General features: G+C 40.9%; 1 protein-coding gene across 5 annotated transcripts; it reads left to right on the top strand.

Annotated features, from left to right (window-relative positions):
- The first annotated feature begins 34,761 nt into the window (after positions 1 to 34,761).
- Ncoa1 (nuclear receptor coactivator 1) lies at positions 34,762 to 136,540 on the top strand. 5 transcript variants are annotated; one of them, XM_032909091.1, is made up of 21 exons: positions 34,762 to 35,619; positions 40,559 to 40,664; positions 45,934 to 46,100; positions 49,285 to 49,382; positions 58,871 to 59,048; positions 65,707 to 65,886; positions 68,430 to 68,525; positions 72,817 to 72,957; positions 81,727 to 81,874; positions 83,105 to 84,434; positions 87,377 to 87,557; positions 100,834 to 100,951; positions 102,970 to 103,138; positions 103,346 to 103,660; positions 106,650 to 106,751; positions 115,042 to 115,444; positions 121,701 to 121,872; positions 125,823 to 126,006; positions 130,372 to 130,461; positions 134,099 to 134,153; positions 134,242 to 136,540. In XM_032909091.1, exons 2-20 carry the CDS (start codon positions 40,576 to 40,578, stop codon positions 134,141 to 134,143), a joined length of 4,206 nt encoding a protein of 1,401 aa, XP_032764982.1. In that variant the 5' UTR covers positions 34,762 to 35,619; positions 40,559 to 40,575; the 3' UTR covers positions 134,144 to 134,153; positions 134,242 to 136,540. The 5 variants fall into 5 exon arrangements, with proteins under 5 accessions (XP_032764982.1, XP_032764979.1, XP_032764980.1 ...); XM_032909089.1 differs by having other exon boundaries at positions 34,763 to 35,619; positions 134,239 to 136,540; XM_032909088.1 differs by lacking the exon at positions 134,099 to 134,153.
- Positions 136,541 to 144,179: the final 7,639 nt, after the last annotated feature.

The following is a 144,179-nucleotide window of genomic DNA, read 5'->3' as shown; positions in this document are numbered from 1 at the left end:
CACTTGGACTTAAGCTTTATACAGGGTGATAAGCATGGATCGATCTGTGTTCTTCTACATGCTGACCTCCAGTTGAACCAGCACCATTTGCTGAAAAGGCTATCTTTTTCCATTGGATGGTTTTGGCTCCTTTGTCAAAAATCAAGAACCAATCAATCACACCATAGGTGTGTGGGTTCATTTCTGGGTTTTCAATTCTATTCCACTGGTCTATCTGCCTGTCTCTGTACCAATACCACACAGTTTTTTATCACTATTGCTCTGTAATACTGCTTGACTTCAGTGATAGTGATTCCCCTGGAAGTCCTTTTATTGTTGAGCATAGTTTTAGCTATCCTGGGTTTTTTGTTATTCCAGATGAATTTGCAAATTGTTCTGTCTAACTCTCTGAAGAATTGGATTAGAATTTTGATGGGGATTACATTGAATCTATAGATCGCTTTTGGTAAAATGGCCATTTTTACAATATTAATCCTGCCAATCCATGAGCATTGGGAGATCTTTCCATCTTCTGAGATCTTCAATTTCTTCAGAGGCTTGAAGTTCTTATCATACAGATCTTTCACTTACTTGGTTAAAGTCACACTGAGGTATTTTATATTATTTGGAAATATTATGAAAGGTGTCGTTTGCCTAATTTCTTTCTCGGCTTGTTTCTCTTTTGTGTAGAGGAAGGCTACTGATTTATTTGAGTTAATTTTGTACCCAGCCACTTTGCTGAAGGTGTTTATCAGGTTTAGTAGTTCTCTGGTAGAACTTTTGGAATCACTTAAATATACTTTCATATCATCTGCAAATAGTGATATTTTGACTTCTTCCTTTTCAATCTGTATCCCTTTGATCTCTTTTTGTTGTCTGATTGTTCTGGCTAGGACTTTGAGAACTATATTGAATGAGTAGGAGAGAGAGGCAGCCTTGTCTAGTCCCTGATTTTAGTGGGATTGTTCAAGTTTCTCTCCATTTAGTTTAATGTTAGCTACTGGTTTGCTGTATATGGCTTTTTACTATGTTTAGGTATGGGCCTTGAATTCCTGTTTTTTCCAGGACTTTTATCATGAGGGGCTGTTGAATTTTGTCAAATGCTTTCTCAGCATCTAATGAAATGATCATGTGGTTTTTATCTTTCAGTTTGTTTATACAGTGGATTATGTTGATGGTTTTCCGTATATTAAACCATCCCTGCATACCTGGGATAAAGCCTACTTGATCATGATGGATGATTGTTTGATGTGCTCTTGGATTCGGTTTGCAAGAATTTTATTGAGTATCTTTGCCTTGCTATTCATAAGGGAAATTGGTTCGCAGTTCTCTTTCTTTGTTGGATCTTTGTGTGGTTTAGGTATAAGAGTAATTGTGGCTTCATAAAAGGAACTTGGTAGCGCTCTGTCTGTTTCAATTTTGTGGAATAGTTTGGGTAGTATTGGTATGAGGTCTTCTATAAAGGTCTGATAGAATTCTGCACTGAACCCATCTAGACTTGGGCTCTTTTTGGTTGGGAGACTGTTCATGACTGCTTCTATTTCTTTAGGAGTTATGGGGTTGTTTAAATGGTTTATCTGTTCCTGATTTAACTTCGGTACCTGGTATCTGTATAGGAAATTGTCCATTTCTTCTAGATCTTCAAGTTTTGTTGAATATGGGCTTTTGTAGTAGGATCTGATGATTTTTTTTAATTTCTTCTGATTCTGTTGTTATATCTCCCACTTCATTTCTGATTTTGTTAATTTGGACATACTCTCTGTGTCTTCTGGTTAGTCTGGCTAAGGGTTTATCTATCTTGTTGATTTTCTCAAAGAACTAGCTTTTGGTTCTGTTGATTCTTTGTATAGTCCTTTTTGTTTCTACTTGGTTGATTTCAGCCCTGAGTTTGATTATTTCCTGCCTTCTACTCCTCCTGGGTGTATTTGCTTCTTTTTGTTCTAGAGCTTTTAGGTGTGCTGTCAAGCTGCTGATATATGCTCTCTCCTGTTTCTTTCTGCAGGCACTCAGAGCTATGAGTTTTCCTCTTAGCACAGCTTTCAGTGTGTCCCGTAAGTTTGGGTATGTTGTACCTTCATTTTCATTAAATTCTAAGACGTCTTTAATTTCTTTCTTTATTTCTTCCTTGACCAGGTTATTGTTGAGTAGAGCATTGTTCAACTTCCATGTATATGTGGGTGTTCTTCCCTTATTGTTGAAGACCAGCTTTAGCCCATGGTGGTCTGATAGGACGCCTGGGATTATTTCTATCTTTCTGTATCTGTTAAGGCCTGTTTTGTGCCCGATTATATGGTCAATTTTGGAGAAAGTACCATGAGGTGGTGAGAAGAAGGTATATCCGTTTGTTTTAGGATAGAATGTTCTATAAATATCTGTTAAGTCCATTTGGTTCATGACTTCTGTTAGTCTGTCTATGTCTCTGTTTAATTTCTGTTTCCATGATCTGTCCATTGATGAGACTGGGGTGTTGAAATCTCCTATTATTGTTGTGTGAGGTGCAATGTGTGCTTTGAGCTTTAGTAAGGTTTCTTTTATGTATGTAGGTGCCCTTGTATTTGGAGCATAGATATTTAGGATTGAGAGTTCATCTTGGTGGATTTTTCCTTTGATGAATATGAGGTTGCCTTCCTTATCTTTTTTGATGACTTTTGGTTGAAAATCGATTTTATTCAATATTAGAATGGCTACTCCAGCTTGCTTCTTCAGATCATTTACTTGGAAAGTTGTTTTCCAGCCTTTGTCTCTGAGGTGTGTTTCCTGTAGGCAGCAAAATGCTGGGTCCTCATTACGTATCCAGCTTGTTAATCTGTGTCTTTTTATTGGGGAATTGAGTCCATTGATGTTGAGAGATATTAAGGAATAGTAATCGTTGCTTCCTGTTATGTTTGAATTTGGATGTGAGATTATGTTTGTGTGCTTGTCTTCTCTTTGTTTTGTTGCAAAACGATTAGTTTCTTGCTTTTTCTAGGGTGTAGCTTGCCTCCTTGTGTTGGGCTTTACCATTTATTATCCTTTGTAGGGCTGGATTTGTAGAAAGATATCGTGTAAATTTGGTTTTGTCATGTAATATCTTGGTTTCTCCATCTATGTTAATTGAGAGTTTTGCTGGGTACAGTAACCTGAGCTGGCATTTGTCTTCTCTTAGGGTCTGTATGACATCTGTCCAGGATCTTCTGGCTTTCATAGTCTCTGGTGAGAAGTCTGGTGTAATTCTGATAGGTCTGCCTTTATATGTTACTTGACCTTTTTCCCTAACTGCTTTTAATATTCTTTCTTTGTTTTGTGCATTTGGTGTTTTGACTATTATGTGATGGGAGGAGTTTCTTTTCTGGTCCAATCTATTTGGAGTTCAGTAGGCTTCTTGTATGTTTATGGGCATCTCTTTCTTTAGGTTAGGGAAGTTTTCTTCTATGATTTTGTTGAAGATATTTACTGGTCCTTTGAGCTGGGAGTCTTCACTCTCTTCTATTCCTATTATCCTCAGGTTTGATCTTCTCATGGAGTCCTGGATTTCCTGTATGTTTTGGGCCAGTAGCTCTTTCTGTTTTACATTATCTTTGACAGTTGTGTTGATGATTTCTATGGAATCATCTGCTCCTGAGATTCTCTCTTCTGTCTCTTATATTCTGTTGGTGATTCTTGTATCTACAGCTCCTTGTCTCTTCCTTTGGTTTTCTATATCCAGGGTTGTCTCCCTTTGTGCTTTCTTTATTGTTTCTTTTTCCACTTTCAATTCCTTTACCTGTTTGATTGTGTTTTCCTATAATTCTTTCAGGGATTTTTGTGTTTCCTCTCTAAGGGCTTCTACTTGTTTACTTGTGTTTTCCTGCATTTCTCTAAGGGAGTTCTTTATGTCCCAATCATCATGATCAAATGTGATTTTAAATCTAGATTTTTCTTTTCTGGTGTGTTTGGATATTCAGTGTTTGCTTTGATGGGAGAATTGGGCTCTGATGATGCCATGTAGTCTTGGTTTCTGTTGCTTGGGTTCCTGTGCTTGCCTCTTGCCATCAAGTTGTCTCTGGTGTTACCTTGTTCTGCTATTTCTGGCAGTGGCTTGACCGTCCTATAGGCCTGTGTGTCAGGAGTGCTGTAGACCTGTTTTCCTGTTTTCTTTCAGCCAGTTATGGGAACAGAATGTTCTGCTTTCAGGCGTGTAGTCGTTCCTGTCTACTGGCTTTCAGCTGTTCCTGTGGGCGTGTGTCCTGAGTCTACCAGGCAGGTCACTTGGAGCAGAAAAGTTGGTCTTACCTCTAGTCTCGGGCCTGAAGTTGCTCCTCAGGGCTGGATTTCAGCTCTCTGTGAGGGCAGCAATCAGAAAGTCCTGCCCCTACTTCTGGGTCCCTGTGTGCAGGACGCCCAGATGGCGTTAGGTGTTTTCCTCTAGAGTTAGAAATGTGGGCAGGAGTAGTCTCCTCTGGTTTCCCAGGCGTGTCTGCCCCTCTGAAGGTCTAGCTCTCCCTCCCACAGGATTTTGGTGCAGGGAGCTCTTTGACCAGGTCCCTTTAGATCTGGGCGCAGTGTGGACTGCAGGGCTCCTGCAGCTTGACTGCCCCTTTCTCCCTGTGCCCAGAGGTCCTATACAGTTTCCTCTTGGGCCAGGGGTGTGAGCAAAGGTGGGCAGAAGTGGCGGTCTCTCCTGCCTTACAGTCTCAGGAGTGCCCACATGTCTGGGCGATGATCTCTCTCCCACGGGCTTTGGGAGCAGGGAGCTGTGGGATTACAAATATCTTAAATAAAGAATGGCAGTTTACTTTATGCCTCCTTACTATTTTCTTCATTTTTCTTCATGTTCTATATTAGATTGCATCAGTTTCACAGGACTCGTCCAAGTAGACCCAACTGACTATCATTGTTTCCCTGATTTCAGGTTATCTTTATGGCTATATCAGAGAATGAATTAATCTCCTATTAATCCCTGTATACTAATGTAACAGATTTAGAAATAACTGGTCTAGTGTCATTTCAAATAGTACTGGGTCATGTAACAAGATAGATACCAGGAAAAGGAAGAGGACTTCCCCTGTTACCTTACTGACTGCTTTCAGTGGCTCTCAGTTTTCAGTCAGATCAGGGACCTCTTTGAGGATATTCTTAAAGCCATAATATTTTCACAAGTATTCATATGTGTCCCATCTGATTTGGACCCTCTACGCACACACACACACACACACACACACACACGACTGCACACAAGCAACCATAAATAAAAAGTAAAATAATATGCTTGCTACTTTTGTAGTTATGAAATGTGAGACCAGAATTAAATATTTTCCCCAATTGTAGAAATTCCCTCAAAGACATCAACATTTCTTGAGGTTCTCACCACTTAAAGTAAAACTGTTCCCTAAAGTTGCAGCTTTTTGTCCCTGTCAGCAAGTGACTGTGCCAGTTTCACCACACTGTCGTTCTGAATGTCCTGACACCACAGGCACTCAGAGATCAAATGACTGAATTATTTAATAACCCAAAAGATCCCTGATGTTGAAAAGAGGAAGGTATGATAGAAATCTTAGAAATCTTTTGCAAAATAATGAACAAGAATGACTTAAGTTAGGTGTGATGGTACATGCAAGCCTACTGCTCAGGAGAGCCAGGGACCTCTGTGAGGCAAGGCCAGAAACAGAGAGAGAGAGAGAGAGACAGAGAGAGACAGAGAGACAGAGAGAGAGAAGAGAGGAGAGAGAGAGACAGACAGACAGACAGACAGAGAGACATGGACAGAGACACAGACAGAGACAGAGAGACAGGGACAATAATCACATAAGCTACTTTTAAATAAATAATAGATTTTGGTCATGTTTTTTCTGTTTCCTCACTCCTTCCTAATCTTTTTCTACCCATCCTACTTTATGTTCTTTGGATTAAAAAAAGGGAAAGAAACAACAACAACAAGAAGAACAACAACAAAACCCCACAAAAATGAAAATCAAAACAAACAGGCAAAAGACCATTATGATTTAAAAAAAATCCAAAATAAAGCAAAATGAAACAAAAGGTTCACAAAGGTGAGGTTGAGTTTATTTTGTTAGTCAGATCCTCCTAGGCTGGGCCTGCAGTGAAGTATGAGTGCTGTCCCCAGTGACTGTCACCGGAGAAAGCTATTTCCCTCTGTTAATGGGCATCAGTTGTAGGGTCTGCTTCCCCTCTCAGTACAGGGACCCCATCTGCACAGGTCTTGGGGGCAGGCAACTCCCTTTTCTAGGTACCATCTCAGGCCACAAGTCACATGCACTGCATTTAGAAAGCAACGCTGTGCTTGTGGTTTGTTTTTCTGGTCAGCTTTTCTGTTAGGAGTCAGATTCAGCAGTCCCTCACAGAACTATTACTTGGGTTAATGAGATAGGACTGTAAGTGATTGCATCACCACTACACAATTGCTCCTGGCTGGGGCAAAGGTACTTAAACTGGGGCTGAGAGGTCAGGAACCCGATGGCTCCTCTGAGAAGCACAGTACTGAAGCCTGTCCCACACACAATCCTCTGTCTTGTTACTATTCTTTTCGTTTTCTGAAATTCCAAAAAGTCGCTTCTCAAATTTTTATTTCCTCCTACTTTTTAATTTTATGTTGTTTTGAAATAGTGACCGTGGTTACTAACGAGTAGAGGCTCCTCGGGAACTTTAGTAACCTCGGTCAGCCTCTCACCGGGAGCAGTGGCAGCTAGATAAAAGTGTAAGAGCACAGCTACCCTGTGACTGCACTCTTTCCTCAGTGAGCACCCATCAAGTCAGATGTTCTTTGTTGCAGCTAAAGTTTTCACTCAGGTCTTCTCCCGACTCTGGTAGAGACTGGAAAGGGGTTGCTAGAGCATGCCCTTCACTTAGGCCTGCTCTGTCTGCAGCCTTTTCTTCTCTGTCCCTATTCCTTGCCATCTTTTTCTGAGTAAGTGATAGACATAGTTGGCATTTGGAGTTCAGGATAGGAGGTAATAGCTTTGGATTCGTGGTAAACAAAGGAATGAAATAGAATTAAAAGTTTGATGAAGGGTACTAAGTGTTTGTTTGCCAAGATCAAGAGTCAAGGATTCAGCTCCTATCAGAAGGTCAGAATAAGTGATTTCTAGAAAGCTTGGCAGTTAGCATTGCCTTAGTGGATGGCACTGTTGACAAGGGAGAGGAAGCCTGAATGTCACTGAGCATGCAGTACAACCGGAAATCCTACATAAACTCTTGGCTATATCACATTCCCACTCATATACGGCTTTTATTTTTCACCATTCTCAGAAATTTAAGGAAAGAGTTCATTTTAAAGAGTTCTCTATTTTGAAACTATGTCTTCTTAGTACATAGCTAACTTTTACACATCTTGTTTTGCCTTAAATGATCTAGACCAATAGTTGGCAAACTAATTTATGGAGCAAGACTGGGTTTTGCAGCCTCTGTCTTATGAGTAAAGTTTTATTGAGCCATAGTGTCCATTAGTTTGTATACAGACTATGGCTGCTTTTATGTTCAGCTAGTAGAGCTGAGCTGTTGTACTCTGTAATCTATAAAACCTAAAGTATTAACTAATTGGTTCTTTACAGAAAAGATCCACATCTGCTCTAGAGAAGTGGTTCTCAACCTTCCTCATCCTGTGACCCATTAATATAGTTCCTTAGGTTGTGGTGACCCCCAACCATAAAATTATTTTTGTTGTTACTTTATAAATGTAATTTTACTACTGCTACAAATCTTAATATAAATATCTGTGTTTTCCGATGGTCTAGGCGATCCCTCTGAAAGAGTTGTTCTACCCTGAGGTTTCTGAACCTCAAGTTGAGAACTGGTGCTCTAGATAGACTATGTCAGGGGTAGTGATGTTTGGAGAAAGTGCAGGCTTAGCATGATAGCTACTTTTGAATTGTGTGACAAATGCCAGGGGAAAAAGAACTGTGATGGAAGAAGCATTTCTTTGCTTCACTGTTTCACAAGTTTTAATACATGGTTGCTTGGGCAGAAGAACCTCATGGCAAACAGAGCAAGCAAGGAGGGCTAAAGGCATGGTATTCACTCCAGAGACAGCTCCCCAGTGTCCCACTTCTTCCAACAAGCCCTACCTTCTACAGTTTCTATCACCTCCCAATAGTCTGATCCAATTGTGTATCCTTCAGCAAATTAAACCACTCATTATGTCAGAGCCTTCACAATTTAGTGGTCTCTGGAAAGGCCGTGGCAGACACACCCAGAACTGTGCTTTTCTCCTGGGCCTTTCTCCAATCAATTGTGTTGACAATCAAGATTAGGTATCACAAATGGATCTTCTAGGTCTTTATTCTGTTTAAATTCTGGTAGTAAAAAGAAATTCTTAGAGTGTAAATATTACATTTTTTTTAAAACACACTTTCCTCTTTTTACATGTGTTCATTGTCTCCAGTGAATTCTAAATCTGCTGTCTGCTAAGTGACCTTGGAGTTCACAGCCTCACTTTAGAGATGGCAAACACTGAGCCCCTTAGAAATTGTCATATACCTGGTGTCACAGAAGCAGAATTGCTAGTGGCAATTCCTGGGAGCAAAGTGCTGCTTTATTTGGTTGTTTTCTTGGTTTACATTTTTTTTTACTGTGATACATATAGGCATTTACAGATGAAGTGGTGCCCAGTCTGTCTTTAGTTCTAAGTACTATTTAGAAAAGCAAAGAATCAGCCAAAGAGAAGAAAAGCATTAAATCTAATTGTCATGCAGCTCTGCTACTGATACTTTTGCAAGTATTGGGAAGCACATCATTCTTTGGGAAACAGGAGTATGAACAAGAATATACACTTGAATTATAGGGGTCATTGCAAACTAAGATTTACAGATATTTTTTCCTTCTCCAAGCCTTTTACATAGTGTAATTCGTGTGAAGGAATTACAAAGAAACAAAGCACTGTATTCATAATTCCTAAGGAATTTGTAAGTGCAGCCTTAAGGAGTGCAGAGTTCACATTGTTACTAGAAGCTTCTATAACTATCTAAATGGTTTCCTTTTGTGAATAGTACAAATTGTAATTTGTATTTTATAACAAAAGTACCTGATTTCTGATTTATAACCTAATTTAAAGACACTAAGGAAATTAGGTGTATTTTCACTAAAAAAAGATAAAAGAAACGCATACCAGAAATTCTAGTCAATTTCCTCTTACAATTCTGGCAAGGGTTTTGCTATCACAATTGGGGCAGAGCCATTATTTTCCTCAAGATTCAGTATTAGAAAGGCCTCTCCCTTTATTGCATCAGAAAATAATTACAGAATTTCTCCTTGCTGCTTCCCTGGGGACCCATTTTAGACAAGAAAAATCCTGAGAGAAGCTTGCGTAAAAGATGTGCACCAAAACTAGACTACGCTAGCAGATACTGGCACCTTTCAGGCCTATTCTGCAAATAATTTAGAAAAACCTTAACCTCAGAATTTTTTTAAATTAGCCTCTAAAGAATTGTGTAGTTAATTCTCGTTTCCCACTGCAATAACTTGGATTTTTTTTTATTTTATTTTCTTCTACATTTAAAGTGTCTTAACTTTTTCATAAAAATACAATGAAAATTCTCATGCTAGCTTAACATACTTATCTTAATTATAAATTAGGCTGTAATAAGGCTAAGTTCCAATTTCAATGTGCATGATTGATATTTAATCTTTCAGAAATGTAAACCATTGTTATAATTTAATTACTCTTGTTAGTTTTGTATTTTTATTCAAGTTCTGTCTCCAAATGGATTGTCCAGATGAAAAGAATAGAATTGATCTAATGCTAATTTAAATGTGGAATTCTAAAAAAGTATTCTCACCATCGCTGGCTCATTAGAGTAGAAAGTGACATTGTAGAATCATAATGGTCTGGTTATCGCGCATCTGAACCTTTGGTTACGAGAAGAGTTTTATTTGCTAAGTTGCAAGTTGATTATCTCTATTCTGAAATTCTTCAGACCAGAAGTGTTAGACATTTAGGGTTTTTCCAAGACCCTGTAATAGTTACATACACACAGTAAGATATGAACGTATACACTATGAATTGAAACAGGATTTACTTATATTTCAAACATTATCTTACATTACAGTTTGAAGATAAATTGAATAATATCTTTAGAGCAACTGCATTTAGACTAAGACTCACTGTGGTGCCAGGTATGAAAGTTCTTATTTGTGGTATTATGTGGTATATGTGGTATTATGTCGAGATTTACAGCATTAAGTTTCAGATTTACATGCTAGAGATAGCCAACTTGTAACGCTTTTTAATTCTTGTAAATCCTTGTTCTCTTCCATCCTTATCAAATTCAAACTTTCCCGTAAGGTATGGTGGCATATGCCTGCAATCCCAACTTTGGAGGTAGCAGCAGGAGGACCATTGCCAAGTTTGAGTCCAGTCTAGGAAATTTAGGGTATCCTTGTATCAAAATAACAATTTTTAAAAGTTTTCTTACATACATAAGGCAGTAGGTTCAGTTCCTAGTACTATTTTGTTTTGAACATTATTAACACACTCCCAATTTGTTGAATTCTATTACATTTCCAGACCATAAGCCCATAAGGAGTTTCAGGTGCCACTTCAGACAATCACTAAACGCTCCTGGTAATTTTCACAAAAATATGTTCCTGTGGGAATTCTTTTGAGGTAAAATGTCTCCAGCCTTTATTGAGTTTTATAGCTAACCATCACCAAAGTTAAAAGCCTTTTTATAGGCCTCCGCAGCATCATATTCCTTCCAGAAGAATATACAAAGCGGATTTGTTTTCTTTTCTAAAACCATGTAATCATAGAGTTTAGAATGATCAACCTCTCTTTTCACATTTGAGGAGATAGCCACTCCTGTAAGTCAAAGATATTGAGACTTAATAATTGTTAAATTATTATTTATTAGGGACCCTATTGATAACAGCTGAACTCTTGTCGGTCTCTTGTTGATGAATGAATCCTGTGACAGTCTGTGATTATGTTAGTGTCTTTTTAGCCTTCCAGATTCTGTAGAGAGATTATTGAACTTTCAACAGTCTAAAAAGCTGTTAGTATTTGAATGCAAAGTTTTGATGGGCACAGTAGGATCTCTAACCTTGCCCTATTCATTTCATAAAATGACAGTATGATCTGATGTGTCTTAGAGAGTGGCATATGGAGGCCCCTGTGTGGTGCAGAGGACAGTGGTAGACTTTATGAGTTTTAAAGAATGTTTTGACAGTATCTGTGTTGAAGCAAGCTTTTAAGAACAAGGTTATGAGATTTCATTCAGATGTAAGGAACTCATGTGTGTGAGCATTTCACTTACTCTCTTAACAAATATTTATATGTGCACACAATTAGTATGTTGATTTTACTGGTGATAAAGACTTGTGGGCCTGGGGGGTATAGCTTGGAGGTAGAGCACTTACACCGTTTATTTGGCCTCCTGTGTTTGTTCCCAGCACAACACACACTGTTCACACACAAGAAATACTTGTAGAAAATGGTAAGCAAACACTGTGCAGCAATTTCTATAGCAAGTTTTGTAAAATAGTTCTCATTATAAACTTCATAAACCCACACTGTCAGGAATCTCGGAAATCTCTTTACTGAAGTACGAGGCCAAAGAGTCCTAAACATTTTGGTTTCGTTGCCATTGGTTACTTTTGGTTGAAGTTTAGGTCTTAGGTTTAACCCAGTAGTCTTTAATGTTTTAACTTAGAGATTGTATTTTATATTGTGAACTTGTATCCTGAATTTCTACATTTGCTGATATATGAAAGTATAGTTATAAGTACTAAAGTATAGTAAATTAACTCAAAGTAATGTAAGTGAACTTGAATTTTAATCATTTTTTCATACTTAGAATGATTTCAAAATAAGAATTTTATGTTGACTGTGATATTGCACAGGGATAAATGTTGCTGCTTTATAATATTCATTTTGCATAGCTATTCTAATGCTAGGAACATTAGCTGAGCAACCATGTGTACTTTCCAATCTCAGTTAATCTGCCAGCCTTTCTAGATGGAACAAGATTCTTCAATATCCTGTCTTACTTTATAATTCTTCAGCCAGTTCAGCTCATGCAAAGAAATAATCCACAAGAAATATTCGCAATATTTATAGAATATTTACATATTGTATTTTTATTTATATTTTACTTTATATATTCAGAATATGCAGTTGTTTCCAAGGGTCAGTACATGATAAACAGTGTTTTAGAACTATAAGAAATTGGATCCCATTGATGCGGGATCCTCAGTTGTATGTCTCTGTTCCACAAATAGGCTCCTATGCTTACAGCCTTAATATATATATCACATAATTTTAGTTGTCTATTATTTCAATGCTGCCCCAAGTCCTTAAGAATAGTAACATTGAAATCAATTTGAACTCTCAAATATTTTTAAATGAGCTAGCCAATTGAAGGACTTGAGGGTCTATCTTTGGGTCTTTGTTCTAAAAGACTTTAAACTCTGCAGTACTGTAGAAAATGAAAGTCAATTCTCTGTCTTTCTTTCCCTCTTTCCTTCCATCCCTCCCACTGCAGACCACTATGGGCAGTGTCACCCTGGGCAGTTGGTCCTGGGATGTATAAGTAGCTGAGGAGAGCAAGCCCGTGAGCAGCATTCTCCCATGGTCTCTGCTTCAGTTCCTGCCTCCAGATTCCTGCTGTAGTTCTTGCCTTACGTTGTATAACCTGTAAGCTTAGGTAGAGTCTTTCCTCTGCCATGTTAGTTTCGGTCAGTGTTTTGTTATGCCAACAGATGGCAAACTAACACATATACATTAGTCAGCTGTTGGCATTACTACTTGATTCTAGAACTCATAAATTGGTTTTAAGTCCTTCGTGTATATGCCATTATTCCTCATAAGTCCTTCGTGTATATGCCATTATTCCTGTACCTGTTGAGATACTGTATTATATGTCTGGGGAAAAAGGGGGAGAAGGAAAGTGAGTAGGTGGTTAGTGTCTGACTTCCATGTAGCATGGTTTAATAATGTTTGGGGAGCAGTAGAAACACTGGCATCCAGTCATGGCACTGGCAGATGTGCCACTGGAAGCTGACGCTGGTGCTTCTGCGGATCTGTTTGGTGCCAAGCACTGTGCTAAGCTTCAGCCATGAAACAGTGAGCATAGCTTAGCTTCCTGCTCTCAAGGAGCTATGGTCCCACTGCCTCCATCTTCAGCAGACACATAGACAATTACCTTGCTAAATGCTTTACTGCGGTAAGCACACTGAGGTTACTCACCCAGCTACAATAGATGAAGAATCATTTTCCAGAAGAAAAATGAGAATATTACATTAGAGAGTGAGTCTAGCATCAGGGCAATCTCAAAACTTGGAGAAATCTGTCATTATTAAAAGGTATTCCAGTCATCTACTACGAAAATATCAGGGGCACTGGAAAAGCACACTTTTATCAGGTTAATGTTGGAATATTAAGAGCTTGACTTTAGGTTTGGCCTTATTATTATTAAAACAGTTTTCTACTAGAAATGACTATTTACACAAACATTGGATTTTCTGTCCTGCAACATCCTCTGGAATCGTCCTGTACCTGTTGAGATACTGTATTATATGTCTGGGGAAAGAGGGGGAGAAGGAAAGTGAGTAATCTTCAGGATGGAGGTGACCGTTTGCTCACTGGGTGGTAACTATTGCTTCCTGTTCCCCTGCTCTTCACTCCTCTGCACAGGCGAGGAAGGCTGTCTAAGTGTCCCATGCTCAGCACAGGGCTTTACTTTGCTATAGTTTATTGCTGCTGTCATATACATTCATATGTTAAAGAGTTAAGATTCTTTCTATCTTTAATACTCTTTCCCAGCAAAATAACAGGTACAAAACCTTATAAAGATGGCTGTTTTTGTGTAAACAGAGAGGAGGAAAGAGAAGGAATAAAGAACTTCTAAGAAAGGGAGGAATGTGGACCTAGGGAAAGGAAGAGGATGTTAAAAACAAGTGATTGTAATAAGATCCCAGGGGACATAGAAATGATGAATGAACTGTCTTTAGGAGTACCCCAAAGCAAGCAGGAGCTGGGTCTGTTCTGGTGTCACCTGATGTAAGGGAGTGCTTTTATCTCAGAGTCAGCTCTGACATCCGTGTCACACCCACCGTAGGAAGACATGTTTCCTGTATAAATACTCCCTGATTGGCCTGGGGAAGGTAGAACAGTTGCTGTGATATTTGGAAAGATTAAGAAGCAGTTGTTAGGAGGCCACATTTCTTAAGATAGAGGAGGCAGATGAAATCAAGTGTGTAAGTAAAAGCAAAATCTGGGAAAGGTACTGAGGAAAGTCTGAAAAGAGGAAGTTGGAAGAATAGCCATAGATGTGTTTACCATGCTGACAAGTCTGTACATATGAGGACCAGCCACAGCCTTCAGAAAAACATGAGATTTATAGTGCTAGCCCACAAACCTACCATGACATACTTGATTGCTTGACACTTTATGGCATGGTTGGGGGGATGTGACGCACTGAACATGACGCACTAGTGACTCTGGGCTGCAATGACTTGAGGATGAGCGTGTGGCCCTAACTGGTTGTAAATGTTGGGTAGGTGTTTGACCCTAGACTTGTCTTTCCCCACTGTGCTGCAGTGCTTCTGGAGTTCAGGAAATGCACACTTCTTTGTACTCTTTCTTGGTCTTCCCATGTACTACGCTATAGCTCCAACGCTGGCAATCCCAAGAGCTTGAAACCTTCCTCCTTTTAAGTCAGCTATACGTATCTCCTTAGATGTCCTGGTGCTGCCTCATAATTAATGTGTACATAATTGAATTCATTAGCCTTCCTCAGACATCTGTTATCGACCATATGCCCAGGTTTGGCTAACTGACATTAATGAGCCTCCCGTGCCAGCATCATTGGTATTTCTAAGAGTATAAACAGAGTTTCGGCCAGAAGAGGCTTCTTCACAATGTTGTTGGGTTTTTTAGATTTATTTTATTTTATTCTATTTATTTTATGTAGATGAGTGTTTTGTCTGCAGGTATATGCCCTACTTTTGTGCTTGGTGCCTAGAGAGGTGAGGAGAGGGTGTTGAATCCCCTGGCACTAGCGTTATGGATGGTTGTGAGCCACCAAATGGGATTTGGGAAGTGAGCATGAGTCCTCTAAGAGTAACAAGTGTTCTGAGCTGCTGAACCAACGGAGCCAACGCTCTGGCCCCATGGTGTAGATAGACAAAAATGGAGCAAATCTAAGTTCTATGCATAATTTCATTAATATGTGCCTCATAGTTTTATGATTATTAAAACCAAAGTATGTTTCTCTCTGTATTTGTAGAATAGTGCATGTACAGATACTTGACTAATTCTAGGAAGTGGAGTTGTGGATGATTTTCTTTAATTCTCTTACCTGTGTTCCAGAGTTATGCAGTGAGCATAAATAACTTTGGTATTTTCATGTGCTGACAGACAGCTTCTTTTTGCCACTCCCAGTTCTTGTCCAGTGTCTTGCTTGCTCAACTATTGCAGTTCATTGTGTCTGGGTAGTTCTGTGATCACAATTCTCCATTGCTCGGAGGCCAGAGCCATGGTTAAAAAATCACACTAGTGCGGTTCTTCCTTTGCCTCGCCTTTCTAGTCCGGTTACTTCATATTCAATCACCAGAGCCATCAAGAGGAAGCATAAATGTTTGTCCTTGCTGTCCAGACTTTCAGCTCCCTGGACTTTAGTAGAGAATTCGTACATTCTAATCCTAGCAGACTGGTTTTTCTCTCCTATGTTACTGGGATTGGAGTTTTAACTCAAAGCCTTGCCCATGGCTAGCAAGTGTGGTAGAGCTGAGCTGCATCCCCACGCCTTAAGTCAGTTTTTACCACAGAGAGTTGGGCCAGATTTGGAGCAGGGAGGAGGACAGAGCACAGGAAAAGAGAAGGAAGAAGTTGCACTTGTGTCCTGCCTCCAGCCTACAGCAGAGCACCACACTGGGTGTTTACGGGGCGCGCGCTTGCTCACTCCTCCTCTATTCCACGAACAATTTCTTGGTTTTCTTTAGAATTTAGGTGGAACAAATATCCAAATAATGAAACTCTATCCATTTTCATGTCAGTTCTTTTATCAGCAGATCTCGTCTTGGTGTATTTATTGAAGCCTGTCATGCTAGTAGTTCCAGAATGTAATTATACTTGCAAATTTCTCATGCTTTCAGGGAGTCGTAGTGTATTCCAGATGGTCAAATAGCAAAACATGGATGTTTTGTACTTTCTTCTCACTTATGATTAAGAATTTGATGTTACTTACGACTTCCATTCCCTTTGTTGTTTTAGCGAACTTACACCTGAGAAGAATTTAAGTATGTGATTTAAGCTCTTCTGTAGTCAGTCAGTGTTTAACAAGAGTCTTTCATAATACATCTTCGCCCTGTTCATTGCTCAATTGTGTCAATTTTAGTACCATTCAGAAAAGCCAGTTGAGCCCTAAGGAGCAGTTCTTTAGGAATGGTATCCTAAATTTATTCTTGCCAAATATTTATTTTAATGTGTTTTAGACTTAAAATTACATGGTAAACCTTCTTGAAAAACACTTATGCAAAATTGAAAAAGAATAATTTTTCCAAACTATTGAGTTTTTTACCTTTTCCAAGTACAAATATGGCCTTAGATTCAAAATCAGTGAAAAGTGTGCTTTCAAATTTAACAGTAATAGTAGTGATGACTTTTCCTTGATCTCTTCACACTGTGTTTACTACCCCTCTGGTCTTCCACCTGCTCTCATGTAAAAGTTAGCTTACGGAAGATCTAACTCATGAACTCGGCACATAACACAGCTAATGAATCCGATCTAGAACTCATGACTTCCTAAACCATTATTTCCCTTTTTAGGGTTTTAAAAAGTATTTATTTTTACTATTTTTAATTGTGTATGTATGAACACACACAAATGAAGATGTTGGATACCCCAGAAGCTAGAGTTACAGGTGGTTGTCAGCTACCTGGTGTGGGGTGCTGGGAACCCCACGTGAGTCCTCTGGAAAAGTAATACATGCTCTTAACTGTGAGCCTTCTCTCAAGGCTTCGCCTTCCCTAATAAAATGATTTAAAGTACCCACTGTGTGTGTGTGCATGGGTGTGTTGTACGTGCATGTGTGTGTGCGTAACAAATTTTATATTATTCATTTAGCTTATACAACAAATGTCATGTTCAATGTTTTAACAAAAAATGTATTGAGGAATATTAAAAACAAAATGGAAATTTTTAGTTCTTGTTTTAGTTGTGTGTTTTTATTTTTTAAAGTTTTTAAACACTGCGATTTCGTGTGTATGAATGTTTGTCTGAATTTATATGCACCATGTGTGTGTAGAAGCCAGAAGAGGGTGTTTGGATTCTTTTGACCAGGAACTGTGAGGCTTTGAGCCACCATGTGAGTACTGAGACTTGAACCTGAGTTCTCTGCAAAGGTGGCAACTGCTCTTAGTTGCTAAACCATCACTCTAGCCTCTCTCATATACAGAGAGTTCTGTTCATTTCCTTGCATATATAAAATTTTGACTTTTACAAAAGGTAAGCTAAGCTGAGCGTCATTTTGAATGAATTATTTAACTGGGATCCCACTGAAGGAAATGCCTTTACACCTACAAGGTAACATTTGGAGAAGAGAGAATGAGATTTGATAATAAACGTTGAAATATCATTATGTATGACCTTTCTAAGACATTCTATTAAGATGTACATACATCTTAATGAAACTTAGTAGGAAAATATAGCTCTGGTTTGTAGGAGGACATGGTTTCATGATACTTGAGAAGAAATGCTAGTTTTGACACATAATATTATCTTTCTTCTGGTAGAAAAAAAATTCTACTAAAGTAGAATTTTTTTTTCCTTTGTAGAACTGCAGTTTCTTCCTACTCAACCTAAACAATGAGTTGGAAAGAATCATTACCATGAGTTTAGGGGAGTTTGTTCGTCCAGCTGGAATACTGCATTTAAAAACCCAATGTTGAAACATTTAGAAAATTGTTCTTTGCAGGAGAGGAAAATAGTTTTCTTAGCTCTCATCCATTTATCCAGCTGAACTCCTGTCGGTCTCTTTTTGATGAATGATAGCTTCCCTTTTTTGGGAAGTTCCTGCTAACCTAGTGGAAATGCACACACAGAGAAAATCTTCAACACTCTACACATCAATACAGAAGATTCTATTCAAGATATTTTCTAGGAAGAAAAATGATAACTCTGAGATTTTAAACAGACCCTTGGATTGGATACATGATTGGATAAAAGAGGAGTAGAAAGGTTGAGAAGAGTAGGGGTCAGTGAACCTTTTCTGTAAATGACCAGATGGTAAAGATATAGATATTGCTGACCATGCAGCAGCTCCTCAGCCCATCTGGTGGAGGACAGAATTAGCTGGAGCCAGTAGCAGATGAACACGACTGCATCATTGTACACGATGCAGCTTCCGGCATTCAAACTGAGCCTTGGTTTGTATGTGGTGTGGTGTGTGTGTGTGTGTGTGTGTGTGTGTGTGTGTGTGTGTGTGTGTGTGTGATGAAACACTGATCTCTAGCCATTTACAAAAGTGTAAGAGGCATTGATGAACCCTGCTTGGCCCAGAGACAATAGTCCAGTTGTTTGTGACCCCAGTAGAGATTAGGGCAATGGAAGGTGGACAGCACTGGTGCTTAAGTGCGCCATGTTGATTTCAGACATGCCACAGGAAATGTTGCTCGTGCTACATTGTAAGTCTTGGCAATCCTTAAACTGTGACTTTCTTATCGTCTCTATCGTTTGATTCTTTTGATTGATTTCCAATTTTAGTTGTTTTCTTCTTTGGTTCCTTTCATCTCTTTTGCTTTTGTTTTTAGATTTTTATGAGGAAAAGTTAAAAATCTGCTTTTGCTTAAAATAAGAATTAAGGCAATAATATCCTCTCCCCTTGTTAATTTTTAACATATGTAATAATTTCTATTTTTGTTATCATTTTTCATTATCATTTTAATTTTTTAAAATTCTGTTTTTTAGTATTTAAAATTCAAATTTTAAACATTTAAAGCTTTGGATTTTTTTTACTAAATGTTATGTTCTGCCTTTTATTTTATTTCAGTTATATTTACCATATTTCAATGACTTTAATTCCTTTGCATTTACTTTAACTTCTCAGTATGTAGTCCTTACTGGTGAAGTGTCTATATATACCTGAGACTAGTTGTCTGCAATTGTGTTTGTTCAAAACAAAACAAAACAAAAAAAATGCCAGTCAGGTGTAAGGGGTGAATATCAGCCAGACTGCCCAAGCTACTTCTGTTTTTGTTCCTGAGGCATTTGTCCTTCTGTCAATTACTGAGAGAAGGGCTTGAAATTCTCTAATTACTGGCCAGCAGGCTGTGCAAAGGCCTGCATACCTGCTTTCAGTCCCCTGCCTCATACAGGTGCAGGAGAGGACAGCTCCTGAAAGTTATTCTCTGACCTCCACATGTGCACTTTGGCAAGCAAGCATCTGCACACACACACACACACACACACACACACACACACACACACACACACACACACACACACACACACTGTGCGAGAGTGGCAGGGGCAGGGCACTTAAAAAAAAAAGGAAGATTCTGTTATCATGGTATATTTCTTTTTCTACATTTATTTAGTTTACTTTTTTATATTTTTAAGCTCGGCTATTTCAGCTCTGTTGAGGGGAAGACTTGAGTGGTAGGTGTGTGAATAATTCTTTGTGGAAAACTGCTAACGGTGTGCTTGAGCACTGACAAGGAGTGCGGCAGAGTAAGCACCACCTGTGGTTGAAGTACTTCAGAGCTGCATTGCTAACAGCATGGAAGGTAATGAGCAGGATGCTGCTCTGATGGACACCAGACACAAACGGTAGGAGGTAGGTGTCCTGGCGTCTGTCTGCCTATGACCACAACATTCAAGAGGACGAGGCAGGACGGATGACAGCTCTAAGTTCAAGGCCAGAGATACATGGAGACGGTAAGGGCATAGTAGTGACTTGGAGTGATAGAGATGAGAATTTTCTTGTAGTCTCATTAAACATTTATTTATTGATTCTAAATTTCTGAGACAAGGTTAGTTGTAGCTTAGGCTAGCCTGAGATTCATCTGGTAACTGAGGCTGGCCTTGATCTTCCAAGGAAGCTGCCTCTATCTCTCAAATGCTAGAATTACAAGCATATGCCACCATACTCAGTTGGACTGGGCTGAGAATGGAACCCAGAGCTTCCTGCATGTTAGGCAAACAGTCGATTAACTGAGCTGCATCGTCAGTCCCGCGGATATTGCCTGGATATCCAAATGTAGGCATTATATAAATAATAAGTTCATGACTGATGCAGGAGGATTAGAATCACTGAAATAATTTTGGAGTTAGATTTTTCTATAGGATCAGTAGACTACTTTCCCAGTGTATATGAGGACATGAGTCCAATATAAAAGAGTGAAAAACAGCTTTTATATGTGGTCTCAGCTGAGATAGCACTTTTACTTGTAAACTTCGTTTAGTCATCCAATCTAAAGTTAAAGGGGAATGGAGGCTTTGCCTCTTCTGTCACAGCTGCATCCCCAGCATTTGATACCGTGCCTCCCACACACTGAGTTCTTAGATATCTGATGACTGAAGTCCTGTTACCAAAAGAAAGGATGCATGCTTAGTAAATTAAATATGCAGTATGTAAAATACCTCACTAAAGTCAACTGTATATCCTCTTAAAGTCGCAGGACAGTCCTCAGTTTATTCTGCCTCTTCCCACCCCGGGGACTTTGCATGTTGCTGTGTAGAACAGACAGTTAAGTGTGACCATATGGTAACACACCTTGTTACATGACTGGACCTTCTCATTCCATAAAGATGGAGTTAATTACGTTTTCTATAGGATAATTTATGTATTTACATTTCAAACGTTATCTTCTTTCCCCCGTTCTCCATTCCCTCTCTTCCTCCCCCTGCTTCTATGAAGATGCCCCCACTCCCACCCACCCACTCTCACCTCAACATCCTGGCATTCATTCCCCTACAATGGGGAAATGAGCCTTCACAGAACCAAGGGCTTCTCCTCCTATTGATTCCAGACAAGACCATCCTCTGCTACATATGTGGCTGGAGCTATGGGTCCTTCCATGTGTACTCACTGGTTGGTAGTTTAGTCCCTGGGAGCTCTGGGGAGTCTGGTTGGTTGATATTGTTGTTGTTCTTATGGGGTTGCAAACCTCTTTAGCTCCTTCAATCCTTTCTCTAATTCCTCCAATGGGGACTGTGTTTTTTTTTTTTTTTTTTTTTTTTGACTATCAAACCTATAAAGGCTAAGTCTTGTGTATGGAAAAAAAAAACACGACTCTCTATAAGTGTAGGCTTCTCTATTTTTCTTTTCTTTTCTTTTTTTTTTTTTAAACTTGAGTATTTCTTATTTACATTTCGAGTGTTATTCCCTTTCCCGGGTTCTGGGCCAACATCCCCTAACCCCTCCCCTCCCCCTTCTTTATGGGTGTTCCCTCCCCATCCTCCCCCATTGCCACCCTCCCCCCAACAATCACGTTCACTGGGGGTTCAGTCTTAGCGGGGACTGTGTTCTTAATTCAATGGTTGGCTGCTAGCATTCACCTCTGTATTTGTCAGGCTCTGGCAGAGCCTCTCAGGAGACAGCTATATCAGGCTCCTGTCAGCATCATAATTTTGATACATGAAAAATGAAATAGAAATACCTAGATAGAAATAATTTTATGCCTTACTGAGTATTTGCTACCTTTAGGTACAAAGAGGAGCTTTCCGTGTAAAACTGGCTTTGTCTATTCACAATATGGAAAATAGATATACGCTGCTTAAAGAACAAAATCAACATGATAAGCACACATCTGATAAATAACTGCTAAATCTAACTATTTGATAAAGCAATTTAATCTTGGTTTTGTTCTAGCATTTAACAAAATTGCTTCTAGCCTGTATTGAGAATTAGGATACCTGAACAATGTTTTGTTTTTATTTTTGTTTGATATGGAGTCTCTTTATGTAGCCTTGTGTAGCCTGGAACTGACCGTGTATACCTGGGTGCCCTTGGGCTCATAGAAACCCTCTTTCCTCTGCCTCCTGAGTGCTGAGATTAAAGATGTGCATCTCCAGGGCTTTCCCTGTGATAGTATTCTAGCCTGATTTGGGTGGTCCACCTCCCTAACTTGGTAGAGCTGCTTGTTAGCAGAGAGCTAAATCCTCGAAGTTTAGGTGTTAGGGTTATTTTTCAGTTATTTGAAGATGGACTCAACCCTAGGTGTTTTCTCTTACCTTGTGGGAAAAAGAAAGGAGTGGAGAAGGGGGGGGGGGACAGAGATTACATTGTACAGTGAAGTCAGAAATAGGCTTTCTCTAGGTTGTGGAGACTCATCCAGCAGTTTTACTAACTTACTTGTTTTACTTTCTCTCTGTGTTTTGTGGATTTAAACTATCCATATGGGAGCTTATGGTTTAGTGGGGGAAGAGAGCAGTAAGTACAGTTACCAGCAAATATGTGCATTTAAAGTACAACTAAGAAAAGAAAGTCTGAGGGAGCACATTCCCAGCAGAGGCCTTGTCGGGATGGAGGCATTGCAGTGAGGGAGACAGACTGGGGAGGGCAGCTGACCAAAGCAGAGGAGGCTCTGAGGAAGTGGGCTGGCGGGGAGTTTGGGCCTTTACAGTGAGGCAAAACACCACAGAAAACAAGTCTGACGAGTGTCAGACTGCACGTGTGTGCATCTGAGGCTTTTCTGACAGACTGCATGGTTGGTCTGAGTGCATGTGTGTGGGTGTGGAAGGTGACTGGGCTGTAACTGTGTACATCTTGGGGTACAGCAATCACAGGATATAATGATCCTTTTGAGAAGGGAGAAAGAGGAAAGTGCATGTGAAAGAAGAATGAAGAATTAGACGAAAAGTTAGTTTTCAACAAAGGTTTAAACTTAATATTAGGTTTTTTTAAAAGCCAGAAGGGATTGGCGGTAAAAGTGCATGCCTCTAAGTCTGACAACATGAGTTCAATCCCTGGGATCCACATGGTAGGAGAGAATATATGTGAGGTGTGGCATGCATGCATAGACACACACACACACACACACACACACAAATAAACAAACAAACAAATAAATAAATAAATGTAAAACAATTAAGTAAGAGAAATGCAGGGTTGGGGATTGAGCTCAGTGGTAGAGCACTTGCCTAGCAAGCTCAAGGCCCTGGTTTGGTCCTCAGCTCTGGTTTAAAAAAAAAGGCAGAGGAATGTAGATGTAGAACTTAGTAGAGATAAAAATAATAGGAATAGTCTTTTGAGACTAACCTCTAGGCTGAATGTGCTTATATCTAGAATTAATAATGCTAGAATTTACTAGTCTGAGGCTTTCTGTATTTTTTTCCACATAAATGTTATGGTGGATGTACTACTCATTAATTTTTTAGCCTTAGTAGTTGATATACAGACTACTGAATGCACAATTTTGACTATAAATTTATAATCTGTCTTAAAGAATAGATGAGAAATGGAATTTAAGGTTTAGTACTCTGGATTGATTCTTTGTTTACATTTTAAAACCTAGCATATAAGCATCAGTATCTTCCTGAAGCATAGTGAAAGTGAAAAACAAGATACGGAGGTATGTACATCTTCTGAAACAGAAATATTATGGACAGTTAAATTGAAAGGTCGGGTAAAAACTGTGGGAGGGCATAGGGAGTTCGCTTAGTGGGTGAAAGCTGCATGTGGGGATCTGAGTTTGAATCCTAGCACTCGTGTTGGGAGAAGAAAAGAAAAGAAAGCCAGCCAGCCCTGGTTGCCAGTATGTGAGATCCCCAGTCTTGGGGGAACAGAGATAGGCTCATCCTAAGAACTCACTGACTAGACTAAGAGTACACATGGTGAGCTTCCGGTTCAGGAAAAGAGCTTTCTTCAGGCAAAAAGAGTAGAAAGCACCGACATCCTCTCTGGCCTTCCCGTGTGCACACACCCCTCCACTCAGCTCATTGGCATTCACTAGACATAGACAACATACAGCCCGCACACACACGGGTCTTTATGGGAAATATAATGGTTTATATCAGTTATTGGAAGGTAGCTGCCAAGTAGAAGGGCTAAAACTTAGTTGATTAAGGTCTAAATCATGTTTATCATGTGCCATACGCTGTCTTAAGTCACTTAAAAGTATTAAATGTTTCTTCTAACACTTCTTGGCTAAGTAAAAGTATTTTATCCAAGATTAAAAGTACATAGCCAGAAAGTAGCATAGTATAGTTGGATTCTAGAATCCATACTTTTAATTTTTTTCCTATATTTATTCCCTCAGTGGTAAGAAAGGAGTCTGGGTACCCATAGGCAGATGTTAATAGTTCAGATTCTGTTCATTTATGGCACTATTGTAAGGTTGTATTTTAACAGTATTCTAGAATTTACTAGTCCATCTACTGTTGGAGGACATTTTTGGGTGTTTCCATTTTTACCATTATAAAAATTGCTAGGATGAACATTGTTCACTTTCCTTATTTCTCATCTGCCAGAGAATTATTGCTGGCTCATTGTAGTGTCTTACTACTTACTGAGCATGCCCAGATGGAGACTTTAGCAGGATTCCCCTTGGAGCATTTGCTTTGTACACAGACCAGCAATTTGTATCAGTTCAAACATAATACAACTGTATTTTCCTAAAAATTCCCTAGATTTACTCAGAAAAGTTTTTTAAAAATCTGAAAACTTGTATGAAGAAATAAGGTATTTTTGAAAGAGATAGGAAGATTTTCATAGTTGAATTTTCTAATCATAAAAGTAATTGAGCCTTTTAAAGAAATACAAAAAGGGAAACTAAAAAATGTCATTCTGTCATTAAAAAGTAAAGAACTTTACTTTTAAAATCTCTGTTACTGCCAAATCTCCTCTCTACAGAGGCAAGTGACTACATTCTATAGCAAAATCAAACTTTAGTTACTTCTGAATTATAAATTTTAGTATTAATACAAATGGCCTTATTTCCATTTTATTTATATCATTTTCAACTTAAATCTAGGGAACACAACACTTTTGTCATTATTTAATAGAAAAAATAGTAGCATCATTTCTCATAAAGAATTTTAATCTCAGAAAAATCTGCCTTTACATTATTTTTCATATATTTTCTTGTCTGAAATGCATTTGGTAGGAAAATTAATAAGAATAGTATGGAATCATAACTTTATGCTACTGAAAAAATGTTACAATTGCCACAAACTGTGACAGCATAGTTCATCTAAGCCATTAGTGTAAGTGGGAGTTCATACTTAACCTTATTCATTTCTACCCCGTGTTTGCTTTCTGCACTTGTGGTAAAATACTATTTAAAAAACAAAACAAAACTGTGCCCTGGGTTCAGTCCCCAGCTCCGGGAAAAAAAAGGAAAAAAAAAAAAACTGTAGAAGAGAAAGGGTATATTTTAGCTTATGTCCAAAATGCTAGCATCTAGAGTCCATTGTAGCTAGAAAGGCATGATAACCAGTAGAGAAAGTGTGCAGCAGAGCAGGACGCTGGATGACCACAGTGTATTCAACATACAGGAAGCAGAGAAATAGAACAGGAAGTGGGACACGAGGCTATCCACCCTCAAAGCCTGCTCCAGTGACAGACTTCCTATAGCAAGGCTCCACCTGCCTAAGGTTCCATAACTTTTCCCAAAGAGTGGGGACCGAGTGTGATACACAAGCCTGTGGGAGGCATCTCTTACTCAAGCCAGCACACGCACATCAGAAAGTATATCCTAAGGAAAGTTATAAATGGCTTATAATGAAAATAACCTTGAATCTGTACTAATTATTATAATAATGTGAGATGCTTATATTGTAAGTTTTATTAATAACAAATGACTTCTACAGTGTCAACAGTTAATATAGATGGGTAAGAGAATAAAGAACACTGGTCTGTAGCTTCTTTTGATAGCCATCTCATAAATCAGCTGTTGCTAATGGAAGGAACCATTTTGCTACTTACTCTAAAGTCACAATTCATAGTGTTAGTTGTGTGTACAGACATTGCTTTGATCTGTGTCCCTTCCAGTCAAATTGCATAGATAGGGCTTACTGCATACTACAGCTGCTTAAATTTTTCATTAACCCAATTATTTCACTTAATAGCTGTTTTGCTTATTTTTGTGTGTTCATTGTTTTGTTTTTCGCAAGACAGGGTTTCTCTGTGTAGCCCTGGCTGCCCTGGAACTCAGTTCTGTAGACGAGGCTGGTCTCAAACTCAGAGATCTGCCTGCCTCCCCCTCCCAAGTGCTGGGTTTAAAGGTGTGCACCACAACTGCCCATCCTACTGGCTGTTTTTGTTTTTAAATGTCAGATGTTTTAAATGTTTTTAAATGGTGGATTTTAAAATTGTCAAAGCTAAGATCTTTAAGGATACATGAAACACGATTTTAAATGTTCTAAAATGAAATAACAGTAATACTTAAAGTTAGGAGTAGCATTCAATACTTAATCCAGGTAGACATGGTAGTTTGAGCAGGTATTGAGTATTGGTCCCTTTCTAAATCATAGTTAAAATAACATCAGCAAAAATAAAATCAATGAGTTTGATTAATTCTGAAGAATCAAAATTAGAGAAAGAAGAAAGTGTGAGCAACCATTACAAAATTTTTAAGATAGGAAACAGCCTGAATACTAATAACAATCCTATGAACCCTAATAAAGACTGGTTCTAAGTGGAAAAAGAAGAACCAGTTAAATCTGTACTGGTGATTCTTCAGAGGGCTCAGTATAAGGACCTTGTTTCTCTGGGGGCTGGAAAGATGGCTAAGTGGTTAGAAGGATTGGCTACTCTTCCGGAGGACCCAAGTTCAGCATTCACATGGCAGAGCTAACAACCGTCTGTAGGATACGTCCATGGGGATCTGATGCTCTCTTCTGGCCTCTGTGGAGACTGCATGCAAGTGATGCGCATAAATGAAGGCAAAGTACATATGTACACAAATATAAATGATGAATGAAATCTAGAGAATTGTGTTACTCTGAAAGTGAAAGCAAAAGAAGAGAATGGTGACCAAAGCTACTTAAAGGTAGCAGTTGACAGCCAGGAGTCCTTCCGTCTTTACAGTCGTGCTGATAACCTCTCTTCTAAGGTAGGCATTCTCTAGTCCTGATTTCCTATACTGTTTCTGTAAGTATACAGCTCTGAGGGGAAAGGTATCCTGGCATTTGGGTGGAGTTCAGGCTCCACCTCAGGCAGCAGTAAGGATGACAAGAACAGACTCTCAGGAAACAGCTTCAGTGAGACAACTTCTTTAAAGGGAGGAACAAAGGCACTTAAACTTTTGGGGGTGGGCAGGGGCTTTCAGGGTGTGTGTACATCATTGGCTGGGGTCCAGACACTGAAGATGCCTCATTGGAATAAAGAGGGATTCCAGGTGCTATCAGACATGACCTTCTAAGGGAAGAGGAATTTAACCTGGCTGAAGGGCTGTGCAACCTCCTGGCAGGGGAGTTAGGGGCACAGCGCTATGTGCTCCAGGACATGCAGGCCTGTGATGAGAAAAAGCAACTGTTTTTCACTAGGTACACTCCTAATTTTGGAAAAAGGAACAGCTGGGCACACGTCTCAGCCTGCCCACCAGATAGGCAGTTGTAAACTTGAGTGCCACAGCTAATCAAGGCACTGTGAATGTTCTGACATAAGGGTTTGATGGCAGTGCTCAGAGCCAAAGTAGTGTTATAGTTTGAGGGATCCAGTGTGCCCATGAACTAAGGAGTTAAGACAGTCTGAGATACAGAAGAGAGATGGGAGAGATAAGGCATAGCCCAGGACAGTTAGAGGCAAGTAGCCCAATAGGGGAGACTACAATTGGTGGCCATAAATTTGACCTGGGAGGAACATACAACCAGCACTCTCCAAGACTGCCAGTCAGAGTATTATTCAGTAGCTGATATAAAATTAGGATTACCTAGATTTGTCCCATAGTTTTTGCAGGACCAATATTAGCATCCTCTTTAAGTTTCTGGCCACATTTTATAGTAATCTTCCTCCTGTCATGAAGAAAACTGGAATGGGGTAACCCTCAGAGGAGAGATGGATAAGGGTATTGTAGGGGACTGAATCAGCCTTTGGCAGCCTGATAATAAAACAGTTTCCTGTTAGGATGGGCTGTTGATTACAGGTAGAGAGGTTGGTCTCAGTCTTTTGGAAGTTAAACATGCATTTGTAAGAGCTATCCTGGACAGGTGTAGGTAGGAAGAAATACAAGAGGAGAGTGCAAGTTTAGATATAAACGATTTTCAGACATTTGATTGTGCAGTGGCAACTTTGGCCTTTGAAATATACTGGGGTCAAGCAGTTTATAGTAGTAGAGTGAGGCTTTAATAAAATCTGAGCCCATGGACAGAGAGAGGAAGAGTCACACTCCACTGGATGGAGCTTCTATAAGTTCCAAGTGGAAGCTGAGAGGCCCAGGAGGGCATAGAGCGCTGTGAGCCTTCTAGGGCAGAGCTAAGAGATAGGAGGGACAAGGTTGCAGAGGCCAGGGAAGCTTTAAAGCTTAGCAGGCAGCTGCCATGGCGAGGAGACAAGGAAACAGGGAATTTGGTTCCAATTAAAAAGAGAGTAGGAACAAGTGTCTTAATAACTGGAGACTTGCCTATATATAGGGGTCCAGTGTATATAGGAGGTTCCAGGACCTGAAAGAGGACATTTATTGAGTAAACTAGGAGAGACAGATGGTTGGAGCAGGAGGAGGGAAGGGGAAACTGAAGAGATGAACTCTAGAATCTGGAACGAAACATGGTGGATGGCAAAAGCCAGCAGAATCAGTTTATCTGTACACACCTTAAGAGAGTCAAATCAGCAACTTGAGTCAGTTTGAAATGTTGAGATGTGGGTGTGGCTGAAAAGTAAGTATGCTTACCTGAGGTAATGCTGCGGGAAGAGAGACCTCAGAAGGGAGTGTGCTCGGAGACCCTGCTGTGTTGGGAGGGACAGGTGGTGAGAAGAGAAGCAGTAACATGCAATTTGAAGGCTAACTTTTCTGATTCACATATAAGGAGTTGACTCATGGCCACAGATACATGAGTGCATGGAGATGTAGTTTTAATACTGTATTAAACATGCATTGTTTAAAAATCCTATCTTTTGTAAACTGAATCCAGTGACCAGAAAGCCTAGAGATAAATTTCTATCTAGACAAAACTTTTCAAACAACCAGAATCAGGTGGATGGACTGCTTTTCTTTGCCCTGGAGGGGAGAGAAAGGTTTTTGTAATTGAATGAGAGGGGAGTAATGTTGGCTGTTGGGGGTTTGGGGTGTTCTATCCTGAGGATCTATGTGGAAAGCTGGTAAGGGGAAAGGTATGTCAGATTGTATGGTTTGCAGGAGAAGAAGAGGGTTGGCTGTTGAGCTTGGGGTCAAATGGATGGGGAGAGCAAAAGAAATAGAGGCTCCTACTTCAACTAGGAATTCCCTTCCCAGCAAGGGGATGGAAAAGGTTGGTACCACTAGGAAGGAGTAGGTAAGGGAAATACCCCTAAAAATACAGTTCATTGGTGAGGGTGGGGGTGGTGAGGCTGGTAAGAATATTCCCATACTCTAACCACAGAAGAATGAGGAGAGAACCAAAAAAGTGGCCCCAGTGTGCAGCAGGCAGGTGACAGATGGTCCATGGCCAGACCTAGAAGGTCAGCTGGAGGGTAATTTGGGCTTGATATCCTCATGCCACAAAGGACACAATGATAGTCAGTGGCCCAATGTCCCTGTTGATGGTACCATGGTGTGATGGTTTGTTTGTATGTGCTCGGCCTAAGGAGTGGCACTATTAGAAGGTGTGGTCCTGTTGGAGTAGGTGTGTCACTGTGGGTGTGGGCTTTCAGGCACTTATCCTAGCTCCCTGTATTCTGCTAGCAGCCTTTATGCTATGAAGATGTAGAACTCTCAGCTCTGCCTGCACCGTGCCTGCCTTGATGCTGCCATGCTCCCACCTTAATGATAATGGACTGAACCTCTAAACCCGTAAGCCAGCCCCAGTTAAATGTTGTCCTTATAAGACTTGCCTTGGTAATGGTGTCTTTTCACAGCAATGGAAACCCTAACTCAGACACATGGCATGGTCAGAGTGGTTTGAAAGGGTTTGGGCAGATTGGGGCCCAGTAACCCTCCTGGCCACATTTGAAACAGGGACCCAGAGGCTAAAAGGCCTCACCAGAATCAAATGTGTTTAATGTTTGGAACTTTTCACTTCCCTTGGTATATCATGAAGGCCACAGCTAAGGCTTCTATCATGGAGTCAGTGGTCTTTTATCTAGACGTTTAGATTTGGCCCAAGTATCAGGGAAATTCTGGGAGAAGACGTAGGTCATAAGGAGTTGTTTTCCATCTGGGGACATGAGATCCAGAATGCAAGAGGGCCATTGTAAGGCGGTCTGGGAATTGGAATGGGTTTTCATGTTTGTCCTGAATGACCTCTTAGATTTTATTATAATTTACTGCTTTAAGGGCAACCTTGTGGACACTGGCCAGAGGGCAAGTTATAAATTTATCCCTATTGTAATTCCATTCAGGATCCTGGTCAGGGACTGACTCGACCCTAGCTAGTGGGTGGCATTAGTTTGGTGGGTTTCATCTGTGTGTGCCCTAACCTGGTCCCAGACTCGCTTGCACTCCTTAGGAAGAAGGTCATTGTTGAGAATCATATAAACATCATGGAAGGTGAGGTTGTAAGATTGGGTAACATACTGGAATTCTTTAATGAAGGTGGAAGAATTAAGAGTGTAAGACCACAATCTCTTTTCTATTTGAGAGAATTCACTTAGTGAGAAGGGATGCATACAATGACCAAGCCATCTACCCCACAAACTCCCACAAAGGGAGAACCATGACTGGTTTAGGCCAGATAAGGGGAGTTAAAGGGCATCCTATTGGCAGAATGGGAGAACTAAGGACTACCAGTGGGCTGGAAATGGGTGCCTGAGAGGGTTGATTTAAAGGAGAGTAAAGAGGCCAGAGATGAAGAGAAGAGACTGTGGGCTGAGGCCAATAAGGGCAAGGCTCTGGGGGGGGGGGGCAGGGTCATTACCGTGATAAAAATTAGGGGAGAAATCATCTGGTCTGGGCTTCATAGCTAGGAGGAGTTGGTTTCCTTTGGCTTATGCCATGTGGTCACTTTTAATCAAGATGAGAGTAAGGTCACATGACAAAAATCTATCCTTTCCAACCCTGACAAAGATCAGCCATGCAGCTGTTTCCATCCCAATGTGCGACAGCAGCCAAGTGGCAGCAAGCCACATGTTTCCTTTAAAATTACCTATGTGTAGATTTTTAACCATCAGCCTCAATGTTACATGTTTTCACTTTTTTGTTACAGATTTTACAGGGCTTTAATCATACCCAATATGCTTACAAAGATGTATACTTTAGCACACGTTTTAGAGAGTTAAACCAGAACCACAGGAGTATGAGATGAGTACCAGTCATCCACATGCGAATAGTTTGTCCCTTTATTTTGTTTTTCTCTCCTTTTTGTGTCACATAGTCAAGTGGCTTGACTGATGTGGGACTGAGATTTTGGAGAAAACCATTAAATGAGCATATTTGGGTATAGAAGAGTGGAACAGCGTAAAACAACAGTCCAGCGCCGCTCAGACCCAAAGGCACCTGATTCAGTTCATCCTTGTAGAACTGAATCCAGAAAGCTGAGAACAAAGAAGGCGTGGAGAGAGGAAACTTTTGAGCTCTGGATGTAGACAGAGGACACTGCAGGAAGGAACTGATGAGATTCTCTGGGCAGAGAAGAGTGTGTGCCCATTGCAGCTGGCCTAGTCCTTTACTTCCCCGCCTCTGTGTACATCTGACTCCTGGCTCCCACCTTACAACAAACTTATAGATCCATCACAACAACTAAAAGATAGGACACGTACACCTTGAGAGTGTCGGGGAGAGACTAGACAAAAACAAACAGGCTTGAAGGAGAGAAAAGAGAAATGGGGAATCTTTCCATTTCTTAGACCCAGAGGTCGCTCACAGTTTTCGTAAAAGTCCTGAATAATATTTGAATCTAGGATGCTGTACTGGCTGGTTTTGTGTGTCAACTTGACACAAGCTGTAGTTATCACAGAGAAAGGAGCCTTCCTTGAGGAAATGCTTCCAGGAGATCCAGCTGTAAGGCATTTTCTCAGTGATCAAAGGTGAAGAGCCCATTGTGCGCAGTGCCATCCCTGGGCTGGGAGTCTTGGGTTCTATAAGAAAGCAAGCTGAGCAAGCCAGGGGAAGCAAGCCAGTAAATAACATCCCTCCATGGCCTCTGCATCAGCTCCTGCTTCCTGTCTTGCTTGAGTCCTAGTCCTGACTTCTTTTGGTGATGAACAGCAATGTAGAAGTGTAAACTGGATAGATCCTTTCTTTCCTCCCCAACTTGCTTCTTGTTTGTGCAAGAGTGGAAACCCCGACTAAGACAGGTACCATTAGGCAGCCATTTGTTTTGACTATCTAAGGGTTATTGAGGCCACATTCGACTGCAAAAGTGAAAGAATTTAGGGCCCTTCAGGTTGGGTGTCAGATATAGAGACTGGAGACTTTCTAAAGGCATCCCAAGGGGAATGAGCTGGTATGGAAGACACCATTCTTATAGATGAGAGAGGGAAAGGAAAATGTCATTTCAACCTGTAGTTGTGGGTGTTTGAGGGAGGACCAGAGGAAGATACAAGCCATTCAGTGGGTCATCACCTCACTCAACAGGGATCAGAGGCTTAAACTGGCTAAGCTTAAGAGAAACTCCTGGCCTGTTATCATAGAGGCTTTCATAGAGGCCAGAAGTTGAGAACGAAACTGAGGCCTAGGCCAGGGGCAGAAGGGATGGCTGGAAAAGTTTGGAGAACAGAGTCACAAAAGCCAGGAGGGCCTAGAGGAGCCATGGAATTTATAGGCAGCCCCAAAGTGAAGGTTGACGAACTGGGCAAGAAAAGACATGATAGCCAGACTGGACCTGACTGTAGGGGCATGGGTCAGATGATGAAGGCCATTGTAGCCTTCAGGACTGGCTGGGGCACCAGAGGGTGCCAGATACTAAATGGTCGCTTTCTTGGACTCTGGAAGCATTTACACTGACTAAAGGGAAAATTTATCTAGTTACAACTGGTGGATGGGGTCCTGAGCTGTTTATTGGCCTGCTGGAAGGGGAATCTGTTGTGGGTTGACCAGAGATGAGGGATAGGGTACCAGTACAGCTTAGACCCAGAGGTGGAGCACAGGCACCAGGAGGCCATATCCGAGACAGAACATCAAGTGTTGCAACTCTGAGAGAACAGGTACATCCTAGCAGGCCAAGAACCACCAGTCACACCAGACAGCAAACCTCACAAAAGAGATCTACTGGGAGGGAAAACCCAGGTCTGTTCAGGTGAGAAGAAGCAGAGAACTGAGCAGAAGGTGGGGTTTATGTGGGATTTCTTTGGGGGCAGAGGTTTCCAGGGTGGCCTGGGATTGGTGGGATTCTGTTGTCTGATCCTGAAGGTCAGGGACCAGTAGGATTTTGTCCTCAGGGGTTGGTGGGTTCTGTGGCAAGCCCACGGGTTGGTGGGATTCTGTTTTTAAGCCCTGGTCTTGGTCTTGGGTAAAGTCAGGGTGTTCTTTCCTTAACCTTGGTCTTGGGGTAGGTCAGGCTCAGAGTGGCTTTCTTTGCCCTGTCATCCTACACCAGGAGATCCAACACACTCTTCTAACCTCCACAGGCATAAGACACCATGTGCTGCAGATATGTACAAGCAGGCAGAGCATTCACATACATAAAAGAAAATACATGTTTTTAAAAAAGATTAAATAAAGAGTGAAATCCTGGTTGAATGTTTGATACTACGGGATGCAAAGTATCTTTGGCATTTTTCAGAATTGATCAATATTTTGATATTTTTTAGTTGTCAATGCTGAGAAAGCTGCTTCACATAAATATGCAGTACAGAATGGAAAAGCATATTTAGGACCATTTCAGAAATTACTGGGAATTCTAGCCCAATCCCAAGCCAAAATTCATTTAATTATCTTTTTTTCTTTTTTTAATTAAGTTGAAGGAGCTGGAAAGAGGAGTCAACAGTCAAGAGCATTTGCTGCTCTTCCAGAAACCTCAAGTTTGGTTCTCAATACCTATAGCAAGTGGCTCACAAATGCCTATAACTCCAGTTCCTGATAGTGTGATCTGACACTATCTTCTGGGCTCAATACACACACACACACACACACACACACACACAGAGAGAGAGAGAGAGAGAGAGAGAGAGAGAGAGAGAGAGAGAGAGAGAGAGAGAGAGAAGAAGAGGAGGAGGAGGAAGAAGGGGGAGGGAGAGAGGAGACATACACTAAAAATAAAATTAAATCTTAAAAAAAAATCAAGCCTACCATATAAGCAGCCATTTTCTAATCATTTTCCTAAGAATGCAATAGAAATATTGATTTGAGACTTAAATGCTGAAGAATGACATTTGGGAAATACTGCCTTTGTTTTTCATAATTAAACAGTTATATTCTCTAAGAGCAGAAAAGTTTGTGTGCGCAGTCCAACACTGTGACTCATAGCATGTGATGTCTGACATCCGAGCTGAGGTGTTTCAGACACCATGGTTAGCATGCTGCAGCGCACATGTGGCGTGAATGTGCACAGTGCATGTGAAGAACCAAAGCAACAGTCATTTCATGGGGTGCAATGTGAAGGAACAGTGTCAAAAATATTTCAGACGAATTATGCATTTAATTTCACATTAATTTTTGGTCCTTGAGTGTTCAGAACCCTTTTACTGTTGTCAGAACTTCTGTGGTTCCCACATTCAGTTGTATGAAGATGGAGTTGCTTGCCACAGTTTATAACTTTGGAGTATAGATAATTGTGTCAACCATTTCACAGTTTATAACTTTGGAGTATAGATAATTGTGTCAACCATTTGGAGTTTTCCGTTAGTTCTGCTCTGCACTCACTGACAACTGAAGCCTATCAGCTGTGATTTCTCGTCTTTAGTCCAGCTTCCCAGCACTTAGTAAGGGAAGCCTTGAAAAAGTTCCTACAGAGAAAATCTAAGCATGCATTTTGCCCAATGTAGCTCCCTTCTTTGAATAACAGTCAGATCTACAATTTGAGTCTGCTTTGATCACTTTCCAGTGTCTTCAAAGTTATTTTTATATTTCATCCACAGTTTATAACTCTTATCTGTGAGCAGATTAATACAGCACAAGAGAATCCATCATTGTTGGAGCAAGAATGCAACTGACTTTAAATATAAAAGCACGTAAGCTTCTCATAATCACAATACATAAGAATATTCAAATAACAAAATAATCGGAACAGGAAAATTATGTTTTATAGGTAACAAGAAGGATAGGCATGTAATGGCAGAGATGGTTTTTTAAAGCTTCTCAGCGGGTCTCTCAGAAACTGAGCAGAGTGTAATTATGTATTCATTACCTTAGTGGCAAGCTGTCTCAAATAACATCTCCAGGAAGGTCTTTGCCTGTAAATTCAGATCTTCATCCATTGTGGTTTGGAAATATTTTCCATTTGACTCGAAAATTTGCATTTCTCTCATTTCCTAGTATTTTTGAGCTCTATTATTTCTTGAAGAATAAATGGCAATCTAACCTCCCATTTGCTTTTTTCTTCTCACTTATTTTAGTTGTCCGTGTAATTGACCTTAAATGAGGAGAGAGCAAATTGACTAGCACCATCTCTGGACACCACTGCGTTCCTCCACTCCCCCAGAAGCCGCCCTCTGGAGCACTCGATTTGACCATATCTGCTTTGAGGACTCAGTATGAACAAAGAGGTCTCCCAGGTAGAGAAGATTTTAAGAACTTTGTCACCGTAAACGTGTTGAAGGCAAACCATTACCTGTAAAGCATTACTGTTTTTTTAAATGGTAGGATGAGTTTGGTCTGGGGAGCTTCAGGGTTATTGTAAAATGAGAGCTAGTATTCCTCAGTGGAAGTGTTGGCAGATAAGCAGTGTGTTTAAACAGTTGAAGAGATAAAGGTGAGACTATCAGTTGGACAAACAGTCTAACTTATATAACACGCGGTAGAGTTCACAGTAGCAGGGTAATTCTTAGATCTCAGGTAGGTGATAACTGCTCTTGCCACAGTGAAGGATGTTTATGTGAGATTATGGGTGTTAATTTGCTTCACAGTAATAACCAGTTTACTACATGTGTGTGTCTGATAACATCATGACTTAAATGTGCAGAGTAAATATTTAAATACAGTAAAACTTAGTGTAAAAATAAGTAAAGGCCCTGATGAGACCGGTTTCCCTTGAAGGTATAAGGAGACCAGGAAGTGCAGAGGAAGATGCTCAGAGTCATTAGCATTATGGAAACATGAATGAAAGCCGGAATGAAGTACCGTTTCCCCAGAAGAGTGCTGTTGACAGCGTGTAGAATTGAGTCCTCATGCTTCGTCACCTTAGATTTGCATTTCCCCAGAGTCAAGAGTTAATTGCTATATGACATAGTAGTTCTACTCCCAGTTTTACACTCAAGATAATTAAAACTTACATCCACAAATGCTTCTGCATAAGCATTCATAACCATGTTACTGATAATCTCCAGAAGTAGAAATGATTTAAATGTCCACCAGTTGATGAATGGATAAACCAAGTAGAGTATCTGCAAACAGCGGGCCCTCATTCCACCTTGAAAGGACAGTGACTGTGCTAGTCACAAGAGCATGAGCTGTCTGAGGACTCTAGCTTGAGAAACTTTCTTACAGAAGCTCACCTTCTATAAAGTACAGGAGCTTTGCCGTGGTTCTTTTTGTGTGGAGGATCAGTTTGGGGATCTTTGGCTCTTGGAGTGTCGCCTTCATCTTGTGTATTTTTTTTTTTCTGTGCCACTTGTCTGCTGGGCAAAGGACACTCTTAGAGTTGTTTGTTAGCTAACTGATGCTGATTCTTTGAAGTTTGCAGTTCTAAGCTCAATCTGAGAGACAAATAGCTAATTTTGTATGTAGAGAAATTAACTAAATTTAAGGGTACCATCCTGTCCCATGTGCCTTCACCTATTGAGGTTGATCTGGCACATTTTACCAGAGATAGATGGAGTTTTGGGTCACTGAAATTACTCTTTAGAAATTGCATGAAATTGAGTATAATTTAGCAGCTCTTTAAGTCAACAGACTACTTTTACCAAGACATGTTCAGTCTTGTTAAAAAGTGATATGCAAATTGGCTTTGTTAATTGCCCCGACTTAAATCCCCTAACAACCAAATGTAAAGTCATTTTACATACTCATGACAGCTCTGATAGCTTGTCCCTATTGGAGGCTTTGTATTACTGTGTGTGTTGTGTTTTGTAAGTATAAGACACTTAATACAGGGATCGAGCCATCAACAGATTAGTGGGGGCTCTCCTACAATTCTCTGAACATTGCCTCTTATTTTTGTAAGGTGCCCGTTTAGTGGCTGCTGCTTTGTCTGCTGCCTTTGCTCCAGAATTTCAGAAAAGCTCAGCAGCTGTTCAACTTGGGCATCTTGTCATAGTCCCATCTTAATAAATACATCTTTACTTCTGTGGTACTGAGTTAACCTTAATTCTCCTTCTTTGAATCTCAATGTTAAAAAAGACGTTGTTTTATTAATAACACTTATCTCGCTGATATTCCCCCATCTAAATACTAGCCAGGCCAACCTCGCTTCCCTTCCATATTAACTGATACTCTTCTTTTGAGACTGATTCAGTCACAGAGCTCATGCTAACAAGAGCATTGTTAGGACTTTTCTCAGCTTGGGTGAGGCCTCACCTGGTTTTGCCTCCTGTTCTCCCTCTGACTTCATATCCTAGTATTCTATCCCCAGTCCCAGCTGGTTCGTTACTGCTTCTCAAAAGAAAACAACAACAAAACACTTCCGTTCTGCCTTCATCTTTTTTGTTTGTCACTGCCGGTTCCCTCCCTCTGCTCCAGCTCACTCTTCTCACCTGGCATGCCAGCTTGTCCACACGGCTGTGCAGCTAAACACACTTTTGCCTCATTTTTCTCCAGAGTACTTACCAGTTTCTTAAATGTGCCATATACATTACTTTTAAAAGGATAACATTTACATCCCTCCAAATAAGAGGAAACTACGAGAACAGAGACTTTATAAATTGTATTCACAGTTGGATGTGCAGGGCCTACACGGGAAGTTATTGCACTCATAGAGCGCAGTGAACATTAGAGCTCACAAAATTGGACTGCTCCCCACACTGAGGTCAGTTTAAACATGTTTCCTTAATTGTGCCTGAAGTTACCTTTGATAGTAGCATAGCATGTAGCCAAGAATTTTATTTTGATTTTTATTGAGGTTAAAGCTAAAGCTAATATCTGTAATACACTTTTGCATACTCAGATTGCATATTTTGTATAATGTGTTTCTATATAGGTTATATGTGTATTGTATAGTACATAAAACATCCCAGCATTTAGACAGAGGCAGAGACCAGTCAATCTCTAGGAGTGCAAGGCCACTCTAGAATACATAGTGAAATGGTATCTAAAACAACAGCTACAACAACAGGAAAATACAAGGTGCGTGTGTGTGTGTGTGTGTGTGTGTGTGTGTGTGTGTGTGTGTGTGTCTGTGTGTCTGTGTGTCTGTGTGTGTCTGTGTAAAACACTTGCTTGACTGGAGAGGCATTTGTAGTCATTCATTCACCAAGTTCTGTAATGCACTCATTCTAGGTGAACTGTGAAACTCTACTATGTGGTGGGGAGGAGATCTATGAGTAATTAGGATTTAGTGACACGTTTCAGGCATGCTCAGACTTGCCTTTGGTAGATAATATGGTGCCTCTTCAGTGGGTCATTTCAGAAAAACAAGGTTGGAAACTGGAGACCGTTTGGAAAACTATTTCTGTAGTCTACAAGAAGATGACCTGAGCTCTCCTCAGTGACAAGGAAAACATAAGGGGAGGTGGATTTAGGAAACAAAAGCAGATCCTGGTATGCTCTTGCTTGTAGGATGCACACATACACACACAAAAATGCATAAGCGACATTAAGTACTTAGACCAAGGACAGGCAGGTAACGGTCACACTGTAAATTAAATGATTTTTTTTCTGCCCCTTGCTGTTTTTGATCATCCTTCAGTATGGGAATCCACTTGACTATATGAAAAGCAGAACAAAACAAACAGTGGTGTCTTGGGAATGGCACCAGGACCAGAGTGCCTTTCTGCTGTTATGTGACAGATCAGAAATGAGAAGGATGGTGAAGGGAACTGAGGAGCAATTCAATCTAGAATCCTTAAAAATTTTAGTTTCAAGCTAGGATCATAATTATATCTGAGACTGAAGAAGGAGACAATATAAAATCTCTTAAAGACAAGATGTCCTACAACCTGTATGTAAGACACACCAGACATAACAGTCTCCTAAGAGAGGACTGGAGAAAATGGATAGACATGATGAATGATAGATAAACAAGGAAAATAATTAAAAAATAGTTGCAAGATCGTAGTCCTGGGGTTGGGGACAGGAACTAGGAAGACTGGGACTTTGAGGCAGCTGCCTAAGATGTATAACAACCCTGTCTAAAGAACAGAAAATATTGGAGCGTTGGGTAGTTTCAAAACTATACTTCTAATGTGGAGAAATTAGAAACGTTTTCTCTTGCCACATGCAGTAATCTCTTTTTTCCCCCCGAGCTGAGGACTGAACCCAGGGCCTTGCGCTCTACCACTGAGCTAAATCCCCAACCCCCACATGCAGTAATCTCATGATTAAAATTATAGGTATTTTTTTATATAATGAGAAGAGGGCAATGGTCTTTAGCCTTTAGAAGAGCTCTAGAAAGAGTAGATTTTAGAACTGGGAAAGGACTAAGGCTGTGAGAGGCCGCTGGTCCCTGGCTTGAGTGTTGCTGTTGACATGCAGTGCTGCATTATCTAGTAACTTAAACTTGAGGAAGCGCTGCCAGTCTTCTCATTTCCTGAGTTTCCTCTCCTCTCTGAGGGTGAGTGGAGTAATGATAAGGGTCGCATTTTGCATTATTGAAATCCAAGAGGGACTGCTGACTCTCAGTCAGGGATAGGGCTCTGAGCCTCCTTCGAGATTCTGCAGAGCAGTGATTGATGTGGACAGATCAGTAACTGGCACATGTGAAGACCTGGCTGACAGGCAACGGGGAGTGACTCTGTGTTCTCTGGCATCCATACTAAGAGCCTAACATAGACTAAACATTTGATCTTGGTCTCTGGATGACATAAACACAAGGTTAGGAGTATGGAATTCAGAGTGGAAAAGTACAATTCAAACTTGAGCTTATCACTTTAACTTGAGTCATATGTATATTGTTCATTCTCTATCAGTATAAAATCTCCAGCCTCATGAATAAAGTTGTTTTAAGCCTTTTTGCAAAGTAAGTTCTAATAATAATTTTGAATCTGAATAATAATTCTAAAATTTTTCAGAGTCCATTTTTTTACATTTATACATGCAAGTGATTTTTCTCTTGGTAAAAATATCTCTATTTAGTTATTCTAAGAAAATCTTTATTCTGATTGACTACAACCATTCATAGGGGATTGTTAATTTTGTTTCACTGTCTTAGGAAAGTCAGCATAGCAAAAGAGGCTGGTGCCCTGCTGTGACGGCTGTGCTCACTTAGTCACTGTTTACAAGGTTTTGTTGTGGTTATCTTGTCTTGTTTTGTGGTGTTTAGAAATAACAAGGGGGCTTCCCCTATCCTTATTTGGTGAGAAAGGTCATGAGAGATTTGTTTTGCTTACCCACCCCATTTAGGTGTGAAGTTCATCAACATGAGTGGCCTTGGGGACAGTTCATCCGACCCTGCGAACCCAGACTCACATAAGAGAAAAGGATCGCCATGTGACACACTGGCATCAAGGTAGGAATGTACTTGTCTCTGGCAGAGCTGTTTTATCATTTCTCCAACACTTTGGCCTTCGTTTCATTTACTCCACGTTGAGTGGCCACCTGCCTCCTCCTGCTCATTTAGCACAGTCTGCCCCACCCCACCTCATCCCAGGTCTCTGAATGTGCTTCTTCCTTCCTGCTTGCATCCTCTTTATTTTCAGTATTAATCGGTAGCTGTTATTGCAGATGCCGTGGTAAGCCATTTCTTCCTCAAAGGGAGGCTTCTCTTCCTCCCACAACTATTAGCTCAAATCTCCCCCTTTTATATATCTGTTCTGTGCATCTTTGTGGCTTTGATTCATAGTTCCTGGCTGTTGCTGGAGTATATGCTCTTTGCGTGAGTTCTTAGCTTCTTTGCTAGACTGTAGGCTGCTCTAAGGTAAGGGACCTATCTGCTCATGCTCACCACCACCGTATCCCTAGTTCACAGTGCCCTGTGTGTCTTTTAACTAGTAAGGACAAGAAATCCTGTCAAACAAATAAATAAAACTTTTGAACATCTTTAAATGCTATCTTAGGAACTAAGAAGTACATTGTTATAATATTTATGTTAAAATAATTATTTGTGGCATTAACTACTTGCTGTGTTTTGAAAAATGCCTACATTAAGGAGACAAGAAGAGGTTTAGTGCTAAGGGAACCCTAACACGTGCCAGATGAAGGAGAGCTTCACTCTGAGCAAAAGCGTTTTCTCAGCTAACAAGAGGAAAGTCCAGATTTTATTCCATTTGGCTTCTAGGAACTACAAATTTTTCTTAGTATATGTACTACTGACATTTCGAACCAGAGAATTCTTTGCTGTGGAAGCTGTCGTGTGTGTTGTAGGATGTTTTGCAGTGTTACTGCTTATACACCGAAATGTCAGTAGTGTCCTAGTTGTAATTACAAAATGGTCTGTAAACATCCCACATGTTCCCCCAGGGGCAGGGAAAGCAGGATACCCCAACTGATGAGATCTCTGATCTCAGAGGAGAGCTGCACAGCACCACCCAGCATCACTGCAGCTAGCAATGCCTGCTTTTCTCTCAGGCAGGGGAAGGAGAGGGTTTGAAAGAATGCTAGGGCTAGAGACTGGAAAAAGAAAAGTGAACACAGCCCCACAGGACAGTCACCTGAGTGCTCAAGCACATGTGCCCAGATGCTAGGATCAAGGTCCATGCCAAGATGCGAACCAGATGTGTGTTGTCAAAGTCCATTTCTATATAAATTCAGTCTTTCTTAAAGGGAAACCTAAGGATAAATAAAATATTACCTTTTATGTCTAATTTCTCATTTGAGGAAAATTTGAATATATAAGAACAAATACTAAAAAGCTTATAATACCATATAAAATTGGTGTGTTGCCATATTAATATTTTATTATAAGTGCACTTTGCATTTTTGTGATTCCTTTGTTTTGTTTTAGGCAGGGTTTCATTCTGTAGTCCACACTAGCCTTGAGCTTGGGCCAGTCCTCCTACAACAGCTTGAGGGGGCTGGGGTTTAAGATGTATACTGTCATGCCCATATTGTATTTGCAAAGTGATAGCTACTAATGGATGTGACTGCTAACAGCTGTGGGGATCAATAACATATCTGCCTATTGTGCTGAACAATTTTCTTTCTTGTAATGGCTTATCTGTAAACTGCCTTTGTTTTGTTCCGTGTGTATGCGTCTGTACATGATAACATCATCACAAATACCAACATTTTATGTATTCTTTTTCTCCTCTTCTGATGTTTTGAGATAATTATCTTGATGTTTGCTTGAAAGATATTTGAAAGCACTGACTTCTTCAGGTTTATATGTATGGGATTCAGTTTTAATAAAGCATTATCTTTGATATGGAAAATCGAAAATTTATTACTTTGAAACTGCTTGTGTATTAATGCCACCTTGCAATGCTTCCTCCGGTCTTATTATATGCTGTCTCCCCAAACAGACTGTGAGCTCATTAATCATAAAGAGCATCTGTTAGGCCTCACACGGTATTGCCAGCCCTGTGGCAGAGCCAAATATTACTGTGTACAGAGCTCAAGACAGTGACTTCTCAGTTAGACAGTTTCTTGTGGTGAGGTAGCTTCTGTATCTTCAATCCCTCATTTGTTCTAAGAAAATGAAGGTTAAGGCGTTAGTTTTAAATGGTGATTTACTACACTTTATCCTTCATGATCATTTCCAGCTTAACTCAACAAGTGCTTATCAAATGCTAACTGCTCAGCCAACACCATCTGTGTGCTGTTATAAGGATATAATGATGTGAGAGACAGGTTTCCTATCTTTGAGGAGCTTACAGATCTGGCCATGCCATTAATTCTTCTTAAGTCCCCTTGGGTTCCCCATTTTCTTACAAATAAAGCATTGTAATTAAAGTCATACTAGATGGCATTTATTGAGCTAATAGGACATGCCAAGAACTTAGCAATGCATTTTACACATCTTATCTTTTTTAATCCTCGCAAACCCTAGGAGGTAATTATTGTCATTATCCCAGGGGCACAGATGAAGAGATGAAGCAGAGAGGGTAAACTGCTGCTCACTTGTCTGGGCTTTGATAGCTAGTCAGTGCCTGCAGGTTTGAGCCTGTGCTCCTGAGCTGTAGTCACACTGCACCTGGACAGGTCAGGTTGAGATCAGTGTGGTCCTAACCCCCACTCCCTGTTGCCCATACACTTCTGAGGTTCAGCCACACTTGCCTGTTAGATATTGGTTTTGAACTTCATATTTCCACTCTCACTTTATACAGTTGATAAAGCCAAGTTACCTTCTAGAAAATAAGATCTTTCTACCTCTAGCTTAGTGCCATTTTTTCTCTGGGTTTAGAGCCATTTCTGTGTGTTTCTGTAGAGTTTGATTTTTGTCATAAAGAATTACAATGGTCCGTTTCCTTTTATTTCCTTTCTAGTGGGAGCTACATCTAATTTACTTCAGAGTGCTTAGGAAACATCACATGATTATCTGTCATATAATTGCCAGTACATTAATTAAGGAAAGATACAGCAGTCTCCTCATATCCATAGGATCAAAAGTATTCTGGAAAAAATGGCATCTATACCAAACATATATCAACTTTGTGTAGTACTATTGCCTAAATATAGTATGACAGCTACTTATATAGCATTTGCACTGCGTAAGGTATTGCAAGTAATATAGAGATGGCTTTAAGCTTGGGGAAGAATTTTCATAGTCTATGCAACCACACCATTTTATATCAAAGGTTTGCAAGTGCTCGGATTTTGTTGTCCATGGGCATCCTGGAACTGATACCATAGAAGACTGTGAGGCTAACTGTACTCATGAGAATTTAGCTCAGGATAGCATGTCTGCCACATAAGAGGTAAGAAAGAGGTTTAGCAAATGAAGAAAGTCAATCTAAAATAGTAAAGGGGGTCTTTTCCATTTAAGATGTCTTTCTATTCTACATTCCTTCCATTCTGACTCTGAGCACGTCTGCTCTTGTTGTCCCTAGGTAGTTATTGGCTGCTTCACTTAAAGATGATTTTTCTTTCCCTACAGTGAAGCTCAAGTCATTTTATTGACATCTGCTTTACCTTACTATGTATAGTTTCTTGTTCCATTTCCCCTCTATATTGGGATACTTTTCTTTTACTCCATAATGGTTTCAGGGATTTCAGTATTACCTAGAACTTAGTGGCAAAAACACATTTGGTGGCTGAGTACAGAAGCACATACCTGTTATCCCAGCACTCTCAAGGTAGATGGAGATTCATCACCAGTTCAAGAATAGCCAGGACTGTATAGTGACACATTCTCAAAATAAAACCAACAAACAAAAGATACCTGGGGACCCACCAAGTAAATCTAAATTCATTGCCCCTATTAAAACTTAGACCTTTAAGTTTAAATAGCTCCCACTACTGAATCTACTAAATGTGTCTGCTGTCTGAGGTTCCCTAAGGTAAAATCACATGTCCTCAAATACTATCATGTTACGGATAAACCCTTCTGCATATGGAAATATGTTCCTCATTTTATTCATGCTTTGCCTCAGTGCCTCAGAGTGAAGTTTGTCGGGACACCTTGCTGTGTTCTGTTTAAGTTATTAGATAGAGTTTTACTATGCAAAGTGGAAATAATTCCGCAGTAATGAAAGATTTAAAAGATAAAGACAGAATGTGTGGTTGTTACAGTTTTAAGTCTGATTGTGTTTGGGGATATGTACCATTTGTTAGGACTTTGTTTTATAGCAAATGCAGTAAATTAGTTGGCTGGGTTACTTCAGCTCACAGTGCCGTATAAGTGCCTTTGCTTTTAAAGTCTTTAAAATTTTTAAGAAAAGTAAAGGACTTTTTAATTGTTGATTTTAAGGTTTTTAGCAACTGATTTTTCTCACTTCTCACCTTTTCTCCTACCACTTTTATTATTAGCCAAATGACTTTAACAAAGCATGTCATGAATAGCTGTTCCTGTTTTATTTGGATAATGGAAAGTTTCAGAGTAATATTTTACCATCATTGAATGCATTACCTAAAGCAAATTGCTGGTGACTTGGAAAAATAAATTAGAGGGAAAGATTGAAAAGCAAAAACCAACAGTAATCATTCCGTATATTCAGGAGACTGCTTTTAAAGTACTGTCTGTGACTTGATCCTCTTCTTTTTGTTTTGCTTTAAGGTAATCACATTTGATTTAGTTTTAATGTAGACAAGAACTTACATGTAGGTATTATTTTCTGTTATACTTAGAAGGAAGCTGTAACCCACTGCTTGCTGTTCTTTCTGTAGCTGATTTTTAGAGTGTACTTTTGAATAGTTTCTTTTTCATGAGGAACAACTAATGTTCCTATCAGAATAAGAATGAAGGGCTTATCAGATTCCTCATTAAAATTCGTTTGAACTATAATCATAGTGCCACTTAAACTGTAGCAAAATTACTTGAAAATTCCCATTCTATTTCAAATGCACAGTATCTCAAAACATGAGAGGTACATTTGCTTTCTGTCTAGTTCCTTTAATATCTAGTGGCCATTTGTTATCTGAAAATAATTGAGGTATATACATTGTTAGCAAACCATCTCTCATAGCAGTCATCTTCACATATTTAGCCAGAATTATTTTGTGTACTTGAGGATTTTCTAGTGTCTGAGTTGTAGATGTGATTTTAATTTGGTTTTTAAATCTAGTTTTATATTTTAGGTAAAAACAAGATTTCCTTCAAATATGTTTGATCAGAAAAGGGAAAAATACGGTATAAATAAATGCTAACTGGATTTTTTTGTATGTGTGACTGTGTTTAACAGTACTGAGAAGAGGCGCAGGGAGCAAGAAAATAAGTATTTAGAAGAACTAGCTGAGCTACTGTCCGCCAACATCAGTGACATTGACAGCTTGAGTGTAAAACCAGACAAATGCAAGATCCTGAAGAAGACAGTAGACCAGATACAGCTAATGAAGAGAATGGAGCAAGGTAAGAATAAATAAAGGCCATGTTCTCGGTTGTTGTGATGTTTATGACACATTATTCTACCTTTCCATTCTTAAGAGCCCACGTTGCTTTATGCTTTTAGTAAAGAAATGTTTTTGTTTAGACAATTTTTATTTTATTGAGTCAAAGATCCTTTCTTGGTATTGCAAAGGAGCTTATTAAACTGAGTTGAAAACTAGTGAAGTAATTAAGCAAGCTTGGGGTGTTTTGGAGCCCATGTCATGGGGCCTTAGGCAGAAACACAAGTTATGGGTGAGCTCTGAGGCCCTGGCATCCAGCTAAAGTACAGTAATTCTTGATGAAAATCTCTCTGGCTTGTCTGAAGAAGTTTACCTCTGCCTGGTTCACAGTAGGGAAAAGGAGAATAGTGCTCTGAGGACAGGGGGTCCCATTGTATTTTTTGAGGTTCATATTTATAGCACCCATAGTTGCTGGGAACCCTACACCACTATCCCTTAGGTTAAGACCAGAAACAAAGGTAAAGCTCTCTGGGGAGCACTGTTGCTCACCAAGTGTTGTAGAGTTTCAGGTGAGTGCGCTGACACACACATTATGTTTGAGGAGATCTGTGGTGATTAGAACACAAGCCCCAAGACCTTCACAGTGATAACAGCAGTGATAAGATCTTAGAAACTACAGAGTAGTCCAGTAACAGCCGATTTAGCCAAGAGGAGAAACAAGAAGCCTACAGACACCAGCATCCTTGCTTGCTCTTACTATCCCAAACAAGAGAAGCAGGATTTTCTGAGGAAACCCAGCAGTCCCAGCAAAGAAACATTTGGGGGTGATCCCTCATGGAAACTTAACTCTTACTACATTGTAGTCTCCAGGTGCTGTTTTTATGAGTCTCAAATGAACAAAGCCACAGGCATCTCAGGAAAGCCAGTGGTTTAAAAAAAAAAAAAAAAGGCAGAAAGAGGAAATTCAAGGGAAACAGAGGCAGACAAAACTAACATGCCAGCCCCTCGGACAGAGGAGACGTTGTCCCATTGAAAGACAGTAACTTTTGGAAGTCAAAGCAGGGTGCTTGGAGTCCCCACCACATTATTGCATTTCTCTTCTTCTCTTTTCATGCAGTCAGCAGACAGCACAAGCACACTGGTCAATCAGACCAGCTCTTCCGTCCCCTGATGTTCTTTCTCTCCCTGGGTACCCACTGCCTGCGCCCACTCTCTCACCCCTTCATGTCCTTTCTCAAATGGCTTCTCACTGAAAGTGTCCCCAACTGCTCTTCTCTTAAAAAAAAAAAAAAAGCTTAAATGGAAAATCTGCATATCCTTCTATGCCTTTCTTGATTTCTTTGTCCCACAGTACTTTTTATATCTGCCATATAAGTTAATTTTAAGTAATCTCTTAGAAAGTAAAATAGACAGAGAAGTAATAGAAAATAAAAGGAAAAGCTAAGAAATGTATAGGATTTGTTCAAGACTGGATAGAGGATAACAAATGGCAAGAGGATTAAAAAAAAAAAAACCTTAAAAAACCACCAACAACAAACCTTTCTTGAAAACAGAAGGCTCTGATTCTGGGTCTAAAACAGTCCAGTAGGTGGGCTTGCTGGATGGAGTGCACCTGTGATCCCAGCAGTCGGGATGCTGAGGCAAGAGAAGCACATGCCCAAATCAGCCTGTACTGCATAGGGGACCCTATCTCAATGAGGGGGTGGGGGAGACTCATCCAGGCCTGGCACAGTGAGTACAGAATGCTCACACCCATGCACACTATAGTGATGTGTGAAAACACCAAGGAAAAAAACCAAAGGAGAGATAGGTCTCAAGCACAGCAGATTGATTTCAGAATGGGTTCAAAGTAATATTGCAAACAAGACCTCTAGATCTACAACTCTGCGTGGCTATCAGAGCCTTAGGACTAAACTAAGAAACAAAGACATAGGATCTTAACCCGGCAAAACCAGAAACTTATCACAGAAATGGGAAAAGGAGACACAGGCTTTACTGTTGTGTGGACACCAAAAATCAAAACATGAGGTAGGAGGTGGTAGCACAGACCTTTAGTCCCAGCACTTGGGAGGCAGAGGCAGAAGGATCTCTGTGAGTTCCAGGCCAGCCTACAGAGTGAGTTCCAGGCCAGCCATCTCAAAAGAAAACAAAGCAACAAAACAAAACAAGCAAGCCTAACCCTAAGAGCATAAAGGCAGCTGCACTCGCAGCAGGTGGAAGGGGACTGTAGAAGAAATGCCGCTGGACTGTGAGCACGCGGGCCTGCCATTGATGATCAGGCGGGAAGGCTTTTATTGTTGGCTTTGGGTTTGGTAATATGGCTGTCGCTTTGATTTGGGTGTTTGTTTGTTTGTTTGTTTGTTTTGTTCTGTTTTGAGACAGGATCTCACTATGTAGCTCTGTCTGGCCTGTAACTATTTAGAACAGGCTGGCTTCAAATTCAGAGATCTACCTGCCACCGTCTCCCCAGTGCTAGGGCCAAGAATATGTGTGCTGTCATGCCTGGCCAGGATTTTAGGGATGATTTAAACAACACAAACAATTTGAAAACTTAAAACTACATAAAAATATAATATATAAACATGTATAAAGTAGATGATATACAAAATATAACATAACCTGGATTTACTTATACATATACTTATGACTTTTGTTATAGAGATGCTAATATTGACTAATAAAAATGTAGTTACATATCTGAGAGGCTATAATAAGGAGGCATAGATGCTACAACTTGGACAAAATGCAATGGCTTGGACAGGACAACCTAGGTAGATGTCAAGGATTCCGAGGTCCCCTGTGGATTTTGCTGCCGTTCCTAGGCTGTTTCCATCCCAGTGTGTAATACACACGGCCAGCATGTCTGCATCCCAACTGTGCAGACTAGGGTGGAGGAAGACAGACAAGCATGCATTCTTCCTCTAGAGACAGGATCCTGAACTGCCCATCACTTCAGTTCCCATTCTAAAGGCCATCCCCTGACGCATAACTATTCCTGTCTACAGTTTTCCCTAAAATTTTAAATGCTTTGTGTTCGTATGCAATAACTTAATCTGTATAAACTTAGTAAGTTTTACATTTCTTTATAATTTGCTTAAAAATAAATCATTCTTATATCAATAATACAAATCTATATGTCTTCATAAACTGGCTCTGATGAAATTGAGCTCCTTGGATGCATAGTTTTTAAAGTTTCATTATTGCAGAGAAATCCACAACTGATGATGACGTGCAAAAGTCCGACATCTCATCGAGCAGTCAAGGAGTGATAGAGAAGGAGTCGCTGGGCCCCCTTCTTCTGGAGGTAAGTGTCCTCGCTGACCCCAAAATGAAAATCTTGTCCTTACCAATTTAATGTCATATATCCAATTAATAAATTATGAAAAAAGTAGTTCTTTAAACTTTTTTTTATCGTGTCAATCAAGGCCAGGAGAGAGAGAGAGAGAGAGAGAGAGAGAGAGAGAGAGGAAGCTTGAAGGAGGAGTGAGGAGTGAGGAAGAAGAGTGAGAGTGAGGAGGAATAGTGAGAGACTCCTGTAGCTTTATGTTCTTTAAACTTTTAAAAATAGAATTTGATTACAAAGACTGCTTCATAGTTGTTATTTCAGGATTAATGTCAGTAATGGACATAAAATTTATTTCATAGAGATATTCTAAGGAGTCTGATGCAAACCAAAGCCTACATAATGGAGTGATAAGAATTATATGGGAAAAGAAAACTGAATTAGGTCATTACCTAATATATAACTAATTTAGCTAGCTAATACAATGTATTATACTATAGAATTTCACCTTTAAATGAAAGATCTCCTACTGCATTGGACTAAATATTGTCCTAGAACATTTTCTGAATTAAAAGGTTTACGGTGATTTTATACACACATACATACATACACATGTATACACATGCACATGTAAATGAGAATTAAATTGCTATCAAGCTTTAGAAAATGAAGACCTTTTACACTTGAATTACTTTGCAACTACTGTATTATTTCACCTCTGTTCTCTCTCAGTCCTACTGCCTGGATTTTGAGTGTCTCCAAACCAGTCGATCAGCTTAAACACCTTCTCTGTATATGGATGTTACAAGCACTTATCTGTGCGTGCATGCACATGCTTTTCCCTCTTGAAACAAGCTTGCATATTTATTTACCCAAATATATGCAAACTAAATTCTTTCCCTGTCCTTTTTGCAGCCTGGCTTTCTGCCCCTGGGGTAGGGGTTGGGGGGGGTGTGACTAACAGACTTGTACACATCTCTATTTTCCAAGTCTTGAATACGGTCTCTTCTGTTCCATGGCTTACAGATAGTCTCCTTTGCCTGGTCAGGAGCAGTGTTGCCTTCTTAAAGAGGCTCAGTGATCTTTAGCCCCACTATAAATTTCTTTGTTGTCTTTGTCTGCTTGGGTACTGTAAAGGTATTGGGAATTATGTGTTTTATTCCAAATCCTTTGTTCAGTAACCTTAAGTGGCAGTCTCGTTTAGATCCAGGGCTCTGCAGGAAGTCCTGCCCAGTATGAGCCCTGCTGTGAGACCAAGGTGGTTCTCCTTAAAGGGCACCATCTTGGGCACATGGCAAAGCTCCCAGATTGTGTTGTACTTAGTGGACAAGCATTCGTCATCATCTCTCTGTGCAGCACATCGTAAGGCCAGCTGTCGGGAAGATTCCTCCCCAGGAGCACATGTGAGTGGGATTTGTAGAAAAAGAACAATGAGAGCAAATTGTCTTCATCAGACAGAGTTTAGGAAATAGGGATGTTTATATATATATATTCATAACACTAGTCCCAAAACATTCCCTGAATTATCATTTTTAGTTTTTCAAAAATTTATTTATTCACTTTACATCCTAATATCAGCACCCTCTCCTCCCAGTGCCCTCCCCCAGCTCCTTCCTCCCTCTTACAGAACCACCATCCCCACTCTTCTACCCTCACCCTCCACCCCAGCACATCAAGTCACTGCAGGTCTAGGTACTCCTCACTGAGGCCAGACAAGGCAGACCAGTTAGGGGGAATGGGATCTACAGGCAGGCAACAGATTCAGGGACAGCCCCCACTCCAGTTGTTGGGGGATCCATATGAAGACCAAGCTGCACATCTGCTACACATGTGCGGGGGGGGAGGGGGGTCTATGTCTGGCCCATGCTAGTTCCATCCATTTGCCTTCAAAATCCATGACTCTAGCAAGCGCAAAGCCCTGGGTTTGGTCCCCAGCTCTGAAAAAAAGAAAAAAAAAATTCACGACTCTTTGGTTGGTGGTTCAGTTTCTGAAAACCCCCCAAGGGTCCAGGTTAGTTGACTCTGTTGGTTTTCCCGTGGAGTCCCTATCCTCTTTGGATCTCTCAATCCTAACCCCAGCTCTTGCACAAGACTCCCGGAGCTCCATCTAATGTTTGGCTGTGAGTCTCTGCATCTCTTTCCATTGGCTCCTGGGTGGAGCCTCTCAGGGGACAGTTATGCTAGACTCCTGTCTGCAAGCATAACAGAGTATCGTTAATAGTGTCAGGAGTTGGTGCTTGTCCATGAAATGAGTCTCAGGTTAGGCCAGTCATTGGTTGGCCAATCTTGTAGGCACGACACGTTTTGGGTCAAAGGTTTTGTAGGTGGTTTGCTGTCCTTATCCTTCTACTGGGAGTCCTGTCTGGCTACAGGAAGTGGCCACATCAGGATCCATATCCCCTACTGCTAGGAGTTTCTGCCAGAGTCACCCCCATAGATACCCCAGGGTCTCCTCATCCCAGATCTCTGACACTTCCTAGAGCTGCCCCTCTGCCTGCCACTACCAATTTCTATTCTCCTTCCCCTGCTCTCCCTACCTGTGATTCCACACTGCTCTGCTCCCTCCCCACCCCTCTCCCACTCAGGCCCTTCCCTCCATCCACCTCTGAGATCTGTTTTATGTCCCTTTCTGGAAAGGTCCAACCATCCTCCCTTAGGTACTGCTTGTTATTTGGGTTCTCTGGGTCTGTGGATTAGAGCATGGGTATCCTGTACTTTATGGCGATTGTCCACTTATGAGTGAGAACATACCACTCATGTCCTTCTGGGTCTGGGTTACCTCACTCAGAATGATATTTTCTAGTTCCATCCATTTGCCTTTAAAATCCATGACCCCCTTGTTTTTATAGCTGATAGTACTCCATTATATAAATATACCACATTTTCTGTATCCATTCTTCAGTTGAGGGACATTTAGGTTCTATCATTTTTAAAGATTGTGCTTGTAGCACATCATCGATTAGTTTTATTTTTTTATGTTGTAAAATGTATGTAAGCATGTCTCATTTATAATAAAAAACAAAAATTAGGAGCATTGAATGGTATGCACCACTGATTTAACTATTATCCAAGGATATCCAAAAGATTTTAGAGCTACTTTTTTTAAATGTGAATTTTTAATTATTATTTTTATATAAACTGCAAGATAAATAAATATATACTGACCACCCACTATGATATTTATAACTTAGTTGAATATGAAAGTGCCTTTGCGTGTCCATCAACCTCAAAAGAGTTTACAGAGTTTTTGTTCAGTTTGTTCAGTTTGAGGTTTATATATCATTGCACCCCTACCTCTTTTGCATTTTTAGATTAAGTGAGAAGCAGCCATAGCAACCAGTGTGAATACAAATATCTTTCTCTTTTTTCTTACTAAGGAAAATCCTAGTGAAGACACAGTAGCTGAATGGTTAAGTTGCTGGACTTGAAAATGTTACAGTAATTACTAAAAATGGGTTGTGCTCTCTTAAAGAAACCTTGGCTGTGTGCTTTATGACAGAGTTATCTACGTTAAATGTAGTATTTTAAGCAATAATTTCTTTCTTTCACCACTGATGGGCACTCGGGCTGATTGCATACCCTGCGTATCTTGAGTAATGCTGCAATGGAACCTCTTCAAGGAACTGACTGTGATTTCTGTGACTATAGACACACAGGTGTATAGTCACCTAGGCTATCTAGGCTAGGTTATCTGGTATTTCTGGTTTTCATTTTTGACTTTTGAGGATCTTCTATGCTGTATTCCATATTGACTCTACAAGTTTATATCCTTACCAGCAAGTACAAAGAGTCCCTTTTCTCTGAATCCTCATCTGTACTTTTATTTTTTGTCTTTACAATACTGGCCATTCTGACAGGTACGTCATTTTAATTTTCATTTCAACTGAAGTATCCACTAATGGGTAAATCAATAAAGGAAATACAATATATATTCACAATAGAATACTATTCTACCTTTAAAAAGCGTAAGGAATGTTACTTATAACAACATAGGTGAGCCTGGAAGATACTGTACGAAATGGTATGAGCCAACTAACAGGAAGGCAAGTGCTTCCGGGGGTCACTTATGTGCAGTATAAACTTGGCCTTTAGAGAGGCAGACACAGGGCAGTTTCTAGGGGCTGGGAAGGAGAAGGGTCCGGGATGAAAGATATTGTCCAAAGGATTAAATTTTTCAGTCAGAGAACTTGGCATTGATGGTACCTGCCTATAATCTCAGTACTGGGAGGTTGAGAAAGGAAGATTAGCAGTTCAACACTATGGAGCAAGTTTGAGGCTGGTCACTCTCTCATTTGAAGAGTTGTGGCTTTCTTTAGTAGTTTCCATCTTCGGTGAAAAGAACCTTCTTTGCATGGGGCAGGCACTACACTTATTTGTGGATGTCCATATATAATTGTTTAGATTGCAGTTAGGAATTATGCTGGTTTAGGTTCTCCTAAACAGTGGTTCTCCTCCAGGAGCCACAGCCTCACAAGCTATCAGTGACTGGCTAGGTGTACAGTAGCAGACATGATTACCCTTCTAGTGAGATGACCAATTAAGTCCAATTAGACAGCTGTTGGCTACCACCAAGATATAAGTGAACCTTTGGAGGTACCTTTTTTTATGTATATATGTATTTCATATATGTGTATATTATGTATACACATGCATATATTTTTAATAGATATATTTCTTCACTTACATTTCAAATGTTATTCCCTTTCCCAGTTTCCTGTCCCTAAGTCCCCATCCCCTCCCCCTCCCCCATACAGGTATTCCTCCATCCATCTCCCTTACTGCCCCCCCCCAATATTCCCCTGCACTGGGCAGAACCAAGGGCTTCCCCCTCCACTGGTGCCCCAACAAGGCTATTCTCTGCTACATATGCAGTTGGAGCCCTGGGTCAGTCCATGTATAGTCTTTGGGTAGTGGTTTAGTCCCTGGAAGCTCTGGTTGGTTGGCATTGTTGTTTTTATGGGGTTGCAAGATCCTTCAGCTCTTTCAATACTTCCTCTAATTCCCCCCAAAGGGGTCCTGTTCTCAGTTCGGTGGTTTGCTGCTAGCATTGATCTCTGTTTTGGACATGCTCTGGATGTGTCTCTCAGGAGAGATCTATATCTGGTCCCTTTCAGCATGCATTTTTTAGCTCCATCAATCTTAATCTAGTTTTGGTGGCTGTATATATATGAGCCACATGTAAGTCAGGCTCTGAATGGCCATTCCTTGGGTCACTGCTCTAAACTTTGCTTCCATATCCCCTCCTATGGATATTTTTTCCCCTTTTAAGAGGGAGTGGGAGCATCTGCATTTTGGTCATCCTTCTTCTTGAGCTTCCTGTGGTCTGTGGATTGCATCTTGGGTAATTCAGGCTTTTTGGCTAATATCCACTTATAAATGAGTGCATACCAAGTATATTTTTCTGTGATTGAGTTACCTCACTCAGGATGATATTTTCTAGTTCATTTCATTTGCCTATGAATATCATGAAGCCATTGTTTTGATAGGTGAGTAATATTCCAGTGTGTATATGAACCACATGTTCTGTATCCATTCCTCTGTTGAAGGGCATCTGGGTTCTTTCCAGCTTCTGGCTATTATAAATAAGGCTGCTATGAACATAGTGGAACACGTGTCTTTGTTATATGTTGGAGCATCTTTTGGGTGTATGCCCAGGAGAGGTATAGCTGGGTCCTCAGGTAGTGAAATGTCCAATTTTCTGAGGAACTTCCAAACTGATTTCCAGAGTGGTTTTACCAGTCTGAAATCCCACCAACAATGGAGGACTGTTCCTCTTTCTTCACATCCTTGCCAGCATCTGCTGTCACCTGAGTTTTTTTTATCTTAGCCATTCTGATTGGTGCAAGGTGGAATCTCAGGGTTGTTTTGATTTACATTTTCCTGATGACTAAGGATGTTGAACATTTCTTTAGGTGCTTTTTGGCCATTCAATAATCCTCAACTGAGAATGTTTTGTTCAGCTCTGTACCCCATTTTTCATAGGGTTATTTCCAGGTTATCTCCAGAGTCTAACTTCTTGAGTTCTTTGTATATTTTGGATATTAACCCTTTATCAGATATAGGATTGGTAAAGATATTTTCCCAATCTGTTGGTTGCCGTTTTGTCCTAACCACAGTGTCCTTTGCCTTACAGAAGCTTTGCAGTTTTATGAGATCCCATTTGTTGATTCTTGATCTTAGAGCATAAGCCATTGGTGTTTTGTTCAGGAAATTTTCCCCAGTGCCCATGTGGAGGTGTCTTGACCATGCTAGTTGTTGTGGTAGCTCACAGATGTGACAGCTGCATAGAACTAATGCCTGTCTCACTTAGTAACTTACCTAACACCTTTGGGAGGAGACTTTCAGGACAGATCCAGCTCTAATCCTGTATGTAGAATGGGGAATCTTGTATCAGCAATAGGGACTATATCTTCAACTTCTAGGCCGCAACAACAATGGCCTGTATGTTTTGAGAATTTCTTAGACTCCCCTGACCCAGAACTCAAGAGGAGTTTTCTCATGCCTCATGCCAGTTTAGTTAGGTGATTCTTTGGAGGCATTATCATCCCAAGTGCTATAACTTCATTTAAACTGTGTACACACACACACACACACACACACACACACACACCACTTATATGTATCATATGCAATTTTAAGAAAATATGTGGCTATTTCAAACATCCTCACTGTGATTTATCTCTCTCCTTCCTCTTCTATGGTATGGCCCTCCTTCCCCCCTCCCCAATTAAAGACTCCTTCCCTCCTTCCACACACCCCCAATATCCTACTCCATTCTGTAAAACCACCTCATTGCTCCCATGGACCCTTTCTTGGTCTCTGTGGTTACACCAGTTTAAATATCTTCACATCTGGAATTTGGAGCTAAGATCCCAAAATGAGAGAGAATAGGTAGCCTTTATATTTCTAGGTCTGAGGTATCTCACTGAATATATTATCTGGTTCTATCCATTCATATGAAATTTTCCATGATTTCATATTTCTTTACAACTGAGTAGTATTTGTGCGTGTGTGTGTGTGTGTGTGTGTGTGTGTGTGTGTGTGTGTGTGTGTGTGAATGAATCACATGTTCATTATTCATTCATCAGCTGAAGAACATTTAGGGTATTTCCATTTTTTAAATTATTTTATTTGTTTACATTCTAGCCATTGCCCCCCCTTCCTGGTCCCTCCTCCCACAATTCCTCATCCCATTCCTCCCCCCCACCAAAAAGGTGCCCCTCCCCACCAGGCCTCAAGTCTCTGGAGGATTAGGCCCATCTTCTCCCACTGAGGCCAGACTAGGCAGTCCTCTGCTATATATGTGCTTACATGCTCGAACCAGCCCATGTATGCTCCTGGTTGGGGGCTCAGTCTCTGGGAGCTCCCTGGGGTACAGGTTAGTTGAAACTTTGTCTTCCTATGTGGTTGCCCTCTTCTTCAGCTTCTTCAATCCTTTCCCTAATTCAATCATAGGGGTCCCCAACTTCAGTTCAATGGTTGTGTATAAGTATCTGCATCTGTCTCAGTCAGCTGCTGGTAGAGCCTCTCAGAGAGCAGCCATGCTAGACTCCTGTCTGTAAGCACAGCATAGCATCAGTAATAGTGTCAGGCCTTGGCTCCCCCCATCTCCACTCCCACCTCCAGATGGATCCCAAGTTGGGCCAGTTACAGGACTACCTTTCCTTCAGTCTCTTCTTCATTTTTGTCCCTGTAGTTCTTTTAGACAGGAACAATTTTGGGTCAGAAATTTTGACTGTGGGTTAGTAGCCTTGTCTTTCCACTTCCAGCCCTGTCTATCTACTGGAGGTGATCTGTTCCCTCTGCCCATTGCTGGCCATTATGGCCCCACTGAGTCCTGAGATTCTCTCACCTCCCAGGTCTCTGGTACTCTCTAGAGGGTCTCCCCACCTCCCACCCCTTGAGGCTGCAAATTTCCATTCTCCTGGCTCTCTGGGCTTCTCTCCTGCCCCTGCCCCCGCCCCCATTCTGTTCCACTTTTCCACCCCTCCCTTCCTGCTTCTAAACTACTATGACTGCAGCGGCAGTGAGCAGGCTGATGAGCATCTGTGGAAGAGGATGCTGAGTCCTTTGAGTCCTCAGATGCCAAGGAGGGGTGGAGCTGGGTTATATGGTAGATTTATTTTTGGTTTTTTAGAGAATTTCTCACCCCAATTTCCATAGTGGCCGCCCCACTTTGTAGTCCTAGCAGGAGCGAGTGAGGGTTTCCTTCCCTGCTTCCTCACAGCATTGGCTGCCTCAGCCATTCTCACTGGGGTAAGGTGAAACTTCAAAGTTGTTTTAATTTGCATTTCTCTAATGCTATGAATGATAAACATTTTTTAAATATTTCTTAACCAATTTTATTTCTTTTGAGATCTCTGTATCAATAGAGATTAAATTGAGTTGTTTCAGTTATAACAAACTAACTGTATCATTTTTCAAATAGCTAAGAAGATTGCAAGTAAGGTGACATTGACAGCTTCAGTATTCCAAATCTTCCCTAAAAATCTGAACTGTCTGGACTTCCTGAAGGACCATCATGTTATATGTTTATTGGATTAATTTTGTCCATATGTTTTAGATTGCCATCTAAAGGGTCTAACAGTTTCTGTGCCACGGGAAATATTTTGTACCCCTGAGGGTGCATGTATCTCCCCTTGGAGAAGCTGGCTCCATGTCAGCACGTAGGAGGCCCCTAGAACTGGGCTCTTGTCCTTTCCACTAACGCATTTGCTACCCACAGACCTCACTGTACTTTGTACACCTCAGCTCTACACTGCTTATGCCTTGCCGTGTGCCATGCGCTTCTTTGCCTGCAGTAACTCCCTAAGCCTTCTTCCTCTCTTCTCCTCTCCATAAGTTGGGTAGGACTTTGTAAAATTAGGCATCCTGGTCTGTGCTCATGGTGTCCCATGTATGAGTGACACTTGATTGATTGCTAGTGCTTTATTGTGCATGTCCACCTTGAGCAGGTTTCTCAAAGGCAAAGGCCAGGTATCAAGCCTCATAATGTCAAGATTTTCAAAATGAGTGAGCCACTTACTTCGCATTTACTACAATAAAAATACTCTCTGGGCTGTGGAGACTGTGTTAAGAGCACACACTGCTCTGCAGAAGACCCAGGTTTGATCTTAGCACCTACAGCAAGCAGCTCCCAACCACTGTAACAGTTACAGGACATCCAACATCTGTGTCCTCCAAGGGCGTCTGCACTCATGTATGCGCACACAGACACACACACACATACACTTAAAAATAAAAACAAACATTTAAATGAAATTATTTCTAAGAAAGATGGTTAGTTGTTTTTCATTCGAACCTACTGGAAACTTTAGTGTTTAGCCCATTTGACAATCAGAACCCCCCTCACAGAGAACCAATCTGCAGTGTAACTTGACACATGTTTATTTCTAATATCTTTTTAAAGAGAAAAATGTTTCTCCTTTTATTTTTTAAACTCCCAATGTTTTAATTAATGCCTTCATGTCTTAATCCTTTTCTTTTTGTTTTTATTTTTGGCTTTGCAGGCCTTGGATGGATTTTTCTTTGTTGTGAACTGTGAAGGAAGAATTGTATTTGTGTCAGAAAATGTGACCAGCTACCTGGGTTACAATCAGGAAGAATTAATGAATACCAGCGTCTACAGCATACTGCATGTGGGAGATCATGCAGAATTTGTCAAGAATCTGCTACCAAAATCACTAGGTAGAAATAATTAACTTTTTATTTCTAATACTTAGTATTATTACATATATGTTAATAGTGTAAAAAAATACTTGAAGTAGTTGTATTATGGTTACAGCTTCACCTATTTCAGTAGTTCATAAGAATCTTTGTTGTCACAAGACAGTACAGGTGACACACAGTTAAGTCACCTGACTGCAAGAAGCTTCTGCCTATGGTTTCCTTTGCTCTCAGTTTGGATTATGTGAAGGGAGGGAGGGAATGCCCTGCTCACTGCCCCGTCATAGAAATAAGAACAGAAGGGAGGATCAGTGGTCGGAAGGGGTATGCGTATGCTGCTGCATTTTATACCTCCAAAACAGTAACTGTTTGGAGTAAGTTCTTTCAACTCCATAGTCCAACTATGATTTGATGGCCTGCCCACTGGGGAGAAGCCAAGCTGAGAGGGTTAATGGCATTGGTCTCCAGCTGCTGCTCCTTCCACCAAACTGTGCTTAAGGCAAGGGGGACCTTGGAAGCCAGCATACTTCTGCTGATTCTCTAGGGACCTGAATGGACTAACAGCTGCCCTCTGTTTGCTCCTTGAATTTTGAGACTCCTGCTAAAAAGGTTTTCAGGACTCAAGGTTCAATTACTCCTAGTGATTGAGTTCCTGGTCTCTAAGGTAGATAGGTTTCAAGTAGTCGATGTATTTAGAGGAAAATGGAAAGCCTTTTATATTTAATTTCAGATTCCATCCATTTCAGATGTTTTGTTCCTATTTTTTCCATCATTTCTTTGTTCAACTAGCTCTTAAGTAAGACTAGCTTAGCACACAGATACACTGATCAAACCCGAGGTTTTTTCCTCAGAGACACTGCATGGGAACATCTCTAAGTAGCACTTAGGAGGGTTTCGGCACCATTAATGTGGGCACTGAGGCAGGAGCAGGGGAGTGAAAGTAAGGCTCCTTTAGTGTGACACCTGTGCTTTTTCCTGGGCTCCCATGCTCTAGGGGTTTTTGTTCTGCCACCCTGAAGAGCTGGCGTGTGGATTTAAATGAGCTATTTCATTTTATTGTTACCTTAAAAAACTTAATATTCCCATTTGTATTAACAAAGTGTCTGTTGAGTTTAACAGCTTTCCTGGTTGGGAAGAGAGCTGAGGTCACAAAAAATAAAGCCGAGCTTTCCTCAGCCCCTGAAGAAAAGGCTTATTGTGCAAAAGCCACACATCGCTCCTCAGAGCGTGGTTATTACAGATATGTTCCTATTCCATTTGCCCACATCACTCCCAGGAGGTAAATCAGACCTGACTGTCATCAATATGTGATGTCATGGTGATGCCACTGTTGGCCACCAGTAGGTCCTTGACTGGTTCTAGCCTCTACTGCAACTGGGGGAGGTATGATAGTTCACGGCTCATTTCCTCAATCCCCAAGGAAGGAAAGGACAGAAGCATGGAAATGACACAGCCTAACTGTCTCTACTACCAAGTACAGTGAGTGGACCCACAACCATAGGCGCGCTCAGGAGACAACCAGCATAGCATCTAGTTTTTCAGTGGCCTTTGGTCACCTGTTAGAAACCATTGAGAAGATAAGGCCCAACTGTAGTAACTTAGAAAAGATACTTTTCTAAGAAACATCGAAGAGAAAGCAAACTACAGTATCTATACTTAAATCTCCCTTATAAGAACTATCAAATCATTAGAAAATCAGAAAGGGAACCAGGTAAAATCACTATGTATGTATATCAGCCTCCAGAAAAGTAAGTTTCGGCTATGAAGAAATTAGAAAAATTAAGATCATTATTTACAAATTTGCATATTTATATATTCACCAAAATATATGAATAAATCACTGACATGATTCAAAAGATTATATTCTTGTGCTCACATCAAGAAATTTTGAGGGCCGGAGAAATGACTCAGCAGTTAAAAGCACTGACTGCTCTTCCAGGGGTCCTGAGTTCAATTCCCAGCAACCACATGGTGGCTCACAACCATCTGTAATGAGATCTGATGCCCTCTTCTGGTGTGTCTGAAGACAGCTACAGTGTACTTATATGAAAAAAATAAATCTTTTTTTTAAAAAAAAGAAATTTTGAACAGCTTAAAAAAACTTGTTCCAAAATTGCTTTTCAATTTTTAGGGGTAGAAGATTTCATTGTCTAAAATCTATTTTTTTTCTCCATCTTTATTAACTTGGGTATTTCTTATTTACATTCAATTGTTATTTCCTTTCCCGGTTTCCAGGCCAACATCCCCTAATCCCTCCCCCTCCCCTTCTATATGGGTGTTCCCCTCCCCAAGGTAAGATAACATTTGAACACTGAAAGGCTAATATAGTGAGAGGTTTTATCCAAGAAGAGGACTGTAGAGCTGGCTCAGTAGCTAATAGTGCTTACCACACAAGACTTGAGTTTAGGACTCTATAGTCTGTGTAAGGGGATGGGCTTGGCAGAGCACACCCATTAGCCCAATGGTGGAAGACAGAGGAAGGAAGACTCCTGGACTTGCTGCTTAGCCAGTCTAGCCAAGTGGGGAGGCCCAGGTTTAGTAAGAGAAAAAGAGAAGATGGGGTGCTATTGAGGAAAGCACCCATTTATGAACCTCTGGTTTCCACATGCACACACATACATATACCTACACAGAGATGTGCATACACCCCACACACATACACTAAGGCTTATGTTGTGAAAGTTTAAGATTTATTTGTGAAATTCTAGTAAGCTGTAGCTTGAACTTTGGAAGAAAATGGATATAAGTTCTCACAACTTGGCATTTATTTCTCTTGCAAACACTATAGAAATTAAGAGCACTGACATTTTAATATCAAACAGACATAAGAAACTCATTGTTCCTCTACCACCTACTAGCAGTGTGACCTTGCAACACATTTAATTCTTCATTAGGCCTTACCATTCATGAGAAGTTTGGAGAGCATTCAAATGATACTTAACCTCTCACCTAGATGAGTTTCCTCTAAATTTAGTTAATATTACCATTGTTGAATTTATCTAAATATTTTGGAATTTTTAATTTCATAAGAGATAGATCTATAATTTTGTATCATTCACAACTACTTGATATTGTAGATGTTTTAGCTTAGAAATTGATGTCATGGAAGAACAATGTCCTTTCATAATGTGCTTCTTTGTTCCGTCCCCACCAAGTGAATATTTTTACAGACCTTACATGTCAATTATAAAGTTCAGTTCTCTTTAGTTCTTTTTAAAATTAAACTGAGTAGATGCTGCTTCCTTTCAAAGGGCTTTGAGCTGAGCGTGCAGCGCAGTGGTAGAACACTTGCCTTGAATGTACCTAGCAAGCAGTTAGGTCCTGAGTTTAATTCCCAATATTGAAACAACCAAAAACCCTTTTTACTGTTTTGCAATATTTTGATTGGATTTTTTGTTGGCAGGTTTTTAAAATACTGTCAGCTGCATTCTCCTTTAAGGAGAAATGTGTTAAAAGGAAAGAGCAAGTAGTAAAGATTACACAGCCCCACCCAGCACTCTCAAACAAAGCCCTGAGCTTGTCAGCACTTCACATCACTTGTCTGCACCTATCTGTGCCTGCCCAACAGAGAACACCGAGCCTGCATTTGTCTTTTCTCAAAAATGCAGTCTTTGTAAGTGAAAACTTAGTGTTGAAAAGATTGGGTGAAAAAAAGCCTTGAGCTCTGCTGTAACAAGTTATTTAGATAAGCCAAAGAAATCTAATGGGAATTATGCTATAGAGGGGATCTAGAAGTGTCATCTGAAATAGCTACCTGTATGTAAGAAGGGTCAATAGGCTTGGAGATTATCTTATTTATTTGTTTGTTTGTTTAAGAAGTTATGATGGTTAAAATGTAATTTGTTGCCAGAATAACTTTAGTGACTTTAGTTAGAAGTTCTCAATATTTTTTACCAAAACAAGTTTTCATACAGTCTTTCCGCCCCCTCTTCCTCTATGATCCCAGAGCCTTTGGAAGATGAGATGTGATATGCTGCCCACTTAGGGCTGAGCACTCCATGGTCTCTTATCTCTGTGCATTGACCGTTTGTGGGTCTTGCTCAATTGCCCTCTACTGCATGAAGGGCTTTCTCTGATGCGGACTGAGAGGTGCACTAATTTCTGGGTATGGCAATGTCTTTAGGAGCCAGTTTAATATCATGTCCATGTAACAGAATAACAGTAGATTCTCCTTCAGGGCCTATGACCTAACCAACCATGGATTCTTAGCCCCATTAACAGTGCCAGGAACTCATGTGGAATGGACCTTAAATTCAATCAGAAAACACTTGGTTATTCCCTTAATATTTCTGCCACCAGTAGACATACCTTGCCAGGTTGGATGACATTATGTCTACAGGGTTCTTAGCTGAGAAAGACTGATGATTACTGTTCTTTCCCGGTAGCATACATAGTACCATCCAGCACAATGCAAGCTGGCCTATAGGGGTGAAGCTTCCAGGTTGATACCAGCTTGATTAGAAACCAAAGGATTACTGCAGCAAAACAGGGAAGCACAGTTGCACCACATGAACTCACAATGCCGTGACTGCCTACATAAAACCTGCACAAGCCCAAGCCAGATAAATTCCCACTTTTCAGAGAGGAGGTGCTCATAAAGCTGGATAGCTGAGGAGCTGTTGGCAGTTGGTGGCTGCTGGGGAAAAGAGGCTGGATTCTTGAGAGATGTGGTCCCCAAGAGGATATCTATGTGTCAGTCGATGGCCCTGAACACTATTCACATACTGGCAACAGCAGGTGGACTCGGTGGAGTTTTATGAAACAAACAAACAAAAGGGGCTAGAGAGATGGTCCTGCAGTTAAAAGCACTGTTTGCTCTTCTGGAGACCTAGGTTCAGTTCCAGCACCCATAGAGCAGTTCACGACTGTCTGTAACTCCAATTCCAGTGGATCTAATACACTCTTTAGACTTCTGTGGGCACTGCATGCAGGTATACAGACATACATATAAACAAAACACCCATATACATAAAATAATAAAACTACAAATATGCGTGTGTGTGTGTGTGTGTGTGTGTGTGTGTGTGAACAAAAACATGAAATTGTGAGGAAATAGTGGTAGGGAATGGAGGTGGGCTTGATCAAAATACATTATATGCATGTATGAAATTCTCAAACAATACAAATTTTTTTCTTAAACTTTTTACCTAACAGGTTATGAAATTAAATGTGAAGGAAGTCACTTCCCCCATTGCTGCCTGTTCTCATAGCTCTGTATGCTATCCTGAGTTTAGCCACTTTGCTGCCTGGTGTTTTATTTTGTTTTGTTTTGTTTGTTTCGTTTCTTTTTTCTATCCTATTTCTCACTATCTGAACTGAATTAAACAGATATTTAGCTGGATTTCCTCTGGCAACATTAAGCAAGTAACTTTTCTTTGCAGTGTGTTCAACAAGCTGAGACCATCCTTGATAGTTGAATAAATCTGGGTAAATACCATGCAAACCAGGTGGTAAACAAAATCTTAAGCATTATTTTTATCATAGCTCTTAACTTTAGTTGGAGAAGAAAGCTCTAAAAATGATTAAGTAGGTTAATCTTCACATTAATTTTACTGTCTACTTTATTCTATTGTTTAGCCTATATGTGTTTCAAAAGTAGAAAGAAAAAGGTCCTAGCCATGAATCCTATATAAATAAATTGGATATATATATATATATATATATATACATATATATATATATATATATATAAAATGTTAGCTGTTACTACAGCTAACTGGGGACCTGAAATGATTGCCTAAATAAATCTCTAATTTTTACTCAAATTAGAGCATCGAGAACTTCTGGGTGTTTTGTTCTAGACTGTAGAGTACAACTATTTTTAGCATTCAGTGGATTCTTTAATTTTATAGATGAAGCAACTGGAAATCAAATATTAAGTGACCTGAACCTAATAACCTGTGAAGAGCAGTTGTCCAGGAGAAGTTTGCACACTTCCTCTCATACTCAGAGTGATGGGATGGGTAGAAGGAGAGTGGGCTGATGGGTGGGCTTGGGGGTGGTGCTTTAAGCCTTCTGCCCCCCTGGCATCCATGATCTGGACGGGACAGTGATTCTTACTTGACATAAACGGTGTCTTCTACAACTAAGCTTAACTTTCTTATAGTAAAGGAGACAATGTTTGTTTGTAATCTTTTACTATTACTTACTGATATATACTATATTCAAAGTATTATAACATGTTTTATGCTCATTAAATTAATGAAGTAATTAATGGCTGTAAGAAACCAATTGTTCTTTCCTATTCTAAGTCCCAGACTCGTTGGACAAACTTTTAGTCTTCTCCCCCATGCACAAAGAGCCTGACTTCAGATTGAGCTCTGATGAGTCCTGCTTAGAGTGATAACTGTGGTCTTACATCTTCTCACTTGAGATGCATAGGTGCAAACAAAGAGTTGGCTGCCACTCCAGTAATTTTTAATCCTGCCTTTGTTTCCAAGCTCTGTTAGTGAAGTAGTATATTTGCTGTCTGAGCTCTTATACATTTTCTTGGAAATGCTCCAATTTCTAACTGGTAGATATTCCTCATTGACGTGGTATACAGTTAGATCTGAGGATGTAAGGCAGTCTTTTAATAATGGATTTCTAATCAGCCAGATGCCTTGAAGTGTGTTTTTGTATCTTCAGAGTTGATAGTTTTCTTTATTCACAAGCATATAAATCGATTTTGCCTCCCTAGTAAATGGAGTTCCTTGGCCTCAAGAGGCAACACGCCGAAACAGCCATACATTTAACTGCAGGATGCTGATTCACCCTCCCGATGAGCCAGGCACTGAGAACCAAGAAGCTTGCCAGCGCTATGAAGTAATGCAGTGTTTCACGGTATCACAGCCAAAATCAATCCAAGAAGATGGCGAAGGTAAAGGGTCATTTTAAAGTGATTAAGTTATCTTTGGCTTGAAAAACCAGGGGAAAATGATTGCATACTATCTTCCTGAGATATTTTTGGTTACTCTATTTATCATAACCACAGTTCAATTTTATACCTTTTTTTTTTTTTTTTTCTTGAGACAGGGTATCACTGTGTAGCTCTGTCTGGCCTGGAATTTGCTGGGTAGGACCAGAGTAGCCTCACACTCAGAGAGACCCTCCTGCTTCTTCCTCCCAAGTGCTCCTATTAGTGGTGTGCACCCCCAGGCCCAGCCCATTTGGCATTTTGAGATAGAGTTTCACTTTGTATTACAGCCTGGCCTTCAACTCATTATATAGCCTAGGCTAGACTAGAACTTAGAAGCAGTCTCCTGCCTCAACTTCATAAGTACTTGGATTGCAGGAGAATAGCACTGTGCCAGACTCAGTTTCTCTTCATACTTTAAACAACATTACAAATACGTAGAGCCAAGCCCTTAATAATGCCCCCAAAGTTTCAGCTTTATGCCAGCATTCCCACTGAGATGTCAAATAATTCAAACCTATTTTGCTAACTTGAAATAAAATAGATAACTACCTGCCTCATTTGGAAATGTCCCAGATGCAACAGGCTGTTTAACACCCCTGGTGTTTAGGAAGTTTCATCTTTAAATGCAGGAGACATCGGAGGATAGTGTTAGCATTTTCAGACTTCAAAATGCAGGAGAAAGTTTATTTTTAAAAAACGGAAGCCCTGGCTGAGGTATGAACATGATATTGCCATGGGTTTTTGTACATGAAGGTGGAGTTCAGTGGGTAATGATAAGTAGGTCTGTTGTCCATGTCAACCGAGACTCAGATAAGTTTAGGAATACCACAAATTGGGACCCAGAGTAAGGATCAGGGGAAAGAGTAGGCAAGTCTGTCAGAGGCAGTTCAGTAGCTGATGTCACCAAAAGATCGAGATGATTGATGATCAACTGGGAGCCTTTCCCACATCACCATTCTTTGTCATTCATGTGCAATAGTGTATCTAGACCTTTAGTAAAATGCAAAATGGGACTTCAGAAAAAAGTAAATTCTAAAAATATAAAATCCTCTGTTGCCAATCATGGTGGCATAAACCTATAATTGCTACAGCTGGGAATGTGAACGCAAGAGGATTGCAAGTTTTGAGGCCAGCCTAGTCTACATAGTAATTCTACGGCCAGTCTGAGTTACATTGTAAGGCTCTTTCTGGGATATATAGAGTCCCCCAAGTGATTCCATGTTGGAATATAAACCTACAGTCTTTCAATAGATCACACTCTTTATTGAATCAACAAAATAAATCTTATATTACTTAGGTCTCTAAAGTGAAATCACCCCAGCCTGGATACATAGACCCTGACCCCTCTCCTCCTCTAACAAGTCTTTGGTCAAGACCAAAGTCTTACCACTTCAGCTGTAAATCTTGGTTCTGTTCTATGATCATTACTTTATAGTAGTTATGAGAATAGTATGTAGCATGAAGTACTGACGCAGGTAAGTATTGACAATAAAACTCTTTTTAAAACATTGTTAAGGGATGTCCTACTCAGGGTTACTATTGCCGTGATGAAATACTCTGACCAAAGAAACTTGGGGAGAAAAGGGTTTATTTGGCTTCCACTTCCTCACTGTAGTCTTTCATTAAAGGAAGTCAGGACAGGAACTCAAACAGGGCTGGAACCTGGAGGCAGGAGCTGATGCAGGTGTCATGGAAGGGTGCTGCTTACTGGCTTGCTATCATGGTTTGCTACCTGGTTTCTTATAGTACTCAGGACCCCCAGCCCTGGGATGGCCCCACCCACGATGGGCTGGGCCCTCCCCTATGCACTAATTAAGAAAATGCCCCACAGGCCTGGCTATAGCCTTTTCTTATGGAGGCATTTTTTTCAGTTGTTGATCCTTCCTCTCTGATGACTCTTGCTTGTGTTGAATTGACATAAAGCTAGCCAGCACAGAAGGCTAGAGAGATGTGTCCAAAGTTAAGAGCACTCTTCTAAAGGACCCAAGTTCGATTCCCAGCATCCACATTGCAGCTTACAACTGTGTGTAACTACAGTTCCAGGGGATCTGATGTCCTTTTCTGGCCTCTGTAGGTACTGCATGCACACAGTGCAGACATGTAAGCATGGCAGAGCATTCATACATGAATTTAATGTAAAAGTAGTACTGGGGACAGAGCATATGCTTAGCAGATCTAAGTCCCTTGAATTTAGTTCATAGCAGTGAAAACAACAACAACAAAACTGTGTTGCTTACGTGGAACCAGAACTGTTACTGTGGCTGTTATCACCTGTCTCCTACAGTTGATGTGCAAGTGTTCAGTGAAGGGAGCCTTACTCCGGCTTACTTTCTAATTAATGTTGCCCGGGATCTTCCTGCTTCTATGCTGTTATGTTAGAGTGATTCTAATACAGCAGTAAATCCTGAAACATGTGATTTTTAAAAAAAAAAAAAACCTTTCAAGTAATTGATGTAGACATTTTCTCTATACTTCGTTCAATTTTCCGTTCTTGTTTTGGGCAGACTTCCAGTCGTGTTTGATTTGTATTGCTCGACGATTACCTCGGCCTCCAGCCATTACAGGTGTAGAATCCTTTATGACCAAGCAAGATACTACAGGTATTCACAAAGTTAAAAATGTTTCTTAGCTATTAATGATGTACACCGATTATATCCAATTGTCTGCTTCCCGGTCTTATATAGAAAGCATTTTAAATAGTCATCTTCATATTGACAGTCAGATGCTGTAGAGACCAGTTCTTAACAATGTTCCCATGGATATGTCTATGCGATCATGAATCTCCTTGATTAAATTTTTAAAGAAATATGAATTTGCTAATATATGAATCTATACATTTATAATTGGATATAGTGGGCTTAATACTGTTTTTAAATATATTTGGTGGGGGCATCCAGAGGGATCAGTGGGTTGTTACAAGCCTAACAACCTGAACTTGACCCTCGAGCCCCCATGTAGGAAGGAAAGAACCATACACATGGACACACGTATACATTATAAACGAATACACGTAAAACATTGTAATGTATCTGGCTATGTTCCTAGTTCTTGTTTAAAGTCTATTCAGCACGCACCGCTTGAGTCAGCAGAAGTGGTGCCATGAGTGCGAGTGCTCCCCACATATGGTTAGTAAGGACCAATGGTGACCACAGTAGGAACATCACTGTCCCGGCTCCTAGGTGGCCTGAAGCGGTTGTGTGCCTGAGTCCACACATTAGGACAAGCCTGGGCAACATAGCAAGGCCTTATCTCAAACAAATAGAAAGTGAGTGCTATACTTTTGGAGATCCTTTTTGAAATTAGGTGGTCATTCTAAAAGGTCTTACTGAGGTTTGAGCTAATACTGAGACCTTGGACCATGAAGAAGTGCCACACACCCTAAGCGTAAGTGTCAGAAGTGGTCAGCGTGGCAGGGCCTTGGTTTACAGTGAGCACTCCTGACCCAAGAAATAGGTAGACCAGCCCTAACATTAGCAGGACTGAGGTGGACAGTAGGGCTGCATTGTGTAACAGGAGAGTACCTGAAAATTATACTTTCTTCTTCAAAAAGTGCCAGTTAAGATCTGGTTCCCATCTAGAGCAAACTGCAGCTGTTGTTCACAGTTTGTCACAGTTTCCTCCTGGTTAATTTATCTTCAAACTGACAGTCATGTTTTCACATACTCTGAGATGCAGCTCCTGGACACGTTCCTAAGTTTAAACCAGAGATAGATAATAGGCATATATTTTTGAGCAGAAATTTTAAAATTACTTCAACTTAATTTATTCTTTGTCCATTTTAATGTGCATTCTTTTACCATACTTTAAAGATTCTATTCTATTTTTAACAACTTTTTAAGTTTCAGAAATCTGATACTCTTATGTTATATGATTTATTCATGTGTTTTTAAGATAAAGTCCAAATACTCTTCCCAAAAAGATGGTGGGTGGTCAATTAGCCCAAATATGAAAGCAAACAAAGCAGCTACGGAGAGGCCCAGGAGCGTGGAGAGAGAGACTGCAGCTCACTCGCTCTCTCCCTCCGTCCTTTTCTCCCTCTGCCACATGGGCAGTTCTCACTCCCAGTTTCTTTCATGAGCAACACTGGAAAAGTCCAACAAAGCCTTATTGAAAGCCAGGGATATTTTATATGGAAGAAAATAGGTTTCATTGACAAAGAAAACTGGCCTTTTTATCAGAAACTGATTGATATGGAAAGAAGCTAGATTGGGCTTTTATGAGACTGAAAAGCTGCTGGGAAGGACATTTGTCTGGCTGCACAGTGTATGTCAGACATGAGAGAATGAAAGGTAGTGACAGAGCCATAGGGTGGCACTTGACACAAGCATGGCAGCCTGAACTCCATCCCCAATCCCACATGAAGGTGGAAGGAGAGTCCTGAGGCCACTAACTTGTCCACTGACCTCATGGACTATTCATGCCCCATGGCATATCTGCCTACACCCACAAACACACATATGCACAAAATGGTAGTAAGATAGTTTGTGAACAGTACTTTTCAACTTATTCTCATTTCTATGTTAAATACTGCATTAAATCAAAGAATTTAAATTAAATTTTCTGCTGCATCTTACATGTAAGTCAATAAAAATAATCATGACACTTAAAATAAGAAAATGAACTCCTGGGATTCACAATAATTGACCAACTAAAAGGGACCTCAAAAATAACACATTCCAGGGTCTAGAAAGGTGGCTCAGAAGTTAAGAGCACTGGCTGTTCTTACAGTGGGCCCAGGTTTGATTCCCAGCATCACATGCCCACTTAAAGTTGTCTATAACTTCAGTCTCACAGGATCTGATGCCTTCTTACAGCTTCCAAAGACACCAGGCATACACGTAAGAAACAGACTCACATGTGCACAAGTACATGTACACATAAAATAAATTTTTAAATAATTCAAAATAAGACTTTTTTGAAAATAACTGATACCGGCGTACTTGTTTTATGAGTAAGAAACGGTAATTGCTGGCAGTGAAAGTGTTTATCCCTAATGAAGTACTTTCTTTCTATCACGTTACCTTTGACCACAGCACCTCTCACACCAGGCTATCAGAGAACTAGGAAAGCTAGTGTTTTATTATATCATAGAGTAGAATTCACTGAAATAATAGGACAGTAAGGTAAATATTAAATACTTCATTTCAATGGTACTTTTTAGAACTATAAATGTTCATGCCACATTTTTAAAAAGCCTTCTATTGGGAAAGATTGAATTGTGATTTTTTTCTTGTCTTTGTTGTCTTCTGTTTGGTTGATTAGTGGTTGGTTCAACTTCCATTTGGTAAGTAGATGTACTAAAGCAAACTCTTCATGGTTCTCTCTCTAGGCAGAGTTCTTTACATAGCCTAACCATTTAGTGCTATTGCTGAAAACAATCACTTTCTCTTCCACAATTCCAGATTCCCTTGCTATCTTATAGAGCACTTTACACAAGCACACACACACACACACACACACACACACACACACACACACACACACACACATGAACATGAACACACACCCTGGTCATTGCCTGCGAGGACTATTATGTATTATGATGAAGATTAGGTAACAGTAGCAATGTCACTACATTAGATCCCAGACTGTAACGAGTTAAGGGAACGCTAATGGGTATTTTATTACTTAGAAAGCCAGATTGAGGGAAGAGGAGAGAACTGTGATTTTAGTTAAATGAAGAAGCACACACATAGGACAGGCTTGACTTGATTGTATCAAGAGGAGTAAATAAAATCAGGAATTCATAGAAGAAACATGAATATTGAATAAACATGGAAAGTGCTCAGCCTTGTTAAATTAATTATTAAATTAAGGAAATTCAAGTTTAGATAGCAATGCAATACCAGCTTTTCATTTACTCTTTCCAAAAAATACAGAAGCCTCACAATAATGGGTGATAGAAAAGACTAGCAGGGTAGGGAAGTACAGGATATTGAGCTCAGGCTCTTATGGGCGTATATAATAAAAATAGGCCTGAAAAATCACTGAGAAATAACTTACACAGAACTCCCTCAGGGACAATAGGGAATCTGACCAAATATGATAACTCTAGCAAATTACCACTGGAATTTATAAAACACTATTTCAATAGTATGGTGCCTCATAAATCTTTAGGTTTTGATTTAGTGCCTTTTCTGAGTCCACTTTTATTGCTTCTTGCCTTTGTTGTAGAATTGCCTATAGAGATTAACCAGAGGTTTTAAAACAGTGAGGAAAGCTTGCTTCTTTCTCATAGTCTCCCCACTTAGTCACTGGGAAACAGCTTAAACTAGACTGATACAATAATGGTCCTCTGTCCCCTTGGAGCAGTGCAGTTACTCCTCAGGATGCAGAAAGCTGTACAGAGGGACAGTGTGCAGAAAGTGGAATCCACACAGGCCTGGGGGCTTGAATTCGGTGTTTCAACAACTTCAGATGGTTTCGGTTGCTCCATACTGGAGGGATTGTTTATTTATGATTGTGACCTCAAGAAGCCCAGGCCGACGTCAGCTAATTGTAGCTGGGGATGACCTTGAGCTTCTGGTCCTTGTGTGCCTCCATCTCCCAAGTGCTGACATTACAGGCATGTGCCACCATGCCCTGTTTAGCAGTACTAGGAACTGAGCCCAGAGCCTCATGCATCATAGACAGGTGCTGGACCAACGGAGCTATACCCTGCGTAGAGCTGAATCTGGCACAGTAGTGCATAGCAATCCAAGACCGCACAGTCTGTGTCATGTCTCTAGTGTGCTCTAATATATACTATAATATATGAAGCGAGTAGAAATGGTCCTTTTTACTGGTTTTGACTCTCAAATATTTGGAAAGAGAATATTCATTAGATATAGCTGGTGATTTTAAAATGTGGATGATTTATAATCAAGATCCTACCATTCTTTCTCCGTGCAGGCAAAATCATCTCTATTGACACTAGCTCCCTGAGAGCTGCTGGCAGGACTGGCTGGGAAGATTTAGTAAGGAAATGTATCTATGCTTTTTTCCAACCTCAGGGCAGAGAGCCATCTTATGCCCGACAGCTGTTTCAAGAAGGTAACACTTTTGTCTTGTTTTTTTTTCCCCCTTAACCTGTGTGTTGCTATTGAGAAACTCTTCTTGGAGTTGATAGCTGATAAGTATTTTCTCCAAATTACAACTCTGTAATAAGTCTTAGGAAAGGAAGAAATGGGTAAGCAAAGTAACTCATGAATGGATCCTGAAGCCCAGGATGCACATCCTAAAGACGAGGATGTCATGTGGCAGTCGCTCACTCACTCATTCATCCATCCATTCATTCAGCAGATGTGTCCAGTTCCTTACATGCATAGAACACTATGTATATAAGGTGCCAGGGATACAGTGATGGCTAGGAAGCAGGTTTTCCCAGAATATATTAGGAGAATATAGGACAGCTCTAAAATCAGTGTGATAATAGAAGTATAACTATTAAAAGGCAATTTCAAGTTTCATGATAATTTGAGAGAGCAAGAATTTTTTTGTCTATCTCTTAAAGATTTTCCCCAAGAAAACAAGTGTGTCAGAGAGCTTTATTACTGTTCATTTTAATTTTGATGAGTGTTGAAATATGTATCTTCTGATGTAGATTGAAGTTCTAAATTTAAAACTATGCCCGGTGGCATTAACTGTCAAATACCACGTCTAGGAGGTCTGTGGAAGCACAGAACAAGTATCTCATGCCCGTAAGAAATCTGGCAGTGGTAAGGAAAGGTAGGGGAAATGACTTGTGAATCAAGGTCAGAAAGTTCACAGAGATTCAGAATTAAGCCATTGTCTGTGCACTAGAAAATGCTATCATGTATGGTAGCCTAGTACTCCTTCTTTGATGTAAGCTTTAAGCTGATAGTCTCTACCGATTGCTAGTCCTAAAATACAACTAAATTATTCTCACACCCTTGTTAATTTTAACATTTTCCCCATAATAACATTTCCTTCATAACATTCTGTCTTAGTTTCCTGATGATGTGTCATTCGTTACATTACAGGTTAGTTGCTTCCTAATAGAAAGAATTTCTTTGTAAGATATATATATATATCTTAAAGTTGTAGTTCTTCAGAGGGCTCCTTATTAAATTCTATGATACTCCTCAAGATTGTTTTGTTATAAAAACCAAAAATCTACATTATTTTTAACTCTCTCAGGCAGTCCTACCTCCTAGCTTGGAAGCCATGGTAAAAATGATGGATTCCCTCTAATTATGACTTTGGACTTCCTTTATGCCACAGTGCTTGGCTTTTGAATAGGTTTGGGATTTAGAGCATGGCTTCCACTCATTACCGAATGTATGAAGTGTATATGGGTCTTTGATTTTTTGCCATAGTTTCCAAGGCGAACCTTCTAAAGCAGACCTGAGAAACTTAATTTCATTTGCCTAAAATTTGTATACATTTCCACTAAGGTGAAATGGTATTTATTGTCCAAATGATTAAGCTCCACACAGATACAAAAGAGCCATAGTTTATAAACTATTAGTAGTCTCTATGAATTTGGTTAATTAAGATCTAATAAATAACTAACCTATCAGCATACAAAATACAATAATTTAGGGGACAGTGTAAAAAGAAAGAATTTGTTTGTTTGGTTTTGGTTTTTGTTTTGTTTTTGTTTTTTTATTGGATATTTTTATTTACATTTCAAATGTTATTTCCTTTCCCAGTTTCCTGTCCATAAGCCTTCTATCCTCTCCCCCTCCCCTTCTTCCATAAGGGTGTTCCCCTTCCCATCCACCCCCTTCCACCTCCCTGCCCTCCAGACATTCACTTACACTGGGGTTCCAACCTTGGCAGGACCAAGGGTCTCCTTCCTTTGGTGCCCAACAAGGCCACCCTATGCTACATATGCAGCTTGAGCCATGGGCCTGTTCATGTGTACTCTTTGGGTAGTGGTTTAATCCCTGGGAGCTCTGGTTGGATGGCATTGCTGTTCTTATGGGGTTGCAAGCCCCTTCAGATCTTTCAATACTTTCTCTAATTCCCCCACCTGGGGTCCTATTTTCAGTTCAGTGGTTTGCTGCTAGCATTCGCCTCTGTGTTTGACATGCTCTGGATGTGTCTCTCAGGAGAGATCTACATCCGGTTCCTGTCAGCCTGCAACTTCATCAATCTTATCTAGTTTGGTGGCTGTGTATATATGGGCCACATGTGGGGCAGGCTCTAAATGGCCGTTCCTTCAGTCTCTGCTCCAAACTTTGCAAGAGGAAGAATTGTAATCCATCTCCTTTTCCTCATGAGGCATTTCTATTTATTTATTTACTCCAGATTTTATTACCCTCCCAGTCTACCCTCCAACTGTTCCACATCCTATACCTCCTCCCTCCCTAATCCACCCACCCCACCAGACTGCTAAACGTCCTGGGACCTCCAGTCTTTTGAGACTTAGGTACATCTTCTCTGACTGAACCCAAACTCAGGAATCCTCTGCTGTATATGTGTTGGAGGCCTCATCTCAGCTGGCGTCTGCTGCCTGGTTGGTTATCCAGTGTCTGAGAGATCTCAGGGGTCCAAGTTAATTGAGACTGCCGGTCCTCCTACAGGTTCGCCCTCCTCCTCAGTTTCCTCCAGCTTTTCCCTAATTCAACCAGACAGGTCAGCAGCTTCTGTTCAATGGTTGGTGCACATATCTGCAGCTGACTCTTTCAACCACTTGTTGGATCTTTCGGAGGACAATCATGATAAGTCTCTTTTTTGTGAATGCCCCATACCTCAGTAAGGGTGTCAGGTCCTGTCCCTGGACCTTCTTTTCCTCTGACTTTTCTCCATTTCCATCCCTGCATTTCTTTCAGACAGGAAGAATTATGGGTCAGAGTTTTGACTGTGGGATAGCAACCCCATTCCACACTTGGTTCTCTGTCTTTCTGCTGGAGATAGGCTCAACAAGTTCCCTCTCCCCACTGTAAGGCCTTTCATCTACCCCCCCCCCTTTGAACCTGAGAGTCTCTCACTTCCCAGGTCTCTGGTACATTCTCAAGGGTCCTCCCAACCTCCTTCCTCCCGTGGTCGCCTGTTTCCATTCTTTCTGCTGGCCCTCAGGGCTTCAGTCCTTTTCCCCCACCCAATACCAGATCATGTTGCCCTCTCCCTCAACCTGCATCCCCCTTTCTCTCCCCTGTCCCTCCTCCCTCCCCACACTCTCTTGTGGTTGCTTTCTTCTCCCTCACAAGTGGGACTGAGGTGTCCTTACTTGGGCCCTTGTATCGTGGGTATTCTGTACTTTTTTTTTTTTTTTTTTTTTTTTGGCTGATATCCACTTATTAGTGAGAACATACCATGCATGTCCTTTTGGGTCTGAGTTACCTCACTCAGGATGATATTTTCTAGTTCCATCCATTTGCCTGCAAAACTCAAGATGTCCTCATTCTTAATAGCTGAGTAGTATTCCATTGTGTAAATTGTTTGGTGGTGGTGGTGGTAGTGGTGGTGATGGTAGTGGTGGTAGTGGAGGTGGTGATGGTTTTGATTGGTTGGTGGTTGGTTGGTTGGTTTTGGCTGCTTTGGGCTAAGACAACTTATATTTTAGTTTGTTTGTCTGTCTGTTTTTGGGGGGTTGGGGGGTATTTAGTGCTAGAGATTGAACCTGAAGCTTCATACAAACTATGTTAGTGCTTTCCCCAGCTTTTTTTTTTTTTTTTTTTTTGACACAGACTCTGCTGTAGCCCAGGCTTGTTGGTCTCAACCCTATTAATGTGGCTGAGAAAGACCTTGAATTTCTGACCTTGCCCCTACCTCTCAAGTGCTGGAATCCCAACAGCAGACTACCACACCCAGATCATAAAGTATTTTCAAATGATGCTTACTGCTTCATCTTCCAGGGACACATTTGTAACCACATCCCAGCCAAGAACACATAGGAACACTTGCTTGAGCAAGATTGAAGCCATGGCTCTGCGCTGAGACTCGGGAAAGTAGTGGGTACTAAAACCACTCGAGGCACTTTAAATTGGAGAAAGCTAATATGAGTGGAGATGGTTTGGAGAAGATTCACAGGTTCTGTTCAGTTCAGACCAGTGCTTTGAAGAAAGATGAGAACAGGCACTTCACGGTGTCCTGGATGCAGTGGTTGCCAATGCAGTTGCTAAGTGAGATTTCCTGACAATACACTGTACTATTAGATGAGACTGAGGGGAAAATGCTGTCTTGCAGAGAAATCTGGAAAATATGAAGCTAGGTTTCACAAGATTTTTAACATCTGTAACCAGGAAGTGTTGTTTGTGTTTAATTGAGTATGATAGATGCTCTATTCTCCTGTTCTCATGGCATAGGTAAGGTATTTTAAGTTCCCAAAAGTTCTACAATAAAGGTACCGTTTAAACTCTTCTACTCAGGATACTTATTTTCCCTCAGTGGGAAGTGCTGAGATGTATGTATGTATTTATGTATGTATGGCCTACAAAGTAATTTTATAAAAGCTTTGTTTAATTATAGTTTAATAATAGGTCATAATTTCTTATCTTTTAAATATCTCAGATGTTTATATAAATAATATAATCTTACATGTCTTTGCAGTTCTGTATTAATAAAATTTTACTTCAGTAATAGAACTAAAAATAACTTTATTTTTATTAATTCATTGGTCATTTTTTGTTACCTTAACTTTATACTTACAAAATAGAGCACTAGAAATGGTGACTCATGCCTGTAATTCTACCATATAAGAGACTAAGAAAAGGGGATTGTTACAAGTTGAGGCTTGCCTGGGCTACAGAGTGAGATCCTGTCTCAAAAAAAAAAAAATCTCACAATTGTGTGTGCATGCACGCGTGTGTGTGTAAAATAACACATCAACATACATATGTCACAAGTGGGGTTAATGCTATCAGGAAGTTTAGAAGTTTCCATAAAATACTAAATGCCCACATTAACGATTACCCAAAATGCTTTTTAAGATAATGTAGTTAATATCAAAGTTCAGATGACCAAAAATCTTTTTTATTTCAAACTTTATTGAAAATTTTTAAATATTAACTTACTTGCCTCCTATAGAAATGTTGATGAACTGAACAGAATTTATTCTATATTGGTAATTTTAAAATCTTAGAATATGCAGAAGGAGGAGAGAGAATGAACGTCCATGTAGGAGTAACGTTTTTCTTTACCTAAGAGCAGCCTTTTGCTTTGCTTTGTTTATTCTTCTCTCTAGGGAAACACTCCCTAGGTCTGGCGCTGCCAACATTTGCTCCTTGTTCAGTTGGTTGGCGTCCAGAAAGCACCTAGTGCTTTAGGAAAGATCACATTCTTAAATAACTGTACTTCTACAGTTGGTCTGGCCAGGGAAGGTTGGTTTGTTTGTTTCTTCTTACTTGAGGCCATTTCTGAGACGAAGTTAAACAAGGAAAGACATCTTTGCTTTTAGCAGAGGACTCCCAGATGTCAGCAGTGCCGCTGTAGTTATAGTCCTTCCAGCTAAATGCTTTAAGGGACACACACGTCAGGAATTAGGCTGGGCTTGCTCACACATCTGTGTGTGTAACTTAGCACTCAAGAGGGTGAGGGAGCAGGACAGTGAGTTTGAGGCCAACTTGAACTAAGTAGTAAGATCCTGTCTCAAAATAAATTTTAAAAAGAAGGAAGTCAGAGACCAAAATATTTGCTGAGTATTTGGCAAAAACTTTGATCAGAAGCAAGACCATGAGACCTTGGATGAAAATGAAATTCCAAACCTAACCCTGAAGCCAGTTAAAGGGACTCTATGGGGTACAAAATAAATGTTTATGCAGTTGTGTCTATAGTGAGCCACGGCGGCTACCTTATCCGCCTTCTGGTGCATTAATATAAAGGTTAGGAATTGATTAAATGTATGTTATCTGGGCCATTTGTACTCTGGAAACTGCTTATTTTTCTTTGTTGGTTATGCAGAAAGTAGTCACTCAAACCCTAGTGCGGACTAGCATCCTCACTAGATATTGCCTCATAACATCACTGGCTCCATTTTAGTGGTGAATAACTGACATGGGAAAGGTCAATTCTCATTAAATCCTAGACTTACACAGAGCAAGAGAGGTCAAGTGTGGACCTGACTCCTAGCCTTACTCCTTTCTTTGCTCATGGTGACCTCCTGTTTACTATCTGCTTATGACCAAACAGACATCAGAATCTCATCTAACTAGAGTCAGGTTTTAGTAAGTCGAATTTTTAAGAATTAGGGCTTTTATCGCTTAAAAGCTGAGTATTTGCCTAACATGTTTGAGTCTGAGCTGGATTCCCATTACCAGGGAAAAAAGAAAGGAAGCTTTTTTTTTCCCTCCATCTTTATTAACTTGAGTATTTCTTATTTCGATTGTTATTCCCTTTCCCGGTCTCCAGGCCAACATCCCCCTAACCCCTTCCTCTCCCCTTCTATATTGGTGTTCCCCTCCCCATCCTCAAGGAAGCTTTGCTATATTAAATAACTACCTTTTTTCTCATTTCAAAGAATAATTCTCAATAAATTATAATCCATACATTATCATCTATAATAACTTCAAAACTCTAAATATGATATTTAATTTGTTATCCAAATTTTAAATTTTTTTACAGCTTTAGCTAGAATCTTAAGTTTAGGCAGCCTAACTAATCAAAGATTGTTTTTATAATCCACATCAAATATCCTAAGGTTCCCATGTTATCCCAAGTTTCTGATTGTTTCTCATTTACAATAGATGATCAATAAGGAATTTCCTCTTAATTAATTTCCTTTATAAAATTAAGTCTTGATTCCTATAAAAGTAAGAACATAAATTGAGATATAAGTGTTTTGAAAATATACCTAAGATTGAAAATGTGTTCTTTAGAAAGAACATTCAGTCACATGCTAATATTAGCCCAGTTCCATTACACAAGCTCCAGACTGAAGATCAATCAGCCAGCGCTTCCTTTATTGCAGAGCATAGCGTAAAGGTCAGTGGGGAGTAGAAAACAAGGCAGGCTAGAACATAGCCCTTACACTAGCTACTGAAGCATGCTTTGTAAAAGGTACTTGGAGAGACATTTGTGAAGAAGGAACAGTGTTGAAATTGAAAGTCAGCATCGTAGCCGCTAGTTCCATGTGGGCATCAAGGACTAAGAGTGTAGGTAGTGTGACTGAGGAAGTGAATTTTATATTTAATTTCAAATGACCACATGTAGGCTCATGCTGCTGTCTTGAGCAGAGCAGCTCTGTAAAGTGGCTACTGTCCATCCCCCTATGTTATAAGGAGATTTGCAAAATGAACAAGAACCTTAGTGGGAAATGGAGTAAGTAAAATCATGTAAGATTTGTTATTTGTTTTCTCTGGCCCTTTAAAATCTAATGTTAATAGTGGATTATATAATGCCACTTTTCTGTTGAAGTTGTGTTTTTCTAAATGCATATTATTTGAAGATATAAACAGTTTGGATTGTTAATATAATTTGAGGACTTACTATAACAAAAATTTGCCTATACCCTTCCACAGAAATTATCAATATCCATTAAAGATTCTTTAGATCCTTAATTTTCTTATTAAATACTAATTTCTCCACAAACTACATTTGGCCAGCAGGGCAGTGACTTAGCTGAAAGTGCACTTTCCGTCCTGATTTCTGCACTTAGGCAGATGTCATCCTGGTGCCTGACAGCCTCTCTCTCCCCAGTCCATGCTGGATGCCCGAGATAAAAAGAGAACATCTCTTCTCTTCTCTCCAGTAGTATGTAGCTTGAAAAAATATTTATTGACCATTTTACGTCTCTTCTAAGTGATATTTAAAATGTAACTGAGCAGGCTTTTAATGTTAGTGCTCTGCAGGCCGAGGCAAGAAGAGTGAGTGTTTGGGGCCCACTTGGGCTATATGGCCAGTCTGGGCTATATGCAGAGACTTTACCTCAAGAAGTAAAATGTCCTCAACATCTTTCTTACAAACTAAACTTTAGCAGGCATTTGTGATCATAGTTCCTGTATTTTGGTGGGTTTGATCTTTTTAACTTTTCTATTGCTGAGTCTAGAAAGTGTCAGGATAGAATTATGGTGTTACTAAAACATGAGTGACATTTCAGTTCTTCAGTCTTGGACAGTGTCTACACAATTCACAAGCACTTCCCGCAGTGGTTACGCTCTTACTTGCTGTTTAAGACAGAAGTTGAGTGATACTGTTTGTAAAGTATTTCACTGACAGCCTACGTTTCCCCCTTACTAGTAGGCATTGGTTTTATCTTAATTTGCTCATTAAACAGGCTTTTAATCTTAGTGCTTAGCAGGCTGAGGCAAGAGGAGTGACTATTTGGGGCCAACTTGGGCTATATGGCAAGCCCAAAAATTATAACATTAAAATAATATAGATATGTGTAATAATTTGTCAGAGGGGACCTAAGGGATTTGATTTCCTCAGTAAATGAAGAACTTTGCAAACCACTTAAAACAGAAAGGGTGAATTTCATGGTATGTGAACTATATCTCAGTAGAGCTATAATGTAAATCACCAGGCAGCCAAAGATAATAAAAGAGAACTTGTTAAAGATAACACTAAAGGCAAAAGGCAGAAAAGTACTTCCCAGTATTTTAAATGGAGACAATAAATTTGGATAACTCGCCCAGTATAGAAAGATTTAAGATTTTATTAGGTTGGTGTTTGTCACAATCCTACTTTATGTCAAGAGGCGGCCATTCAGATTAGACTGTTGAAGTCCGTCAAGTGGTATATCTTAGCTGGAATCCCCCTTCCCCAAATCTCTGAACTGTTCTTTGAGTCAGAGAAGGCAACAATTGGGAGGGCATTTTCAATGAGGTTCTTGCTAGAAATAAGACTTGGTAACTCTCCTTTGCCCAGCGTTCAAGTGTCAGAATTTTAACTAGGTTTTTCTTCTGTTTGACACAGTGATGACTCGTGGCACTGCCTCCAGCCCATCCTATAGATTCATATTGAATGATGGGACAATGCTTAGCGCCCACACCAAGTGTAAACTTTGCTACCCTCAAAGTCCTGACATGCAGCCTTTCATCATGGGAATTCATATCATCGACAGGTACTATTTATTTGGAGAGAAATTCTAAGTTAGCATAAGAATAGCTTGATGAGTATATCCATAATTAATATTAATTATCTATTAGTATATCCATATTGGATTTTAGAGTTTTGTTACCTAATAGCTTTGTTGTTCATAAAGGGAGACAGGAAAGGTGGGACTGAGAAATCATTTTTTAGGGGGTGAAAACAAAATGGTGCCTAAAAATTTACAACATTCTTCATGAGCACATAACAGCCTTAGAAGAGATTCCAAAGTTGATAGCATTGCTATTTTGTTTTTAAATGCGCTTTATTAGGACATCTATGGCCCTTGAGTTCAAGTTGACAGTTTATCATAGAAGCCTTACTCATTAAACTCTCAACTTGAAGTCTTTCAGTATTGCTTTTAATTTGTTCCCTATTTCTAAGTGAGATCTATACTGATGCACATAGCAAATCATGAAATTGTCCTTTTATGCTGTTGTTTGTTAAGAGGCCCTAAGTTATAAGTGCATATAATTTAGCATTAAGAACAAAGACATTTCCCCCTCACTTCATCTTTTTCCATCTGATGTTTTGCGCATTGGAACATGGTAATGCCAGTCACAAATCTGTTGTCATAGTTACACATTTGAGTAAAGAGCTCAGTTAAACCTGGGTTCAGTATTCTGACTTTTTCTAGTTTTAGTTGAAATTTTTCTTGTGAGTGGAATTAGCACAGTTCTTTTTTTCATATTGTGATTTCTCTTCCAAAACATCTGCTATGTCTACATATCACCCTCTTTAATTTTTGCATCAGCAACACAGTATTTTCCTTACCCAGTCTTCCTCTTTGGAGTTGAAATACTTAAAAGCTGTAACAGGGGAGCCATAAATAAAATGTTTTCTAAATAAAGGTGTGGGAAGTTTCTCCTTCAAAGTAAATTATCACTGCAATCATAATTGTTTATATTAATCTTAGATAAGCGTATTAATATATCTATTGCATATTTTCCCAACACCAATTTGTTTCTCACAGCACTGAAGCTGTCACTGACGTAGGAATCCTTAGGCACCGTTTCCTAGGAAGTGGTGCTGCCCCTCTCAGTGGTAGTGGCAGGTCCCTGATTCTCTTAATTTAGGGCGATGCAGAACCTCTACTTGATAGTTTGGAACATTAATGAGGCTGATGGCCTTTCTTATAATATCATTATGAAAATCTAATAAAAGCAGATTAAAATGATTGAATAATAATGTATTTTTCCCCTAGGGAGCACAGTGGGCTTTCTCCTCAAGATGACACTAATTCTGGAATGTCAATTCCCCGAATAAACCCCTCAGTCAATCCTGGTATCTCTCCAGCCCATGGTGTGACCCGTTCATCCACGTTGCCACCATCCAACAACAACATGGTCTCTGCCAGAGCAAACCGCCAGCAGAGCACAGACCTTAACAGCGGCAGCAGTCACAGTAACTCTAGCAGCAGCCAAGGGAGCTTTGGATGCTCACCTGGCAATCAGATTGTAGCCAGCGTTGCCTTAAGCCAGGGACAGGCAGGTTCCCAGAGCAGTAATCCGTCTTTAAACCTCAATAATTCTCCTATGGAAGGTACAGGAATTTCCCTCGCACAGTTCATGTCTCCGAGGAGACAAGCTAATTCTGGCTTGGCAACAAGGGCCAGGATGTCAAACAATTCATTTCCTCCAAATATTCCAACATTAAGCTCCCCGGTTGGCATCACTAGCGGTGCCTGTAGTAATAATAACCGATCCTATTCCAATATCCCAGTAACATCTTTACAAGGTATGAATGAAGGACCCAATAACTCTGTTGGCTTCTCTGCCGGCTCTCCAGTCCTTCGGCAGATGAGCTCACAGAATTCACCTAGCAGATTAAGTATGCAACCAGCAAAAGCCGAGTCCAAAGACAGCAAAGAGATTGCATCCATTTTAAATGAAATGATTCAGTCAGACAACAGTGCTAATGAAGGCAAGCCTCTGGACTCAGGACTTCTGCATAACAATGACAGACTCTCAGATGGAGACAGTAAATACTCTCAAACTAGTCACAAACTAGTACAGCTATTGACGACGACCGCAGAGCAGCAGTTACGGCATGCCGACATAGACACGAGCTGCAAAGACGTCCTGTCCTGCACTGGCACTTCCAGCTCCGCCTCCTCTAACCCCTCAGGAGGTACTTGTCCCTCTTCCCACAGCTCTCTGACTGAGCGGCATAAAATTCTGCATCGGCTTTTACAGGAGGGCAGCCCCTCAGACATCACCACCTTGTCTGTGGAACCCGAAAAGAAGGACAGTGCGTCAGCTTCTACTGCTCTGTCAGTGTCTGGACAGGCCCAGGGGAGTGCCAGCATAAAACTAGAACTGGACGCTTCAAAGAAAAAAGAGTCGAAAGACCATCAGCTCCTACGCTACCTTTTAGACAAAGATGAGAAAGATTTAAGATCCACTCCAAACCTGAGCCTGGATGACGTAAAGGTCAAAGTGGAGAAGAAAGAGCAGATGGATCCTTGTAACACAAACCCAACCCCAGTGACCAAACCTGCTCCCGAGGAGGTTAAACTCGAGTCCCAGAGCCAGGTGGGTGAATCCTTGCTTCATAGAATGGGCTTTTATTTCTTCCGTTTTGCCTTTTCTACTCCCTCTCTAGACTAGATCTGGATGGGCTCTTATCCTGTCTTCTCTTCTCAGAGCGTAGTTCTCAACCTGTAGGTCACATACCAGATAGCCTGCGTGTCAGATATTTACATTATAATTCATAACAGTAGCAAAATTATAGTTATGAAGTAGCAATGAAAATAACTTTATGGTTGAGGGTCACCACAGTGTGAGAAACTGTATTAAAAGGTCACAGCATTAGAAAGGTTGAAAACCATTGACATAGAGGTTGAAGCCATGGAGTGCCCTCAGGCATTCCTTGTAAAACTCTAGAGGCTGCAATGGTCCTGTGTCATTTTTTTAAATGATGGCCTTCTTTCTTTCCTCTCTATTCCTTCTACTGTTTTTCTATAGATGGAGTTCACGTCTTAAGACTGTTTCAGGTATTGTCAGTCTTTTAAAGTAAGCCATTCTAGGATATATATGTAGTATATGTAGTAGCTATAGGATCTGACTATGTAGACGAGGCTGGCCTTGAATACTCAGAGACTCCTCTACCTCTGCTGTGATTAAAGGCTTGTGTGGCCACACCCAGTGTCTCAGGACATTTTAAAGTACACCTGTCTTCATCCCCTCCTCCCAACTTCATATAGTAACACCATTCCAGGACAGAATCCAGGAATATATGCATTTTGAAGGAAGTTCTTCAAAGGATTATGGGTAACAGCTAATTTGAGGAAGCTCTGATGTCCATGAAATAAGAGAGAGGTGTGAGGACACAGGTAGGCTGGCCTGCTGAAGGCGGCTCCTAAGCCTCTTTCCTGTCTTCTGCTTCTGAGCACCCTCAGTAGAAGGCGGGAACTTAGCTATTCTGGGTAGCAGGTCACTGCCTTTACTCAACATGTCCTAAGACAGAAGTGAAAAGAAGCTGTTCATAAGTGTTAGAAGCATCTATGGTGGAGCTGGTATGAAAGTTAAAAGGCAGATTTGTTTATTGAGCAATTGCTTATAAACTGTGAAAGAATGCCATAAAAGAGTCCCTTTCCTTCTAAGAGCTTTCACGTCATGTAGGTAGAGAGCCCTTCACAACTAAATGGCACATTCACAGGGCAGCTCATTAGGACTCTCCATTGGGAGACAAGGGCCACACTCAGGATGCTCAGGCCCTTGAATTTCCTCAAGCAGCTTCATTTTTCCCTGACTCTTAAACTATCTCTCTTCCTTAATACATTCTATACCTGGGAACATTCTTAACTACCCTGGGCTAAGCTCTCTGTATTTTCAGTGTCTCTTTACTTGTATGTTTTAACCCATAATTTTAATACAATAAAAACTAATATTTTTAAGCAGAAACACAGTCTTAAACATTAGGTATATTAAAACTATCAAGCTTGAAAATTAAAATTTAAAATATCTTTATAAAATCATGTCACTGTATATCAGATATGCTTATACATCTGTCTCAGTGGCCATGTGCACACATTTCTGTTGAGTTTATACTTAGAAGTGGAATTGCATAATCCTAAATTGTGCATACACTCATTGTTAGTAGGTGTGTGGTTTTCCCACTCTACTCGTCTTTGTTTCCCATTCCTTGTCTTTGTTCTCTATCCTTGGTAGTTCTTGGTATTGTCAGTCTTTTAAATTAAACCATTCTAGGAGCTATATGTAGTAGTTCATAGTTTTACTTTACATTTTCTGATAAATGACCATTGATCATTTAGATACTTTCTTTCTTTTGTAACTTGCCAGTCTAGCCATTTTTGAATGTGCTGTCCTCTGTCTGTTGGCCTCTGTGTAAGTGTCCCTCGTGTGTCTGAGGAGTGGTCCACTGCTGGTTATACGTCGCAGGCGTCCTCTGCACTGTGGCTTGTGGTTTCATTGGGGGGGGGGTGTTCTCATTACTTTGTTTTGTCTTGGTTTTTATGAAGCAAATTTTATTTTAATATGGTTGAATTTGTCCATTTTTCCCATGTGGTTTGTGCTTCTTACACATGTGTAATAAAAGACAAGCTTAAACTGTTCACAGAGCATTACTTATAGTAGCCAAAAACTAGAAATAGCCCAAAACTCCATTACAGAGAATGGATAATTTCATTGTGACATGTTCATATAAAGGGATATTAAAGGGCATACTTGGAATTCTACTTACACAATCTAAAAGGAAAAATTAGTTCAATAAAATGGTGAAACAGAAATGGGTTGACATTTGTGCTAATTAATTATCCCACAGTACTGTAGTATACTACTACTCTAAAAGTTCTTTCTTTTTATATCTATAACCTCAGACAGACTCTCTAGTCTGTGAAATTCTTGGGTTTTCTGAGATCTTTGAAGTTCTCACACTTTTAAAAAAAATTTTTCCACAAAAATTTTTCCTTTTATATTTAAAAAGATATAATACAAATTTGTACTACAGAATTTTGAAAGCTAAGACAGAAAAACAAAGCACCACGATGCATCATAGCATGTCATCTTTTTATCTTTCCAGCCCATCCTTCTCTTATATCCACACTTCCTATCAAGCTATACTAGATATAAATGTTACTGTAGTCTATAATATATTACTATTATGTCATAGTCTAGATTTTCCCTAGTTGAATAGATATCATGTAACCTCTTTTTGTTGATGTGTTTTTGTTTGCTTTTTATGTCAGAGTTTCTTTGTATAGCTCTGGCTATCCTGTAACTTGCTCTGTAGAACAAGGTGGGCTTCAACTCAGAGATCCCCCTGTCTCTGCCTCCTGAGCGCTAGGATTAGGCATGCACCAGAAGATGTAATTTCAATAAAGTCTCACTCCTATCTCTTCTTAATTCAGTCTCTGCCAATTTGGTTTCTAGAGTTGAAGAAAACACCTTTGTTCTACATTCCCTCAGATGAAAACATAAAGCACATTTCTTCTAACTGTTGTTTCTCCTCTTAGTTTACAGCTGACCTTGACCAGTTTGATCAGTTATTGCCCACACTGGAGAAGGCAGCGCAGTTGCCGGGCTTGTGTGAGACAGACAGGATGGATGGTGCGGTCCCCGGTGTGAACATCAAGTCGGAGATCCTGCCCGCTTCACTTCAGCCCACCCCTGCCAGATCTGCTCCCAGGCTGAACAGTACGTGCTGGGGAAGCCAGTCACTTTAAGTGTTTAGTTGGACTGTGGGTTAACCCTTTGTCTTGCTCCATTATTGCGAACACTTTGTCTGTTAGGAATGAAACATCTTTTCACAATGCCACTCTAAACATGAAACAGTTGTCTTTAGACATAAGAACTCATCGTGCATTTTTTTAGACTGAGTCCTGATGAATCCCAGAGTAGTCTCAAACTTGCTTGGTAGCCGAGAATGAGCGTGAACACTGATCCTTCTGCCTTCCTTTCTAAGTACGAGGACTGCAGACACCCAATCTTGGATAGTTCTAATGTAGTAGAACCCCTTCTTTTGTAGTTGTTGTTACAGTGAGTGGTTGGTGGTAAGGAGAGAGGTTTGTGTTCTTACCCAGAGTACACATAACAACACTCAGAAATGCACTGTTGGGTCACGGCATGTTTTTCAAATATCTCTCCTGAATATTAGTCTTTTTTTATAATTTTATTTTTCTTGGATATTTTATGTATTTACATTTCAAATGTTATCCCCTTTCCCCCCCCCTTGCCCATGTTCTTATCCCCCTCCCCCTGCTTCTATGAGGGTGTTCCCACTCCCACCTACCCACTCCAACCTCAACATCTTGGCATTCCCCTACAATGGGGAAATGAGCCTTCACAGGACCAAGGGCTTCTCCTCCCACTAATGCTGGACAATGCCATCCTCCGCCACATATATGGCTGGAGTCATGGGTCACTCCATGTGTATTCTTAGGTTAGTAGTTTAGTCCCTGGGAGCTCTGGTGGGATTTGGTTGGTTGATATTGTTGTTCTTCCTATGGTGTTACAAACCCCTTCAGCTCCTTTAGTCTTTTCTCTAACTCTTCCATTGGGGACTCCTTGTTCAGTCCAATGGTTAGTTAGCTGCAAGCATCCTCATCTGTATCAGTAGGGCTCTGGCAGATCTTCTCAGAAGACACCCATATCTGGCTCCTGTCAGTAAGCACTTCTTGGTATCAGCAATAGTGACTGAGGTTGGTGGCTGCATATGGGATGGATTCCCAGGTAAGGCAGTCTCTGGATGACCTTGTCTTCAGTCCCTGCTCCACTCTTTGTCCTTGTATTTCCTCCTGTGAGTATTTTGTTCTCCCTTCTAAGAAGGAATGAAGCATCCACATTTTCGTTTCCATCTTCTTGGGCTTCATATGATCTGTGAATTTTTTCTTAGGTGTTCCAAGCTTTTGGGCTAATATCCACTTATCAGTGAGTACATACCATTTGTGTTCTTTTGTTACCTCACTCAGAATGATATTTTCTAGTTCCATCCATTTGCCTAAGAATTTCATGAAGTCATTTTTTCTAATAGCTGTATAGATGTACCACATTTTCTGTATCCACTCTTCTGTTGAAGGACATCTGGGTTCTTTCCAGCTTCTGGCTATTATAAATAAGGCTGCTATGAACATAATGGAGCATCTTTTGGGTGTGTGCCCAGGAATGGTATACCTGGGTCCTCAGGTAGTGCTATGTCCAATTTTCTGAGGAATCTTCAGACAGATTTCCAGAGTGGTTGTACCAGGCTTTAATCCCACCAACAATGGAGGAGTGTTCCTCTTTCTCCACATCCTCGCCAGCATCTGTTGTCACCTGAGTTTTTGATCTTAGCCATTCTGACTAGTGTGAGGTAGAATCTCAGGGTTGTTTTGATTTGCGTTTCCCCAAAGACTACAGATGTTAAACATTTCTTTAGGTGCTTCTCAGCCATTCAGCATTTCTCAGCTAACAATTCTGTTTAGCTCTGAACCCCATTTTTCATAGGGTTATTTGATTCTCCGGAGTCTAACTTCTTTAGTTCTTTGTATATTTTGAATATTAGCCCTCTATCAGATATAAGGTTGGTAAAGATATTTTCCCAATCTGTTGGTTGCCATTTTGTCGTGATGACAGTGCCCTTTGCCTTACAGAAGCTTTGTAATTTTATGAGGTCCCATTTGTCGATTCTTGATCTTAGAGCATAAGCCACTGGTGTTCTATTAAGAAATTTTCCCCTGTACCCATGTGTTCAAGACTCTTCCCCACTTTCTTTTCTATTAGTTTCAGCGTTTCTTGTTTTTTGTGGAGGTCTTTGATCCACTTGGACTTGAGCTTTGCACAAGGCAGTAAGAATGGATCAATTTGCATTCTTCTACATGCTGACCTCCAGTTGAACCAGCACCATTTGTTGAAAATGCTGTCTTTTTTCCATTGGATGGTTTTAGCTCCTTTGTCAAAGATCAAGTGACCATAGGTGTACGGGTTCATTTCTGGGTCTTCAATTCTATTCCATTGATCTACCTGCCTGTCTCTGTACCAATACCATACAGATTTTATCACTATTACTCTGTAATACAGCTTGAGGTCAGAGATGGTGATTCCCCCAGAAGTTCTTTTATTGCTGAGAGTAGTTTTCACTATCCTGGGTTTTTTGCTTTTCCTAATTAATCTGCAGATTGCTTTCTAACTCTATGAAGAATTGAATTGGAATTTTGATGGGGATTGCATTGCATCTGTAGATTGCTTTTAGCAAGATGGCCTTTTTCACTATATTAATCCTGACAATCCATGAGCATGGAAGGTCTTTCCATTTTCTGAGATCTTTTTCAACTTCTTTCTTAGGAGACTTGAAGTTCTTGTCATACAGATTTTTCACTTGCTTGGTTAGAGTCACACCAAGGTATTTTATATTACTCGTGACTATTATGAAGGGTGTCACTTCCCTAATTTCCTTCTCAGCCTGTTTATCCTTTAAGTAGAGGAAGGCTACTGATTTGTTTGAGTTAATTTTATATCCAACCACTTTGCTGGAGTTGTTTATCAGGCTTAGTCGTTCTCTGGTGGAACTTTTGGGGTCACTTAAATATACTATCATATCATCTGCAAATAGTGATATTTTGACTTCTTCCTTTCCAATTTGTATCCCTTTGACCTCATTTGTTGTTCAATTTTTCTGGCTAGGACTTGAAGTACTTTGTTGAATAGGTAGGGAAAGAGTGGGCAGCCTTGTCTAGTCCCTGTTTTTAGTGGGATTGCTTCAAGTTTCTCTCCATTTAGTTTAATGTTAGCCACTGGTTTGCTGTATATGGCTTTTACTACGTTTAGGTATGGACCTTGAATTCCTGACCTTTCCAAGACTTTTATCATGAAAGAGTGTGCCGGGCTGGAGAGATGGCTCAGCCATTAAAGGCTAGACTCACAACCAAAAATATAATAGTTTTATAAATTATAAAAAGAAAAGATTCTGTTTCAAAATACCCTAAACAACTACTGCATGCCCATTATTTCCTGATGAAATTTTACTTGGCTATTAAAGTTTCCAGATAGTTTTAAATTAGAGAAATCAATTCATATTTCTTTAACAAGCATTTCTGAAATTCTCTATATTATAGAATTGCTTTTCTCAAGTAATATGCATTACCACATAGAATGAGTTTTTCATGGAATATTATTTAGGAGACCACAGTGTTAAAATATGTCACTACTGGTTAGCATTCTTCTAAATAAAATAGACTAATATTAAAATACTTGCAATTCATGGAATTTGCAATTTTTTTCACATATCAGATTTCAAAATTAGAAAAAAAATATTAATGATAAAACCACTGTGTGACCTTGAAAGTGAAGCAAACCTCTGGAATGTTCTAGAATTCTTCCATCCTCTCCTCTTGTCGAATGGGTTCCAACATGGGTCTTCACTTACTTCCTTCTCACTGGACCTTTCAGAAGTCAGGACCTCTAGAGGAAGAGTCAGAAGGCTAAGTTCAAGCTTTACATTCCATTTATTAACAAAGAAATGAATTTCCGAGTCTTACCCTGTTTGAGATACAAAGTAGAATTTTGATGAAATGGCTGAACTGGGCACTGTAACTCATGCCTGTAATTCTAGCAATGGAGAGGTACAGATCTGGGATTCAAGGTCATCCTCACCTGCATGGTGATATAGAAACTACCCTGAACTGCATAAGACCCTAAAAAGCAAATAATAATAAATAAATGTTTGAAATCAAAGTTTCTGGGAACTGAAATTGAAAGCCTCCAGAATCTAGCCCAGGTGGGAATCCAGTAAGACATGGGACTAAATAAATAGGTAAAATAAAAATCTATGCATTAATTTATTAGAACTCCTGTTCCTCTTCCCTATCAAGTGTGAGGGAATGGAGAGGTTTTCTCAGGAGACACTGAATGCCCAGAAAGAAGACGTAAGACGTGGATAAATAAAGACCCTTTTCACTGTGTGCAGAAGCCACCTGACCAACACAGAGACGGCTTCTAGAACTGAGAAAACTTGCACAGAGCTTGCCCAGTGAGCAGTACAGGAGCACTGACTGAGAAGATAGAGCCAGAGACTATCACAACTTTAATAAAGACCTGCTTATAAAAGAAAGCAGAACAGCCAGACAGTGTCACACTCCTTTACTCCGAGCACTTAGGAGGCAGAGACAGCTGGATCTCTGAGTTTGAGGCCAGCCTGGTCTATACAATGAGTTCTAGGTCAACCAGGACTTCATAGTGAGACCCTGCTTCAAGCAAGCAAACAAGCAAATAAAAAGGAAGAAAGAAGAAAAAAGAAAGAGGGGAAAAAAGAGAGAGAAAGGGATAAGAATTGCATGTAGTAAACTGGTTTCCAAAAGTAATATTAGAAGAAGCTAAATGAGGCTGTGTTGTAGTTTAACGGCTTCCAAGCATTATAGCAGTGGTGGACTCTAGACAGCTCTTCCCCTATAAACCCTGGGGAATGAATAGACACATGAAATCGTTCTTTTCACACTGCAGTGTGGCATCATGGTCTCTGTGAGAAAGCAACACAGAAGGCCAGCTCTACAACCAACCTCGCTTAGCTCTGTTTGTGAGGTAGAAAGGATTGATTTGATCTTGTTCAGTCTTGTTCTGAGACAGTCTTACTCTGGGACCATGCTGATATGCACCAGACTGGCCTCAAACTCCCGCCTCTGCCTCCCATCAAGCCGAGACAGCCCAGTGTTTTCTTGGAGACATTTACCAGGTAGGCGGAGGTAGGAGGAACCCGAAATGAGAGGGGCAAATGGCATATGCTATGAACAACGGAAAAGGGGGGAAGACATCATATCAAATTACCTGAAAACAATTAGAACCAGTGGTAAAATAAAACTTTAAAACAAAGGAAAATGACACAGGATATCAAATGAATAACCAAAAACTGCTAATTTCTATATCCAATATCACTTAAAATAAACAAAGATGAAAAAGATGTAAAAGTGATGGAAGAACAAACAAGACAGCCAGCACCTGTCTCCAGGGCCAGCCAGAGTTTGTCACCAGCAGATTACACTGCTTTTCAAAAGAAAAGAAAATGGAGGTAGAAACTCCTTTATGTAGAGTAGTGAAGAAAACCAAATATGATAGAAAAGAAACAACAAGCCACAGTTACTAGAAGAAAGTGCAAAAGTAATATAAAATAAACTATGAGGTTAAGAATTCATGGTAGGCGAATAAAACAGCTCAGTCAAGGAGGGAGCCAGGAAAGGGAAGAGGACAGAAGAGGAAGGCGTGTGAGCAGGACAGTCTCTAGTGCGGCTCACCTGGACTGAGGGAAGTGTCACTGCAACCCCAGGCTCTGCTGGTAAATGTCCAAGTATAAAATAAAGAAAAACATGTAAATGAAATTAAATCATTTTAGAAGAAAAAACAAAAGATTTTTTTAAATAAAGTAAAGCAGTACTAAAAATACTGAGAAGTTATAAATGACAATGAAGAACTGGAGAAGTCAGAGCTGGAGAGATGGCTCAGTAATGAAGAGCACCTGTGCTTCTCCAGAGACTCCAAGTTCACAGCCTCCAACAGTCAGTAACTCCAATGTCAGGGCTCAGCTGCTGCCTTCCTCTGGCCTCCACATGTACCAGGCATGCATATGGTACAGGTATTGTGTGCAGGCTAACATTCATATACATAAAAGTAAAATACTTTGAAAGGAGAATTAAAGAAGCTCCTTTCTCCCGTTAGAAGACCCTCCAATGCCAGGGTTGATCAAACAGGTCTTAGGTGGTAGCAGCATGCTGGACTTGTGAGTCCTGTCTGCTCCTGCTGCTGATGTGCACTGAGAGCCACTTCTGCTTGTTCCCGTCATAGCTACATCCACTTTAGTAGCTTCCCATCTTTGAATACTAGGACCCACTCCTGGCCCCAAAGAGCTTTGTGACTTGGTTAGATTTCCACTGACTCCAGAGCCTCCTCCTGAGGTTGTCCTGTCTTCCTAAGAGGGTCAGCGCCCAAGTTGGGGGTGGGAGTGGGGTGAGGATGGAGGTCTCTCCCAAGTGTGTGAGAATAGAAAACAAAGTTCTGAGTTCACATTGGAGGGGCCTGGGCACCCTGCCTACCAGTCTCTGCTCTGTCAGACCTCACTCAACAGTAGCATCCTACTGGATGGAGGAAGCTGTGAGAATCCAGACGACTATTGCAGCTACTTCATGGTCGATCCATTTCTGTACTAGTAACTTTTTTTTCTAAGTTTCTTTCACTACTAAATTTGTTTGTCTTCTTTCTGCTGCTGTTGACACTGCTTGAGTGGTAAACTTTTACTGCCTCTCAGTGTGCACTGGAAGACTTGGAATTTGAAAATTCTGGTAGCTAGCATGTTTCTTTAGCTAAAGTAGGAAGCTCTTTTCCTGGCGGTGAACATAGATTCTGACCAGAGAGGCCTCATCTCTCAGTTGCCGAGAGGGAATAGAGGTCTGCAACAGCAGCCTCCTTGTGGCAGCCTTGGCACCCACAGGAGACTCCCTGGGCTGAACTTCTACCATGAGTCACAGACTCACCACCCTAATCCACGGGCACATTCCAGAGTCAGCTGCATCAGAGCAGAGGTCTGGTGGCAGCTGCTCATTGTCCTTTAATTGTCCCAGCAACAACCCGTGTCCTGTTCCTGGGTTGCTCTGATCCTCTTCTGAGAAGCGCGTTCAGGAGAATCTTCTCCTGCCTTAATTTAGTTGAGTTGGGCACCCGCTTGTGTCCATCTGTGCTTTGTCCTCAGACTTCATGAGTCTGCTCTCCCGCTCCTCGGGCTTCTGCCGTCCTTTCAGCTCGAGACTTTTTTTTATTCTCTCTCTCCATTTTTCTTACTTCACTGATTTTTGTTTCGTTCTTTGGGCTTTTGTTGGGGGCTCTTGCTGTGGTTTTGAGACAGACTCCTTCGGAGTAGCCCAGGCTGGCCTCACACTCTCAGTAGTTGTCTTCTCCCCTGCAGTGTCCTTTTGAGCTGTGTCCATATCCCTGTTTTGGGGAGTCAATTGAATGTTTGATAGTTGGTAATGTTATTTTTAATGAAGCTTGTTGATCAGAGAAATAATACCAAGGCTGGAGAGATGGTTTAATTGGCACTGTGCTTGCAAGCAGAGGGGCCCAGGTTCATTTCCCAGTACCCATATAAAATTAAAAGGCTAGGAATGACAGCACAGAAACAGCCTAAATCTACAAACTCCAAGTTGAGCATGAGACCCTGTGTGTGCCTTTGGCTTGATCTCTGGTTATGAGGAAAGTTCTTCAGGCTTCCTCTGTTAGATCCTGGCCTTGTTAATGCATCTTCTATAACCTGTACCATGCATACCCTTACTCCAGATCAGAGCGAAAGGAGTACATATGGTGGGTAACCTGGGCTCTCTGACAAACGAACTCTCTGATGATCCACCTGCCCTATCTCCTTCACTGAGCAGAACTTTTCTAACTTCTGTGGCACCTGGGTTAATGACTACCCATTAGCTACTCTCACTGAAATGTTAACCACATATAACCACACATAAGTGAAATTAGAGTTCACTTTTGCATTCAAAGTTGTCCACTTTGTGATGAAAAGGAAAGAGATAGTTTACCCTGGCTGGACCATAAAAGTGTTCTTCCTCCCTGTTCAGTGTGGGAATGAAGTTTTAAATACTGGATGGTTCAGTAACCTTTCAGATCCAGCTAGCTGTGTGAGGGTTTCACTCCCTTAGGAGTGCAACTAAGCCTAGGACTGCCACTTTTTACTATTTTCAATGGGATCTTTTAAAAGAACAACCTGCCGTGCTCTCTGTGGTTGTTAATGCATTGGATATGATCAAGGATTTCCCCAGATCTTATTTGTAACAAAGTTTTGCAGTATTAAAAGAAGCAAGAAATAACAGCAAATAGGGATGAAGCACAGCTGGCAGAGTGCCCGTCTCACATGTATAATGTCCTGGGTTCCATCTCTAGCAGCACATAGAACTGATCATGGTGATAATATGCTGGTGATCCCAGAAGGTAGAGACAGGAGCATCAGATGTGCAAAGTAAAGGTGAGGTCAGCCTTGATCGTGACAGCAAGGGCCTTTGCTGCTGCGCCATCTTGCCATCCCAGAATGCTTGTTTTATTCAAAATTTAATTCAAGTTTACTATGAAGAGACCCTTTAAAAGACTACAGCCTGGTTAAGTAGTTCCCAAGGAATTCTAGGAGTGAGCTCCTTCTGCAGTTGTTTCTACATTCCCTTAACGTATATTTCCTTAGTGATTATTTTTTAAATCCTATTAACTTGTACAGCATTAAAATATATAACTATAAAGTAAGAAGTTCCAAATGGAATAAGTTTTTAGTACTTAAGAGTCATTGTACTTTCTTGTTTTAGATGTTACATAAAGTATGGGATTTTTAAATTTATTTTATTAAGATAGTCACATAAGATAGCAAAACAATACCGATAAAACTATGTAATATTATCTATATGACATACACAGACTTCTCTTCGTCTTCCGTGTGTGTGTGTGTATGTGTGTGTGTGTGTGTGTGTGTGTGTGTGTGCACTCAAGTATGTACACTCACACAGCACACACAGCAGGAGTATCACCAGTTAAAAGCCAGTCTAGCTACATAAGCAAATTCAAGGTCAGACTGAGCTACATATTGAGGAAAAAAGCATCATACTTTGCACATTGACTGTTTTGTACATTAACCTTTTCCTTGGATGGCTTGCTGTTCCCAATTTGCACTGTTTGGTATCTGTATGAGGATTAAGGTTTCTGAGAGGTGATTGGTATCTTTTACTATTACAGAGCTCTAATGAGGAACCTATGTTGGAGACAGTTATTACTTATGAGGTCATATATGAAGTACAAATTCTAACTATAAGTGTCTGGATCAGAGGACTGATACGTAGATAGTAATACAAGATCCTTCTCACAGAGCATACTGCTGATGGTCCTATTTCTGCATATCTTTTGCAGAACTTTGAACTGTGTTTACTCATCATTATAAATATGATGAATTTTTGTTTTCACAATATAATTTCAAACTGTATTATTTTACTCAGAGTTAAGTTGACCATTTTCAGTGATTTTACATGATCTCTTTATGATCTCTGACCATTTATCTACTTGGTTATTGGGTTCTTACTAATTTATGGGAGCTTTTATTTACAAAAGAAATCAGCCCTTATTTACTTAATGAATAAAAGACAACAGTGACACTCCAACTGCCATGCACAGTTACAGCCAGATACAACAAACTGACCCAGAAGTTTTCTTTTCAACAGCTGAGAAAGATTAACTGTGAATGTGAGAATGGGAAGTTGTTGGGTCAGCCATTGGAGATAGTAACTTGGGCAGAAGCCACCTCCTGAAAGAAGATCTGTCTCCTTGCAGTGCAGAAAGTTGTTAAATTATTTAATAACCTTTTTCTGCATTCACTGTAGCTAATGAGGATACAGAGTTTCTCTTTGGCTAGATTTAAGTTGATGAAATGGATGTTGAGCTGATGGTGGAGGACAGCCTGGATGACTGGAGCCCAGGAGTCATGGGCATAGCAGATCGTCATCTGAAAGAATAGCATTATGTGTGTATATGCAGAGGCTCTATTAGCTATCTTTAACTCCACTTTAGCTGCCTCTCTCCAAAAATAACCTTCGTTCTGTTTTACTTACACGCATGCTCACACGCACACAAACACACACACATAGAATATATGTACACACATACATACAATACATATACTCATTTTTGTCTGTGGTGAGAAAACAAGCGTGACTAAAAATAGGGGACTCCCCCACCCCCACCAAACAGAAAACTTGTGTATTTCCTAGCTCCTAAGGACTTTCTATAAAAGGCAGTTTCTGAAAGAAGTCTAAAGGTTGAAGTCATCCTGGACAGACTTCCTTTAACCATCCAACCTATACAAACAAAACTTAAGTGAACCAAAGTGATTTTGGTTGTAGGTTTTATTGTGGTTTGTTTTTATTTATGCATGTTTGCCTGGACATCAGACTTAACACATGAATCTCTCTCTGTTCTTTTGGGGGTTTAGTTTTATATTTTTTAATTTGAGACAAGGCAGGCTGGCCTTAACTTCTCATAGGCATATGCCACCATGTCTAGCTATTTTGACAATATTTTATCTAGCTTATTCTCTTAGCATTTTCCATCAAAACCAGTAAAATAAGATGCTGTGTCCTAACATCAGTTAGGTAGCCTCTTACTGCAGTGCTTGGCGGTGATAGTAAGAGCCGTGTACATCTTGTCAAGATGAAATGATTAACTTTTTCTGGGCTGCATTTCTTAAATAGTTGGTGAGCAGAGCAGCCAGGCAGCCTTAGGAAGTCTGTGGCTGCCAACCTGACGGCTCCCGAGAGAACTCAAGAGGGAATTTCCCGGCACTGTTTTAGTTGTATTGTTTGTTGGATCTTTCGGAATCCTACAGGACTTGATTTTTATACCCTTTGTCCCAGTTGGACTTAAGTTTAATTAAAAGTTATAGTTGCATGCATTTATATAAAGGAAGTGTCAGGCTGGACAGATGCCTCTGCAGTTAAGAGCACTTGTTGTTCTTGCAAAAGACCCAGGCTTGGTCCTAGCACTTACATGTCAGCTCACAACCATAAGTAACTCCAGCTCTATAAGATATGGTGCCCTTTTCTGGCCTCCAAGGGCACCAGGTGCATGCTCTAATCGTGTGTCTCAGTTACTATCCTGTTGCTGTAGAGAGACATGATGACCAAGGCAAATCTTACCAAAGGAAACATTTAATTAGGGGTTATCTACAGTTTTGGAGGATAAGTCAATGACTGTGATGGCAGGAAGCAAACAGACATGGCACTGGAACATTAGCTGAGAGCTTTACATTCTGATGTGCAGGCAGCAGGCAGAGAGAGGAGGGGGTAAAGACTGGGCCTTTGAAACCTCAAAGCCCACCCCAATTAATATACCTTCTCTAACAAGACCACACCTCCTAATTCTTCCAAAAGAGTTCTACTAACTAGGGACCAAAGCCTTAGACATATGTGCCTATGCCCCAAACCATCACTGTATACATAAAACTCCCCAAACACTCACATACATAAAAATAAATAGGTCTTTTTAAAAATTCATCATCAGGCTGGGGTGGGGGGTGTGTGGCTCAGTAGATAAAGAGCTTGAGCCCAGATCTGGTGCCAGGGAGAAGATAATAGATCCACAGAAGGCTGTGACCAGCCAGTCTAGCAAAGTGATACACTAGGTCGTGAGGAAGCTATCTTAAATAATGATGATTACGAGCATGGGCTGCTCCCAGAGCTTTGATTTGTAGTGACCACACGATAGCTCACGAGTGTCTGTGACTCCCATCCCAGGGAATCTGGCCCCTTCTTCTGGCCTCTGAACTGAGAGCACACTCAGTACTGAGACATATGCATAGTCAAAACACTCATGCACTTTTTTTTATTAAAAATGATGGAGGTAGGAGGGATAGTGGAGACACCCAAAGTCAACCTCTGAGCTCCTGTCCTACAGAGTTGAGTATGTATATACACACATGCACATATAATCACATATACACTGAAAACAACGAAAGTAAATGTGTGGTTAAGATATTTTAATGTTAAAAAATAAACCTCGTGTGTTTTGTATATTTTTAGACGTCCTCAAATCTACTCATTCATAATTAAAATGCAGAACTTGGGGTTTTGGTTTTGGTTTGAGACAGATCTACCTATGTACCTCAGGCTGGCCATGAACTCATTATACACACCAGCTCACCTCAAACTTGTGGCAATCCTTCTGCCTCAGCTTCTTGGGTGCTAGGATTACAGGTGTCTGACATTGCCAGAAAGTGAAATTCTACTTAATTTCCTCTTAAAACTTCCAAGGCCTAGAAGGGGTATACAGCTCAGTGCCTAGCATTCATGGACACTGGCTTCCATCCCTAAGACCACAAAAGCAGCAAATTCCAAGGCCCTTTTACTTTTTAAAAAATTGTTTTAGTTAGTTAGATCTGCTATAACAAAGCATCACACATTATTCTCTCAATCCGGAGGCTAGGAATCCAAAGTGTCAAAGGAAGGTTTCTTCTGAAGTCTTTTTCCTTTATCTTAAGAATGCCACCTTCCCTCTGTGCTGTTGACGTCCTTCTTGACTTATACAGACTATAACTTTAGCTATAGTGAAGTAGGAGTCACAGTAATGGCCTATTTGCAACAAATTACCTCATCAAAGATTCTCTCTCCAGTTAGTCATGTTTTGAAGTCCTAGATGTTAGAATTTCCACATGATGAATTTGGGGAGAAGAGCACAATTTTGACCATACAATGATGGATTAGAGTGTATTCACTTTAGAAATTACAAATAACCATTATAAACAGAAAAATAATCTCACTTGCTACTTAATGTGAACCACAAAGATACACAAGGAGCGCCTCCTAGAATTTTCTATCAGTTTTTACGTGTTAGTAGGGACAGAATCTAGGCGAACAGAGTGTCTCGGAACCTTCTTTCTTCTCCTTTATTCAACAGCACACCGTCAGCATCTATACCTAACTCCTCAGTCCCACAATGTCTGGGATTTTGGTTGTTTTTAGTCTTCTCTAATGTAAGTAGTTTACAGATAGCCATAACACTTTCAGAGAGCTGCTACATTGGGCTGGAGGGATGGCTCGGTGGTGAGAGCACTGGCTGCCCTTCCAGAGGCCCTGAGTTCAGGTCCCAGCACCCACAGGTGGCTCACAACCATCTGTAACTTCAGTTCCAGAGGATCTGGTTCTCTCTTCTGGCCTCTTCAGGCACTGTGTGCATGTGGTACACAGACATACTTGCAGGCAAAACACAAAATAAACTAATTTTTTAAAGCTGCTGCAAATAATTTTTTTAAAGTGCATATATTTTTTTCTTTGGTTCCAAACCCATAATCCAGCCTGTTTTTTTTTTTATCTTGAGTATCATAAGTAATACTTTATAGGGAACTCCTACTCTCCTGTATAGTGTATTACTTGTAAAATGCTACCTTGTCTTCCTTTGTGACAGTGAGCCTTTTCTCTTCAATCAGGATTGCCTGAACTAGAATTAGAAGCAATCGATAACCAGTTTGGACAACCAGGAGCAGGGGATCAGATTCCATGGGCAAATAATACTGTGACGGCGATAAATCAGAGTAAACCAGAAGAGTAAGTAAGATGCTTCCTATTTTATACACTGTCAGCTACCAGCTTCTAAACCAGAACTACCCTCCCCGGACTGGATTTCAGTGTGCACCAGTAATTTTGAGCTATAAATCAACATGAGTGCTTAATTAAAAGGGAGGCATGGAAGGATGTGTCGAGCTTGGATGGAGCAGAGCACTTACTGCATGACCACGGGCAGGTCTGTTTGTAATCGCCACCAGACTGGTGTGGTGTGCATGCCGCGTTCTGCCTCCCACCGCTTGTATTGCTTTGCTGCCCATGTATCCCTGTGGATAAGCTGGCCTTCCTGGACCAATCGGGTTGCTGCCCATGTATCCCTGTGGATAAGCCGGTCTTCCTGGGACAATCGGGTTGCCTTCAACTTTCAGCTCTGGGTCATTTTTTTCCACCATTTGTCTATGTTTAGAGCAAGATCTGTAAGGAGAGAAAATATATCTGCTCAGTGTTCCATCTCAGTGGACTGTAATTTCTTAATTTACACAGGCATCTGGGTTTCACAACACAGACCACATCTCATACATGTCACTCAAGGGAAGAATTAATATATTTAGGAAACTTTCTGAACTGCTTTCCCTTTTCTTTTCCCAGAAGAATAATTCTTTGTCATATTGCTCATGTAATAATATTTTATTATTTTATATATATAATTTTATACATCAATTAATGTCCTCTTGGATTAGACTACATACTGTCTTCATGAATCAGTGAGCAATTTGGTGGGGTTTTTGGCTGAACTTCTAGCATGTTAATGTTTTTCAACTTAACTTCTTTTGTATATAATAGTCACTTTATATTATGAAATAATTTCATCAATTTTGAAAGCATAAAATAGATTTGCTGTTTTGACTGTGATGCAGTCATAGTGATTAATGGTATGCATACAGTCAATAGGATAAGAATAAACCTTAAGGTCTGGCAACATGGCTCACTGGGTAAAGTGCTGCCCGCCACACACGCATGAATATCCGACACTGAGTCCTGAAAACGGGGGCTGGGGGGCTGGGGGGGGGATGAACGAAAGAGAAAAGAGAGGGAGGGAGGAACACACAGACACAAACACTTGCACACACATACCTGTGCGTGCACACACTGCCCACACACACAGAAAAGAATAAATCTGAAAAATAAATTAGCTGAATTTTTTGGCTTTTACTTTTATTAAGGACTCTTTACAGAGCTAGGGAGTTGGTCCAGCAGTTAGGAGCCCTTTCTGCTCTTTCAGAGAACCCAGGTTTGGTACCCAGTACCTTTAACAGGTGGCTCCCAAACACCCGTGACTCAGTTCCTGGATATCCACCATGCTTCTCTGACGTCTCCAGAAATCTGCTCAATCATGGTGCACACACATATACTTATGCACAGATGCAGACACTTAAAATTAATATATACACCTTTTAAAAAGTGTTTCTCCTCTCAATTACATTTAGTTCATTTTCCAGGGTATTTTCTTTAAGCTAACAGGAAGAATATGGAAATTTCTCAGTAGTTGACAAAAGAATGGAAATTGTGGTCAAACTGTGCATTAACTGCTGTTTTGTGCCTAGGAAGGTGGCTCAGCAGGTAGACACTTTTGTACAGGTTTGAGGACCTGAGTTTAGATTTCCAGAAATCAGTAGGTACAAGTGTGCCAACATGTATCTATAATCCCAGGTCTGGGAGGCATAGGTGAGAGGCGCTGGGCGCCCAGCCAGTTTAGCCAATTGGTGAGCTCAGAAGCTAAAGTGAAGAGCTACAGAGGAAGGCATCTCAGCCCCTGGCTTCCCCTGTGCACATATGAGAGTACATACCCAGGCCCACACAGACACAATGCAAATGCATCCAAAACGTGTTCTTTGGATCTCTGCACACTGATTGTAGGGCATTTCATTGTACTAGAACTCATTGCCAACATCGTAACAGAACTTGCTAAAACCAGATTTGTGCATATATGTATGTATATGTGTTTACATTCTTAAAATTGAATCATTTTCTCCTGTCTTTCTCACCTTCTGCTCCCATAGCCAATGTATTAGCTCACAGTTGGATGAGCTCCTCTGTCCACCAACAACAGTAGAAGGAAGAAACGATGAGAAGGCCCTTCTGGAACAACTGGTGTCTTTCCTCAGTGGCAAAGATGAGACGGAGCTGGCCGAGCTAGACAGAGCGCTGGGGATTGACAAGCTTGTACAGGTGCTTGTTCAGATGGTGTCTGGGTGGCCACCAGAGTGATTTCTAAGCAGTGGTTCCTTTGGGTGACGAGCTTCTGAAGAGCATGAATTCAGAATGAATGCGTTCTAAGCCCTGCTAGAGATGACTTCTCCCACATACAAATTTCTATAGACACACATGGGTTGCCAGAACTTTGTTTATACCTTGTCGTGGCTTCTTTCCTTACAGGGAGGTGGATTAGATGTATTATCTGAGAGATTTCCACCACAGCAAGCAACACCACCTTTGATGATGGAAGACAGGCCCACCCTCTATCCCCAGCCATACTCGTCTCCTTCTCCCACCGCCGGTCTCTCTGGCCCTTTCCAAGGCATGGTCCGACAGAAGCCTTCACTGGGTACTATGCCGGTTCAAGTAACACCTCCTCGAGGAACCTTTTCACCCAACATGGGCATGCAACCCCGGCAGACTCTAAATAGACCTCCAGCTGCACCCAACCAGCTTCGGCTGCAGCTGCAGCAGCGGCTACAGGGGCAGCAGCAGGTGAGTGCTGTCCTCTGGGGCTCATTCTTCCCCAAGGTTTGTGCCAGAGTGCTCCGTGACAGCACAGTCACTACACTGAAAGTGTCCACTCCATTTCCAGATCTCATTGAAAGATCCAAGAGCCATCCTGGGTCTGCTAGGATACGAGTAGCGACCCTTTCACTAAGGGATGCTGATTGCAGCAGAGCTTTGAAACCTACAGCTTAAAAGGAATATAGACTTTGTGCTTTGAGATACAAGCAAGTTTTAGATTAGATATCATGTAATTACTAAATTAATAAAGAGAACTGTAACTTAGTTTATAAATTAGATTTACTGAAAAAAATAAATCCAATTGGATTGTTGAGAAATAAAATGTATGTTATTTGAAGTTGGTCAAATTGAAATCTGGTGATAATATGAATAAGAGAAAGGATACATATTGGAGGTCTGGGAGTTAAACCTCTCGGATGACAAGAAATGAATCAGTGTGGTGCTGTAACCATTTAAGATGGTATTAGGAACAGACGGCCATGAGCAGATGGTGTAACACACCAGCTCTGAGCCTCTGACTGGCCTGGAGGCTGCCGCTGCTTGTTACCAGGTTTTCAACCATACTTGTGTATTTCTTTGAGTTTCTAGAAAAGCATTTGAAGAAATTGGTTAGAGCAGCATTAACTCAGGAAGAAAACTAAATAAGAAGATACATTAGAAAGCTAGGACAATGGTAGAGGGCATTTCCACCATTCTCACAACCCTGTCTTCAACCCACGCATCCTAGAAAAAGGAAGGATCTCGTGGCTTAATGGCTATAAGAGTAATGGATTCCGACTGCAAAACTAGTCAGATAAATTCCTTTACCTCATAAAGAAGCATGTGCATCAGTAAGAGACTGTAACGCTCTTAGTGCAGTGCCTGGTATAGTGTAGCCTTTAATGAGAACTACGATATTGCCCATGCTAACCTCAAACTCAGAATTCTCCCCCGTCAACGGACCAAGAGTCAGAACCCACTGTCTGCCAGAGACATTGGATCACACCGCAAGCAGTGTGTGCTGAATGCTAAGTCAGAAGAGAAGAGATATGCTTATGTGCTCAACTCACAGCTGCAATTAAGGAGCTGTGGCCTCAGGTTAAGGTTCAGTGAGCAAGGCCCAGCAAGGAATGAGGTCAGGTCCCCGAATTCACGAAACTGCTTCATATTCAGTTCAGGAAAAAAGCTGAGTTTCCTTCCAGTCGTTCCAAAAGTGGCACAGGGCTGATGGGCATAGCTGCGAAGATTACACAGACGTGAGGGGCTGCAGAGGGAATGTCTTTGCTCTGCTTCCTTTCCATGTCTTAGACGCTTGTTCACAGCAGGAGTATTTACCAGCTCAGGACACAGAATGTTGGTATACATGTGTCATGTCCATAGTCTTCTGAGTGTTCTCATACATGGGCTTGGGTACCAGGAATCCCTTTATTTTTAAATGATTGTGAGTGTTTTATCTTATTCCACAAAGCTTCGGATTTTTACTTTATCATTTATATTGTATTAATTTTTCCACAAAGTCTGTTTTGTTTTGTTTTGTTTCTGATCTTCTGGGAGTCAGAAAATAAATAAATCCAGAATTCAGAGGTAAGCCGTTAGGGAATAAGAAACTTAATCACTGCTCATGGCATGGCTTTGTGTGTGGTTTGTGTGTGTGTGTGTGTGTGTGTGTGTGTGTGTGTGTGTGTGTGTGTGTGTGTGTGAGAGAGAGAGAGAGAGAGAGAGAGACACTAATAGGCTATCTCCTTACATAGAGTTCAATAAAACATATCCATAATTATCCATTTGTATAATTTATAATTTATGAACATCAAGTAGCACAGAGCTGAATTTCACGGCATATGCCTGCATTACCCACTACTCAGAAAACCAGTGCAGAAGGACCATCAGCGCCAACAGTTTAAAATCAATCTGGGTACCATAGTGGACCGCAGTATAGCTCAGGGGAGGAGTGCTCCCAAAGCACCTGTGAGGACCAGTCCCCATCACTGCGACAACAGTAATAAAACAGCAGAATAATGTAGTATTAATGTTATTGTTACTGCTATCAAATTATTTGAGGAAATTTAAGAATGTAATCTACAGATTATTTACAGTAAAATCTTCCAGGTGACTTTATTGTTGTCCGATAAAGTAAAGGGACACATAGTCCTGTAACAGTAGCTTGATCCAGACTGACCTTCCAAACCAGCATCCCACAGGTTATTCTTGGAGATCAAATTGATGGCTGTAAATAAGAAGAAAAAAGGTTTGTGATGAACGAATCGTAGGCTGCCCCTTCTCGGAGATGTACAGTGTGCTTCGGCCAATTAAAAGCGCACAACGTTACTGCAGTAAATGACTGTTTCACCTTATGTAACCCTCATTTCCAGTACTTCCTACAGCACAGTATGCTATTTTCCTGGCACATCTATTAATGTCCCACAGAACAATGTGCTTTGGAACAGCAATTTGGGAAATGTGGGTCTAAAGTGATTACTTCTTCTAGTTAAATAAATAATCCATTTTCTCAGAGCACATTTGTTTCTTACGTAATTCTCTCTGGCTAGTGAGATCATGTTGGATTTTCCCCAAGTCTAGTTTCAGATGCAGTGCGAGTGCCGTCAGGCCTTGGCTTCCATGTACCCCTGTCCCCAGCCTCCCTCACAGTCCTTACTTCAAACCTGCTCCATCCCAGTATTGTAAAGCTGTTTCTTTTCCTGTAATATCATACTTTCCTGAAGTAACTATTCCCATGCTTTCAGAAGCACACTGATATTGTATGTGTATATTTTCGTGTATATCCTACCTTTAAATGTTCCAAAAGCAATGATTATCTGATAAGGAGTGGGAGTTATTAGCCCTTTGGCAAATTGAATGGGAGATGTTCGTAAACTTCACTACTAAAACTTTGCAATAATCAGTAAAGTCTGTGTTACTTTATAAGGCCATGTCATGTTTAGCTGTAAAAGTGATTCTACCTTGTCTCCATTTCCCTTAGTTGATGCACCAAAACCGGCAAGCTATCTTGAACCAGTTTGCAGCAAATGCTCCTGTTGGCATGAACATGAGGTCAGGCATGCAGCAGCAGATAACACCTCAGGTAAGCAGAAGCCAGACATTGGTAGAGCTCCTCCAGGCCAAGCGCTGTCTCAGTGTTGACTTGAGTGTTGCTGGGATGCCGGAGAGCTCAGCTTTAAATGATCTCCTGGTGTGCGTTGCTTGTGGAGTGAGTTAGCCTACTCATGACGCTGTCTCATAGCTCGTCTAACGCCAGAGAGCAGTGCTTCTTTTTACTCTTTCTGTCATTGTTTCATGATACTGGATGGTCAGGTAGAAAGCTGTGACCACGGTGAGCAGAAACAGCAGCACTTTCTAGGTGTTTATTACAAGACTATTGCTATAAACCAGAGTCATGGAATTTTACACTGAATCATAACTGGATAAGATGGTACGGAGTGGACTTGCCTCAGAGCCGGGCAGCCTGAGTTCTCTGTGTTCTGACGGCTGCATATGCAGTGTGGCCTGTATGTATGCACACACATGTGCAGTAAGACAACGACCATTTTAAACCGGAGGGATTCTGGTGTGCAATCCCAGCATTAGGAAGCTGAAGCAGGAGGATCCCAAGTCTAAGACCAGTCTGGGATATGTGGCAAAACCATACTCCCCCAACACACACACACACACACACACACACACACACACACACACACACACCAAAACAAACAAATGAAAGACAAACAAATTTGGCCGCCCTTCTGAATGAGATCTAGCATTCACTTCCATATATATTTTAATATTTTTGCTTCAACAACTTAAAGCCAAGCTGATATAAATATTTAAGAGGTAAGAACTGTAAAAATGAGCTGGAGAGATGGTTCAGTGGATAAGAGTTCTGGCTGCTCTTCCAGAGATCCCAAGTTCAGTTCCCAGTACTTTTATGGTGCCTCATGACTGTCTGATCTCTAACAGGATCCTATGTCTTCTTATGGTGTGCAGGTATTCATGCAGCCAAAGCATAGCCATATATAGAAAGTATATAAGTAAGTCTTTTAAACAGAGCAAAACAATAGGGGCTGGTGAGGGCTTTGTGGTTAAGGGCACTGGACTAGCGGACCCAGGTTCAATTCCCAGCACCCACATGACAGCTCACAACTGGCTGTAACTGTAGTATCGAGGGAGTCTGACCTCCTTCTCTGACCTCCATGGGCACTACTTGCACATAGTCCACAGACATCAGTGAAGGCAGAATACACATATACATAAAATAAAAATAAAGAATCAAAAAAATAAAACAGTCAAAATAAATCTTGAAAATCTCTTCATGAAATGGACCTTAATAAACTTGGGACAAATACAGGAAGCTACCATTAATCAAAGGGATAAAGTTCTTCTTGAAAACAGATCTAAAAAAACAGATCTGAGCAGTGGTAGTACCTTTAATCCCAGCACTGAGGAAGCAGAGGAAGGCAGATCCCTGTGAGTTTCAGACAGCCAGGGCTACAGAGAAAAACCATGTCTTGAAAAACAAAACAAAACCAGATGTGAGCATCTTCACGAGTCCATATTTGAGTCTCTTGATCTTTTAAGTAGTAAACCTCAGTGTCGAATCCCATGTAGGAGTAACTAAGTTATAAGGAAATCAGACTCCACTTTAGCAAGTCACACGATTTCTGTCAGAGAACCATATTTCATTTTTCCCAAAGAGGACAGCATGTAGTTGGCAGATTTCATTTTAAAGGACCTGTGCATATGCTTCATCAATGCCTGTGCTGAAACAGCACTTTCCAAAGAAGGCCTTACTGATATGCCATGTTGCTTTTCAAGTGACAAATGAGAAGTGACTTCAGCCTGATCTGACTACCTCACTAGCGTAAGCCACTGCCCATGATGCCTAAGGTAGTATTGTGCTGCGTAATGATCTAAAATAGCTGTTTCCATTTACTTCTCTTGTGATCTTATTTGTTTTGTTTTGTTTTATCATGTACCTGTACATACTACACAGGATTGTTATGGGAATTTTATTTTATTTGTAGTTTTTTTGTTTGTTTGTTTGTTTACATTTCAAACGTTATTTTCTTTCCCAGTTTTGCGGACATAAGCTCCCTATCCCATCCCCTTCCCCTTCTTCTATGAGGGTGTTCCCCTCCCTATCCACACCCCCTTTTCCCCCCGCCCAACATTCCCCTACACTGAGAGTCCATCCTTGGCAGGACCAAGGGCTTCTCCTTCCATTGATGCCCAATAAGGCCATCCTCTGCTACATATGCAGTTGGAGCCCTGGGTCAGTTCATGTGTAGTCTTTGGGTAGTGGTTTAGTCCCTGAGAGCTCTGGTTGGTTGGTATTGTTGTTCTTATGGGGTTGTGAACCCCTTCAGCTCTTTCAATCCTTTCTCTAATTCCTCCAATGGGGATCCCATTCTCAGTACAAATGCCTCTGTATTTGACATGCTCTAGCTGTGTCTCTCAGGAGGCATCTATATCCAGCTCCTGTCAGCATGTACTTCTTAGTCTCATCAATCTTATCTAGTTTGGTGGCTGTATATATGTGGGCCACATGTAGGGCAGGCTGTGACTGGCCATTCCTTCAGTCTCTGCTCCAAACTTTGCCTCCATATCCCCTCTTATGAATATTTTCTTTCCCAGTTTCTTGGACATAAGCTCCCCTATCCCATCCTATGAATATTTTTGTTCCCCCTTTTAAGAAGAACTAAAGCATCCACACTTTGGTCGTCCTTCTTCTTGACCTTCATGTGGTCTGTGGATTGTATCTTGGGTAATTCGAGCTTTTGGGCTAATATTCACTTAAAAAAAGACTTACTTATATACTTTCTGTATATGGCTATGCTTTGGCTGCATGTACACCTGCACACCATAAGAGGACATAGGATCCTGTTAGAGATCAGACAGTCATGAGGCACCATGAAAGTACTGGGAACTGAACTTGGGATCTCTGGAAGAGCGGCCAGAACTCTTATCCACTGAACCATCTCTCCAGCTTATTTTTACAGTTCTTACCTCTTAAATATTTATATCAACTTGGCTTAAGTTGTTGAAGCAAAAATATTAAAATATCCTCACTTTTTCTTCTCTTAATTTGAGTGTATCTTGTTTTATGTGGAGGTCCTTGATCCACTTGGACTTAAGCTTTGTACAGGGCGATAAGAATGGATCCATTTGCATTCTTCTACATGCTGACCTCCAATTGAACCAGCACCATTTATTGAAAATGCTATCTTTTTTGCATTGGATGGTTTTGGCTCCTTTGTCAAAAATCAAGTGACCATAGGTGTGTGGGTTCATTTCTGGGTCTTCAATTATATACCACTGATCTACCTGCCTGTCTCTCTACCAAAACCAGTTTTTATCACTATTTCTCTGTAATACACCTTGAGGACAGAGATGGGAATTACCCCCAGAAGTTCTTTTATTGCTGTGAATAGTTTTCACTATCCTGGGTTTTTTGCTTTTCCTAATTAATCTGCAAATTGCTCTTTCTAACTCTATGTATGAAGAGTTGAGTTGGAATTTTGATGGGGGATTGCATTGAATCTGTAGATTGCTTTCGGCAAGATGGCCTTTTTTACTATATTAATCCTGCCAATCCATGAGCATGGAAGGTCTTTCCATTTTCTGAGATCTTTTTCAACTTCTTTCTTTGGAGACTTGAAGTTCTTGTCATGCAGATCTTTCACTTGCTTGGTTAGAGTCACACCAAGGTATTTTATATTATTTGTGACTATTATGAAGGGTGTCATTTCCCCCTCTTAGCCTGTTTATCCTTTAAGTAGAGGAAGGCTACTGATTTGTTTGAGTTAATTTTTATCCAACGACTTTGCTGAAGTTGTTTATCAGGCTTAGTCGTTCTCTGGTGGAACTTTTGGGGTCAGTTAAGTATACTATCATGTTATCTGCAAATAGTGATATTTTGACTTCTTCTTTTCCGATCTGTATCCCCTTGACCTCCTTTTGTTGTCTGATTTCTCTGGCTAGGACTTCAAGTACTATATTGAATATGTAGGGAGAGAGTGGGCAGCCTTGTCTAGTCCTTGATTTCAGCTTCAAGTTTCTCTCCATTTAGTTTGATGTTAGCTACTGGTTTGCTGTCTTTGGCTTTTACTATGTTTAGAGATGGGCCCTAAATTCCTGATCTTTCCAGGACTTTTATCATGAAGGGGTTTTGAATTTTGTCAAATGCTTTCTCAGCATCTGATGAAATGACCACGTGGGGTTTTTTTCTTTGAGTTTGTTTATATAGTGGGTTACGTTGATGGATTTCCGTATATTAAACCATCCCTGAATGCCTGGGATGAAGCCTACTTGATCATGATGGATGATTGTTTTGACGTGTTCTTGCATTCGGTTTGCAAGAATTTTATTGAGTATTTTTCCGTTGATATTCACAAGGGAAATTGGTCTGAAGTTCTCTTTCTTTGTTGGGTCTTTGTGTGGTTTAGGTATAAGTGTAATTGTGGATTCATAGAAGGAATTTAGTAGTGCTCCATATGTTTCTATTTTGTGGAATAGTTTGGATAGTATTGGTGTGAGGCCTTCTAGGAAGGTCTGCTAGAATTCTGCACTAAACCCATCCAGTCCTGGGTTCTTTTTGGTTGGGAGACTTTTAATAACTGCTTCTATTTCTTTAGAGTTATGTATGGGGTTGTTATCTGTTCCTGATTTAACTTTGGTACCTGGTATTTGTCTATAAAATTGTCCATTTCCTCCAGATTTCCCAGTTTTGTTGAATATAGGCTTTTGTAGTAAGATCCGGTGATTTTTTTTTATTTCCTCAGATTCTGTTGTTATGCTCCCTTTTCATTTCTTATTTTGTTAATTTGGATATACTCTCTGTGCCCTCTGGTTAGTCTGGCTAAGGGTTTATCTATCTTGTTGATTTTCTCAAAGAACCAGCTCCTGGTTCTGTTGATTCTTTGTATGGTCCTTTTTGTTTCTACTTGGTTGATTTCAGCCCTGAGTTTGATTATTTCCTGCCTTCTACTCCTCTTGGGTGTGTTTGCTTCTTTTTGTTCTAGAGATTTTAGGTGTGCTGTCAAGCTGCTAATGTATGCTCTCTCCTGTTTCTTTTTGGAGGCACTCGGGGCTTTGAGTTTTCCTCTTAGCACTGCTTTCATTGTGTCCCATAAGTTTGGCTATGTTGTGCCTTCATTTTCATTAAATTCTATAAAGTCTTTAATTTCTTTCTTTATTTCTTCCTTGACCAAGTTATTTAGTAGAGTGTTGTTCAACTTCCATGTATATGTGGACTTTCTGTCATTATTGTTATTGAAGATCAGCCTTAGTGCATGGTGATTTGATAGGATGCATGGGACTATTTCAGTCTTCTTGTACCTATTGAGGCCTGTTTTGTGGCTGATTATATTGTCAATTTTGAAGAAGGTACCATGAGGTGCTGAGAAGAATGTATATCCTTTTGTTTTAGGATAGAATGTTCAATAAATATGTTAAGTCCATTTGGTTCATAACTTCTGTTAGTTTGTCTATGTCTCTGTTTAATTTTTGTTTCCATGATCTGTCCATTGATGAGAGTGGGGTATTGAAATCTCCTACTATTACTGTATGAGGTGCAATGTATGCTTTGAGCTTTAGTAAGGTTTCTTTTATGAATGTATGTACCCTTGCATTTGGAGCATAGATATTTAAGATTGAGAGTTCATCTTGGTGGATTTTTCCTTTGATGAATATGAAGTGTCCTTCCTTATCTTTTTTAATAACTTTTGGTTGAAAGTTGATTTCATTTGATATTAGAATGGCTACTCCAGCTTGTTTCTTTGGACCATTTGCTTGGAAAGTTGTTTTCCAGCCTTTTACTCTGAAGTAGTGTCTGTCTTTGTCTCTGAGGTGTGTTTCCTGTATGCAGCAAAATGCTGGGTCCTCTTTACAATATTCAGTCTGTTAGTCTATATCTTTTTATTAGGGAATTGAGTCCATTGATGTTGAGAGATATTAAGGAATAGTGATTGTTGCTTCCTGTTTTTTTCATTGTTAGAGGTGGAATTATGTTTGTGTGTCTCTCTTCTTTAGGTTTCGTTGCAAGGAGATTACTTTCTTGCTTTTTCTAGGGTGTAGTTTCCCTCCTTGTGTTTAAGTTTTCCATTTATTATCGTTTGTAGGACTGGATTTGTAGAAAGATATTGTGTAAATTTGGTTTTGTCATGGAATGTCTTGGTTTCTCCATCTATGTTAATTGAGAGTTTTGCTGGATATCGTAACCTGGCCTGGCATTTGTGTTTTCTTAGGGTCTGTATGACATCTGCCCAGGATCTTTTGCCTTTCATAGTCTCTGGTGAGAAGTCTGATGTAATACTTATAGGTCTGCCTTTATATGGTACTTGACCTTTTTCCCTTACTGCTTTTAACATTCTTTCTCTGTTTTGTGCATTTGGTGTTTTGACTCTTATGTGATGGGAGGAATTTCTTTTCTGGTCCAATCTATTTGGAGTTCCTTGGGCTTCTTGTATGCTTATGGGCACCTCTTTCTTTAGGTTAGGGAAGTTTTCTTCTATAATTTTGTTGAAGATATTTACTGGCCCTTTAAGTTGGGAGTCTTTTCTCTCTTCTATACCTATTATCTTTAGGTTTGATCTTCTCGTTGTGTCCTGGATTTCCTGTATGCTTTGGGCTAGGAGTTTTTTGCATTTTACATTATCTTTGAGAGCTGTGTTGATGTTTTCTATGGAATCTTCTGCCCCTGAGATTCTCTCTTCTCTCTCTTGTATTCTGTTGGTGATGCTTGCATCTTTGACTCCTGATCTCTTCTCTAGGTTTCCTATCTCCAGGGTTCTCTCCCTTTGTGCTTTCTTTATTGTTTCTATTTCCATTTTTAGATCCTGGATGGTTTTGTTCAATTCCTTCACCTGTCAAGCTGTTAATTCTTTAAGGGATTTTTGTGTTTCCTCTTTAAGGGCTTCTACTTATTTACTTGTGTTGTCCTGTATTTCTTTAAGGGAGTTATTTATGTACTTCTTAAAGTACTCCATCATCATCATAATCTGTGATTTTTAAATCTAAGTCTTGTTTTTCCAGTGTGTTTGGATATCCAGTATTTGTTTTGGTGGGAGAACTTGGCTCTGATGATGCCAAGTAGTCTTGGTTTCTGTTGCTTAGGTTCCTGAGCTTGCCTCTTGTCATCAGGTTGTCTCCAGTGTTAGCTTGTCTTGCTGTCTCTGACAGTGGCTTGACCCTCCTTTAGGCCTGTGTGTCAGCACTGCTGTAGACCTGTTTTCTTTCACCTGGTCTGCGAACAGAGAGCTCTGCTCTCTGGTATGTAGGCACTCCTGGTGACTGGATTTCAACTCTTGTCACAGGCAGAAACACAAAGGGTGCTGCCCCCCAACTGCTCCTAGGTCCCTGTGCCCAGAGGGTACAGATGGCACTAGGTGATTTCCTCTTGGGTCAGGAATATGAGCAGAAAGTAGTTGTCTCCTCTGAGTTCTCAGAAGTGTCTGCTTGTCTGAGGGTCCAGCTCTTTCTCTTATGGGATTTGGGTGCAGGGATCTGTGGGTCCGGTTCAGTTCAGTTCCCAGTGATCTTATTTCTAGTTAATTAAATGATAATTTTTAGGCATTGAATCTTCCAGTTTGTAGTTTTCCCCCTTTTAGTGGCCTTTATAAGTTTTCCTAAGCATAAAGATAATACCTATGTATTATAATTTTGAGAAATACAGAAAATAATTATGAAATCACTTTCAATCATACTTTATTAATTTAAACAGAGTGTAGCAGTGAAGACAGCAAAGAAGGGAGAGGCTGTGTCTCTGTAGAGAAACAGGGACGTGCATTATAGATGGAGGTGTAACTACCTTAGGGACTCACCAAGTGCAGCTTCTCCAGCTTCCCTGAGGTCTTTATGCTTCTTAGTAGTTTTCTTGTCCAGTATCACAAAACTATTTAATATTTACTTTGAGTTTCCTTATGTAGTTCTTTTTGACATTGATTTTTTTTATTTGAGTTTAAACAACTAATAGGTATTATCTTAGCATGTCTTAGCTACTTTGTGTCCTATAAAATGTACTAACGGGCTGGAGAGATGGTTCAGCAGTTCAGTTTAAAGTACTGGCTGCTCTTCCTTAGGGTGGCTCACAACCAAGGGTAACTTCAATATCAGGGGATCTGACGCCCTCTTCTGACCACAGCAGACTCCTGCATGTATGTGATATACACATGAAATAAATTTTAAAAAATAAATAAAATATAGTTATTTTTCTCCTGTGATTTTTCTTATGCAATCCTCCATTTTGGCTTTGCTTGTAACATGCTGGTTTGCTACATTTTATTTTGCTTCATGCTACTGGGCTTTATCCTATAAGCATTCCAAAGCAGGTAGATGATTATAATAATTGTAATAAGTAAGATATCTTTCCTTCTTTGTAGCCACCCCTGAATGCTCAGATGTTGGCACAGCGCCAACGGGAGCTGTACAGTCAGCAGCATCGACAGAGGCAAATTATCCAGCAGCAAAGAGCCATGCTCATGAGGCACCAAAGCTTTGGGAACAACATCCCTCCTTCATCCGGACTCCCAGTTCAAATGGGGAACCCCCGTCTTCCTCAGGGTGCTCCACAGCAGTTCCCCTACCCACCAAACTATGGTACAAATCCAGGAACCCCACCTGCTTCTACCAGTCCTTTCTCTCAACTGGCAGCAAATCCTGAGGCATCCTTGGCCACCCGCAGCAGCATGGTGAACAGAGGCATGGCAGGGAACATGGGAGGACAGTTTGGTACTGGCATCAGTCCGCAGATGCAGCAGAATGTCTTCCAGTACCCAGGGTCAGGTAAGCGGTGCACTTGCTGTTTCCTGACACCGGTAGGTGTCACCCTGCTCTGACACCGGTAGGTGTCACCCTGCTCTGCATGTGCTTCTGTTGCGTGCTTGGAGTCACTGCTGAAGAGGAAGGCTATAAGTAGTAAAGTCGAGGCTAGACTCCAGCCTCAGTCACCACTGAATGCTTGAGGGCTTTAACACTTTCCTCAGCTTGGCGGCTGAGATTAATAAGTTAGGGGATTTGTAAAGATTTCTGACTCAAACTTTTAATTTTATGTACAGAGCAAATTCACTTATATTTCTCTCCTGGATCCCTGTGAAATCTACTCAAACGAAGTCCTTCTCAGGTAGCAGGTTTTAATCCATTAACTCAGTCATTGGATGATGTTGTTTCAATAGTTTATATAAGGATAATCAATATTTACAAAGTGTCGCAGACTTCTTACTGATGATAGCACTGGTAGCTGAATAAGTTGACTTCCTCCACAGTAACTGTTCTGATTTATAGAAGCTTTGTGTTTAATCTTTTATTTTCACTACTTTTTACTTTATCTTAGACCATGATCCTTTTTATTTTTTATCACTTTGAGAGTCTAAAAGCAGTGGAGATAATACATGCTTGATTAATCTATCATGCTTTAATCATGTTTATGCAAATTTAATGACCAATTCCTTAAAAAAATTAATAAACCCTTGATTATATAAATGAACTAAACCTGAGTTTTAAAGCTGCTTAGAAACAAATGCCATGAGAAGGCAACTGGAGGTCACATGCAGGCAGCATGGCCCAGCGCGGGTCTCTATCTGCTCTCTACATTTTCTTCCTTCCAGACCGGCTTTTGTGATTAACCAAAAAAATACCTTTTATAAAAAGTAGGGTATTTTGTAAAGTCACCATTCATAATATAATCAAAACCCAGAAGGTGGGCGCTGGGAGGAGGGCAGCTTTATCACTTTGCAAAGTGAAATGAAATGGTAGTTCTCAGTTCTCTGGTGAGCTGCTTCAGAAGAACATTATAAAAGTGTGAACCTTTCATTGAATAACAAACAATGTTTCAAGATGCAAGTTGTTCATTTCTATTCTCTAGATTGTAAAAGAGCCCCAGCATGACAGCAGCCAGCTTCCGGGGCTTTGAAACCAGGTTTGAGGTTGGTGGGAATCCAAGTTCCAGAAAAGATGGAGTGAGGGATGACAGAGCAGTGTGGGGATAGCGGCAGGAGGGCGGGGCAAGACAATGAGGGAGGAGGAGGAAGTGGGAGGGAAGAGGGGGGAAGGTTATGGTAGCATAAGGAGTCACAAGTGCAAGGGCTTTTCTGAGTCAGCTTTATGCTTCTGCTTCTGTTGCCAGTCAACTTGACACACTGAGGCCAGAGTTGTACCTCTCCTTCAGCTTCTCTATGGCCAGCTTCTGTCTACTGGACTCTGCATACATGGCTGTCAGGGTAGGCAGTCGGCTGTAACAGTGTCCCATGCTGGTGGGGGAGAAGGTGAAGACTGGAAAGCTGGAGATATGAAACGGTGCAGAGTGAGGGGTTCCGAACCTTCCATTCAGTTTCACTTTGAATTTGAAAACTACTTTTTAAAATTCTCTTTGAAAATTATTTTAAAACTGGGGACAGGGACCTAGACAGGTTGCTCACTGCTCTTCTGGAGGACCCAGGTTTGGTTCCCAGCACCAGATGCTGTAACCCCACCTGTAACTCCAGTTCCAGGGGATCCAGGGCCCTCTTCTGGACTCCACGGCACCAGGAACACACACAGTATATATCCATACATGGGGCAAAACCTAAAATAAATGGTTAAAAATATTTTTAGGTGATAATATAAAAGGTCAGCACTAAAACAACAAAAACAAAGGCAACTGCTCAGACACACACATTGTTTCGAGCAAGTAGGCAACCGGGCTGAGGCGGCAGCACAGTTGGTAATAGTATATACGAGACCCTGGCTGTGTGAACCAGGCAGACCCATAGTCCTAGCACTTGGGAGGTGGAAGCAGGACCAGAAGGAAGGTCATTCTAAACCACATATCTCTTACAAAGTCAGTCTGGCTTATATAAAAGACCCTATCTCAAAAAAGTAAAAAAGTAAACAGTATTGCAATGTGCTTGGGTTCTCTTATTTGCTTATTTTAATCCTATAAAATATCATCCAGAGTATTTTGTAATCTTTTATCCTTTGGGATCCACCTTTTTTCTCAAATTATTTTATCACATATAAAGTTAATAATACATCAAACACAAAAAGACTGTAAGCAAAGAAAATTTTAAATGTAGAAGTTATGAAAAATCACCCACATTAACATGAAAATAATGTCAAAAACAAAAACGTACCCTCAGGAATCATAAATGAAGGAAAGATCTAAGTTATTTACCGAAGTTTGAGTTACATATAGAAGATGCACACAAAGAATGCATTGCTTTATTTATACCATATTTTTTTAAAAATAGTTAAGCTTTAAGTGAAAGTTTAGAAAATATACAAATTACAGCTTTCACAGAAATTTAAAGTATTTTTAAAATTACAGCCTGTGGAGAAAATAAGAAGAGTAAGTTAAGTCCATCTCTGGGCAGATTAAGCACACAGAAAGATAAGGAGGGGTCAGTGAGAGGTCAGCACAGCGGAGTGTTCTGTACAGGCATCTGCACTGTATGCGTAAAGACGTAAGGACACAGCAGCGGAAAGCAGAGGTCAGCCTACATATGAGGGGGTTGAGCGTTCACTTCTGTGCACAGGACGTGGGTTCGGCTCCTAGCACCCACATGGCAGCTCACAGTGATAAAGTGGCTAGCTGTTTTAGAACAGTAACCAGGCCTCTTAACTCCTGGCCAGCCCGCCTCCCAGTTCTAGCCCGGCGCCTCTAAATGTTTCTCCCAACTGTTCCTCCCTCTGTTCCCCAGCAGTCTGCTTTAACAGTTCTTTCTCCCAGTTTTCCCAGTACTAACAGCTCCAAACAACAGTTCTAGCCTCTGCTCAACTCAGCTTCTCCCAACTCAACTATCTCTAACAATATCTTCTGCACCAACTGTCTTCTCTTCTCACTCTGCTAGCCCAATCCACTTTCTCTGCCTCAGCTAGCTTTTGTACAACCTATCCTTTCCCCAAAAATCCAAGAGGCAACTAACACTGAAGGTCATAGGATCAAGCAGTTCTGACACCTAAGAATTATTAAAGGGCCAGTTGGCTAGCACCTAGGGATCCTTTAAAGGGCCAGGCACATAAGGTAAACCACACTACACCACACTACACTACAACTGTCTATTACTCCAGCTCCAGGAGACCTGACATTCTCTTCTACTCTCTTAGGCACAAGGCATGCACATGGTGCAGATACATACTTGCAGACACTCACATATACACATAAAATAAAAATAAATCTTTTTTAAGAATATACATGACTTTCTGAAAAATACTTGAAAGAATTATACTAAATTATCAGCTGCTTCTAGACTTTTATAACTAACTTCATCTGTCTTGAAAAGCCTTCAGCTTTGAGATACAATTTCTTAGGGAAACAAGTGAAAAGAAAGCACTAGCATAACAAAACATGAAAAGAAACATGTTTTTAAGGGCTTCTGTTGTAGCGAAAGAGTGACAGTGGCCATATTCCTTCTTCCTTGGGAGAGAAGCAGTGTCAGACAAAGAACAGGAGACAGCAGTCCTAGGGACTGGCAGAGCGCACTGCTGTTCAGAATCCAGCAAGAGTGGCAGGGACTGAGCGGCAAGCCTGAAGATTAGGAGAAAGTGTTCAGAGTTCACATGGGGCCATTTTCCTTCTAACCAGCCTGGAAAACCTCATAACTCATAGGTGTCAAGTAGAATATTGTTTTACCTCAGGTGGGCAAAATAAATCCCAACCCAAATCTTGTTCTTGATTTCTCTAGGTACAAGACCCCTAAAGAGCTAAGGTTTCCATATAACCTAACCACAATGCAGACAGTAAGCTCGGAAACACTCAAACATCATCTTAAAGTTATATATATAAAGCTCCTAAAAGGTAAAATTCAGGAAACCTGAAGGTTGGCTTTTAAAACCACCAGGCAGGCAAAGAAGCAGGAAAATGTAGCCTGTAACTACCAAACCCAGCCCAGATTATTTGAGAAGACAAAGGGGACCTGGGGAGAGGAGACAAGAGGGAACAATAAAGGAAGTTAATATAATCCAAGTATATTGCATACAAACATAAAATGTCACAGTGAGGCCTATTATTTATATAATTCACACACACACACACACACTAATAAAAATCATACAGATGTTAGAATGAGGTAGGAACTTTCGTATTCAAAAAATCGTCACTTTGAGGAATTAGAAACTATGAATGTGTTCTGTGTGCTCAATAAATTAGAAGGAAATTTGAGCATGTTAAATAGATAAGATCCATAAAATAGAAATCAAACTTACAGTGAAGAGCATAGGTTAAAAAAATACAGTAAATAGTGGGAACAGCTGGTTAAACAGTTACATAAGAAGGGAATAATAACAATGGAAACTAGAATAACAAGAGGAAAGCAGAGGTGCCTGCCTTTAATCCCAACACTTGATTACCAGGGGCAGCAGGAGCTCCATGAGTTCAAGGCTGCCCTGGTCTACAATGTGAGCTCCAGGACAGGCAGGACTGTAGAGAGAGGACTTGCCTCAATAATCTAATTGTGATGAGGGCTGGCAAGATGGCTCAGCAGATAAGAGCACGTGATTTGATTCCCAGCACTCATGACCATATCTCTCTCGTCTCTGGAGATCCAGCGCCCTCTTCTGGGTTCCATGGGTATTTCATGCATGTGGTGCACAGACATCCATACACATAAAAATAATAAATAAAATGCTCAGGGTTTTTTTTTTTTTTTCTCGGAGCTGGGGACCGAACCCAGGACCTTGCGCTTGCTAGGCAAGTGCTCTACCACTGAGCCAAATCCCCAGCCCCACTCAGGGTTTTTTTAAAGCAGAGTAAAAAAATGCTAATAATTCATTTGAAATCGATCCTATAATTCACTGCAATCCAAAATTTCAACATTTTTTTAGAAAAATTGACAACTTCCCCATATTATATACTCTAATGTATACAGAAACTTAAAGGACCTAGAGTAACCAAAACAGTTTTGTACAGGAAAGATAAAATTAGACAACTATCTAATTTCAAAGCTTATATGTACATACAGTGAGATGTATATCACTACAACAGAATAAAATATCTATAAATAAAATACTATTTTTATACCAGTTTCTTCTTAACATAGTTTTATTGATGTCTGTTAATAAACATGTTTCTAAACTTAAAAAGGAATGAACACTGAGCTGACAAATGCTTCAAAATGGTTGAATCCCAAAAGTGCCATGCTAAGTGAAAGAAGCCAGCACAAAAGACCAGATAGGATCTTATGATGGTATCTTATGATCTATGGAGTCCGAAGCTTTAGCTCCACTGGAAGAGTGCTTTCCTAGTGTGCATAGGTCCTGGGTTTAACCCCAGCTTCACATGGCAGCATCCACACTTATAATCTCAGCAGTCAGGAGGTTGAAACAAGAAGGTAAGAAATTCAAGGTAACCCTTGACTCTGTAACAAGTTCAAGGCCAGCCTGAAAGTCTTCAGATGCTGTCGTAAAAACAAAAAACAGTTTATATGCAGATCTGAGTTTGCATGAATACAGACAGAGATTGTCCATTAGGAATAGGCACAGAGGAATCAGGTGGGATCCAAATGCCTAAGCTGCAGTGTGGTAATGGTTGGTTGCACAATTCTGTACATTCACTAAGGTCACTGAATATAGACACCACGGGTGAGTTTCACGTCTATAAATACAGCTTTTTTAAAGAGGGAAAAGGAAGACAGAGCACACAGAGAAGCCTGGGAAGTAGTGGCCAACAACGTTCTGATGATTTTGCATTTCACATATGAGTTTTTCTTGCCCAATTATTTTCCTTTCTCAAGTTATTTTTTATCAGATAAAATTTCTACTTTATATGTTTATTGTTTTTGCACTTGAAAATTCTTATTAGCAAAAAAATAACAGAAAAATATCAAACATAGTCCTACTATACAAGTGAATATCCCAGCAACTAAAAGCCCTTCCAGAATTCGTGCTTGTTTGTCTACTTGTACTAAGATTTCCTGCAATGCTGTTAAGAGACCACTTTTCCTTAATTTCTGCTCTGTTAAAGAAGGCATTTCTAAGTGAATTATAGCAGGTGCTTTTGTTATTATTATTTTATGATGTTGATACATTTATGGTGTATTTACATCAATTAATGTGTGTCAATTTTCAGGACTGGTTCCCCAAGGTGAGGCCAACTTTGCCCCATCTCTAAGCCCTGGGAGCTCCATGGTGCCGATGCCAATCCCTCCTCAAAACTCTCTGCTCCAACAAACTCCACCCACTTCTGGGTACCAGTCACCAGACATGAAGGCCTGGCAGCAAGGAACAATGGGAAACAACAAGTAAGGGGATGGTTTTTCTGTATGAGAACCCCTGGCATTCTGCAGCTCACAAGAGCAGCCATGCTTCCCTAAGGTGATTGTGTGTTCACAATCCAGGTAGACTGGTTACTACCACTTGCGTGATAGAAGGAACTGAATTTTGTTGTCAGCAAAAGGAAATAGGATTGTTAATGCATGAAGCATCAATTCATCAGTTAGGCACATTTGTGCGTTTACATTGTAAGGGTCTAGTGGCTCTGGCCTTCTTACCCCAGTCTTCACTCACCTGAGGGATGAGGCCCGTGCCTATCAGTAACAACTTTTCCAGGACAGATGTAGAAAATATGTTGTTATCTCAGGTACAGAAAAAGGCCAAACTTGATATCCACTGATTAAAATAAATTCTCTATAAACTATGATGATAAGAAAATCTTTTTATTGAAAATAGAGCAGATAATTTCTTAAAGCCACACAAGTAAAATGTTAGAGTTCACATAGCCTCACTCCACTCAGAGTGTTTGAGCGCTCTCAGACAATACCCAACAGTCCTGAGGCTTCTAAAGTCATCTGCTTCACCCGCTCTTGCATGTCTGGAGTCTCAGTGGCCTCATCCTACCCGGTTAGCTTATAAAATTACCTCGCTGAGTCTTTTTTTTTTTTAATTCTGAATGCTGAACTTTTCACACATCACTTGATTTTATAAAGATTTTAATTTGGTTGTGTCTTGGTTCTGATGACAGGGAAACCATTTAGTCTGACAATATAATAAGTAAGGCAGTTAAAGTTGAAAACATAAAACCATATTCTCTTAAAGTTCATTGAAAGGTGAGAGAGGAAGCTTTTGTGAGAGAACTGTGTAGCTCTCAGTGAAGACTGTGAGTAAATGGGTTGGGAGTGGAACCATCTCTGAAACATGCAAGAAGCATTCAGCCTCTTAGTGCGTTCTAATCCCAACTTCCTGACTCACTTAAGACTGCATGGTCTGTCATTATAATTGCACCCTGTAGGCACGAAGCCCCCTTTTCCAGCTCTTTCTGCTGTGCTTAGACACAGCAACTCCCCAGTGAAACCCTGGGGTAAATGCTCCATACTGGAGGCACCTATATATTTAATGTAAATATGAGTGGCTAGCAGTATAGCTCAGCAGGGAAGTTCTTACTTAGCACATACAAGCCATGAGGTAGAGTCCCTGGAAACAGAGATATGGACAGAGAATAGGGAGGAAGTAAAGGAGAAAGAAGAGAGAAGAGAGGGAGGAAAGGAAGGGGAACAACTGGGAAGCCATGCTGACAGGTTTCACTAACCTGTCTCTGTTCCACCTTGCACTTTAATTCCCTGAAAGACTGTGCTCTGTTCACCTCCGCCCCCGTCCTGTCAAGCCAGTCAGGCTCATCTTCTCCACCAAAGAGTGTTCCTGCCACAGTGGTTAGTGTCCTGTGTGGTGCCAGGTGCAATTCATGTCAGCAGCATTTGATATATTTACCTTTTTAAAGTTCTTTCTTCTTTCGGATTTTGGAACGCCTTTTTTTCTTGCTCTCTTGCTGTTGATGACTTCCCTCCTACTTAGTCTCTCTTGCTGGAGACCATCATTTGCTAGGAGGTAAGCGCCTTGGCCTCCAGGCAAGCCCAGGAATCCATCCTAGGATCTCTTTCTCACAACTTGTTCTCTTGGCCATAACCTCCAGTCTTAAGGCAAGCATTGTGGCAAACCTGTAATCTCAACGTTTGGGAAGTAGAGACAAGAGGATCAGGAATTCAGGATTGACTTCCATTTCTTAGTGAGTACAAGGCCCTGTTAAAAAAAATATAGAGTACCTGCCTAACTCCTGAAACCACATCAAAATGCCAGGACTGTTGGCCCCAGTTTATAATCCAAGACTGGAGAATCCCTGAGCTCTCTGACATACGTCTAAATGGCGAGCTTCAGGTCAGTAAGAGATCCTGATCCACAGGAAGTAGATGATAGTTCTGAAGAGGACAGCCAGCCAACCCAGGCCCTCACACACAGTCATGGCCTCATTCAACCCATCTCTCTCCTTCTAGACCTACTGTAGCAAGTGTCTGTACACTTAGTCTTTTATGTAAAATCTAATCTCTAGGCTATACATCTCCCCAAATGTCATACTGTATATCCAACTGCCTAACTGCCATCTCAGACTCAGAAGTCTAAAGCCATCACAAACCTAACTGATACTCTTCCTAAAACCTGATCTCCTACCTTTCTCCATCTTAGTACGTGACAACTTCATTCTTATAGTTGTTGTTTTTCACGTCTCATATCAAACAAACCAACAAATCACGCCATTGCCCCACCCACCTATACATCTAACACGCTTGACCTATAGCACCCTGTATCACAGTAGCTTCCTGTCTTAGCTATAGCCAGAGTACTGGCCAGACTCCCAAGGCAGATATCAGAACTCCAACTGTTACACCGAATCTATGTGTCCTAGAACTGGTCTGTGTCTGGGTCACGCTCATCTATCTGTGTGGAGAGCTCCACACAGACCTTAGAGTGGTTCTCAGTAGAACCACTGTAAAAGCCACACCCTCCTGTTTCTCAGACGTACTTAAACAAGGACCTTTTTGGTTATTACTAATCTGTAGCACCAATGGGAACCACTCTGGACCAGGTGTCTTCATCTTTCTCTTTCTCTTTTCTCTCTCTCTCTCTCTCTCTCTCTCTCTCTCTCTCTCTCTCTCTCTCTCTGGGTTGAAAAATAAGTAGCACTACTTAAAATAGCAGTGATCATCCCTGTGAGGTGGACAGGAACGCAGGGTACATGAGAACTGGACCTAAGGTGCCGTGAGTCTAGCTGACCTACAGCAGTGGTTAAGGCCACAGAGGGGTCTGTCTTCTTCCCTTGATGGAAAAAAGTAAAGTGTAATTAAGAACAGTCCAAAGGAACACAAGTTAATATACAGTTCCGAGTGTAAATCTGAAGGAAAATTAAGCTCTAACTAAGCTTTCTTCAGTTTAACATCACCGCAGTTCTTAGAACTTCCATGTGTGTTAACTTACGGAGCTTTGCTCCCCACAGGGATGACTTGGGTACCAATTGACAAAGGAATGCTAAGGCGAAATGTTCTTGTTGGAAAGTGAATGCAGGTTAATAGACGAGATTAGTCCCTTTAGTTGTAGGAACACTGCCTAACAAGCATACACACTGTGCAGACTTGAAAGGTTCATAGATGCATTATTGACTGTTTCTGAGGTTTATAATTTTCAGTGTTTTATAATTAACGTGGGGAGAAAATTGCTACTTTTCTTTATCCATGATGAATAGACTTTTTCTTGGCTTGTTGATTTCAGTATGATTACCTTAATGGACTGAAGCTATAGTTGTCAGGAAGTCCTACTTACCACTTGAGAGCTAACAAGGAATAAATAAGTAACAACTGGCAAAATCATTTTTGGAATCAGAAATTACGATTGAGTAACAATCAAAATATTTGGTATTTTTAGATCTTACAAAAGACAAACTGTTTTCTTTTAGAAGTATACATTTGTGTCATTGACAGTTTTTTTCAGAGTTTGTATATAAAGTTCCAATTTGAATTTACTTGAAATTTATTCCAAATTACTTTAACTACTAAAATAAACTTACCTTACATTTGAGATCCTTGAACTAGTAACAGTCCAAAGCCTGACCACGAATAAGTACAGAGCTCAGTTTAAACAAGCTCTCTGCAAAGCACAGCTGCCTTTGTATGTTGTTTCCAAGAAAAGATGTGAAATTTATCTACGCTCACCACTGAGGGGGAAACTGGACATGAACCATTTCATTATTAAGCCCATTAGGCAGAATTCAGAATGTACCTGAATTATGATCTGCTCTAATATATATTTACATGTATTTAAAATGTAAAATACTGTATTAGGAATTCTGTCTAATAAAAACAAACTCCAGTCCCATTAACCCCATGTTCATGAACAGTGCATGTAACCTGGATTGTTTTTGAGTTAACAGTGTGTTCAGTCAAGCCGTCCAGAGCCAGCCTGCCCCTGCACAGCCAGGAGTGTACAACAACATGAGCATCACCGTGTCCATGGCAGGTGGAAACGCAAACGTTCAGAACATGAATCCAATGATGGGCCAGATGCAAATGAGCTCTCTGCAGATGCCAGGGATGAACACTGTGTGCTCTGAGCAGGTAAGCAGCAGAGTTGGCAGCTTTGCCACACACAACACAGCACTGTCAACTACCGAGGAAAACCAGGTATGTTGACAGTTATCAGCAGGAACCATGCTTCTTTATCCCTTCTCACTGTCTGATTAGTACTCATCCCTGAAAGTTAGAACAGGAGATCAGTGGTTAAGAGCATCCGCTGCTCTTCCAGAAAACCAGGGCTTAATTTCCAGCACCGACATGGGGGCTCACAATTATCCGCAATTCCAAGAATCCCAACACCCTCTTCTGGCCTCTGCATGTATTTAGTGTACAGGTATACACATAAACAAAATACAAAAATAAAAATAAAAAATATAGAATGGACCAGACAAACGGCTCAATGGGTAAAGGTGCTTGCTAGCCAGGCCTGACTTCCTGCGTTCAGTCCCTGGGACCCATAGGGCCCACAGGTTAAAAGGAGAGAACTGACTCCTGCAAATTTTCTTCTGACACCCCCAAGAATATTATAGAATTATAGAATAACATTATAACAATTTTATAGAATACATACATACATACATACATACATACAAACGTACACACACACACACACACACACACACACACACACAAACACTGGCTATCTTTTCTATAGATTTCCTTTTTTTGAATTCCTGTTTCCCAGAAATTATATAGTAAGCCTAAGGAAACAGAACCTAGTAACTCAGTAATCTGTATTGTTTTGTTTACTTTTTGAGACAAGGTTTCATGTAGCCCAGGCTAGCCTACAGCTGGCTATGTGAAGGAGGATGATCTTGAACTCCTGCTCTCCTTCCTCTACCTCCCAATTACTGGGTCCTTCAGTGCCCATCTTGTAGTAAAATAAAGGCACAAAATTAAATTAATTTTATCTTTGTTATTATTAGATTAGGTTATTCACTATTTCCTTTAGATTAAAACAAAATATAATTGGGTAAAAATATATCTAACAGGTATTCCTTATGTAGTTGTATTTTACATTTTTGTTTAATTCAGTAGTCTTTGCCTTTTAATTAGATCAGTTAGTCCATGTATATTTAATGTGGTTATATAGTCTTGCTGGGCCTGGAACTCATTATGTAGGCCAGGCTGGTATTGAAGGCATACACTACCATGCCCCCATGGTATGGTTGGGTTTAAATAGTCCATCTTATTTGTTCTTGCTTTGTCCTCTTTTTGACTTTTTGTATGTATGAATGAATGTTTCTTTGTTTTATCTACTTTGTTGGCTTATCCACCATCATATAACTGTCTGACTACCTCTGCTTTAGCACTTATATTCTTTCACTTTCCATAGCCATCATCATGTCATATGTAGTGGAAGAATCTTATACAGTGTGTTTCCACTTAGCCCTCCTATGTTATCACTCCTATTATATCTGTGTATGTTATATATGCCTCACTACATCATTACTTTTCAGTCAACTGTTTTTAAATTTTAAGTAATTTCTCTGTATTTGCCCATCTGGTATAATTCCCTACTTCCTGTAGTGTTTTTCATGGTGCAGGTCTGCTGCCAAGTCTGGCTTTATAAGTCTCTGTTCCTGCTTTATCTCCAGAAGTACTTTCCCTGAGCTCCAGTGCGGCAGTGTGAACTTTCAGGACAGTAAACTGCTGCCTCCCAGCTCATCCTGATGAGAGGTTTATTTCTGCTGTCGTTTTATCCTCTTTGTAATGGACTTCCAGTAATTGATTATGACATGCTTTTCTTTGTTTCCTGTTCTTGGGACTTATTTAGATTCTTGGTCCATGAATGTATAATTTTCATCAAATTATAGGAAAGTGTTAGTCATTCTTCAAACTTGTTTTTTCTGACACTATCCCTTCCCTCCAGTAACACATATAGTAGATCATTCACTGATACCCTGGGGCTGAAGGAGGGAGTGGATCCTGTCGCCCAGGCTGACCCCAACCAAGGATAACCTTGAACTTCTGATCTTCCTGTTTCTTCAAGTATTGTGATTACAGACATGTGCCACCATACCTGATTTTTTTATGTGATGCTGAGTATTGAATTCAAGGCTTCATGTACCCCAGCAAGCACTTAGTCAGCTAAGCTGTATCTGAGGCCCCTATGTGTTTGTTTTGGTTTTTTTCATTATCTAATCTGCTAATTTTGTCTGGTATGTTTTTCATCTCAGACATTTCAATATCTAGATGTTATCTATGAATCTTTTCTTTTTCAAATTGCTAACATACCTTTCATCTTTCCTCTGCTGTCTTCTTACGTTGTTGAGTCAGCTCCCTCCTTCACTTGTATGTAGATCTGGAGATGGAACTCAGGTCACTGGGCCTGTGCAGAAGGTGCTTTACCTGCTGAGTCATCCTGTTAGATGAGACTGAGTCTCTTGCCAGCTCTCTATCTTTTTTGAATGAGCCAGTTTTTCATTATTTCATTTCTTGAATTTGAAGTATTCTTTAGTTACAACCTTGGCTTAAGATTCATTGCCACAGCCTTAACTACTATCGAGATACAGTAACCATTTTACAGGGTTTTCCCTCAATCAATTTTGCAGACGCTTACCCACTAGGGGTAGTTTCTTGTTGCCATTAACCTTCATTAGGTTGGCTTGGTGTTCATCACAAAGGGAGGCCTCCACCAACTGGAAGTATTTCAGCTCATCACAGGTGGACACAAGTGCACAAAGATGGACGTGGTGCTTCTAAGGCCTTAGCAACTTCACAATTCAAGTGCTAGACCATCGTGTATGTCTTCAGGGCAGTTTCTGTCCTCCTACAGTCAGTGTTAACATCTGTCACACTTCTCTCAGCAATGACTTCCTTAGGTATGGCAGTGAGTTCTATGAGAAACTGAGCAACTGATCTCGAGCACCCTAAGCCTCTACTTTTATAGGACTTGGCAATGGCAAAGTAAGAGCTCTTCTTGCCTCTTGAACATATGGAAAGCAACCATCTTAAATTCTCACCTGGCAAGTCCCGGCACCTGAGCTGTCCTGGAACTGATTCCAGTTCACTGGTTTTCTTTTCATTATGGCTCATGGTTGTCTGTTCTATATGTGACTGGTAATTTTTTTGTTCAACATAAGACTGTGAAAATTTACTATCTATCTTCTTAAAAATATTTCTGATCTTTGTTATGGGAAGCAGTTAGGTTCCCTGGAAGCAATTTGATCCTTTCGGGTCTTACTTTTTATTTGGCATAAAGCAGTATTTATATGCACTTTTGCCTTAGTAGTAAGGCTCTACTGTATTTCCTGCTACCTCACGAATCTGGCATTTTTCCACTCTAGCTGTTGAGACAGAGACCCGGTCGGAGCCCTGTGTGGGTTTTTTGGGATTATCCATGTTATTTATTCAGGCACCTCTTTCCTCTACATTGTGAGCCAGAGGACCTTACACATTTTCAGACCTGTCTCTTTGACCTTTTCTCCTTTGATATTCTTCCCTGGGAATTCCAACAGCTTCTAAACTCAAGGCGCCTTCTCAACTGTGGACTAGAAAATTGCTACAATAGGGAGTCCCCAGTAGTTTTCCAGATCTCAGAGATACAGTGCTCTGCATTGCCTTTGTCTGGTGTCTCAAAATGCCTTTGTTCCACACTCTAGCCAGGTTGCGGGCTGGGGGAGGGTTGGAGTTTGGTTTGGATTCCTGAGTTTTGGAGGTTTGTTTGTTTGTTCGTTTGTTTGTTGTGAATTCAGACAGTGGTATAAATATGATCTTTGCTACTGATTTCTTTTTAAGATTTATTAAGTTTGTGTGTGTGTGTGTGTGTGTGTGTGTGTGTGTGTGTGTGCGTGTGTGTTCATGTATATGTGTGCAGGTGGGTGTGTGCATGTCTTCAGGTGCATGCATTCTTGTGGGTATGTGCACCCATATGTAAGTGCAGTTGCCTGCAGAAGCCAGAGGCATTGGACTCCCCTGGAGCTGGAGTTATAGATGGGTTGAGCCACCTGATATGGGTGCTAAAAGCCAAACTCAGATCCTCTTCAAGAGTAACTCACCATCTCTCCAGCCCTTTGTTACTGGTTCTTAACTGAGGTGGTGAATCAGCTTGAGTGTGTATCCCTGTGTGAGAGGAGAGAGAGTAAGTCAAGGAAAGACAGACGGAAAAAAGAATTTGCTCTTTATTCATGTCAATTATTAGAATATACAGAAAAGTATGCAACTTAATGATTCTCACAAGCACAACACTCCAGGCAACCACCTAGGTCAGCAAGAGAGCAGAACCAGCATCCGGAAGTCCTCATAGTCTCTACCCACAAGGGAGCTTCTGTCTGACTCTGGCAATGTCATAAATGGCTGTTAGGTTGGCAGTCCTCCTAGAACTTTCCTGTCTGTCTTATTGAAGACTGTGGTTTTCAGCTTAAACAACTAGCTGAAAATTGGGTCTTTGTTTATCCCTAATAGATGAATGATCCAGCACTGAGACACACAGGCCTCTACTGCAACCAGCTCTCATCCACTGACCTTCTCAAAACCGAAGCAGATGGAAACCAGGTCAGTAAGAAAGAAAATCCTAGTGCAGAGCTGGCAGATGCAATCACTCTGGAGACGTGGAGGACGTCACATGACATGGTTAAGAGCCGAACCCTGGAAGTCAGACGTGGGTGTGGTCCCTGGCTCTTTCCTTCCCAGCCTTGGCACTGTGGATTTTTAAAGTTCTCTCGAGCTCTGTATGACTACAGAACGGCCAACATGCTTGCTTACTGGGCGTTGAGAAGGTTAAATGAGATAAGCTGGCAAAGGGCGTATTTAGTTCCTGGTCAGATAGTGCAGTCACAGATGTGGCCACTAATAGTGATACGAGCTCTGCGGTAAACCAGTGTTCTAAAATGCTGTAATCAAAGATCTCAGAATAGTTCAGTACTGAGACAAAGCAGTGTCTGCTCTGCACTGTGCCTCCCTAGCAGGGCGCTTCTGAACAGCAAAGTAGCAAGGTGGTCTCTTCTAAATTTAGGGGTGGGGTTAATTCACTTTGGCAGCTGATTTAGTCTTCGATCTCTTACTATTAAGACAGGTGTCAGGGCACACAGACATAAAAATGCATACATCCTCACTGTAAAATGTATGACTTGCAGGGGGCCGTGCTCTCCACAGTGGGCCTATCTCATTTAACCTTCCATTGTAACTGTGGAGGCTGTAGTACTCCTTTCCTTCACAGACGAAGAGACGGAACCTGAGGGAGGACCTTTAACTGTGGGCATTATTCACAAGCTAGAGAGATCTTCCCACCCCCAGAGCCTTCTCGGGACCTGTTAAAGGTGCAGCACACAGAACCATGCATATAAAGTGTTGTGTAAACAAAGAAGGTAGACTACCAAATATGTGTGTATCAAAATCCTAGCATCCACAGAGAGGATAAACAGGGATGACACACAGCTCAGTGGCTCGTCTATCTCACAGAAGGCTCTGGGTTCTATCCCAGTACTGAAAAAAAAAAAAATCAATGAATGAAGCTAAGATGGTCGGAGGACATTTACATGGGAGATGGACTAAGCTAGGCTTGAACAACAATCCTCAGGTCATGTGAAGGAGAAAAGCGTGACAGTTGTTGGGATCCGGAGGCAGGAATAGCTATACCGTCATATAGTTATAGGAAGCCACAGCCACTGAGAACAAAAAGTGTGTGACAAGAAACCATGGCAGTCAGTAGGCAGTGGTAGCACACGCCTTTAATCCCAGCACTCAGAAGGCAGAAGTAGGTGGATCTGTGAGTTTAAGGCCAGCCTGGTTTACAGAGTGAATCTAGGACAGCCAGGGCTATGTAGAGAAACCCTGTCTTAAGACAGACAGACAGACAGACAGAGAGAGGTTGAGGACAGAGGAAGGGAGGGGAGAGACAGAGAGACAGAGATAGACAGAGAGAGAGAGAGAGAGAGTGTCAGTCACAGGAACCAAGAGGCAGAGTAGATGGCGTCACACTTGACTTGAATGCTGAGTGCAGGAACCTGGGCTCTGTCCTGGTGACAAAGCCATCCCTGAAGGAGATGACTGTTAACACACTCGTTGGCTAGAGGAGAAGGAAGGGACGTTGGGGTTCAGAATGGGAAGTGAGTCCAGAGGCCGTGTCCAGAGGCTGAGCTGTAGTGCACTTGATCTAAGTCCTGTGAGGTAAAAATGGGCATTTGTGATGGAAAATGGAAGTCAGTTGTCGTCCACTAGATGTTGAAAGTCACCTTCATACAGACATGTCCGAGCAGCATGACAGATGGCTCCACACCCAGGTGTTGAGAGTCTAGCGTCCTCAGACAGTGCTTGAGTTAGGGTGAACAGTGCAGGGACTGGGGGAGTCTGGAGCTGCGTCCTCTCTCCTCGCCAGCACGTTTCCAGCTCCCCTGTCAGCCTCTGCCTGCCTGTGCAGACGTAGGAGTTTAAGTCTCTTTAGGTCTGGTCTCAGGCATCCTCATAAACGTTTTGGAATCTGATGTAATCTTTATAATTTTTATATACTCTTTTAAAATACTCTTTTTTTTTAAAGAAGCAGAATTTTCTTTCTAGTTTGTTTTGTGGTTCCTTTCTTTATCAGGATTGTTTTAAAATATTTAGGGAAGAAAATCACCTATGATGTTCTCCTCCAATATTTCATACTTACAAACAAATAAGCATAGAATTTTTGTGTTGCTTTTAAAACAAAAGCATCATTGTTTTGCTCATGTGAAAGTCCAGTGTGATAATCTTCATTCATTGTAGCCCAGCACGATGTCTTCTTATCCCTCATTCTGTGTTTGCCAGACAGAAACTGGAAACTGAGTTAGACAGAACTAGAGACATCACAGGAATAGTGGCATGCAGACTGGCGTACAGAAAAAGGGAAGACGAAGGGAGTACCAAGGTTCAGCTGCGTGAGGACAGACAGAAAAGAGGAAAGGAACACGGAGTGAAGAAGCAGGGCGTGGGTTGGGAGGCTGGTGTGAGAAAAGAAGGCCCTGTGAGTTTCTAGAAGAGAAAGAATGGGATCAGTAGCTACAAGACCCACTGTGAGACGGATACAGCAGCTGGAAATGGACCAAAGATGGTGTGTGACAGTCTCGTGAGAGAGAGATCAGGGAAGGAGCCCAGCAGAGCCAGGAGCCAAGCCCGAGAAGCTGGTGACTAAGGATGACGGGGAAGGAGGGATGCTAGCCTAACTCAGCAGACTGAAGGGCTCCATGGCTGTCTGTGTCCGAGAGAGGGAGTCAAGGGGCAGACAAGGGAGTAAGACTAAGGAGACCACAGGCTAGCCTGACACAGACACTTGGTGACAGGACACTGGTCAGTTGGGCAGTGGGGGTAATGGAAACAGCTTATATTCCATTTAGAACATTTTCAGAAAAGTTGAATAAACTGGATGCATTAGTGATAAATGACCAATATAAGATGTTACTAATATAAAATCCTCTACAACCTATTAAATATGAGGCACATCTGCCAAAAGTCTTACTTACTGAGCTACCTTAGAAAGCATTTCCATTTGTCACCTGGGGCATTCGGAAGTGTGGCCTCTTAATCAATTCTGTAGACAATGTTTTAATAAGGCTAGTGTGGAAAGACTAATACTGCTTTTGTTTTCCAGTAGGAGATGTCAGAACTATGTAAGTTTAGACATTTTAAGGAATACATTCATTTATTATAATATACTACTAGAAATAAAGGGAAATTTATACTGTTCTCAAATGATGTTTATTGGTTTTTGAGCTTGTGTGTTTGAGTAAGTTGTCTATGAGGGAGAAAAAATCAGAGACAAAATGTCTCTGCTGCTCTGTGTTGTGTGAGGAGCTGTGTACAGTGTGTGACACTAACTGTCTAGATGTGAGCCTCAGGATGCCAGTGCCGGCAGAGTGCGGTGACTTTATTTTGCTAATACTCAGTGAAAGCCCTTATTTCTCAGTGACATAAAAAATATTTTCCCATTAAAACTCATCCATTGAATGATCTTGAGCTAGTTTTCCAATTAGCATGTGATTTTTTAAAGCCCACCACTGTACCCCCAAACTCTGAAGCTGGGCTTTCCCTGGCCGTGACAGTGTTAGGGAAGACACTTTGGGTCCAGATGGCAACACTGTAGGAGGCGTGACCAGTCCAGGTTTGGTTTTATTTTAAGTGTGAACTTTCCAGAACCCTGAGCAAAATGAGTGCAGCGATTTTCTTTTTGTAGGACAAGAAGACAGAAGAGTTCTTCTCTGTGGTGACTACAGACTAGAGGAGCTCTAGTGAGTTTCCACTTCACGTAGTACCCACTCATAAGCCGGGGGGGCAGGCCCTTCTGTCTAAACACATCTTTTATCTGTGTTCCAGCAGGTGCAGCAGCTTCAGGTGTTTGCTGACGTCCAGTGTACAGTGAACCTGGTAGGCGGGGACCCTTACCTGAACCAGCCTGGTCCACTGGGAACTCAAAAACCCACGTCAGGACCACAGACCCCCCAGGCCCAGCAGAAGAGCCTCCTTCAGCAGCTACTGACTGAATAACCACTTTTAAAGGAATGTGAAATTTAAATAATAGACATGCAGAGTTATACAAATATATTATATATTTTTCTGAGATTTTTGATATCTCAATCTGCAGCCATTCTTCAGGTCGTAGCATTTGGAGCAAAAAAAAAAAAAAAAAAAAAAAAAGAAAAAAGTTCACTTTTGTTGGGAGATTGAGAGGTGGTGTTTTTGTTTCCTTCTTTGTAAAGGCCTTGGATATTGAAAAGAATAACAAGGCAGAACAGTTGGACAATCTTATTTCTTGAGCCAAAAGTTAATTATTCTTATTTTTATAATCAGTCATTGGCTTCTTATCTGGATAAAGGCTTTTGGAGGGAAACCAAAATAACGAGTTCGGAGGGGAGGACGAAGCCCCGCCTCACTGGCTCAGCCCTGTCCCTGCCCCGGAAGAAGAGCCTTGGGGCTCCACCTGTCTGTCCACCAAAGGCTGTCACCTCCTCCCACCACAGCCTCCCCTCCCCTGCCCCAGGCAGCTTGTGCGTACAATCAGCTTCTTCAAGCAACTCCGCCCGATCTGTTGGCACCGAGAGATTATTTTGCGTCTACACATGTACCCTTCTCCTTTTTATAAAGATGGATTTAAACCACGATGCCTCCAGGAGAGAGGATGAAATGGGTGTGTTCACCACGGAATCCAAAAATGCAGTTTGGGGGAAAATGCAATAATTTTTGATAAGATGGGTGAAGGACAGGAACCGAGTTCTATCAATTATTGTAGATAGGATTTTCTGACTAAGTCTGCGGGGAAGGCAGCCTGTTCTTTCTGCTTTTACTCTGTTAACAGCAAGGTAGCTAAAGTTATTTAAAATAAAATGAAGTTTATGATCCGAGTAGCTTTTTTTCCCTTAAATCTCACTGTAAATATATTTTGATTTCTTGTAGAAATTGATTTTGTTCTGTTTAATTTTATGCTTTTTTTCATCCTCTTGGTTTTTCTAAATTTGTGTGTGAAATATAATGTTGATTGAACTGCAATTACATTTGGCTGGTAATTTCGTTATCCCAGTAACTGTGAAGCCATGTATGGATTTACTTTGGGTCTCATCAAAGTGGCACCGCTGGAAAGAGCAATTCTAGCTGAGCTGATCAAAGTACACAGGCCGCTTGTATGAAGGGAAGTCAGCGCTCAAAGAAAATCTCCTCTTTTTGTCTCAGAATAACTTTGGGAATTTGAATTTCCATCAGTGCAAATGTGTTTCTCTGTTCTGCTCCAAGGCCCTCGTCTTGTTACTCTGCCACATCCCGGCTCACCCTGGCCCCCCAAGAAAGGAGCCAGCAAACTGACTCTAGTGCTAGCAGTTCTGCTACAGGCTGGGAGAGCTTGAGCAAGCATGGCCAGAGAGGCCAAGGGAGACCTCCCGTGCTAACCTTGCCCGACACCTGGCCTGTGGGCGACAACACTGACCTTCTGCACCAGCTACCTCTGCTCGCACGGCAGAGAAAAGGCCATAAGAACCAATGCAGATGAGGAGCATGGACTCAAGACTTCAAGGAAGAAGCCATTTCCCCAGGTCCTTCCTTCTGCATCTCACCGCCCCTGGTACAAACAACTCCATAAGAACAGCATCTACTCAGAAACTACAGGACTTTGAAACTGGTGGAAGGGCTCATGTGGTAGCAGCTATGAAACAGAAATAGGACCCTCAGTTACAGACATTCTCTTTTTTAGTTTTCCAGAAAGTGCATCCCTGATCTCATCCATTTCCAGCTTGAAAGCCCAGCCATGTTACTCTAGTTCCTACCAAACTGCTCTAAGAGGTCGTTTCCATTTTGTTTGTGATAATAAACGTGCAGACTTCAGGAAGTCCACCTTTAATTCAGCATTCCAGATGGAGTTTCCTGACTCCGCGCTTGTGCGTAAGGACCTAGAAAAGAACAGCAGGAAGGAAAGTTGGAGATGCTAATGTCCTCCCCCATCCCCACTGCACCTTAAAGTATGCATGTCACCTTCAAGGTTTTATAATTGCACTGTTTGTTTTATGTATGTACAGATTAAAATTATTGCTACATTTGAGGAAAATAAAATTGCTTGCTTCTATGTAATTCCTGTCATTCCACAGGAAATTGACTTTTCCAGCTACTGAATAGAATTTGTTTAACAACCTCATGGGCTGTCTCTTCATTTATGCGCTGTGGAGGGGAGGGGACATATAGAAAGATTTTGATGAGACCAATGTCACGATGTTACGAGGGGGGGGGAGCTTGAGGAAATGCTGACTTAACTGTGCCATTGGTCTGATGAGTAAACCCTGTTGTGTCTGGGGCTAGCATATATCCAGGCAACACTAAAGAACTGTGAAAAAGCATACCTCTCTCAGTTACTGATACAGGTGGAATTCTACTCAAGGATGCTGCTTCAGTGTGATGGTGCACTCTATAAACGTTAGGCCCTGTCAGGAAGACGACTCAGCATCTGGAAGCCCAGCAACTTCAGTTCTGTCCTAGAAACCATGGTGGAAAGAGAGGGCTCCTCATCCCTGAAAGTCGTCCCCTGACCTCCAGAGGAGTGCTATGCTGTGTGTACACACACACACACACACACACACACACACACACACACACACACCAATAATAATTTTAGTTTAAACTTAGACCCTCAGTAGAGCCAATTCCGGAGGGCCTGTTTCTCATGTATATCCCCACACATAATTGCAGACTTGGAATCTGCTGTTTAAAATCATATTCCAAAATGAAATAATACATTTTTCCCATAGGATGAGAGGAATGTGATACTCCTTTTAGATGAGGCCTCCCACTGGTGTAAAGTTATCCTGAATGGCAGTGAAGAGAGAACAGCAGACAGAAACAGTGAGGAAAGCTGAGGTGCGAGAATGAGGACACTGCCTGCCTTGTGGTCTTGTCTAGGGAAGATTCCATTAACAGAGAGGTTCCTAGAAGCTGCCTCTTGGGCTGACCAAGCAAAAGAAAGGATAGTTGTCTGCTTACACAGTGCTAATCCTGTGCTGACATTAACTGCTCTTGTCAGAAACGCACCTGCACTTGAATATGCTGAATGGTCCCTGACCATTCCCCTGCCTCTACGTTCCACTGATTTAATTGAGCCCATGCATTCTTTTTGCTGGAGGTTGAGCCTGTTCTGCCAGCAATGTTAGTTTTCTTTGCCTGTTTTATTTTCATTGCTACCATAATCTTAATATTGAAAAACAAAAGGCTCTGCCATCATTTACTTACTCGACATATTTTATTCCTTACCCAAGGCTCCAGGAATAAGAAAGGGTGAAAACAGAATTGGCCCCTGCCCTGTGCTAACTTGTGGGGAGTGGCACAAAGGAGGGAGAGGTCTCTGAGAGAGGCCACACCTGGAGGTCAGCGCAGGCTCCCTTGCACAGAGATGACATTGGAGGTGAGGTACTGAGAGTACAGCAGACAGCGCCGGGAAGGGTGGGTCCAGGACAGATTTGAGGAGCACAGGAAGGTGGAGATGGGAGCCATAGAAAGCTGACTTCTGGGTCAAACAAGCCCTCAGGGTTCTGTCAGCTGGTGGGGCTGGAAAGTAGCTGAAGGGGCCGACTCTAGTAGGAACCTGTGCTAGGCTTGAGGGCCTTGTTTGGAAATCATAGCATCTGATAGCTAAGGTCTCTTCCATAACTAGCCCTACCCAACCAGAAGCAGAGCCTTCTGTTCCTTCTACCCACCTATGTGTAGCTGGTGACAATATTAAAGACATTCAAAGAATGTACATGTGTGCTCTAACATTTTCTAAGGTGGTTAGGATCACTGCCTCAGCCTCTGCAGACCTTCGAGAGAGCCTCTGCAGACCTGCGAGAGCTGTAAACAGGAAAAAAGTTTCACCGAGTTATGACACAAAAAAAACTGTTTATCAATGTGGGGACATGAAATTCAGCTTTAAAAATGTATCGTGTGTGAGTGTATCGCCTGCATGTGTGTATGTGGGCCACAGGAGAGCCTGATGCCTGCAGAGGGCAGCAGAAGGCATTGGATCCCCTGGAACTGGACTTACAGATGATTGCAAGCCACCATGGAGGTGCTGGGACCGGAACCTGGCACCTCTGCAAAGGCAGCAGTGCTCTAACCACTGAGGCATCCCTCCAGCCTCGTCTTTTAATTGCAGACTCTGGTTTACTGTCGTGAACTAGATGATTCAAGACTGTTAAGAGTCTACAGACTTTAATCTCATGTAGAACTTAAACCCAGCTTTCTTCTGGGAAGTATGCTAAATACAGCTCTGTTATAATGAATTCACCTAGCATGCATGGGACCCTGGGTAGACCCCAGAAGTCTGTGTCTATCAGGATCCTTTCCGTGAAGCCGGGTCATTGTAGAGTCTATAATTCAAAGTCAGAGTTTTCATGGATCACAGTTGGAAGCGTTCTTGTCTGTGCTCACTTTAGATGGTGAAGCCTACCAAGCAGAAACCAAGAGTAAAACGATGAAAGGACCAGCTACTTTCTCATCAAAGAGTCCTCCCATCCCTGTGGCCAAAGGTCCTAAGATTTAGAACAAAGTAAAAAAAAAAAAAAAAAAAATCCCAGGCCATAAAAATAGCTTCTGTTTTTGATGGGCTGGTGTGTGACTGACATGGACATCACCAGGCATAACTGCTTGAGCTGCCGTTTACCACGGTGGAGACTCCATCTTACCTGCGGCAGAGACTCTCGTTCTCTAAGCCAGCGGCTCTCAGCATTTCTAATGTGACCCTTTAATGCAGTTCCTCGTGTTGTGGTGACCCCTAACCATAAAATTATTTCGTTACTACCTCAAAACTGTAATTTTCCTACTGCTATGAAGTGTAATATAAATATCTTATATGCAGGTTATCTGATAGGCGACCCCTGTGAAAGGGTCGCGACCCACAGGTTGAGACTCAGTGCGGCAAATGTTGCTATCCCTTTCCGCTCTAACAGGAAGTTCGCCATCCGCTCTCTCCCCCTGCGTTTCATCTTTCAGCATCCCCACCCCGCAGTGTAGAGCAGGCCCGTTCACAGATCTTGAAACTGAATCCCCAACTTGTGGCGAAGGAGTTCAGAAATTCCGGCCTGTGAGTTAGATGTTGAGCTTTGGGATGAAACCCCTCAGTGTTACACAGAACCACCACTAAAGATGAGACTCTCAGATACCAACAGAAAGGCTGGGAGCCACCAGGGCTCCGTTATCATGGTTGTTTCCGATGGGGTTTCACTTTGTTACATAGACCAGGCTGGCCCCAAACTCATGGAGATCTATCTGGCTCCATTTCTCTACTACTTTAAAGGTACATACCACCGTATCACCATACCACCGTACCTGCTTAAGGCTGATAATTTTTACTTGTATGTGTATTGGGGGAGGGGGGGTTGTTCACATAACAGAGGGCATTAGATGACATCATCTGATTCACTGGATGCTGGAGTCACACAAATTGTGTGTGTGTGTGTGTGTGTGTGTGTGTGTGTGTGTGTGTGTGTGTGTGTGTGTGTGTGTGAGAGCTAGGACCTCAGAAAGAGAGGCAGAAGAGGGCACCAGACCTCATTATAGATGGCTGTGAGCCACCATATGGTTGCTGGGAATTGAACTCAGGACGTCTGGAACAGTGCTCTTAACCACTGAGCTGGCTCTCCAGCCCGAGGAACAAACACTCTTAACCATTCAATGTGTACATTTTTCTAGCTCCACACTGGGAATCCTAATGAATTCAAAATTATTCTTCAGAACTTAAGTTCCATTGAGGCTTCTGACTTTTTTTATTTAGAAAATAAAACAGCTTTGGAAGTTCTTGGTGGCGACTGCTTCCTACTTAGAGCAAATCAGCCCGAGTGTGGCAACCTCTGCTCTCTAGAAAACAAACGTTCCAAGCATGCATCTGGTCTTTATTCTTTGTCTGTTGTTGAGGCAGGGTCTCACTTCATAGACCAGGCAAGCTTTGAGCTTAAAATCCTCCTGCCTCAGCCTCCAGACAGCTGGGAATGGAACCACATTCAGGCTACTACTGGTCCTTATACTCAACTGTTCCCACATTCATTCCTGCCTTGTCTAGAATGATTTCTTTCTAGTTCTCATCCTTCAGGGCCCTGTTCCAGAACCTTCCCCAGGTTACAGCCCTCGCTTTGCACTCAGAGCGGGGTTTCCTTCATCAGCACTTGGCTATATGCACACTGGTCTCTTTCCTCCACTAAGTCGTCTCCTTCAGAAGTCAGACACATCTTTTCCCCTTCTCAGAACCTTCTCGACAGCCCCCTCTTGAATGCTGATTGGAGCAATGGAGTGTTTCAGCTGCTAAGGGACAAGTCGGCACTGAGCTGTCCCCTGGAATCAGGATCTTTGCATTTCTAGAAGGTTACAAATACGTGCACAACTTGCATGGCGCGGTTCTGTTTCTACATTTTCCTTTTTTCACGAATTGTGAAGGAATTCTTTTTTTTTTTTTTTTTTTTTTTTTTTTTTTTTTTTTTTCGGAGCTGGGGAATAGGCAAACACTCTACCACTGAGCTAAATCCCCAACCCCAGGAATTCTTTTTTTTAACCAGTCTTTGAAAGTCTCCAAATGCAGGAACTGAACCAGGTTGAAGATCACTGAAACACTTGCAGGCTTCCTTCCCAAATGAGCAGAAAGTGAATCCCGTCTCTTTCTGATCTGCAGTGTGGACCTCTGAAAAGCAACATTTAGTGTTAAGATGAAGCGGTTGTGGGATGGCTCTGAGATTTCTTAGACTCACCTTCAATGCCAGTGCCTCTGAAAGCTGCCCACTCGAAGTGTGGGGCAGATGGACTGAGTCAGCGAACAGGGAGATCTCAGATCTCAGAGGTCTTACCTGGGATTTCTTTCCTCGAAACAGCCTAGCCCTGCCTAGCTCTGCTTTGCTCTTGGTTCTAAGACGATCGCCATACAGCCTGTCCCAAATCTTAGGCTCCGCGCTGCCTGTTCATTTTCCATTTTAACCTACAAACTTGCATAAACACAAGCACATTTAAATTGATTCTCACCTGAACATTCTTCTGGTGCTAGGAATTACATTTTAAATGATAATTACTCGGTAATCTAGAATTTAGAGTTGAAATCATATGTGGAGAACGGTTCCTATTGAACATTCTCCATTTAAAGACTCAGGTAGCTCTCTTTAGTCTTCAAATTGTTCTCCTAGCTTCTCTTGAAAGTTTTTCACTAAGGAAATCCCCGAGCATATATGGGAGTAGAAGCAAAATGTTTAAGAAAGATATAGCTCCCATCTGTGAACCTATAGCCCTAGGGGGTCTGTCTTAAGTGACCCACTCCTAACTGATTTATCTAATGTAATCTTATGATCCTAAGTCAGTGGATCTCAACCTGTGGATCCCTTTGAGGGCGAGGGTCATGTATCAGATATCCTGCATATTGGATATTTATACTACAATTATAACAGTAGCAAAAACACAGTTATGAAGTGTTGTTGAAAATATTTAATCTTGGGTTTCTACTCCTCCTTACATCATTCAGTTCCCAGATAAAAGACACAACCCCTTTATTTTTATGATAAGCCTTAAAGCACTAGAGCTGGGCAGATCTCTGCCCTCTAGGCTATTAGTGTCTACTCCGCTGTCAATAACCCCGAGTTATAACTTGCCATGTTCTGCCTGGGCCACTCTTACTCTGATTGGCCAGCCCTCATGGCCACGTTCTCATGAGTCACCTACCCCATGGTGTCTCCTCTCTCTACTTTCTCCTCCCCTTTCTATGGTCTCTTGCCTTAGACCCCAAGCCCGAGAATGGAAACCCTGCCTCTCTCTCTTCTGCCTAGCTATAAGCTGTCAGCATCTTTCTTAACCAATCAGGATAACTTGGGGATCAAGGTTACATAGCATCACTTGGTGTACGTGAGAATCTTCTCATCCCTGTGGCAACCAGGGCCAGTATTTGTCATTGTAATACATAGCAACAGACCAACCTTCCACGGTGAAGTAGCGATGTAATAAGTTTAGGGTCCAGGGGTCACCAAAACATAAGGAACTATATTATGGGGTCACAGCATTAGGAAGGTTGAGAACCACTTCGACCTAAGTGAAAGTAAACAGTACCCCCCTCCCTACCCCCAAGGTCTACCTCAAAGAAGCTAGATTCTATAAGGCTTTGTCTTATAAAAACTCAAAATACTTATTTTAGGTGATGAATTTTTAAAAAACAATTTAATAATTGGCCTGAGAGATGGCTTAACAGGTAAAAACATTTGTCACACAAACTTGATAACCTGAGTTTAATCCCCAAAACCTATGTCAAAGTAAAATGAATTATTTATCCTCACTAGTTCCCAATAATGACACAGAGAGACCAAGATTTGTTTCCAAGCTTCACCTCAATATCTGGGCAGTCAAATGATCTGTCTTAACCCCCTAGGCTAATCTGGCTTCCTCCCAGCCAACATACCAATAATACTTGCACTGAGGCCTTCCATTTTTTGCTGAGCTCATCAAGAACTCTTTTCTCTTTCCTCAGGGCAGATCTGCAACTCACTTTCTCTCCCCCTCGCTGGCGAGACTTCTGCCCAGCCACTGGATGGTCAGCATTTATTGACAAGGCAGAGAATAAATGGTAAGAATTATTTGTGCAAACTTGAAATGAGATTTTTTTTTTTAAGATTTATTTTATTTATACGAGCACACTGTAGCTGTCTTCAGACACCCCAGAAGAGGGCATCAGATCTCATTTCCGATGGTTGTGAGCTACCATGTGGTTGCTGGGAATTGAACTCAGGACTTCCGGAAGTGCAGTCAGTGCTCTTAACCACTGAGCCATCTCTCTCTCTCTCTCTCTCTCTCTCTCTCTCTCTCTCTCTCTCTCTCTCTCTCTCGACAGGAGATTCCTAACATAAGCATTACAATGCCACATCCTGATTGAAAGAAGATATGTGAGCCCCAAGAAACGAGCATTTGAATAACACAAGGATACCTTTACACAGCGCCCAGAACTGTTATGCCTACAAGAGTAAATAGAGAAAACTGAACCCACAAAGCCGTCCTGTACTGTGCAGGTGGCATACACACCATACATGTACTATGCACCTATGCACAATCGATGACTGTGACCGTGGCAGGGAGCAAGTGCTGAAGGGAAAATTTAAGTAAGGAGGGAGAGGCAGGAACTCTGAAAGGGAGGAGGAGCCACCATTTAAAATGGGAAAACAGGGGTTGGGATTTAGCTCAGTGGTGAGCGCTTGCCCTAGCAAGCGCAAGGCCCTGGGTTTGGTCCTCAGCTCAAAAAAAAAAAAAAAAAAAAAAAAAAGGAAAACAGAACAGGCCTTCGGGAGAGGTGATGTTTGAGTGACAAGCTAGAGATGAGACAGCAGGAAAGGCCTTATGGAGAGGAGCCAGAGGTGCAGAGTTCTGGGGCGATTGAGGAGCAAGAGAACAGGAGGTAATGGGTCAAAGAGGTTCTGCAGCCTTGGGACTTTTAACAGGGAACAAGTTCTCAGCCTGGGTATTGTGCTGGTTGGTTTTTTTTTTTTTTGGTTCTTTTTTTCGGAGCTGGGGACCGAACCCAGGGCCTTGCGCCTTCTAGGTGGCGCTCTACCGCTGAGCTAAATCCCCCAGCCCGTGCTGGTTGGTTTTAATCAGCTTGACAGAAACCTAGGCGAATCGAGAAGAAGGAATTTTCATTGAGAAAACACCCCTCTGATTAGCCTGTAGGCAAGCCTGTGGGGCGTTGCTTTGCTTTGCTTGGTGACTGGGCAGGTGGAACCGGGTGACACAGAAGGCAGGCTGAGCCAGCTATAGGGGTAAGTCAGTAAGCAGCGCCTCTCCGTGACCTCTGCATCAGC

This window comes from Rattus rattus, chromosome 7 (assembly GCF_011064425.1).
Source record: "Rattus rattus isolate New Zealand chromosome 7, Rrattus_CSIRO_v1, whole genome shotgun sequence".
NCBI classification, from domain to species: Eukaryota; Metazoa; Chordata; class Mammalia; order Rodentia; family Muridae; genus Rattus; species Rattus rattus.
The sequence above is the reverse complement of the archived record's forward strand: the minus strand, read 5'-3'. Positions and strand labels throughout refer to the sequence as shown.

What these genes read in the sequence shown, in the direction of transcription:
- Ncoa1 (XM_032909086.1), top strand. Translation starts at nt 40,576, where the DNA reads ATGAGTGGCCTTGGGGACAGTTCATCCGACCCTGCGAACCCAGACTCA. An exon ending in TGGGCCCCCTTCTTCTGGAG is followed by an intron (nt 49,383 to 58,870) that starts GTAAGTGTCCTC and finishes TTGGCTTTGCAG; the next exon opens with GCCTTGGATGGATTTTTCTT. An exon ending in GGATTGACAAGCTTGTACAG is followed by an intron (nt 103,139 to 103,345) that starts GTGCTTGTTCAG and finishes CTTTCCTTACAG; the next exon opens with GGAGGTGGATTAGATGTATT.